At 42.7% G+C, this 105,157-nt stretch overlaps 6 protein-coding genes and 1 pseudogene across 13 annotated transcripts; 5 read left to right on the top strand and 2 right to left on the bottom strand.

The window, feature by feature from the left end:
- The first annotated feature begins 4,556 nt into the window (after window positions 1-4,556).
- On the top strand, window positions 4,557-6,412 carry LOC134623902 (chymotrypsin A-like). Its single transcript, XM_063468911.1, has 7 exons — window positions 4,557-4,608; window positions 4,742-4,845; window positions 4,937-5,016; window positions 5,205-5,283; window positions 5,369-5,549; window positions 5,803-5,936; window positions 6,251-6,412. The coding sequence occupies exons 1-7, from the start codon at window positions 4,557-4,559 to the stop codon at window positions 6,410-6,412; spliced, it is 792 nt and encodes a 263-aa protein (XP_063324981.1).
- Window positions 6,413-20,915: 14,503 nt separating this feature from the next.
- On the top strand, window positions 20,916-23,758 carry LOC134623884 (chymotrypsinogen A-like). Its single transcript, XM_063468895.1, has 7 exons — window positions 20,916-20,967; window positions 21,329-21,432; window positions 21,524-21,603; window positions 21,792-21,870; window positions 21,956-22,136; window positions 23,381-23,514; window positions 23,597-23,758. The coding sequence occupies exons 1-7, from the start codon at window positions 20,916-20,918 to the stop codon at window positions 23,756-23,758; spliced, it is 792 nt and encodes a 263-aa protein (XP_063324965.1).
- Window positions 23,759-24,612: 854 nt separating this feature from the next.
- Window positions 24,613-25,492, bottom strand: LOC134623893 (agouti-related protein-like). Its single transcript, XM_063468903.1, has 3 exons — window positions 25,333-25,492; window positions 24,909-25,006; window positions 24,613-24,804 (listed from the first exon to the last, which is right to left on the bottom strand). Exons 1-3 carry the CDS (start codon window positions 25,469-25,471, stop codon window positions 24,613-24,615), a joined length of 429 nt encoding a protein of 142 aa, XP_063324973.1. The 5' UTR covers window positions 25,472-25,492.
- A 488-nt stretch (window positions 25,493-25,980) lies between these two features.
- Window positions 25,981-28,109, top strand: LOC134627346 (chymotrypsin A-like; annotated as a pseudogene).
- A 4,941-nt stretch (window positions 28,110-33,050) lies between these two features.
- LOC134623876 (chymotrypsin A-like) lies at window positions 33,051-35,028 on the top strand. Its single transcript, XM_063468886.1, has 7 exons — window positions 33,051-33,102; window positions 33,596-33,699; window positions 33,791-33,870; window positions 34,059-34,137; window positions 34,223-34,403; window positions 34,651-34,784; window positions 34,867-35,028. The coding sequence occupies exons 1-7, from the start codon at window positions 33,051-33,053 to the stop codon at window positions 35,026-35,028; spliced, it is 792 nt and encodes a 263-aa protein (XP_063324956.1).
- Window positions 35,029-35,795: 767 nt separating this feature from the next.
- agrp (agouti related neuropeptide) lies at window positions 35,796-36,672 on the bottom strand. Its single transcript, XM_063468877.1, has 3 exons — window positions 36,513-36,672; window positions 36,092-36,189; window positions 35,796-35,987 (listed from the first exon to the last, which is right to left on the bottom strand). Exons 1-3 carry the CDS (start codon window positions 36,649-36,651, stop codon window positions 35,796-35,798), a joined length of 429 nt encoding a protein of 142 aa, XP_063324947.1. The 5' UTR covers window positions 36,652-36,672.
- A 6,350-nt stretch (window positions 36,673-43,022) lies between these two features.
- On the top strand, window positions 43,023-94,230 carry vps13c (vacuolar protein sorting 13 homolog C). 8 transcript variants are annotated; one of them, XM_063480374.1, is made up of 88 exons: window positions 43,023-43,272; window positions 44,625-44,668; window positions 45,066-45,108; window positions 45,680-45,775; window positions 47,794-47,895; window positions 48,394-48,456; window positions 48,930-49,004; window positions 50,398-50,507; window positions 50,589-50,648; window positions 50,744-50,803; window positions 50,975-51,055; window positions 51,601-51,658; window positions 51,799-51,926; window positions 52,002-52,108; window positions 52,200-52,374; window positions 52,745-52,807; window positions 52,885-53,023; window positions 53,102-53,202; window positions 54,244-54,386; window positions 54,544-54,736; window positions 54,947-55,061; window positions 55,488-55,624; window positions 56,011-56,143; window positions 56,352-56,469; window positions 56,564-56,696; window positions 56,953-57,025; window positions 57,143-57,243; window positions 57,372-57,525; window positions 57,652-57,728; window positions 58,419-58,478; window positions 58,746-58,896; window positions 58,974-59,090; window positions 59,185-59,288; window positions 60,108-60,275; window positions 61,902-61,937; window positions 63,536-63,840; window positions 64,128-64,275; window positions 64,360-64,468; window positions 65,030-65,163; window positions 65,350-65,506; window positions 65,616-65,695; window positions 65,809-65,868; window positions 66,393-66,549; window positions 66,684-66,803; window positions 66,883-66,986; window positions 67,171-67,338; window positions 67,647-67,951; window positions 68,549-68,696; window positions 68,900-68,920; window positions 69,140-69,278; window positions 69,530-69,648; window positions 69,781-69,947; window positions 70,343-70,596; window positions 70,904-71,130; window positions 71,441-71,533; window positions 71,653-71,886; window positions 71,971-72,102; window positions 72,385-72,474; window positions 73,261-73,416; window positions 73,539-73,803; window positions 73,895-74,055; window positions 74,148-74,269; window positions 74,573-74,870; window positions 75,052-75,441; window positions 75,732-75,836; window positions 76,018-76,167; window positions 76,273-76,398; window positions 76,485-76,618; window positions 76,916-77,042; window positions 79,026-79,261; window positions 80,519-80,660; window positions 80,775-80,915; window positions 80,997-81,078; window positions 81,182-81,251; window positions 81,431-81,542; window positions 81,627-81,740; window positions 81,897-82,027; window positions 82,160-82,241; window positions 82,662-82,775; window positions 82,928-83,003; window positions 83,107-83,270; window positions 83,351-83,396; window positions 84,248-84,371; window positions 87,310-87,424; window positions 89,615-89,706; window positions 89,796-89,919; window positions 90,058-90,141; window positions 93,085-94,230. In XM_063480374.1, exons 1-88 carry the CDS (start codon window positions 43,173-43,175, stop codon window positions 93,184-93,186), a joined length of 11,274 nt encoding a protein of 3,757 aa, XP_063336444.1. In that variant the 5' UTR covers window positions 43,023-43,172; the 3' UTR covers window positions 93,187-94,230. The 8 variants fall into 8 exon arrangements, 7 of the variants coding, with proteins under 7 accessions (XP_063336444.1, XP_063336459.1, XP_063336451.1 ...); XM_063480389.1 differs by lacking the exon at window positions 61,902-61,937 and having other exon boundaries at window positions 43,024-43,272; XM_063480381.1 differs by lacking the exon at window positions 68,900-68,920 and having other exon boundaries at window positions 43,024-43,272.
- Window positions 94,231-105,157: the final 10,927 nt, after the last annotated feature.

The following is a 105,157-nucleotide window of genomic DNA, read 5'->3' as shown; positions in this document are numbered from 1 at the left end:
AATGTTGTGTAGTATCTGGTTCACAGAAACATGAATCATTTTGTTTCCCAATAAATAAAGTGATGGGTGCCTAATAGTTTTATTAGACTTTAGCATATTTCATCACTTCTTAAAAGGGCAACACAGCATGGCGACCTTCTCTCAGAATCCCACACCATACGGCATGTGAGCATGTCAGCTTGATATATGAAGGCCTGATTACTTTTCCACAAAATTAGCTACATCCATCTTAAAAGCAGATTAGGGCTGTGCATGTGTGTGTTTCTTGTGTATGTTTGTGTGTCTTCTGTGTAAGTTGCTTCACTCTTTAACAAAGACATTGTATAAGATAGTGTTTTTGTAAATGCCCTAAAAAGAAATAACATGAGAAAAAACCCACTATTAATAAACTGTAGTATGTTAAACATGTGAACAAGACTGAACATCAGCATCTTTTCATATTTACATCAATTGATTTATTTATAAGCACATTTAAAAACAACGCACAAACAACAACAACAAAAAACATTACAAAGAAAAGCAACAATACGCTTACCTTTACTTTCCAGAGATGCACAGACTTTTCCAAAGGAACCAAAATACTTGTTTACAGTTTCACATATTTATTACAGATTAAAATGCCTGCAAAATAAAACTTGGCACCTGGTCCATGTCACCATCAGGTGGTGATCAGCTGACAGCACAGTCCCTTTCTCTAGCTGAGTGTCCAAGACATTTGATGGTTTGATTACAAAACCGATCATCAACCTGCAGCCTGCGGAATGAACATGGTTTTCCTTATGAACTAAGAGTTATTAACACAGGAGCTGAGTAATAGAACATCACTCGGGTTCAGACTGGGAAGGCCACTTGTCCCAAGCATGCTCCCCCAATGTCCGTAATGAAGTCTGGATGGGCACTTCCCAAGCACCAAGAAGGCCAGGTACTCTAAAGGAGACGCAGGTATACTCACCCCTGCTTCCACCTCTTGCTGAGGGTAAGTCACGGCAGTTGGCCGCCCCTCCCTGAGCCTGGTTCTGCCGGAGGTTTCTTCCTGTTAAAAGGGAGTTTTTCCTTCCCACTGTCGCCAAAGTGCGAATCATCCCAAAAAATCAAAAATCAAACTGCATCAGAAACAGTAGCAGTCACTCTCAGAGCTGTGAACAGGAGTCAAACAGTATACTAGCATGCTTCTGCTTCCGGTCTGGGGAACCTCGACGCACTACCATTTGGTTCCCAAAGCAGTAATTCTCAAGTTCATCACTTTTAATTACTCAACCAGTTTTGTGTCTTCTTGTGGTAATTACGTAGATATGCTTAAGTTGCCTCTGACTCACTGTAAGTGGCCAAATAAAAAAATTACATTTAAACACCACAGTCTGTATTTAAATGATATTGGAGCGTTTCTTATACAGCACTTTTCTACTCTGAGCACTCAAAGCACTTTATGCAACATGCGTCATTCACCCATTCATACAAACACTTTTTTTCTACATAAGTGCTTTTTACATAACATTTATATTCTGATGGATGCATAGGAGGCGGACTTGGGGTTAGTATCTTGCTCAATGAACACCAACACAGTTTTCCTATATATTGATTCTGTGTTTATTAAGAGACCTGGAATGTAAATGTGGACTTTGGGTCAGCTTCTGTTGTTTAAATGTGCTCCAGGCTATAAAGAATAGATGTGACAGTATTTTTTCATTTCAAAAACAAAAACAAACCAAAATAAGCTACAGTTTGCTACAGTGGGGTTAGGACAATTGGTGATTCAAATTGCCCATTGTTGTGAATGTGAGTGTCTCTGTGTTAGCCCTGTGATAGACTGTGCTGGATCCGCCTCTGCTGATTACCAGTTAGATGTTCGGTTTTTTCTTGATGACAGAAAACTTCAGCTGCTCTAGTTGACAAACACAAGGACCAACATTCATCTTTTCCAAACAGTTTTACTTATTTCAATAACAGATAAAACACTCACTCTGAAGGATGTTTCACACTGAAGTATTTACTTCAATTCAATCCAGTTCAGTTATTTATACTCATCACAAGACACACACAAAAAATGGCATCTCATGAAAAGGCTAAAAGGTGTTTCACATCGATTTTTCATTGTAAATACTAAACAGCAATTGACATTGTAAAACTGTCAGAGCTGGAACTTATTTCATTTGTCACATAAACATGACTTTTTTTTTCTTTCATTTTTAACTCGGGCCAATAAAACTATCCAGGTTCTCAGAGCTGTTTAACTCAGTAATGTTAATGATTACACAAACTCTTCAAAACCCCTTAGTGCATCTTAGGGCAGATGTTTGTTTATTTGTTGTTTTGCTTGTTTCTTGTTTTGTTTTTTATGCATAATCTGATCAGATGCTAACAATACTAACTAAGAAATACTAATAATGAATAATAAGAATGTTGATGTCAGAACACATCCAAAATGTTTAGGTCCACTTGCTGCTGATAAACTCAACTGCTGGGAAATACACACCTGTTTCAACCAAACGGCCGTCAATACCCAGATAACAGCAGCAACCAACTGGAAACATGAGAGTGGACAAAAATATTAAAGAATTGCGGTGAAACTAAAGTAAACACTTCAGTTTGTTTTTAATGTTAACACAACATACTTGTATTAGTTCAATCCCAAATTTAAAAAAAAATTAAAGTTCAATAAATCAACTGAGAACTCTTACAGCTGCATTTAAAAATAATAATAGCAATAATCTACATGTTACATTTAAGTGAATTATATAAAAAAAAAACCTGTTTTGTTAAACATGCAGCTCTGCTTTCAAATGTCATAAATAAATTCAATAGAAGTAAAAAGTGCAGCAGTTAGTCTTGTGAATAGTAATAATTTAGCTATTAATTTATGGGTTGCGTTTATGCCCTCGTTTTTTGAAATTTTGTTAATTGATTTCAAATATTTGGAATTAAGTTAAAAATAAATCAAAAAATGTATTAGTTTCACAACAATAAGAAGAGGAAGATCAATAATGGGAACAAAAAATATATATGAGGATTTAGATTTTCTAAATACTTTTATTTTATTTTAACACCATTTTGAAACTTTCCTTTACTCATTTACTAACATTTGTCAGGAATCACTGACTAATGTTTGATGTAACTGTCTTTAACAACTAAACCCATGAAAAAGTAAATATCAGGCAACAACAGACGTTAAACAGCTAAAAACAGGAGCTGCAGACTGACAGCAAAACAACTAGTAGCTCAATGTTCCAACATTTGGAAGAAGAAAGTGCTATCACAATTGGAGATCAATAAGGTAAAAAAAATGATACGCCAAGGGGGAGGATGTCAGGTCAGGGGGGAGATATTTTCATCCCCACCCAAGATTGAGCACCAAGTGCGGAGTGAGAGCAGCTGACCCGACAGATAGGATTGTGGCGAAGCTGGAAACCTGAAACCTGTAGTCGGTTACCAAGACAATGTGAGGGATGTGAATGCTGCATTACGGACAACCAGAAGGAGAAGATCAACGTAGGGAAGGGAAGGAAGGAAGTTAGCCAACTATACAGCAAACCAAGCTAAAACCTCTTGGCCAGTCAATGCTCATAATAGCTGGTCTAAGAGCAGACCATAGCAACCATCACGGGGGCAAACATCAAAGAAAGGGTCTCCAGTATAAAGCACCAGGCCTGATGCACGCCACCTTGCTCAAGAAGCAGACTGCACTCCATGAGCATCTATGACGCCCATTATGGCTACCTGAAGGATCCCCAGAAAGAAGGACAGGCCCCTGCACAGGACGCACCACCAGATAAAGGAAGTGGCTGACATAGTGAAATTCTAATCATGGCATGATCTCTCATAGAGGATATAAAGTCAGAGAGATGCATGTCTTGTAATGACAAGGATCAGGCTCATCTGGTAGAGTGGCTGCAAAAAAAATGGCATGCAAGCAGAGTGCAGCGGCCAGTGCAACACAAATTTTGGGTCCTTTGCTCCAACTAGTGGTCAGCACAGAGCATTCCATTCCATCCATTCCTATGTGAAGGGCCTTAAGGATGCCCTTGAGACCACCCAGCACATAACAGTGGGGTGCAAGATGCTAGCAGGCAGGGCATACATGGAATGCCATAATCAAGTGGCTGGCATATTATACAGGAACATGTCTGCCAAGTATGGCATGAAATTCCAGAGGTCAAAATGGGAGACACCCACTAGGGTGGTCGGGAATGACCGAGCTAAGATCCTGTGGGATTTCCAGACATAGGCAGACAAACCGGTGATGGCTAACAAATCAGACATAGTAGTGATGGACAAAGCAATACTGAATGACAGCACCATCAGAAAGAGGTAACACAAAAAGCTGGAGAAGCACCGAGGGCTGAGAGAAGAATTCAAGAAGAACTCAAGATGGTTCACATGTAAAAGTCTTAGTCCCTCACAGTGGAAAATCAAACTTTGCTGCTTGTCAGCATCACCTGCTAAAACTCCCACTGTCCACTGATAAGATGTTGCCTATAACCGCCCTGGATCCATCCAATCACATCACACCCCTGCTGTATAAAAGCTCCTCCAATAGGTTGCCCTGACATGTTCTAGCCATGGCCTTCCTGTGGATCCTCTCCTGTCTCGCATTCATTGGCACCGCCTACGGTGAGACAAACTCTTTAAGGTTACAGCTCATTGGGTGAAGCATGCTGTTTAATTTTACAGTTAGTGCCAATGTGACAGTTACATTAATTTTATTGTTGTTAATGGCATAATTCTGATGTTCTGATGTCACCAGGGTGCGGAGTTCCCGCCATCCGTCCTGTCATCACCGGTTATGCCCGCATTGTGAACGGTGAGGAGGCAGTGCCTCACTCCTGGCCCTGGCAGGTGTCCCTCCAGGTAAATGAAGAAACAAAGACACACACTCTCACACCTCATCACACAATCAGGTGGAAATGTCTAACTGTTGTTGTTCATTTTGCTGTAACAGGACTACACCGGCTTCCATTTCTGTGGTGGTTCTCTCATCAATGAGAACTGGGTGGTGACAGCTGCTCACTGCACCATCAGGTAACTTTAAGCTGGTTTTAAAGACTGAAAACTCCAATTAAGACATAGAGTCATGTTTGACGAAGAGAATCCTTGTTTAGAGGGCATTGCTGTGTATCTGGGGTAGAATAAAAATAAGTAAAAACACAGTTTTCAGGTAATGTGGTGATCTCAGAAATGCCCACATGCTTCTGTTCTTTTCTGTGCAGGACCTCCGACCGTGTGATCCTCGGAGAGCACGACCGTTCCTCCAGCGCCGAGAACATCCAGACCCTGGCTCCCGGCAAGGTGGGTGAAACACTGCATCAGCTTTCATCGTATAGCTACATGTCAGGGTTTGTTGGTCGCTCATAACGATGTCACTTCACAACAGGTGTTCAGGCACCCCAACTACAACAGTTACACCATCAACAACGACATCACACTCATCAAGCTGGCCACCCCTGCCCAACTGGGCACACGTGTTTCCCCAGTTTGTGTGGCCGAGACTTCCGACAACTTCCCCGGAGGCTTGAGGTGTGTGACCACTGGCTGGGGTCTGACCCGCTACAACGGTAAGAGCTCACCCACTTTTTTGAAGCAGGCTGTGCTGAAACCTGTTATTCTTTGTTATACTGTCTTCATAGACACTGATCGGTTAAACAATTATTAGATAGGGATTTACTCCAAACAATCACATATAGGTGGGTTTGGACTGTAATGAGACCACCAGGTGGAGCTTTAACAGTTGTACTAAAACACGAGGAATAATAGAGCATGATAAAAAAAGTCTCTAATGTCTGATGTGTTTGTGTTTGTGTGTTGCAGCTGCCACCACACCACCCCGTCTGCAGCAGGCTGCCCTGCCCCTGCTGACCAACACTGAATGCCAGTCTTACTGGGGCAGCCAAGTCACTGATCTGATGATCTGCGCTGGAGCCTCCGGAGTCTCCTCCTGCATGGTGAGTGGGACCTCCATCAATTACAGAAGCGCCAATTCTGAGCTTTTTATGCGATGGCTGTGGGTCAGGGGTTAGATAGGGAAACCTACTAATCAGGAGATTGCTGGTTTGAGCCCTGGTTGCTAGGGCCGCATGCCAAATATCCTTGGGCAACATACAAAGCTGCGCTCCGATGCATCGAACGAGCATTGACAAAAGGGCATTGCCGAATGGGTGAATGAGGCAAGTTGTGTAAAGTGCTTTGAGTGCTCAGATAAAGTAGAAAACCAGTCCATTTAGCTTTTTATAACGTCTTATTTATTTTTATTTTTCAGGGTGACTCTGGTGGTCCTCTGGTCTGTGAGAAATCTGGAGCCTGGACTCTGGTTGGTATTGTGTCCTGGGGAAGCTCAACTTGCTCTACCTCCACTCCTGCAGTCTATGCCCGTGTCACCAAGCTGCGTGCCTGGATCGACCAGACCATCGCTGCCAACTGAGCATGTCACATATGAGAGGTTTCAGCATCAAGCTAATCCTCAATAAAACACAGAAAATCTGAAAAACTCTGACCTACTCGTGAATGTGTCTTTTTCTCCTATTATTCATTATCATTTAAGACATCGAGCATTCGGTGAATGAAGTGTGGTGAACTCGAGAAGAGTTTTGTCACGTTGGACTTGCCTGGTGTTCAGCAGCGCCAGAATCAGGTTGGCCGAGCCATACATAAATCCTGGAAGCAGCGAATAACAAATAGTCTGGCTCAGTTTAAAATACACCTGCCAGCATTATGAAATCTTTGAGGTGTAAGTCATTAGTAGTGATAATTCTAACCCTTTGTGTTTGGGAGAAAAGCAAAAATGACTTTTTTATGGTCAAAATCCAAATATCTTTTGTTCTTTAATTGCTATAGAATTACATATTTATGAAAATAACCTACAGGCAAAGAGTTATGATTGTGGTCATCTCTTACGATGTCTTAGATGTCACAGGATTAAAGCACAATCTAAATATAGGTCTCTTTGTCCTTCTTAATTCAGTGTTTCATATGTAAACACATCTTCTGGTTACACTGAGTAGATTACACACACTGTTGGGTTATTTTTCTTTTTGAGAAAAGACAAATAAACTCAAAGTATAAGTTTTCAAAATTTATTAAACAGTTAAAGTTTCAAGTTAATTTTACAAGGTGCCACAGACCTCCTTCTGTCCAGACATAGAAAGGCCACTGCACACAAGCAGCAAACACTTTTATTATGAGACACACAAACAGAATTCTAATATGACTGGTTAAAAAGTTGAGGCGTAGCCACTGTTTAGACTGTTTAGACTGTTTAGACTTGGGGCAATCGTGGCTCAAGAGTTGGCAGTTCGTCTTGTAATCGGAAGGCTCTGACAGTCTCGGTCGTTCTGTCCTTGGGCAAGACACCCGTTGCCTACTGGTGGTGGTCAGAGGGCCCGGTGCCGCCAGTGTCCGGCAGCCTCGCCTCTGTTAGTGCCACCCAGGGCAGCTGTGGCTACAATGTAGCTTGCCATCACCAGTGTGTGAATGGAGTGGAGGAGAGGAAAGACAACTCCTCCCTACCTATTCCAACATGTCCTCATCAGTTATTTATTACAGCACATTTAATGCAACATGGAACAAGAAGGTCACAGATCATATTTGCAGTACAAGTTTCTGCCTTCACTTCTAATCACAGCAGCTTGTTATAAATTATATAAATGTTCAGTTTCTATGTTATATGTTAGAAGAAGATGTTAAAATCACCCACATTGATTATTGTATCTGAGCTGAGCACTAAATCAGATAAAAAGTCTGAGAAGTCAGACAGAAACTCTGTGCTAGGCCCAGGTGGACGATAGATAATCACAGATAAGACTGGTTTTTGAGTTTTCATGCTAGGGTGGACAGGGCTAAGCCTCAGACTTTCAAATGAATTGAATGTCTGTCTTGGTCTTTGGTTGATTAATAAGCTGGTCAGGAATATTGCTGCCACCTCTGTGCTTTGAGGTTTATGATAGTTAGTATGACTCAGGGGTGTTTATTCATTTAAACCAGGGGTCGGCAACCCTGGGGCGAAGGGTTAACTGATGGCACGACCATAGCTGGACTGGCCATCGGGCATACCGGGCCAATGGTGATTTTTCGTTTTTATGGGCCGATGTTTTTTGTTTGTTTGTTTGTTTGTTGTTTTGTTTTTTTGTGACGTTATAACCAATGAAAGGTGGTGGATTGGCCAGATGCTGGCCAATGTGTAAAATGTAAAAATAACTCAGTTTTTTGGTGGTGGCTCAGCTTCCACAGAGGCCAGCAGGTGGATGAGGGAAAGAGGAGGCAGGAGGAGCAGAGACCGCCGGTCCGAGTGTCAGGTGAACTGAACTTCAGGTAAGAAGTTATGACCTGCAGTCTATTTGGGTCAGATATAAACCAAGTTTAGGTGGAGTTTATTTTTGTTGTGCTGACTTTTTACAGTCAGTTACAATAACTCCTACTGCGTACTAGCTAGCATGACGGAGTTTCTATACAGCTGGGTGGGTGCTATGATGTTACTGATAGTGAACTTTATTTTATTCATAAGGTTAGTTAGTTGAGTTGCCAACCGCCCCCTAAAAAACGGAATCGTCCCGTATTCAGAGAAAATATTACGCGTTTCGTATTGAGCTGAGAAGGAACACAGTTTGTCCCGAACTTCAGCTACAATGAAAAAGACACAAAGCTGGAGTTATTCTGCGTCTTTACGTTGTCAGCTGCCTTTTCTTCTCTCATTCTCTCCCCCCCCCCCCCCCCCCCCCCCATTTCCTGTTGCTAGTTAACTGATCAATGATCAGCTGATCAGCATTTCTGATGCAAGTCCCCTCTCTCTTGCTTGTTTGTCGCCCACTTTGCGCCAGAAAGAGGAAACCAGCGGATGTAGTGCTAAACAACAGCAGCACGTTTAAGCTTGATCAGCTGTTGTTAGAATTTATTTAATATTAATTTCTAGTATCAGCTGATGTTTGCTGGAGCCACAGCTGTAAAAGCTGCTGGTCATGATGTCGGTTTGGATATGTGGTGAGAGGGAAACATGAAGATGAAACCAGGAGATGTCCTTACTGAATCATCAGAGCTGAACAGGTGATGGAGAAACAGGTTTACCTTTTAGGTGACATGGATGAGTTGAAGTTATGAACTGTTTCTGAGAGACAAATAACACCAGGATCCTTTTCTATGTAGCTGACAGCTGGTAACTGTGCAGGGGCGGGTCTAGCAAAGTTTTTCCAGGGGGCCAGGTAGGGCATTAACAGGGAAAGGGGGGCACAAAGAAATACTTTTCTTTCTTATTCTCATTTAAAATGTCTCGCTTTTAATAAATAATTATCTGAATCTTACAACCAAAGTTTTTATCTGATGTAACATGTATAGAAATCATACATATACCAACAAAACAGTGTACATCACTGTCACAACAGCGTTTGTTTTCATTAAAAGGCTTTATGGCTTTTCCTGTAATACCTGGTGGGCCGGTCTCTAGTCAAAATGCCCGGGCCGATTTTTTGTCCCAGTCCAGCCCTGGGCACGATACACAGTGAATTAATCTGAGAAGGTGCATTATAAAAAATAAATGGCGGCGCCAGTGGTGCACATTGCAAATTAGCTCGCATAGACACATTAGTTGTGCCGCTTCTTAATGACGGTATCTTAGCTAACAACCCCAACTACCAGATTCAACTTGTAATTGGCTAAAAATAACTTAGCCTACCAGTGAGAGGGACGTTGCTAGTTGGCAGTTTTTCCAAGTGATGTTGAAATTTCCACATTCCGACACTTCAAATGCTTCAGGAGCTGTCCGCTCAGCGCAGCATCAGCACCGAGGAAATACACGGATACATCCGTAGACTCGAGACAGAATTCACAATGCGTTTTCGGGACTTTCAGGTGTATGGACCAATGTTTTCTTTTCTGATCAAACCAGAATGCTTTAATGTACAGCTGAATTTGCCTGGCATTAACTGGCTGAACACAGAGGACATCGAAATGCAGCTGATTGAACTGAAAAGCTCGACTCTGTGGGGGTCAAAGTTTGCAGAACTACGAACGCAGCTGGAATCCATAGCTGTGCGTGTTCATGGAGCTTTCATTTTCACCTGAAAATAAGAACAACCCCAGGTTTCTCTTCAGCGCTGTAGCCAGGCTGACAAAAAGTCAGAGCTCTGTTGAGCCAACCATCCCTTCAACACTGACTAGTAATGACTTCATGAATTTCTTCACAAATAAAATTTTAACCATTAGAGAAAAAATTACTCAAAATCGTCTCACAGATGTAACATTATCTACAGATACTTTCAGTACCATTGATATTCATTTAGACTCTTTTTCTCCAATTGATCTTTCTGAGTTAACTTCAATAATTACTTCCTCCAAACCATCAACGTGTCTTTTAGACCCCATTCCTACAAAACTGCTCAAAGAAGTCCTGCCATTAATTAATGCTTCAATCTTAAATCTGATCAACCTATCTCTAATAATCGGCTATGTACCACAGGCCTTCAAGCTGGCCGTACACTGTTAAAAAAACATCGTAAAACAACGGTAATCTTCCGGCAGCTGGGGCGCCAAAATACGACCGTATAATTACAGAAAATAACTCCCGCATGAAAATACGTTTATTTCCAATAATGAAAATACAATTAGTTGCGCTAATTTGACATGGGATCTCGCCTTTTTCAAGTGCCGCTAAACATTAAATTAGGAACATGTTAATGTCATTAAACAGTGAAATCATCTATAAATAGGAAAAGAAAACATCTCAAAAAAACGGTAATATCCTGGCAGCTGGGGCGCCAAAATACGACCGTAAAATAACAGAAAATAACTGTCCCATAAAAATACGGTCATTTTCAGTAGTGAAAACAGAGTTTGTTGGGCTAATGTTACATGGGATTCTGCCTTTTCCAAGTGCTTTTAGACATCAAATTAGGAACATTGTAACGTGATCAAACAATGAAATTACCTATAAACAAGGTCAATGAATGTGGCAATATGAATCATAATACGTAAATGTCCAGAAATATAACAGCTGGTTTAACTAATAATGGATTGCATGCCCTGGGACAGACTGACAGAGGCGAGGCTGCCGTATCGCACCATCGGCCCCTCGCCAGTAGGTGAAGAGTCTTGACCACGGACACAACGACGGAAAGTGTCCGAGCCAGGGCTCGAACCGGCAACCTTCTGATCACAAGGCGAACGGCCAACTCCTGAGCCACGATCGCCCTAACTAGCAGTGATAATAATACTTATGTGATGTAACACAAGCTTATAGGGATCATGTTATATACTTTACTATAGCATTACATTTGAATTCAACAGTTCAATCTTTCAAATAACGGACAGATATTTGTGGAATCATGATACATTTGTGAATGTATTTTAACAATCAAAATATGCATATGTACAGACAGATACATTTAATAATCATGACAATTATGTTTCATTACATTACAGTGATTTAACGTTAATTTACATTTGAAATGTGAAGTCACAGTCTATTACCTACCTTTAATGATATTCTAGAAGAACAGAACAGAACTGTAAAATGCACGATTCTTTCCTACGGTCGCAGCCATACCCGCGCCCTTGTTGTTGTTACTTCACATTCATTGGCCGATGCTTAGCGTCATGTTATTATGTGTCCCAACATCCAATGGCATATCACATTGTTTTCATGGCCACACCCTCACCCCAGGTGCAGAGGCCTATTTCTGTTCAGGAATGTTGTGAATACTTTGAGAGTTATATTAATTGCAATTACTACCTCTACATTTACTTTTGAAATAATATAATTAGCACATTGTGGCATGCAAAGGAATCTTAACCAAAAAGCTCAAAGAGAGAGATTGAGCTTGTTATTCAACCCCAAGCTGGTAGGGGGAGCTCTTCATTTAAACACTTTTCTGGTGCTTCCATGTGACTCAATGTTCAACAACAGCAGAACAGAAGTCAGTCATGGTATATGAGTGACATCCCGCTACAAGACAACAACTGTCAGTGACTCTGCACCACGGCGTAAACACAACATTCAAGATAACAGTTAAAAGTAAACAATAAACAATAAAACAAGAACATCTAAACAGCAGCACATGTCCCAAGGAATGATGGGAGAGAACTAGCTGTTTCTGGATGTATTTTTACGGTCTAAATATGCATATGTACAAAAAAATATATTTAAAAACAAGTAAATTGTGTTTTACTATATTTACAGTGATGTTATGTTATTTTACCTTTGACATGTAAGATCACAGTCTGCTTATGTAAATTGAATGATATCCTAGGAAGACAGTACAAAACTGTAACATACACAGTAAAATACTTTGACATTACTATTTTTTGGAACAGTGTAGTTAAACCTTTACTTAAAAAGCATCTCTAGACCCAGCTGTCTTAGCTAATTATAGGCCAATCCCCAACCTTCCTTTCATATCAAACATCCTTGAAAGAGTAGTTGTCAAACAGCTAACAGATCATCTGCAGAGGAATGGCTTATTTGAAGAGTTTCAGTCAGGTTTCAGAGCTCATCACAGCACAGAAACAGCTTTAGTGAAGGTTACAAATGATCTTCTTATGGCCTCTGACAGTGGACTCATCTCTGTGCTTGTCCTGCTAGACCTCAGTGCAGCGTTTGATACTGTTGACCATAATATCCTATTAGCGCGATTAGAACATGCTGTAGGTATTACAGGTACTGCGCTGCAGTGGTTTGTATCATATCTATCTAATAGACTCCAATTTGTTCATGTAAATGGAGAGTCCTCTTCACACACTGAGGTCAACTATGGTGTTCCACAGGGTTCAGTGCTAGGACCAATTCTGTTTACATTATACATGCTTCCCTTAGGCAGCATCATTAGAAGACAAAGCATACATTTACACTGCTATGCAGATGACACGCAGCTCTATCTATCCATGAAGCCGCTAACTTTCTGCTTTTTATTTCAGATCAAACTGAGGTTATTGTACTCGGCCCTGAAAATCTTAGAAATATGGTATCTAACCAGATTCTTACTCTGGATGGCATTACCTTGGCCTCCAGTAACACTGTGAGGAACCTTGGAGTCATTTTGACCAGGACATGTCCTTCAACGCACATATTAAACAAATATGTAAGACTGCTTTCTTCCATTTGCGCAACATCTCTAAATTTAGAAATATCCTGTCTCAGAGTGACACTGAAAAACTAGTTCATGCATTTATTACATCCAGGCTGGACTACTGTAATTCATTATTATCAGGAAGTCCTAAAAACTCCCTGAAAAGTCTTCAGCTAATCCAAAATGCTGCAGCAAGAGTCCTGACAGGGACTAGAAAGAGAGAGCAGATTTCTCCTGTATTGGCTTCCCTTCATTGGCTTCCTGTTAAATCCAGAACTGAATTCAAAATCCTGCTCCTCACTTACAAGGTCTTAAATAATCAGGCCCCATCTTATCTTAATGACCTTGTAGTACCATATCACCCTATTAGAGCACTTTGCTCTCGCACTGCAGGCCTACTTGTTGTTCCTAGAGTATTTAAAAGTAGAATGGGAGGCAGAGCCTTCAGTTTTCAGGCCCCTCTTCTGTGGAACCAGCTTCCAGTTTGGATTCAGGAGACAGACACTATCTCTACTTTTAAAATTAGGCTTCAAACTTTACCTTTTGCTAAAGGATATAGTTAGGGCTGGACCAGGTGACCCTGAATCCTCCCTTAGTTATGCTGCAATAGGCTTTGGCTGCCAGGGGATTCCCATGATGCATTGAGTATTTCCTTTTCAGTCACCTTTCTCACTCATTATGTGTTAATAGACCTCTCAGCTGAATCATACTTGTTATTAATCTCTGTCTCTTTTCCACAGCATGTCTTTATCCTGTCTTCCTTCTCTCACCCCAACCGGTCGCAGCAGATGGCCCCGCCCCTCCCTGAGCCTGGTTCTGCCGGAGGTTTCTTCCTGTTAAAAGGGAGTTTTTCAAGCAATGCTTTAAAAGCATCAACATCAGCTCTTCTCTGGCAGCATGGTGGGAGTTTCTAAATATGAGTCCTCATTAATCCCATGCAAACGTACACCTATCTGGAACAATCTGGACATATTACAAAACAATAATATGATAAACTTTCCAGATTGGAGTTGCAAAGGAATTAAATACTTGGAACATATATTGGAAGGAACAGACTTTATTTCGTTTGACAGACTAGTTACACAATATGGGATCAACAAGAAATGATTTTTGGAATATCAACAAATTAAATCTATAGTAAAAAAGAAATTTAATCCCAGTGAAGCTGAATTACAAACACCACCAAGTGTGGTACATTTTTTAAATCTAAAACCCCCCAAATTATTGTCTAAAATATACAGAATGCTTTCTAAAATAGATGAATCAATATCCTATTGCAAAATGGGAAGCAGATTTATCAATCAGCTTAGACCAAAACCTTTGGTCTCAGATATGCTTAAAAACCTTTCAATGGATCAGAAATCCCAGTTTGCAATTAATACAATACAAAATATTACATAGAGTGCACTATACTGATCATAGGATGTTCAAGATGGGCTATACGTCTTCCAACAACTGCTCACACTGTCTAGCAAATACACCGGACAATTACATCCACGCTCTTTGGTTCTGTCCACCAGTTCAGAAGTTTTGGCGTGAGATATGTGAAGACTTATCAAAGTGTCTGAAATGTAACATTCCAACTTCCCCTTTAGTATGCTTGCTGAGCAACTTGGATGAGGTCACTGCAGAAATAAACACAGCCCACATTGTTTTTACAGCCCTATGCATTGCCAAGAAAACGGTCCTCCTTAACTGGAAAAATAAAAATAATCTTAATTCTAATCAATATAAAAACCATCTGATAGATCACATTAGTCTTGATACAGCCTCTGCCACCACATTTGATCAATCCCTTTGGGCCCCTTTGATCGGCTTCATCACCTAGTGGGGGTGGGGGGTCATGGTTTGGTCCTGCCTTCGCTATTGTGGTTGATATGGGGGTAGGGACGGCCTTAGGGCGTCTGGGGAGTCCCTAGGGACGTTTTCCCTGGAGGGCCTAACCCGGGGGATGTGGCCATGACCTGGTTAGGGGCTCTGGTGGCTCCTGGATGGTGTTTCCCTTGTGGCTGCGTACAGCGGAGATGGGGGAGGGTCTGTACTGGCGGACGTTGGTTACTGGCCTGGTGGCCTGGTTGCCCCCGGGTGGGTCCGGGACGGGCGTGGAGGCTTGGGGGTCTGGGGGTGCTCTGCCCCCGGTCTGGGGTGCTGGCAGGGCCTTGGGGGCTTGGGTCCTGGCTGTTGTGTCGCCAGGGCTGTGGGCGGGTGGGTGCAGGGGGGCTCAGCCCCAGTGCAGGGGACCTCTGGTGCATCAGCCAACTAGGGGGCTCTCTAACTGGTGGGGAGGCTGTTATATCTTTGCAGGTGGTCTCCTCTCTACAGGAGCTCACTTTGCAGGTGGGGGAGAGATATAGGAGAGGTGGAGAATGAACTCAACCTGGGTGTCTATTGTCTTGTGTAGTTTGGGAGATGATTGGATGATGGGGTGGGTGCAGTTTTCTCTGCGGTGGAGTCGGGTGGGCTGCCCCGGACTCTGAAGGGCTGGGAGGTGCTGCTGCTGTGGGCCCCGGTCCGGACGGGCCTGGGCCCCCTTGCCCTGATGGGTTCCAGAGTTGGGGGTGCCTACTGGGGTCTGTGGGGGAGCTGGCCCCAGGGAGGGGCCGCTTGCCCCTCCCTTTCTTCCCTCCCCATCCTCAGCTACCTCCCTCTTCCCGCTCTACCACACCCACCCACACACGCAGGGCTTGGGGTGCAGATATGTCACCAGGGTGCAGGGGAGGCACTCCCCCTCTGTCCCCTTCTGGCCACCTGTGCCTCAATTTTATTCTGCAACCTAGACATCCACATTACTCACACTCTCACATAACACATACATATAGGGCCTTGGGGGTGGGCACGTTTTACAGCATCCAGAGGATGGTCGGTGTATTCCAACCCACCTCTGGCGCTGGTGCCCTACCCTCAATTTTAATGCATATAGACACTGAGGGTTTTCGGGAGGAGCCGTGCTGCTCTCTGGCAGGAAGCACCATGCCCTCCTGTGTTTTAAATGCACTTTAGAACAGCACACAGCAACACTACATATGAGCAGGCGGAGGGAGGTTTGGGGTCTTCACTCACCCCGGTTCTGTTGGCCGTCAGGGCTGGGGGGCTGGGAGGAGGTGCTGGCCGTCAGATTGGGGTGTGGGATGCGGGGCCTCCCTGCTACTGCAGATAAGGAGGCGGTCCGCTTGCCTCCACCCCAGAGAGAAGGGTTACACCTCCTGGGTCTAGGTGCGGCTTGCCCCTCTGGGGGCGGGGGTACCTGGGCCTGGGATATAGAGTATGTTTGGGGAGTGTGATTGTCTGTGCAGTGTCTATTCGTGTCTGTCTACACGCTGGGTAAGTGCCGAGTATTTGGTTGTGTATATGGGGGTAGGAATGCACGTTTGAGTCTGCGTGCGCCTGTTCATCTGTGTCTATATGTCAGCTTGGGTCTTAGACTCCACCTCTCTGGGAACATCTCAGGCCCTCCAAAGTACGGAGGCCTATCTCCCCTCACCACACTCCCTGCCGGTGGCTGATGCCCTCAGACGTTGGTGTGCTGGTGGTTCTTGTCGACTGGGGCTGGGCACTCATGTATGTACCGGCTCACTTCTGGTGGCCGATTGGCGGGGCCTGGCGCCTGTGGCCCGGCTGGGCCCCTTCCGGGGGGTGGGGTGTCCTCAGGCCTCTGGCCTCTGGGCCTGAAGCTCGGTCCTCTCTGGCGCAGCTGGCTGCCGGCAGAGCCCGCGGGCACGCCACTGCAACCCCCTCTGGCCTCTGCTCTGTGGCTGCTGGGTGACCTCTCGTTCAGGGCTCTACTCAGCTCTTCCCAGGAGGGTGGCACGGTTGCCCCCCCTGGTGGTCCTCCTTGGGTCCTCGTACTCTGGGGCCTCTGGATGTCTGGGGCCTGGATCTCCTCCATACCTGCTTCATGCCCTGGGGGACGGGGCTATGGCTCCCCACACTCCCTAGCAGATCGTTACATGGAGAAATCTTTGGAATACAAGCATGCTTATCCACACAGGTGTACACACAGGTGTTCACAGACAAACTACACCTTTCTTGGCTGCTAGCTCAAAGCACATTGTGCGCTGTCTATCTTGCGTGCTGCACAATAACATTTAATATTTAGTATCTACTGTTATCTACTGCTAGCTAGTTTATTGTGATGGTGCTGTATTTATTATGTTGTTGTTTTTTGTTTGTTTGTTTTCTCTTCTGTTTTTTTTCTCCATACAGGTGATCCAGGTGTTTTGTTTGTTTTCTCTTTCTTTCTTCTCCCCTTTCTCACCATCTCTTCTCCCCTCTATTTTTCTTTCTCTGCCTCTCTTTCTTTCATTCTTTCTCCCTGTCCTATCCCCCAGTCATGTCTGTCCCGACTGTAACAACCGAAAATAAAATAAATACATAATTATAATAAAGGTCAATCAAATGGACCAATATGGCAAGGCCATGATGATCCACTTGGTAAAGTAAATCCGCTTGGCATCTCTCTTGGCCTTAAGACAACAATTCTGATGGCTAAAGATCCAAACGGGACAGGGGGAAAAAAAAAAAAAAAAAGGGAGTTTTTCCTCCCCACTGTCGCCAAAGTGCTTGCTCATAGGGGGTCATATGATTGTTGTTTTTTTTTTTCTGTATGTATTATTGTAGGGTCTACCTTACAATATAAAGAGCCTTGAGGTGACTGTTGTTGTGATTTAGCACTGTATAAATAAAATTGAATTGAACTGAATTGAACTGAATTGAAAAACTGAATAAGTCATGTACTACCAGAGACTTGGAAGAGAGAGACCTAATGTTTTATAATCCACATTTCACTGTTTTCCTCTATGGTGCAGATGTGGATACTGTATTAGTCCTTCTTTGTGATTTTTCATGTTTATCTTGCTTTTTGTGAATTTCTAGTTTGCTTTTTGGTGATTGGGAGCTGACACAGTTTCTAAGCGGATGGGGTTTTAGGGGGGTAACAGGAGGCGAAAGGCTGCAGAGAGAATGTAAGACTGTAACTCTGCTTCCTGGTCTCAACTCTGAATAGTCACATTTTGGGGGGTTTAATAAGTTTGGCCAGATTTTTATAAATGAGATCTGCTCAATCCAAAGTGTGATGGATGCTCTCTCTCCTAACAAGACCAGGTTTCCTCCAGAAAGTTTCCCAATTATCTATAAAGCCCACATCATTTTTTTGGACACCACTAAGACAGACAGCAATTTAAGGAGAACATGCGGCTAAACATGTCGCTCCAGGTCTGATTGTGGATGGAACAAGAGAATACTACAGAGTCCAACATTGTTTTGGCAAAACATTGACAGGACCTTCATCGAGCGGTAAGTTTCCATGAACCAGTGAGGAGGCAAGCGGCAGCAGACCGAAGGACCAACAGCAGAGCAGCACAGTGCCAAACATCCTGCTGCTGGCAGACAAAAGAAGAAGAAAAACCTGCACCACAACTCCCACAATCCTCAGTTTCTCCAACAAGAGCCTCTGAAAGGAGGAAACAGACACAGGCTTCAGTTGACCTGAAAGAGGGGGAACGCCAAAACTTCCAAGTCACATTTTTATTCATTCTCTGCATTCAAAAACCTTCTTTACTGAATAGAAAGACAACTAACATGTGTGAAATTTTCTACCAAACAAGTTTTGGATTTGGAGCTTGTTGGAATAAGTTTGATAACATTGATTCACTGGTTAGATGTGATCTGATCCCACATTAAATACATAATTTAAACTAACCTGCTGGTTTATGAATTTCTCTTTTTTTCAGTAAATAAATCTAAGTTTGTAGTCATAAATTTCAGCACCAAGTGGTTTTTTTTCTCCTTCAGATAAAAACCAACAGATTATTATTCTTATGTATAACTGAAGTGGGTAACATCTGTTGAAATTTCCACTCTGAATAAAGTGTATATACTGTATATATATATCTATATATATATATATACAGTCAGGTCCATAAATATTGGGACATCGACACAATTGTAACATTTTTGGCTCTATACACAACCACAATGGATCCCAAATGAAACGAACAAGACGTGCTTTAACTGCAGACTGTCAGCTTTTATTTGAGGGTATTTACATCCAAATCAGGTGAACGGTGTAGGAATTACAACAGTTTGCAAATGTGCCTCCCACTTCTCAAGGGACCAAAAGTAATGGGACAATTGGCTTCTCAGCTGTTCCATGGCCAGGTGTGTGTTATTTCCTCATTACCCCAATTACAATGAACAAATAAAAGGTCCAGAGTTCATTTCAAGTGTGCTGTTTGCTTTTTGAACCTGTTGCTGTCAAATGCCAGGATGCGATCCAAAGAGCTGTCACTATCAGTGAAGCAAGCCATCATTAGGCTGAAAAAACAAAACAAACCCATCAGAGAGATTGCAAAAACATCAGGCGTGGCCAAAACAACTGTTTAGAACATTCTCAAAAAGAAAGAACGCACCGGTGAGCTCAGCAACGCCAAAAGACCCGGAAGACCACGGAAAACAACTGTGGTGGATGACCGAAGAATCCTTTCCCTGGTGAAGAAAACACCCTTCACAACAGTTGGCCAGATCAAGAACACTCTCCAGGAGGCAGGTGTATGTGCGTCAGAGTCAACAATCAAGAGAAGACTCCACCAGTGTGAATACAGAGGGTTCACCACAAGATGTAAACCTTTGGTGAGCCCCAAAAACAGGCAGGCCAGATTAGAGTTTGCCAAACGACATCTGAAAAAGCCGTCACAGTTCTGGAACAACATCCTATGGACAGACGAGACCAAGATCAACTTGTACCAGAGTGATGGGAAGAGAAGAGTATGGAGAAGGAAAGGAACTGCTCATGATCCTAAGCATACCACCTCATCAGTGAAGCATTGTGGTGGAAGTGTCATGGCGTGGGCATGTATGGCTGCCAGTGGAACTTGTTCTCTTGTATTTATTGATGATGTGACTGCTGACAAAAGCAGCACAATGAATTCTGAAGTGTTTCGTGCAATATTTTCTGCTCATATTGAGACAAATGCTTCAAAACTCATTGGACGGCGCTTCACAGTGCAGATGGACAACGACCCAAAGCATACTGCAAAAGCAACCAAAGAGTTTTTGAAGGGAAAGAAGTGGACCGTTTTGCAATGGCCAAGTCAATCACCTGACCTGAATCCGATTGAGCATGCATTTCACTTGCTGAAGACAAAACTAAAGGGAAAATGCCCCAAGAACAAGCAGGAACTGAAGACTGTTGCAGTAGAGGCCTGGCAGAGCATCACCAGGGATGAAACCCGGTGTCTGGTGATGTCTATGTGTTCCAGACTTCAGGCTGTGATTGACTGTAAAGGATTTGCAACCAAGTATTAAAAAATGAATGTTTGATTTATGGTTCTTATTCTGTCCCATTACTTTTGGTCCCTTGAGAAGTGGGAGGCACATTTGCAAACTGTTGTAATTCCTAGACCGTTCACCTGATTTGGATGTAAATACTCTCAAATAAAAGCTGACACTCTGCAGTTAAAGCATGTCTTGTTCGTTTCATTTGGAATCCATTGTGGTGGTGTATAGAGCCAAAAATGTTAGAATTGTGTCGATGTCCCAATATTTATGGACCTGACTGTATGTATGACATGATCTAGCCATATATATATATATATATATATATACATACACATATATAATAAAAAATTAGTCAATGGTGATGTAAATCTTTATTTTTAGCCTCAGTTAAGGAGTCCTTTTACTCCTTTACAGTGAATCACCTGCACGTGTAAATGTCATGGTCCCTCACACTGGAAAATGAAACTTAGCTCTTTGTCAGCATCACCTGTTAAACTCCCACTGTCCAGATAAGATGTAACCACCCTGGTTCCATTCAATCACATCACACCCCTGCTGTATAAAAGCTCCTCCAGTAGGTTGCCCTGACATGATCTAGCCATGGCCTTCCTGTGGATCCTCTCCTGCCTCGCCTTCATTGGCGCCGCCTACGGTGAGACAAACTCTTTAAGGTTATAGCTCATTGGGTGAAGCATGTTGTAAGTTGTCTTTTTTCGAAGCAGTGAGGGATATATTGTAATTTATTCTCCTTTGTTTTTTTCCATTTTAATGACTCGTTTATTGACTTACATTAAGACTTATATGCGAAGAAAGAAAAAGTAGAAGACGGTATCAAACAATATAAACAATCTGGTCCAGCTGAGAGATCTGTGTGGCGTATATGTGTCATTATGTTTTAAGCAGATCAGTATTAGAGAGAAACATTTGCTTAATTTTACAGTTAGTGCCAATGTGACAGTTACATTAATTTTATTGTTGTTAATGGCATAATTCTGATGTTCTGATGTCACCAGGGTGCGGAGTTCCCGCCATCCGTCCTGTCATCACCGGTTATGCCCGCATTGTGAACGGTGAGGAGGCAGTGCCTCACTCCTGGCCCTGGCAGGTGTCCCTCCAGGTAAATGAAGAAACAAAGACACACACTCTCACACCTCATCACACAATCAGGTGGAAATGTGTAACTGTTGATGTTCATTTTGCTGTAACAGGACAACACCGGCATCCACTTCTGTGGTGGTTCTCTCATCAATGAGAACTGGGTGGTGACAGCTGCTCACTGCACCATCAGGTAACTTTAAGCTGGTTTTAAAGACTGAAAACTCCAATTAAGACATAGAGTCATGTTTGACGAAGAGAATCCTTGTTTAGAGGGCATTGCTGTGTATCTGGGGTAGAATAAAAATAAGTAAAAACACAGTTTTCAGGTAATGTGGTGATCTCAGAAATGCCCACATGCTTCTGTTCTTTTCTGTGCAGGACCTCCGACCGTGTGATCCTCGGAGAGCACGACCGTTCCTCCAGCGCCGAGAACATCCAGACCCTGGCTCCCGGCAAGGTGGGTGAAACACTGCATCAGCTTTCATCGTATAGCTACATGTCAGGGTTTGTTGGTCGCTCATAACGATGTCACTTCCCAACAGGTGTTCAAGCACCCCAACTACAACAGTTACACCATCAACAACGACATCACACTCATCAAGCTGGCCACCCCTGCCCAATTGGGCACACGTGTTTCCCCAGTTTGTGTGGCCGAGACTTCCGACAACTTCCCCGGAGGCTTGAGGTGTGTGACCACTGGCTGGGGTCTGACCCGCTACAACGGTAAGAGCTCACCCACTTTTTTGAAGCAGGCTGTGCTGAAACCTGTTATTCTTTGTTATACTGTCTTCATAGACACTGATCGGTTAAACAATTATTAGATAGGGATTTACTCCAAACAATCACATATAGGTGGGTTTGGACTGTAATGAGACCACCACGTGGAGCTTTAACAGTAGTGCTAAACAGTAGCGGTTTTTGATACGGGGGACACGGGCGGGTGCCCGGGGCGGCATCGTGGTGGGGGGCGGCATCACGGTCATCGGCAAAAAAAATTTAAAAAAATAAATAATTGCTCGTACTCATGCTGCCCAGACGTCATGTCAGCGCATATTGGGAATGGCATAGGCACCGATCGGTTTTCTATCGCCCATTCGCTGGGAGTAAGGGCGCCCTCCGTTTGCGAGGTGCGCCTGCTCGCTGCTGAAGTCAAAGTAAACTTTATTGTCATCTCCGCTACAGACAGTCCAGTATATAGAGAGACGAGACGACGAGGGTCCAGTTACAGCAGTGCAAGTAAACAAACAATAAATATAAGAAGAGTAAGAACATAAATATACACTTTAGGACCAGGGGTAAAGGGATCAATAACAATTAAAAATTTAGTATTTACAGTTTGATGATTTAAAGTCTCACACACAACCTTTTGACAGGGGAGGGGGCGGCTGCTTCCAAATAGAGCACATTTCATTCATAATGATGTAAATCCAAGCCCATTATGTTCATTATATTCATGATTTGAATCCTGGGTTGTGTGAAATCCCAGAAATACATTTTAGACAAAGTGAATCTGTGAACTAGGGTGTAGGTCTGTTAGGTTATGTTGTGGTGATCCTCGAGTTGGGGGATGGGTGGAGTGCAAAATAAAACCAATGGAAGATGGACAAGAAAAGTTCAAAACCATCAGGTCCTCAGTTTAGAAAAAAGAGAAAAGAAGAGGAGGAGAAACGAGCAAAAGATACAGGTAAGCAGATGTGTCATTGGATAATGGCAGGTCATCCTGAAACAATCAGAATCAGAATACTGAATACAACAGTTTTATGTTAATGTACAGTCCTTAATATGTTTTGTGTGTGTGTGTGGGGGGGGGGGGGGGTGGGGGGGTGGGGTGGGGGGGGTGGTGGTGGCAGAGGGAGTGTTTGCCCGGGGCGCCAAACAGGCTAGGACTGCCACTGGTGCTAAAACACGAGGAATGATAGAGCATGATAAAAAAAGTCTCTAATGTCTGATGTGTGTGTGTGTTGCAGCTGCCACCACACCACCCCGTCTGCAGCAGGCTGCCCTGCCCCTGCTGACCAACACTAACTGCCAGTCTTACTGGGGCAGCCAAGTCACGGATGTGATGATCTGCGCTGGAGCCTCCGGAGTCTCCTCCTGCATGGTGAGTGGGACCTCCATCAATTACAGAAGCGCTGATCCTGAGCTTCTTATATTGTGTTAAACATTCATGTCTTATTTTTCAGAATGACTCTGGTGGTCCTCTGGTCTGTGAGAAATCTGGAGCCTGGACTCTGGTTGGTATTGTGTCCTGGGGAAGCTCAACTTGCTCTACCTCCACTCCCGGAGTGTATGCCCGTGTCACCAAGCTGCGTGCCTGGATCGACCAGACCATCGCTGCCAACTGAGCATGTCACATATGAGAGGTTTCAGCATCAAGCTAATCCTCAATAAAACACAGAAACAATGAAAATGACCTACTCGTGATTGTGTCTTTTTCTCCTTAATATTCATCTTCATGTTTTTATTATGTGACCAGACAAATTATCACAAATATTAAAGAAACATTATTAATGTATTCATTGACAGAAATGGACAAATGACCCAACATGGAAACTCTTCTGTAGAAATTCATTTTAAGACATCGAGCATTCGGTGAATGAAGTGTGGTGAACTCCAGAAGAGTTTTATTGCGTTGCACTTGCCTGGTGTTTAGCAGCGCCAGAATCAGGTTGGCCTAGCCATACATAAATACTAGAAGCAGTGAATAAAAAATACTTTTATGGTAAAAAAACAAATATTTTATGTTCCTTAACTGCTAAAGAAAGACATGTTAATATGAATGAGATATAGTTAAGGGTTGTGATTGTGGGCATCACTTTTTGACTTCCTTACAAGATTAAAGCACAATCCACACATAGATTTCTTTGTCTTTCTTCATTCAGTAATTCATATACATACATATATATATATATATATATATATATATATATATATATATATATATATATATATATACATATACATATATATATATATATATATATATATATATATATATATATATATATATATATATATACGTGTGTGTGTGTGTGTGTGTGTGTGTTTTCACATCTTCAGGTTACACTGATATGATTACACACACTGTCCTCATCAGTTATTTATTACAGCACATTTAATCCAACACGGAACAAAAAGATCACAGATCGTATTTGCTGTATGAGTTTCTGCCTTCGCTTCTCATCACAGCAGCTTGTTATCAGGTGCGTCTTGGGGGGCACACGTGGCCAACTCGGCGGCAGTAGCAGATAGCGTTGAAGAAGCGGCAGTAGCAGGTGTCACAGGGATCACAACAGGGAAGTGGGTAGCCCAAACAGGACTGCTGGTGAGGGATGCAGCGACGAGGTGAACGCATGGCCCGACCCTGCAGCTGTAAGGCTGCAGACGTGTCCTGCAAACATAAACGCAGCAAGCAGATGAATTCACTTTGTTGAGGTAAACCTGTTAACAGGGATTCACGAGGTAAAGAGTAAACTGCTGGTATAAATGCTGCACCTCATCATAGGAGCCTGTATCCATCAAAAAATGATCTTCTACAGAGTCCACAGGGAGGAGGGCAGGCTCGTGCATGCGGTCAGGTACTTGGCTTCTTTCTGCAAATCAGAAAACACAGCAGAATGTATTTTGCATTATTTTTGCTTACCCTAATCACTCCATTGTGTTTAATCTGCTGTATGTGAAAAATCAATTTCAAAATACTTCAAAATAACTGCAGTCAAATGTAAAAGATTGGGCTTACTAGATGTGATGTAACAAAAAAAAGGGGGGGGGGGACAAAACAGAAAACTACATGTTCAGAGGTCTACTTTTTCTATCTAAAAATATTCATGCTTCCACTGTTAAACAGATTAATCCTTCCAACCCTGGTGTGTTGGAGAGACAGTGGTTGGAGCTCTCTGAATGAAGAGATGTTACTGACCGATTTCAGATAGGAAGGAGGTTTCAGTGCGACGTCCAGCGACAGGACCTTCATCGAGCGGTAAGTTTCCATGAACCAGCGAAGAGGCGAGCGGCAGCAGACCGAAGGACCAACAGCAGAGCAGCACAGTGCCAAACATCCTGCTGCTGTCAGACAAAAGAAGAAGAAAAACCTGCACCACAACTCCCACAATCCTCAGTTTCTCCAACAAGAGCCTCTGAAAGGAGGAAACAGACACAGGCTTCAGTTTACCTGAAAGAGGGGGAACGCCAAAACTTCCAAGTCACATTTTTATTCATTCTCTGCATTCAAAAACCTTCTTTACTGAATAGAAAGACAACTAACATGTGTGAAATTTTCTACCAAACAAGTTTTGGATTTGGAGCTTATTGGAATAAGTTTGATAACAGATATGATCTGATCCCACGTGAAATAAACTAACCTGCTGGTTTGTGAATTTCTCTTTATTTTCAGCACATAAATTTGAGTTTGTCAGTTATAAATTTCAGCACCAAGTGTTACTTTTTCAGATCTAAACCAACAGAGTATTATTCTTATGCATAACAAAATCTGTTGAAATTTCCACACTGAACAGATTGCAACCCTTGGAGGAAAACAAATTAAATATTGTTCTGCAAAATATTAAATTACATCTCCCTGTCTTCCTTAGCAATAGTTTGTGTGGCCGAGACTTCCGACAACTTCCCCGGAGGCTTGAAGTGTGTGACCACTGGCTGGGGTCTGACCCGCTACAACGGTAAGAGCTCACCCACTTTTTTGAAGCAGGCTGTGCTGAAACCTGTTATTCTTTGTTATACTGTCTTCATAGACACTGATCGGTTAAACAATTATTAGATAGGGATTTACTCCAAACAATCACATATAGGTGGGTTTGGACTGTAATGAGACCACCAGGTGGAGCTTTAACAGTAGTGCTAAAACACGAGGAATGATAGAGCATGATAAAAAAGTCTCTAATGTCTGATGTGTTTGTGTGTGTGTGTTGCAGCTGCCACCACACCACCCCGTCTCCAGCAGGCTGCCCTGCCCCTGCTGACCAACAGTGAATGCCAGTCTTACTGGGGCAGCCAAGTCACAGATGTGATGATCTGCGCTGGAGCCTCCGGAGTCTCCTCCTGCATGGTGAGTGGGACCTCCATCAATTACAGAAGCGCTGATCCTGAGCTTTTTATGCATGGCCAGTGGCGGTCCTAGCCTGTTTGGCGCCCTGGGCGAACAGTCCCTCTGCCCCCCCCCACACACACACACACCATTTCTTCTTGGAGCAACTGTAACTTTATTAATCCATAATTTCCTCAGGGATTAATAAAGTATTCTGATTCTGATTGTTTCAGGATGACCTGCCATTATCCAATGACACATCTGCTTACCTGTATCTTTTGCTCGTTTTTCCTCCTCTTCTTTTCTCTTTTTTCTAAACTGAGCACCTGATGGCTTTGAACTTTTCTTGTCCATCTTCCATTGGTTTTAATTTTGCACTCCAGTATGAACACAAATCCCCCAACTCGAGGATCGCCACAACATAACCTAATAAACCTACACCTCAGTTCACAGAATCGCTTTGTCTAAGGTGTATTTCTGGGATTTCACACAACCCAGGATTCAAATCATGAATACATAATGGGCTTGGATTTACAACATTATGAGTGAAATGTGCTCTATTTGGAAGCAACCGCCACCCTCCCCTGTCAACAGGTTGTGTGTGAGACTTTAAATCATCAAACTGTAAATTTTTAATTGTTATTGATCCCTTTACCCCTGGTCCTAAAGTGTATATTTATGTTCTTACTCTTCTTACATTTATTGTTTGTTTACTTGCACTGCTGTAACTGGAGCCTCGTCGTCTCCTCTCTCTATATACTGGACTGTATGTAGCGGAGATGACAATAAAGTTTACTTTGACTTCAGCAGCGAGCAGGCGCACCGAGGGCTTTTCGTGTATAGAATTTCGAAAAAACACCGGTGCAAATTATAAGTCTGTATCATGATGTCTGGTGTTTTCGTGTTTGTTGGTTTGTTTTTATTTTGTTTTTATTTTGCGAGTTGGTTATTAGATGCTGCTCCAGCCGGTCAGAGACTCCCCCGCCGCCCCGCCCTCTCCTCCCTGTGCCGCAAGCAGCAGGCGCACCTCGCAAACGGAGGGCGCCCTTACTCCCAGCAAATGGGCGATAGAAAACCGATCGGTGCCTATGCCATTCCCAATATGCGCTGACATGACGTGTGGGCAGCATGAGTACGCGCAATTTTTTTTTTTTTGCCGATGCCAGTGATGCCGCCTCCCACCACAATGCCGCCCCGAGCAATCGCCCGTGTCGCCCGTATCAAAAACCACTACTGGCGATGGCTGTGGGTCAGGCGTCAGATCAGGAAACCTACTAATCAGAAGGTTGCTGATTTGAGCCCTGGTTGCTAAAGTCTGCATGCCAAATATCTTTCGGCAACATACTAAGCTGCGCTCCGATGCATCGAAAGAGCGTTGACAAAAGGGCATGGGCGAATGGGGCAAGTTGTGTAAAGCGCTTTGAGTGCTCAGATAAAGCAGAAAACCAGTCCATTTACCATTTAGCTTTTTATAACGTCTTATTTATTCTTATTTTTCAGGGTGACTCTGGTGGTCCTCTGGTCTGTGAGAAATCTGGACTCTTGTTGGTATTGTGTCCTGGGGAAGCTCAACTTGCTCTACCTCCACTCCTGCAGTCTATGCCCGTGTCACCAAGCTGCGTGCCTGGATCGACCAGACCATCGCTGCCAACTGAGCATGTCACATATGAGAGGTTTCAGCATCAAGCTAATCCTCAATAAAACACAGAAAATCTGAAAAACTCTGACCTACTCGTGAATGTGTCTTTTTCTCCTATTATTCATTTTCATTTAAGACATCGAGCATTCGGTGAATGAAGTGTGGTGAACTCGAGAAGAGTTTTGTCACGTTGGACTTGCCTGGTGTTCAGCAGCGCCAGAATCAGGTTGGCCGAGCCATACATAAATACTAGAAGCAGCGATTAACAAATAGTCTGGCTCAGTTTAAAATACACCTGCCAGCATTATGAAATCTTTGAGGTGTAAGTCATTAGTAGTGATAATTCTAACCCTTTGTGTTTGGGAGAAAAGCAAAAATGACTTTTTTATGGTCAAAATCCAAATATCTTTTGTTCTTTAATTGCTATAGAATTACATATTTATGGAAATAACCTACAGGCAAAGAGTTATGATTGTGGTCATCTCTTACGATGTCTTAGATGTCACAGGATTAAAGCACAATCTAAAAATAGGTCTCTTTGTCCTTCTTAATTCAGTGTTTCACATGTAAACACATCTTCTGGTTACACTGAGTAGATTACACACACTGTTGGGTTATTTTTCTTTTTGAGAAAAGACAAATAAACTCAAAGTATAAGTTTTCAAAATTTATTACACAGTTAAAGTTTCAAGTTAATTTTACAAGGTGCCACAGACCTCCTTCTGTCCAGACATAGAAAGGCCACTGCACACAAGCAGCAAACACTTTTATTATGAGACACACAAACAGAATTCTAATATGACTGGTTAAAAAGTTGAGGCGTAGCCACTGTTTAGACTTGACTTCTCCCTTATTTGGGGCGTAGTCCGGCCCTTGGCTCATCTTACATCTCCAGGAGTGGACATCTCCCTGTGAGGAGAGGAAAGACAACTCCTCCCTACCTATTCCAACATGTCCTCATCAGTTATTTATTACAGCACATTTAATGCAACACGGAACAAAAAGATCACAGATCGTATTTGCAGTACAAGTTTCTGCCTTCACTTCTAATCACAGCAGCTTGTTATCAGGTGCCTCTTGGTGGGCACACGGGGCCAACTCGGCAGTGGTAGCAGGTTTTCATTATATAAACTGTTATATAAAAACCAGTGTTATCAGGAAATGTTCAGACAAGAGAGGGTTATCAGGAAACACCACTAAATGTTCAGTTTCTATGCTATATGTTAGAAGAAGATGTTAAAATCACCCACATTGATTATTGTAACTGAGCTGAGCACTAAATCAGATAAAAAGTCTGAGAAGTCAGACAGAAACTCTGTGCTAGGCCCAGGTGGACGACAGATAATCACAGATAAGACTGGTTTTTGAGTTTTCATGCTAGGGTGGACAGGGCTAAGCCTCAGACTTTCAAATGAATTGAATGTCTGTCTTGGTCTTTGGTTGATTGATAAGCTGGTCAGGAATATTGCTGCCACCTCTGTGCTTTGAGGTTTATGATAGTTAGTATGACTCGTAGTGTTTATTCATTTAAACTAACATAATCATCCTGCTGTAACCAGGTTTCTGTAAGGCAGAGTTAATCGATTTGTTGATCAATTATTAAGTGGCTCATCACTGATTGAAGAAAATAAGAACAACCCCAGGTTTCTCTTCAGCACTGTAGCCAGGCTGACAAAAAGTCAGAGCTCTTTTGAGCCAACCATCCTTTTAACGTTAACTAGTAATGACTTCATGAACTTCTTCACAAATAAAATTTTAATCATTAGAGAAAAAATTACCAATAATCATCCCACAGATGTAAAATTATCTACAGCTACTTTCAGTACCATTGATATTCATTTAGACTCTTTTTCTCCAATTGATCTTTCAGAGTTAACTTCAATAATTACTTCCTCCAAACCATCAACGTGTCTTTTAGACCCCATTCCTACAAAATTGCTCAAAGAAGTCCTGCCATAAATTAATGCTTCAATTTAAATATGATCAACTCATCTCTAATAATCAGCTATGTACCACAGGCCTTCAAGCTGGCTGTAGTTAAACCTTTACTTAAAAAGCATCTCTAGACCCAGCAGTCTTAGCTAATTATAGGCCAATCTCCAACCTTCCTTTCATATCAAACATCCTTGAAAGAGTAGTTGTCAAACAGCTAACAGATCATCTGCAGAGGAATGGCTTATTTGAAGAGTTTCAGTCAGGTTTCAGAGCTCATCACAGCACAGAAACAGCTTTAGTGAAGGTTACAAATGATCTTCTTATGGCCTCTGACAGTGGACTCATCTCTGTGCTTGTCCTGCTAGACCTCAGTGCAGCGTTTGATACTGTCGACCATAATATCCTATTAGCGCGATTAGAACATGCTGTAGGTATTACAGGTACTGCACTGCAGTGGTTTGTATCATATCTATCTAATAGACTCCAATTTGTTCATGTAAATGGAGAGTCCTCTTCACACACTAAGGTCAATTATTATGTTCCACAGGGTTCAGTGCTAGGACCAATTCTATTTACATTATACATGCTTCCCTTAGGCAGCATCATTAGAAGACATAGCATACATTTACACTGCTATGCAGATGACACCCAGCTCTATCTGTCCATGAAGCCGCTAACTTTCTGCTTTTTATTTCAGATCAAACTGAGGTTATTGTACTCGGCCCTGAAAATCTTAGAAATATGGTATCTAAGCAGATTCTTACTCTGGATGGCATTACCTTGGCCTCCAGTAACACTGTGAGGAACCTTGGAGTCATTTTTGATCAGGACATGTCCTTCAATGCACATATTAAACAAATATGTAAGACTGCTTTCTTCCATTTGCACAACATCTCTAAATCTAGAAATATCCTGTCTCAGAGTGACGCTGAAAACTAATTCATGCATTTATTACTTCCAGGCTGGACTACTGTAATTCATTATTATCAGGATGTCCTAAAAAAAAAAACCCCTGAAAAGTCTTCAGTTAATCCAAAATGCTGCAGCAAGAGTCCTGACAGGGACTAGAAAGAGAGAGCAGATTTCTCCTGTTTTGGCTTCCCTTCATTGGCTTCCTGTTAAATCCAGAACTGAATTCTAAAATCCTGCTCCTCACATACAAGGTCTTAAATAATCAGCCCCCATCTTATCTTAATGACCTTATCTTATCTTAATTTTACCTTGTAGTAAAATATCACCCTATTAGAGCACTTTGCTCTCACACTGCAGGCTTACTTGTTGTTCCTAGAGTATTTAAAAGTAGAATGGGAGGCAGAGCCTTCAGTTTTCAGGCCCCTCTACTGTGGAACCAGCTTCCAGTTTGGATTCGGGAGACAGACACTATCTCTACTTTTAAAATTAGGCTTAACACTTTCCTTTTTGCTAAAGCATATAGTTAGGGCTGGACCAGGTGACCCTGAATCCTCCCTTAGTTATGCTGCAATAGGGATAGGCTGCCAGGGGATTCCCATGATGCATTGAGTATTTCCTTATCAGTCACCTTTCCCACTCACTATCTGTTAACAGACCTCTCTGCACTGAATCACACTTATTATTAATCTCTGGCTCTCTTCCACAGCATGTCTTTATCCTGTCTTCCTTCTCTCACCCCAACCGGTTGCAGCAGATGGCCCCGCCCCTCCCTGAGCCTGGTTCTGCTGAAGGTTTCTTCCTGTTAAAAGGGAGTTTTTCCTTCCCACTGTCGCCAAACTTCTTACTCATAGGGGGTCATATGATTGTTGGGTTTTCTCTGTATGTATTATTGTAGGGTCTGCCTTACAAAATAAAGAGCCTTGAGGCGACTGTTGTTGTGATTTAGCACTCTATAAATAAAATTGAATTGAACTGACAAACTGAAAAAGTCATGTACTACCAGACTTGGAAGAGAGAGACCTACTGTTTTATAATCCACATTTCACTGTTTTACTCTATTTTGCAGATGTGGATACTGTATCAGTCTTTCTTTGTAATTTTTCATGTTTATCTTGCTTTTTGCAAATTTCTAGTTTGCTTTTTGGTGTTTGGTGAGCGGCAGCAGACCGAAGGACCAACAGCAGAGCAGCACAGTGCCAAACATCCTGCTGCTGGCAGACAAAAGAAGAAAAACCTGCATCACGACTTCCACAATCTTCAGTTTCTCCAACAAGAGCCTCTGAAAGGAGGAAACAGACACAGGCTTCAGTTTATCTGAAAGAGGGGGAACGCCAAAACTTCCAAGTCACATTTTTTATTCATTCTCTGCATTCAAAAACCTTCTTTACTGAATAGAAAGACAACTAACATGTGTGAAATTTTCTACCAAACAAGTTTTGGATTTGGAGCTTGTTGGAATAAGTTTGATAACATTGATTCACTGGTTAGATGTGATCTGATCCCACATTAAATACATAATTTAAACTAACCTGCTGGTTTATGAATTTCTCTTTTTTTCAGTAAATAAATCTAAGTTTGTAGTAATAAATTTCAGCACCAAGTGGTTTTTTTTCTCCTTCAGATAAAAACCAACAGATTATTATTCTTATGTATAACTGAAGTGGGTAACATCTGTTGAAATTTCCACTCTGAATAAAGAAGTCTAAACCTTGGAGATAAAACAACAAATTAAATATTGTTCAGTAAAATATTAAAATACATCTCCCTTTCCTTCTTAGCAATAACACACAGTGGATGTTTTCATTAAGCAAACTGTCAGTTACATCATATATATATATAATAAAAGATTAGTCAATGGTGATGTAAATCTTTATTTTTAGCCTCAGTTAAGGAACATAACTCGAGTTCTTTCACTCCTTTACAGTGAATCAGCTGCACGTGTAAATGTCATGGTCCCTCACACTGGAAAACCAAACTTAGCTCTTTGTCAGCATCACCTGTTAAACTCCCACTGTCCAGATAAGATGTAACCACCCTGGTTCCATCCAATCACATCACACCCCTGCTGTATAAAACCTCCTCCAGTAGGTTGCCCTGACATGATCTAGCCATGGCCTTCCTGTGGATCCTCTCCTGCCTCGCCTTCATTGGCGCCGCCTACGGTGAGACAAACTCTTTAAGGTTATAGCTCATTGGGTGAAGCATGTTGTAAGTTGTCTTTTTTCAAAGCAGTGAGGGACATATTGTAATTTATTCTCCTTTTTTTCCATTTTAATGACTCATTTATTGACTTACATTAAGAATTACATGCGAAGAAAGAAAAAGTAGAAGACGGTATCAAAAAATATTCAAGAATGGAGAAATCAAAGAGTTGAATCAGTTTAATAACATAATGCAACATGATATGAAAATACAATAAAACTTTAACTGTGGCAAAAGTATCTCTCTCTAAAAAATAGGGAAAAAACAACATTAAGATGGATTAAACAATCTGGTCCAGCTGAGAGATCTGTGTGGCGTATATGTGTCATTATGTTTTAAGCAGATCAGTATTAGAGAGAAACATTTGCTTAATTTTACAGTTAGTGCCAATGTGACAGTTACATTAATTTTATTGTTGTTAATGGCATAATTCTGATGTTCTGATGTCACCAGGGTGCGGAGTTCCCGCCATCCGTCCTGTCATCACCGGTTATGCCCGCATTGTGAACGGTGAGGAGGCAGTGCCTCACTCCTGGCCCTGGCAGGTGTCCCTCCAGGTAAATGAAGAAACAAAGACACACACTCTCACACCTCATCACACAATCAGGTGGAAATGTCTAACTGTTGTTGTTCATTTTGCTGTAACAGGACTACACCGGCTTCCATTTCTGTGGTGGTTCTCTCATCAATGAGAACTGGGTGGTGACAGCTGCTCACTGCACCATCAGGTAACTTTAAGCTGGTTTTAAAGACTGAAAACTCCAATTAAGACATAGAGTCATGTTTGACGAAGAGAATCCTTGTTTAGAGGGCATTGCTGTGTATCTGGGGTAGAATAAAAATAAGTAAAAACACAGTTTTCAGGTAATGTGGTGATCTCAGAAATGCCCACATGCTTCTGTTCTTTTCTGTGCAGGACCTCCGACCGTGTGATCCTCGGAGAGCACGACCGTTCCTCCAGCGCCGAGAACATCCAGACCCTGGCTCCCGGCAAGGTGGGTGAAACACTGCATCAGCTTTCATCGTATAGCTACATGTCAGGGTTTGTTGGTCGCTCATAACGATGTCACTTCCCAACAGGTGTTCAGGCACCCCAACTACAACAGTTACACCATCAACAACGACATCACACTCATCAAGCTGGCCACCCCTGCCCAACTGGGCACACGTGTTTCCCCAGTTTGTGTGGCCGAGACTTCCGACAACTTCCCCGGAGGCTTGAAGTGTGTGACCACTGGCTGGGGTCTGACCCGCTACAACGGTAAGAGCTCACCCACTTTTTTGAAGCAGGCTGTGCTGAAACCTGTTATTCTTTGTTATACTGTCTTCATAGACACTGATCGGTTAAACAATTATTAGATAGGGATTTACTCCAAACAATCACATATACGTGGGTTTGGACTGTAATGAGACCACCAGGTGGAGCTTTAACAGTAGTGCTAAAACATGAGGAATGATAGAGCATGATAAAAAAAGTCTCTAATGTCTGATGTGTGTGTGTGTTGCAGCTGCCACCACACCACCCCTTCTGCAGCAGGCTGCCCTGCCCCTGCTGACCAACACTAACTGCCAGTCTTACTGGGGCAGCCAAGTCACAGATGTGATGATCTGCGCTGGAGCCTCCGGAGTCTCCTCCTGCATGGTGAGTGGGACCTCCATCAATTACAGAAGCGCTGGTGCTTAGCTTCTTATATTGTGTTAAACATTCATGTGTTATTTTTCAGGGTGACTCTGGTGGTCCTCTGGTCTGTGAGAAATCTGGAGCCTGGACTCTGGTTGGTATTGTGTCCTGGGGAAGCTCAACTTGCTCTACCTCCACTCCCGGAGTGTATGCCCGTGTCACCAAGCTGCGTGCCTGGATCGACCAGACCATCGCTGCCAACTGAGCATGTCACATATGAGAGGTTTCAGCATCAAGCTAATCCTCAATAAAACACAGAAACAATGAAAATGACCTACTCGTGATTGTGTCTTTTTCTCCTTAATATTCATCTTCATGTTTTTATTATGTGACCAGACAAATTATCACAAATATTAAAGAAACATTATTAATGTATTCATTCACAGAAATGGACAAATGACCCAACATGGAAACTCTTCTGTAGAAATTCATTTTAAGACATCGAGCATTCGGTGAATGAAGTGTGGTGAACTCCAGAAGAGTTTTATTGCGTTGCACTTGCCTGGTGTTTAGCAGCGCCAGAATCAGGTTGGCCTAGCTATACATAAATACTAGAAGCAGTGAATAAAAACTACTTTTTATGGTAAAAAAACAAATATTTTATGTTCCTTAACTGCTAAAGAAAGACATGTTAATATGAATGAGATATAGTTAAGGGTTGTGATTGTGGGCATCACTTTTTGACTTCCTTACAAGATTAAAGCACAATCCACACATAGATTTCTTTGTCTTTCTTCATTCAGTAATTCATATACATACATATATATATATATATATATATATATATATATATATATATAGATAGATAGATAGATGTGTTTTCACATCTTCAGGTTACACTGATATGATTACACACACTGTCCTCATCAGTTATTTATTACAGCACATTTAATCCAACACGGAACAAAAAGATCACAGATCGTATTTGCTGTATGAGTTTCTGCCTTCGCTTCTCATCACAGCAGCTTGTTATCAGGTGCGTCTTGGGGGGCACACGTGGCCAACTCGGCGGCAGTAGCAGATAGCGTTGAAGAAGCGGCAGTAGCAGGTGTCACAGGGATCACAACAGGGAAGTGGGTAGCCCAAACAGGACTGCTGGTGAGGGATGCAGCGACGAGGTGAACGCATGGCCCGACCCTGCAGCTGTAAGGCTGCAGACGTGTCCTGCAAACATAAACGCAGCAAGCAGATGAATTCACTTTGTTGAGGTAAACCTGTTAACAGGGATTCACGAGGTAAAGAGTAAACTGCTGGTATAAATGCTGCACCTCATCATAGGAGCCTGTATCCATCAAAAAATGATCTTCTACAGAGTCCACAGGGAGGAGGGCAGGCTCGTGCATGCGGTCAGGTACTTGGCTTCTTTCTGCAAATCAGAAAACACAGCAGAATGTATTTTGCATTTTTGCTTACCCTAATCACTCCATTGTGTTTAATCTGCTGTATGTGAAAAATCAATTTCAAAATACTTCAAAATAACTGCAGTCAAATGTAAAAGATTGGGCTTACTAGATGTGATGTAACAAAAAAAAAAGGGGGGGGGACAAAACAGAAAACTACATGTTCAGAGGTCTACTTTTTCTATCTAAAAATATTCATGCTTCCACTGTTAAACAGATTAATCCTTCCAAACCTGGTGTGTTGGAGAGACAGTGGTTGGAGCTCTCTGAATGAAGAGATGTTACTGACCGATTTCAGATAGGAAGGAGGTTTCAGTGCGACGTCCAGCGACAGGACCTTCATCGAGCGGTAAGTTTCCATGAACCAGCGAAGAGGCGAGCGGCAGCAGACCGAAGGACCAACAGCAGAGCAGCACAGTGCCAAACATCCTGCTGCTGTCAGACAAAAGAAGAAGAAAAACCTGCACCACAACTCCCACAATCCTCAGTTTCTCCAACAAGAGCCTCTGAAAGGAGGAAACAGACACAGGCTTCAGTTTACCTGAAAGAGGGGGAACGCCAAAACTTCCAAGTCACATTTTTATTCATTCTCTGCATTCAAAAACCTTCTTTACTGAATACAAAGACAACTAACATGTGTGAAATTTTCTACCAAACAAGTTTTGGAGCTTATTGGAGTAAGTTTGATAACAGATATGATCTGATCCCACGTGAAATAAACTAACCTGCTGGTTTGTGAATTTCTCTTTATTTTCAGCACATAAATTTGAGTTTGTCAGTTATAAATTTCAGCACCAAGTGTTACTTTTTCAGATCTAAACCAACAGAGTATTATTCTTATGCATAACAAAATCTGTTGAAATTTCCACACTGAACAGATTGCAAACCTTGGAGGAAAACAAATTAAATATTGTTCCGTAAAATATTAAATTACATCTCCCTTTCTTCCTTAGCAATAACCCATAGCACTTGTTTTAATCACTTTCCTGTATGATGAAAACAAGTCATGCATAAAGCAAGGAGAGATTCTCATTAAGCACATTGTCATTTACATCCACAGTGAAGCTCGTCAGCAGTTAAAAACAAAATCATTCCTGCTGGGTTTCATTAGTGGTGCAAAGGACATTTAGTACTAGGCTGCATAGTTCTACTTTGTTTTATTAAAATAATTTTACACTGCTGAATTTGACTTTTTATTAAACTTATTTTTTAAATTATCAAAAACACAACTGTAATAATACAAAGATAACTGTGGATGTTTATTTCTACAACAAAATTGTATCCTTGGAAAAAATCACTTTTACAGCATAATATTCCTGTTATTATCACTAATACACCAGAAGGCTTAAATAAAACTTCAGTTTTAATCATAAATAAAATCTTATTTACTTCCTACATAAACTGAATCAGAAGAGAACCAGATGGAGATGTGACTCACCTGTTGCTGTGACTCTTCACTGTGACTCTCTGAGAAGATGAGGGGCAATTTAAAGACCCCTGGACAGGAAGAAGGTCACATGACCCGCAGGTTTGGTATGGAATGGCACCCGCTGTGCATGTGCATCATCCCGCGACCTTGCAGAGATACATCAAATGGAGCATGATGGAAGCTCTAAGGCTAATTTAAACTATACGTGAGACTGGATAGCAGGGGGTTGGAGCATCTATTAGTATGGTGATTATGTCGTAAAGGTCACTTCTGTCTATTTTCATCTATATACAACAAAAACAAATGAAGAATATATCAAAAACTCGACAGACAGTTGAGTGTCTAATAGAAAACACTATATTCTTCTTTGTGGAAACTATTAATTTTATCTTTTTCTTTATTTTCTAGCACAAAATCAAAGCAAATATCACCTCTGGGTACTTAGTCTTGCAAGATAGAAAGACCGGCAGAGTGCTGTTTTACAGAGGGAAACCCAGATACTGCCTGGGTAAAGGTAAAAACTACCTTTTAATAAGAAGAAATCTTTAATAAAACCAGTTGTGGGAAATGTGAAAAAGACAAGGAGACAACAGAAAGGCAAAACAAACAAAAAAGCAGAGGCTGGTAAACACAGATAAGAAAGATGAGCCCTGGAGCCAGAGATATCTGCAGCAAGGAAAAGGAAGAGCAAGGTCAGAGAGAACACATGAACGCAGCATCACTGTGTTACTAAAACACAGTAATCCTGCAGCAGCAGATGTGACACTTCAGGTCTGCAGAACCAGTTTTAGATGCGTGTGTTCAGGAAACCTTCTTCTCCCACTTGGAGTAGATTTGTGCTCCACCTCGACTCTGAGAAGACCTTAGGTCCTCAGCATTGGGCAAATGACCCAGTACGGAGCTTCCTGCTCAAACTCTTCCCTGGTGTGAGTTTTTTGGTTCTTTTTTGTCGTTATTTTTTAGATATTTGGTACCTTTGTTTGCAGAATAGCTGACAGAGGAGGATATAAAGGCAGGCTAGGTTCTTGTCCAACCTGAAATGTTTTCACATAGTGGTTTAACTGAATTTGGTCTTCTTTTTTCTTACCAGCCCAGAGTGGTAAATGAACTGATCTAGGAAATAGGACCGATTGATTCGATAAGCCTGCGTGAGTTCAAATAAAAATAAAAAAATTAACTATGTGGATAAAAAAAGTAAATTGTAAATTTATTCAATGTGCCTTTATTTTGTTCTTTAATCAGTAAAAGTAGTCGTGTTCGCCTCTGTGCTGTCAGTTTTGACCTGAGTGCTCATTAGAGCTCAGTACACTCAGTAATAATCCTCTCAGGGTGCTTTAATGGAGAACATTAGATCAGCAGCTTCCTTCATGTTTCTTCTATTATTGTCAATCTGCTGCTTTGGTTAGACTTCCTCCTCCTCGTCCTCTGTCTGCCAACATGCTGCCAATTCTCTGAATAGTGACACACTGTTGACATCATCACCGCACTCAGTACAAATGAGATCAGATGCAGCTGCAGTTGCACATAGCATCTGCGCTCAGAATCAACTGATTACAGCCCATCAGCAGGAAATGGACTTAATAAACATGTTTGTCTTCACATACTTCCTGTTTCAGCCTGAACTCTTACCACAGTCAATGTGTGGGTCCTTTTTCTTTCATGTCACAGTGGATTGTGGGTAATTCCATCTGAAGGTTACCACCATAATCGACCATGTGTGAGACTCAGGTTTTGGTAGCTGCCCTCTGTTATTTGGGAGCATTACACTTTAATTAGATGTTTTACTTTATTAGTGGAATCAACTCTTTTAAATTTGCTACAGAAATTTCAGATTGGACTTCTGCCCTGATGGGTTTGTGTGGTCTATTGTTAGAAATTAAAGGAGTATTTTGAAATTATTTTAGCCACCATTACACGTCAAAAACGCTGCTGTAAAAATGTTGATTAGAAATGGATGAAACACTTACCGTTCCTTTCTTCTCTGCTGCACCTGCATTTTATTTCTTCACACCTGTGATGCAAACAGAGGAGGCGAGGAAGATGCAGGAGGAGACAGAAGCTGAGGTAACAGGGCTTTAATCAAATTAAACATTCGTGCTTCTGACCCCGCCTATTTTAAAGTCGCATCAGTGATATGCGCCGCAGCTGCATCATCTGAAGATATGCTGTGACTGCTGCTTATGCTTATACAGATGTACAAACTCCTCAGCAACTTTTACAGAAGTACGGTGGAGAGTATCCTGACAAACTCCATCATAGTGTGGTACGGGAATAGCACCACTCAGGATAGAAAAAAATCATCTGTTCCCACCACTGCAGGACATTTACAACAGCCAGGGCAGAAAAAGGGCCCACAATATCATTAAGGACTGCACCCATCCACAGCACACACTGTTCACACTCCTACTATCTGCCAGAGGCTACAGGAGTGTGAAAGCAAGGACAACCAGACTAAAAACAGTTTCTCACCACAGTCCACCAGGCTACTGAATCACTGACTAACTGTTGAACTGTGATTATCTGCAACAATGACCTCAATAATTTGACCTATAAACGTGCAATTTTGAACATTTATATACAATATAATACAACTACATACAATATAAACAATTTTTATATTTGCATAATCTGATTATGTTAACACTGTGACAGTGTTGCATAACTACTTGCACTTCAAAATAAGTGCAATTAATAAAGCGAGTGTACATAGCACTCGCTTTATTCTATTATTTTCTATGCTTAGAATTTTTTTGTTATGTTTTTTTTACTTAGTTGTTTATTTAGTTGTGTTAAAGGGAACTCGCAAAGTAAGAATTTCATTGCAGCGTAACATTTGTGTTTTGCGGTGTATATGACAATAAACTTCTTGAATCTTTACAGGTCAATGACATGTATCCATGTATAGAAGTGACTGTAATTCCTAAACATTTAATGAAATAGATTCTTGAATTAAAACTCAACTTCAATCATGTCTTGGTTTATTTAAAATTTGCTGTGGCAAAACAGAAGCCAAATTCAGTTTTATTTATATAGCGCCAAATCACAACAAAAGTTGCCTCAAGGCATTTTAGATTCTAAGACCCTACAATAATACAGAGAAAACACCAACAATCAGATGACCTGCTATGAGCAAGCGCTTTGGCGACAGTGGGAAAAAACTCCCTTTTAACAGGAAGAAACCTCTGGCAAAACCAGACTCAGGGAGGCTGGGGGTGAGGGGAAGGAGACGGGACAAAAAACACACTGTGGAAAAGAGCCGGAGATGAATAATAACCAATGATTAAATGCAGAGAGGTGTATAAACCCATATAGAGTGAAGAAGAAACACTCAGTGCATCATGGGAATCCAGTAGCAGTCTACACCTATTGCAGTAAAACTAAGTAAGGACTCAGGGTCACCGGATCCAACCCTAACTATATCAAAAAAAGAAGATTCACAAGACAAATTACAAGAACTATGTAATTGTACAAAAACGTATGGACCTCCGTGTATTTGCAGAGTTCTCCTTTTGCTGTGGGTCCTATTTTCCACCAGTGTTTCACGTATCATCTAGCAGGTGTTTCATGTTAAGGTGCAGGCAAAAATTACACTGACAACTGATGACAATTTTATTTTTATAGCACATTTCATTACATATACACTCAATGTGCTTAACACAGAAAATGGAGAACCTGTGCAGGTTTACAATACGGGGAAAACACAGAGCAGGACAAATCAACACCTACTGAGTGTAGCCTGTGTGAATAAAAAGGCTTTGCGTGTGTTAATAAAGTGCTTCACAACTGTGAACAGATGTAGAAAATAAACAACATCTGGCAAGTTTAAGCAACTAAGGCTGAAAAAACTGCAGACAGCTCAAAGTGCGCGGTTCCAAAGATAACATTTTAATGCTTCAATTGAAAAGACTACCAGTAAGAATGCAGCATACCTTGATTGACATATGACCTGGTGGCAAATACGCTAAAGGGTTACCTAGGCAACCAGAGCCATGGATGTCTACTAGTGTCCAACTGTCAGCAACAAACTGATGTGTGAAGAGCAAATTGCTTGCTGTGGTGCAGCCTAAATCCAGCCACATCATAGACTGTATATAAAGGATAGACACAGCTTCAGCTTCAGCCTGCATTCTTTCCAATGGCCAGCAGAGGGTGGCTTCAAAAAGAAGTCAAACTGTAAAGAAGATATGATCCAGTCACGCTTGATTTGTGACTTCACTAAACACTTTTCTGATGAAATGATAGTCTCAGTTGCTACTTTTGCGCACTTACTGAACGTAATCTGATGCTTACTTTGTAAATTAGAATAGAATAATGGTGTTTAAAAAGTAATAAGGTGAAGCACATTATGCCACTAATGCACAAGTTGCTACATATATTTTATGGGCATGTGGTGTCCCGTTTCAAAATCCCAACAGGGTAACCGTGAAAATGCTCAGCCCGAGATTTCACTTTAACTTGATCACGTCCAACTTTTATATACAGTCTATGCACCAAAAGCATTTTAGAAATAACCTTCCAGATGACGCATTCAAATCAACTTTAGCATCGCAGGCAGGAGGAAAAGGAAAAGGCAGAAATAATAGAAAAAGGGGGGAAAGGAGAAAAATAAGGCTTGAAGTCACAGCTCTGCCAGGCGGGAGAGCTGCTGCTGAGGAAGGGCTGAGCTGTTTTCTGTTTTGTCTGATTAGTTCAATTCACTTTTGACCTCATAGTATCCATCTCCCTCTATCATCAAGGCACAGCGTACTTCACTGGGTTATTTTTGGGCTATTAATCTATACATATTTGCAAATCACTCATTTAAAAAAATCAAAAATATTATTGTTTTTATTGCAACATAATTAGGGGGATATTCATAGTTTCTTTTAAACATCAGTCTGAGTCCCAGAGCCTGAACCTGTTAACTGTTTATTCTGCAGATGCACTTAAGTTTCATTTTATTGTTTGTGGTTTGGACACTTTCGGTTCACTGCTATCAGAAAATCAGTGATCCGTATCATCGTTATCTCACATTTCTATATGATATGATAGAATTGGTGGAAAGGCTTCTCTCCACCGATCTTATCAACTGTGCAGCGCTGTGCACAATGACAGCAGTGGCTCTGTGCTGCTAACACACTGTTGGGGTGCCTTGCTTTAAAAATATTATTCTTGTTCAAGAAAGTTTTTTATGAGCATTGCATTACTACAGTCACTGTAATTGGAGACCCGAGTGCTGATATTACACACAGTGCGTCCTCGGAGACTTGAAACACAAAGAATCTTTTCTTTCACAAACCAGGTCGAGGAGAAATCACACACACCCCTCCAGCTCTGACTCACTCTCACCTGACTGATTGATCGATCGATGCTCTCCTTCTCACACACGCACTGGTTTCACACGCAGACGGAGCTAATCGACCAGGCAGAGCAGTCGAGCTCGGAAGCTTTCAGACTTGAATATCTGTCATCAGCTGAGCCGGAAATCAGGGGAAAGCTGACGGTGACCCTGTATTTGGGTCCATCCCGGAGCTTTCGGTCATGGTTTTCGAGTCTCTGGTCAGCGACCTGCTCAATAGGTTCATCGGAGACTACGTGGAGAATCTCGACAAGTCTCAGCTCAAGATCGGGATCTGGGGAGGTGGGTTCTGCAGCTAGCTAGGAACTGTCTCTATTGTACACGCATCCGAGCCAGACTCCGTTCGGAAATTTCTAAATTTAGAGCTCGAGTCTTTTTTGCACAACTTGACAAGCATAATTAAAGTGTCTGAATACATAATGCAGAGCGATAGAGTTTATTGATAATATCGGCATCAATTTAAACTGTAATTTAGTATGTGTTCTGGTGAAATTTTAACTTTCGTTAAAGCTTCGTCTGGTGTTTGGGCTACACCTCCACTTAAAATACAGCGAAGTAGAAGGGGAAGCTACTGCGTGCTGTGGTTGAATATTAATTTTTTGCTGACTGGGGATGCTTTAAGTTGGTTAAATGTTCGCCGAACTAAAGAGTGACTCACAGCGAGCGAAATAAACACGGACATTTGAGTGTTTTCGCGTCCTGCTCTCACAGCGACTCGTTGTTATTGAATTACCGGATATTCCAACGAGGTCAGGCGCTGGAGGGGGAATGAACTTCGCAGCCCACGTTCGGGTCCAGTAACTGCGGGCAGACGGACCCTCAGCCCGCTGCACATGTCCTGGTGTTTGGGCCTCATTACCAGATCAGTCAGCGTGAAGTGGCGCTGAAGTTAATGTGACACACAGAAGGTGCATTCAGTTAATTCAGTTAACCTGCAGCTTATCAGACACACACACGGCAGCACCTCTGCGGTTAAGCCATTATCATCAGCATGGTTATTTTTGTCACTGCTACACAGACTGATTAAATGCTTTCACTTAAACATATTAAAATGATGTTACAGCAGAGCCACGGCTGGAAATTTAATTGAAAAGTCTTTCATGAGGAAGTTAACTGGGACTAAACTTTTACTGTCTGTTACTTGTGCAATATAACAAGCAAACCTCCTCAAGTTAGTTTGCCTGTGTGTACATGTTCAAACCAGTTTCAGTAAAAGCTCCAGGACATTACATGTCAGTAATATGTGAACATGGCAGAAGTGTAACATGTGGGCATTGTGCTGCCGCCTGTCTGGCTACATTCCTGTTTCCTAATGTTTCCTCATATCTGTAAACATGCTTTTGGCACACATGAGAAGGAGGCTTCTCTCCACTAATCAAATACTGGCTTAGCTGCTTATGGAAAATCACCTGAAGGATTTCATATCCAGGTGGATCCTGGGCAGGTTTATCGATAGAAGTGCTGTAGCAAAATCAGGCTGATACACCCGAGTATTTGTATCAGAATGAGTTTAAAGTATTACCTCATTTTTGCCAAATGAAGCATTTAAAGGGATACATGTGAAACATATGATTTTTTTTGTAAACACACAATCAGATATGCTGACTCTTGATTCTTCTTCTGATTTCTTACAGGAAATGTTGTCCTTGAGAACCTGAGGGTTAAAGAAAATGCTCTGGTAAGTCCCAAACCTCACACGCTGACACATGCAGCCTGTGGTTTAGTGTGATGATTTTATATCAGAGTGGTCTGAGCTTTTAATTTAATGGAGTCTGTTTTTGGCCTTTGTACTCTGCTTGGTTGTCACATGGTGTTGTGATGGTGTGATAACTGTGGCCTCCTCATGGTTACAGGAGATTTCTAGCTTGTTAAATCATATGTGTTGTAAACACAGGCTAACCACATGATCTTTAGGCTGCAAAATTCTCACTTCCCGTTTGCTCTGAGATGCTTTAGTAGTTTGGAGTGTGTTTTGAGTTAGAATACTCAAAACGGCAGAGTTTAAGCCTGGACGCCTGGCTCGTCATCCCTTTCCACAGGCCATGGTGCTAATAGTGTGTGCATTTGTGTTTCAGAGTGAGTTTGATGTTCCCTTCAAAGTGAAGGCCGGACAGATCGGTGAGTTCTGATGATGGTTATTCACCTCATGTCACCTTTTTTTGAAGCTCTTTGTGTGCTTCATTGCTTCACATCACAAGTCAGCCATCCCCATAGACCAAATATGTATCTAAGTATGTTACCCCCCCCCCCCCCCCCACACACACACACACACACACCCACACACACCCACACCCACACACACCCACACACACACCCTCAAAACCTCAACATTAGCGTTTTGACACTGCAATGCTTTTTCTTTTTTTCTTTTTTTGTAGGAGCCTCAAGTGATCATATGTAAACAAAATGGTAGGGTGGTAAATTGTTAGTTAATGCTACCAAACCTGTTTAGCAAGCTGCTGAAGGTTTTAGAGAGCAATTGAAAATCTAAGCTTACTCAGCTCCTTCCTGTTTAATCTGATGATGATCAGCTGAAAGTGATATCCCTACGTGCACGAGTGCAGATAGCCAGCATAAACACAAACACACCAAAAGCTGGACTAATCACCAGCATCTAGAAGACTTCTGTAAGGGTTGGGATGAACATTTTCCTTTTGATAATCAGAAAGAATCTGTGTTTGTGTTACAGGGAAGCTGACTTTGAAAATCCCCTGGAAGAACCTCTACAATGATGCTGTGGTTGCCACATTGGAGGGTCTTTACCTTCTGGTTGTCCCTGGAGCCAGTAAGTTATGCTGAATTTGCAGATAAGCATCTTTCCAGGCAAGTGTCACATGAGGTAGAAGAAGAAATAGGAAGTTGAACTCAGAAGGTGCACGATACATTTCTTTTTGAGCTGGTAATCAGTTGTATACAGCTTATGATAACTCCTACACAGACACACACACACACACACACACACAGGAAAGAGATGTAAGATTAAATTTTTATTTCTGATCTCTTTGCACAGATGTTGTGGCTGAATGTTTTTCATCTTCACAAAAGTGACGATGAAAAACATTCACTGAAAAAGCATTTCAGGCTTTTCAACAGATGGCGTCATGGAGGCGTGGCTTGTACTTGTTTGTTGCTTTTGATAAAGGAGTGTTTTCTCAGCTTTTATGTGTGTGTTCCAGCTGAATCTCAGCTGAAAAGGAGTCCGTATAACGGTAAGCTACCAGTTCAGAGGTGGAGGTTCGGGTTTAGGTCCGATCCGTTCTCTGGGCTTCCTGTCAGGGCTGCACGATGTCAAAAAACAAATAAGTGTGTGATAACAGCGTTTTAACTTGTAATCTGTTTTTAAATTCCTTCAAAGTAAAAGCCTTTATGCTGTTGGATTAGTGGAGCGCTTTTACTGTGGAACTGCTACAGCTTTGATGATGTGTTGAGTTTGGATTTAAGGTGTGTGGAAAAACCTTTCAGGTAAAATCAAAAAACAGCAATTACCAGTAAACTTATCGTGCAGCTCTGATTAACAGTCTCGGTGGTTTCGTGTAGAGGTATCTGGTTTCCAATCTGGGGTTCTTCCTTAATCTTGATGTAGGGATTTCTGAAAACTAATCCTGGGATGTTTCAAAGGGATATACGGGGATCTGGAACAGGTTTGTGTCCAGAATTTGATTCTTTAGAACCGTGTTGAGAGCTGTGGTGGTAGTTGGGTGGAGCCTTTTGAACAACCAGTCAAGGAGAGCTCGATGAAAATGAAAAGCTTAAAAACTTAGAGCTGTATCAGCGTTCTATTCAGCAGAGTCAAACTGTGGATCCATGTCACCCGGACCTGATTTCCTGTGTAAGCCTACAGATTAGAAGCTCGATTCGATGAGAAAGGAACTCATCTCATTACAACCTGGTCCTTGTATCCAAAACTTGGAACCTGCAGTGGCTTGTAAAACAGACTTCTGTTCAGTCCTCTGGGCCTGCATCCACAGTAGTTCTGGTTCTGCTATGTTTGTATGAAACTGTCCTGGAAGAGAAAATTGGTTTAAAGAAGATAAACTGTTTTCAAATACTATTCAATTAAATTTACTTTCATTTATACAGCTCCAAATCACAACAGCTGTCGCCTCAAGGCATTTTATATGTAAGGTCGACCCTACAATAATACATACAGATAAAAACCCAACAATCATATGGCCCCCTATGAGTAAGCAGTTTTGGCGACAGTGGGAAGAAAAACTCCCTTTTAACAGGAAGAAACCTCTTGCAGAACCAGGCTCAGGGAGGGGCGGGACCATCTGCTGCAACTGGTTGGGGTGAGAGAAGGAAGACATATTACTAGTGTAATATGGTTTGCTTTTGTTCTTTTCTATAAGTGGCTCTTACTTAAAGACTGATTGTAACAGTTTTCTCATGTGATCCTGTTTTGACCTCAAGTAACCCAAAGGAGCAGTTTTGCTGTCAGTCTGTATCTCTGTGCACAAGAAAAACAGAACCAGAGATGATATGCAAAGACAATGTTTGCACAACAAAGCGAGATACACAGCAGCATGCCAGTAAATGCTTTATAAAGATGACAACACCTTGAACACATTTGTAAGATACACAGTAACTCCTGAGTTGCTGAATGTAAACTGAAATTTAGTTTGTTTATGGTGAAACTCCACAGGGAGCTCTAACTACACGGAGAGGTCCCGTGAGGGACGGCAGAGACAAACTGACTCTTTATCCAGTAGGAGGAGACAGTTTGGCTCTCGGAGCAGGCACCAGGTCGATGCTGGTGGAGGTTAAAACTAACTCTGGCTTTGTTTTGGTTGTTTTTCGCAGCGTTAAAGTATGATGCAGCGAAGGAGGAGCGTTACCAGCAGGAGGCCAAGCAGAGGGAACTGCAACGCATCGAGGATGCGCTGCAGATGGCTGCACGCAGGGGTGAGTCAGTCTGACCTCAGTGACACCTGTGGATTTTTCTGTTTCCTGCTTTATTTGCCGTCTTTTCTCTGCTAAATTTTCCTGTGGTTTTAACTTTCGCTACCTCCAGTTCACATTTTTCCCACCACACAAACAGGCACAGTTTTAGTTCCTCCACTTGGTGTTTCTGCGAAGAAACCAGAGTCTCAGTTTAGTCCTAGATATTTTTTCAGGGGATTTTTAAAAAAAAAAATTGTAGCACTGAACTCAGATTTTTTTTTTTGCAGGATTGCAAACTAAGCAGCTTAAGCTACCAAATAAATCTCATCCCGTATGTGCAGATTCTACCCAGATGTGTGTGTTAAGTGTCAGAGCTTCACCATTAGGTTTCCACTGTGAGGTTTCAGGTCAGAAGTGTCCAAACCAGACCGCCGCAGTGTGTGAATCAGGTCTTGCACAGGTGAATGGATGAATGTATTAACATTGTGTGTGTCCTGTTCACGCTGCGTTGGCTGTCAGCGTCTCAAACCGGAGATCTGCTGTTCAGTCTGGAGAGTGTGGTTTACAAGGAGCCAGTCAAGGGTAAAGCGCACACTGCGGCACACACAATGAAACATAAAAGTTAACACACACACACACACAGACACACAGGTGTGTAGGTGCATGCTGACATCAGAAGGTAAGGCTGCATTTCAGAGCTCTTCAGTCCAATAAAAGTCCATAAAAAAAAAAAAGCTTCAGATGTTCAGGGACAATTTGCATCATTGTTTGTTTGGTTTTTTTGGCCATATTGGTCCATTAATTAGCCGTTTGCCTTTAGTTAATAAACACACATTATCTCAGAGCTCACTCTGATTATGTCAAGAAATGTAAGAGGTGCTAGTTGGCACCTCTGCCATGCGAACATCTCCGCCTGTCCTCTCGGGCTCGCACATGTTCAGCAGTTTGGTTTTAGTGTTGAATGTGTGAGCTCTTCTGCTGCTGCTTCCTGCAGTCTGTGTGCTTTCGGGCTTTTCTCACACTAACTGCCGTCTCTTTCTTTAACGCTGCCAAAGTCCCAAAAGGACGTAAAAAACACAAAAAGCACAAAAAAGCCTTGAAGAAGCTGAAACGACATGACCACAAAGAAGGTGAGTTTCACATTTTCACTGAGTTTGTTCTTAAAAACAGACGTGTGGTCCTTTTGTTTGGATCAACCATTCAGAATCATCTTACTCAGCTGGGAGATTCTGTTGTTCTGGAAAAATTGTCTCATAAGTTGTAACAGAGCGTGATTATCCTTTAACTGATGCAGAATTTTATCATTCAAGGACCCGGCAGCATTTTTATAAAGTGGTTGATGTAGAGTATCGGGCTTATGAGAGACACCAGTGTTCATGTCAGGTTAATAATACACATATAAGATCTTAAATAATACAGTGCCAATACAGAATTACCTTCCAGTTTAAATAAGGTTTCTGAAGCCACTTCTCTTACACACCGGGAGTCTCTCTTCTGACAGGAGTTAGGCAGACTGCCGTGCAGCGTTCCCTTTTTAGGCTGTTAGGTTGTTAAGTGATGAGCTGGACATGAATAGAGCGCACTGTGGAGGACCTAATTCCTAATTTGTGAATACTTGACTCTTCCTGTGACTTCTCTGCTCCTTCTGTCTCTCTGTTCTTTGAGCTTTTGCTAGCTGCTCTGTTAAACTGCACTGCTGTCCCCTCTACCTTACCTCACAGGTGTGTCTGAGTCACTACAGTCCTGTTTTTAAGCTGAATGAACTCACTACTGCAAACAGTTCTTCATACTGGTTCAGTCAAATCATTTATTTTTGTTTAGACATTTTTCCTGTAAGACCCCAATCACACATGCCTAGAGACCCACCCGGAAACCACTGGTTGCTAGGAGAAAATGTGTAATGCCAGCCACATAGTGAGTGAAAAACCTCAGCTTTGTAGTGGCGCCATGAGGTCACCAACAGCTCGCTGGCCTGTGTGACAGGGACATCAGGGACTGTCTCTTTGCAGTCTAGTCCATTTGGATATTTTGAAGTTTATGCAGTGTGTTTTCAGATTTAAATTCTGGTAAAGGTGTTCAGTGTTATTTAATATGCCAGGTGGTACTACCACCCTGCAACCACCTGGTCACTATGATCAACACAAATCCTGTTGGTCCTCAAAATATTACACTAAACAAACTGAAACAATAGATTTGACCAATACCACTTTTATAAATATTCTAGAAAGATTGCAGTTTTACTGTTAATTATTTTGTCCATTTCTATATGGTAGTGAAAATTTGATCTGTGAAGAGGTGTAGGTCAGTGTGAAATCACAAGACAGGTAGCATCAGTTCAAGCTGATTTGATATTTCAGGATTACAGATCTCTGTTACATATTGGTTTCTTGGGCCTGCCTTTTAAAGCTCAGAATCTTTTTATGAATGAACAGAAACACACCATCTGTATCCAGCATGGAGTAAAAATTGTATGAATCCAAGTAAGTAAGTAAGACTCGCTCTTTATACTGTTTATTGTTTCAGACAAACCCAAGGATGAAAAGAAAGACACGTTTGCGGAGAAATTGGCCACTCAGGTGATTAAAAACCTGCAGGTGAACATCAGCAGCATCCACTTGCGCTACGAAGATGATGTAAGTACTGATCCAGGTTCAGATCCGGGTAATGGTATTCGTTAAGGTGAGTCAGCTCATGTCTGCTCTGTTTTGTTTTAGCTGTCGGATCCACAGCGCCCCCTGTCTATGGGAGTGACGCTGTCAGAGCTCAGCCTTAAGGTAACACATACGCGCACACACTTCCAGCTACCTGTGCAGTTGCTGTTGGTACATCTCTGTGTTTTCTTTGTTTTTTTTTTTTTTGTTTTTTTTAGACCACTGATGCGACCTGGAAAGAGTGCATCCTGAATGAGGCAGCAAAGATCATCTATAAGGTGACAGATGCTCTGCTTGCCCTCTAATTCTGTGTTCCTTGTTATCTGGTGTTTGTAAGCTTAAAGCTTAAATTGCACGTCACAGGTGTGAAGGATGCAGAATAGCTCATCGGTCATGTGATGTGGATCGATCCATGATTTTGATTGCTGCTGTTTACATGTTTACCGCAGCTCGGCAGTCTGAAGTCTCTCTGCGCCTACTGGAACGTCAACAGTCCGATCTTTTACAAAGGATCGTGGGAGGACATCGTGGTGAGTTGGGAACAGAGTCAACTGATTTGAGCTGATTCTTAATTAACAATAAAAAATATAACAAGAATAAAAAGTAAAAATAAAACTAATGATAAGTTAAAAGAGAGAAACTGATACAAACATCCTGGAATCAAAACGCGTGTCATTCCACCCGACCACTTCAGGATTTTAGATTGTTGATTTTTTTTTTAAATTTAATAAGCCTTTACCTTCATTTCTATTATGAATATTTTCAGGCTTATCAGACTGCAGAGTACATTCTTATTCTAAGACATGTAAATGTTAACTACAGCTATAAGCTGTTGCTCAGTCATAAACCTTTACCTCATTATTTGCTCAAATTAAATTAATCTTCATCATTTCATGGAGTCATCCAGTGATCCCTATGTTGGTTACAGCCATAAAAGGAGACGCTGTAAGTTGCATTAATTTTAACAGTTTGCAAGATGAGACCCACAAATGTACGTAACTGTCAGCCGAGTGACCCTAATTCTGTTGTCAAAGGAAACATTCACACTCATCGTCTGTCTCCTCCTCTCGTGCAGGGCCAGCTAAAATCTGGGATTTGCACTAAAGACCAGGAGCTTCCTCACTATCAGTACAGTGAGTTCAACACTTCTTTTAAAAGGAGGAACAGCATTCACATAGTTCAGCCTCCCTGTTGTGTTGCATTTCTGTATTTACCGTCTTACACTCAGTGAAATCCACACAAATTTCACCCATAAATATTTTTCTCCCTGAAGTTTTCAAACCAATCTTCGCTTCGGCTAAAATATGCATCAACCCGAGCGCTGATCTGGAGCTGAAGAGTCCGAAGGCAGATCTTCAGCTGGAGGTCCAGAGCATTGCCATCGAGATGACCAAACCACAGGTAATATGAGACCAAGATGGAAGGCGTAGACAGGTGAGACGGTTCTCTAAACATTCCCCTCGGATTCCTGTACAGTACCTCACCATGGTGGAGCTGCTGGAGTCCATTGACTGCATGGTGAAGAACGCCCCCTACAGGAAGTTCAGGCCGGACGTCCCAGTCAAAGGAAATGTCAAACTCTGGTCTGTTTTGCAAAGTTTACAATTCGGAGATGATCAGTGAACAAAATCGACTCAGAAACTCACAAATATTTGTTTCCTCTGCCTCTCTCAGGTGGAAGTACGGCGTCAACAGCGTTATGGAGGTCCACATCCACCCTCTTTCACACATGTGGTCCTGGTCTAACATTAAACGTCATCGGGAGAACCTGAAGGCTTACAAGAACGCCTACAAGACCAAACTGCTGAGCCAAGGCAAAGTGAGCCAGGAAACTGAGCAACAAGTCCAGGTAAAAGTGTCTCTGTACAGCAGCGCCAAGCTTAAACAGAGCACACACCCAGCAGAAACCACAGTCGCTCACATGTAGCTGTGGTGGTGAGTAAATTCCTGTCAGAGCTAACAGTATCAAGTGGAAGTTTTATCTCCACCAATTAAACAAAGCACTCTGTAATCTTCCACCACTCTGCTGAAGATGACGTAACTTAAGATCACTTTAAAATTAACAAAAATTCCAGTCATGTGTGTGATTTCTCCTTTTGTGCCTTAGTTACTGAATGTAACTAATGACTCCTAATTATGATTATTTTGGCTGCCAATAAGAAGCTGAACTTTGCTCACACCTACTCCTGCTGCTGTTTCCCTGCTGTTTGCTCCTCTAGGATCTCGAGAAAGTTCTGGATGTGTTCAACATCACTCTGGGCCGACAACAGGCACACATGGAGGTAAACACAATGACTGAAATTAGACCAGAGGAGAGTTCAAGCTAGCTATACGCCGTATGCTCGTCTTCCCCCTGCAGGTGATCAGATCAGGACAGAAGGTGGCGGCGAAGAAGGCGGCGGGGGGACAAAAGCAGGGAGGAGGTTTCTTCAGCAGCATATTTGGGAGGAAGGCTAAAAAGGAGGAGCAGGCGCCAGAGGAGAGCAAAGAGCCGGAGAGTAAGTGATATTCAGATTCACCTTAAAAACCTCGCTCCGTCCAAACTGGCGGCTGAAAGCGTGTCTGCCATTGTTCAGGTTCAGGACTCGACGAAATCATGACCGCAGAGGAGAAGGAAAAGCTGTACACAGCCATCGGGTACAGTGGCAGCTCTCACAATCTGGCTTTACCCAAACAGGTAAACACACCTGCAATCTGCATGCTTGTGGGCTTTGTAGATGATAAGTTCAAGTTTCCCATTGTTGCCTTTAGCACCCTTATCAGAGCAAACTATATCCAAGTAAACACTCAGTTTTAATTATCCTGTTGTAAAAATCTGATACTTGGATTAAACGCTCTGGTAAACGCTACAGGTCCATCAGGTCAAAGACGAACAGACTCAACAGAAGTTTTTACCCACAGGCTGTCAAACATGCCCTACCTCCTCCCTGATTGGAGGATAACTGCACTGTCAACACTCATGGACATTACACCTTATTTATAAATCGTATTTCTGTTTATACTTCAATGCAACCAACACCCCTACCTCTTTATACTGTATTTATTATAACATTATTCAGTATAGTTCCAACAGCACCCCCCACTCAATGTGCAATATCATTCCCCCCACATACACACACACACACACACACTCAGTGTGCAATATCACTGATCACACTGCACCTCTCAATGCACCTGCTAGTCAGATGGTATGTATGTGTATGTATATAGATGTAAGCGTGTATGTGGAAATATGTGTGTGTAGGTATGTACGGATGAATATATGTGTATATATACATATATGTATGTATGTGCGTGTATGTTTGCAGGTGTATGTATAACTTGTTCATATCTTTGTTGTGTAAATGTAAATTTGTCTGTTATTGTGTAAATACTTACGCTATTGTGTACTCCACACACATGGAGAGATGCCAAACTGCCTTTGACTGTTCTTGTAACAGTGACAATAAAAAGCTATTCTATTCTATTCTATTAACCGTGTGAGGTGTCTATGCAAAGAAGCATTTTTACTTTTAAATATTCTACATCCTTCTACAATCATGCTACAGCCAGCTGCAGCGTCCTCACTCAGCGGCTGACTAATTCTAGATATTTTGTTTGTTTTTCATCATTTACACACCCACAAATGTCAAATGAAGCGCAGATTTAAAAATACCCGACTTAAGCAGGACCCAGACTTGAGGGAAACGCTGAGCTGGCGTGAACTTGTCTGTTTCAGTATGTAGCTGTGATCGTCAATTTCCAGCTACTGAGGACTTCAGTCACGGTCAGAGAGGAACCCAATGTACCAGAAATCCTCAAGGTCCAGATGATCGACCTCAAGACAAAAATCTCTCAGAGGCCCGGAGCTCAGGCCATCAGGTCAGGGGTTTTTATTTTACATGCATGAAATAAATCAACCTGCTGAAATACTCTAGTGCTACTTTTGGTGGAAGGTGCTGTCTGTTTAAATGGCTCGGGGTGTCCACATATCCAAGTTAGTTTGACTCGTATTTGTATTGACCCTGCTCTGCTGCAGGGTGGAGACAACCTTGCAGCACTGGTATGTTACTGGTTTGCAGCAGCAGGGGGCGACACCCTCACTCATCGCCTCTATGGGCGACTCGTCCTCGTCTCTGCTCAGCGTTTTGTTCGAATTGAACCCCGAGGAAAGCACTGGAGACCAGCTGCTCAGAGTCGAGTCTCAGCCTGTGGAGATCATCTATGATGCGGTAATCGTTATGATCACGTTTGCCTTAAACCACCTTTCACAGTAAATGAAAGCTGCTTCTCTTTCATATGTTACGTTCATTTAGTTACTATTAGTCTTTCTGGTGTCTGTGTCTTCTTCTTTTTTTAACCCATTAAAGTGTCTCTGGGAAGTCAAAGATGGTTGTTTCTTATGACTCCTGTCTCTCTCTCTCTGTGTTTTTATCCTTCAGCTGACAGTCAACAGTATCGTCGACTTCTTTAAGACGGAGAAGGGTGTGGATCTGGAGGTCCTGACCACGGCCACACTCTCCAAACTGGAGGAGATCAAAGAGAAAACTGCCACAGGTCAGTAACTATTTTCTGTTCAAACCAGCAGTTACGGTGGAGGAGGTGAAGAGGTTCAGTAAGGTGGCCGTTGTCCTCACGGCTGAACATGTTCTGTAGTCCTATGATGATCCAGTCCACATATGTGGACATCACATTTTGGGTTATTTAGACCAAAATACTCAATTTTGCTGTACAACAGCCTGATATCCACTTACAAGGACATTATACTGCTACTGTTCTATCGAAATTTTAAACGAATATCCTCATATGTGGCTCTTATTTTTCTTAGAAACAAAAATCAGGTAAAAAAAAACCAAAACCCTGGTAATTCTTTGTTTTTACATTCATCGGGTCCCAATATGCCCAAATATCAAAGAGAAATTAAAAATGCATGCCGTGGAAGAGTTCAGGTCTTAGGACTTTAAGGGATTCATGTCTCTGCAGGTTTGTCTCACATGATTGAGACCAGAAAGGTCCTGGACCTGAGGATCGAGTTGAAACCGTCCTATCTGCTCTTGCCACAGTCGGGCTTCTACAGCAGCACAGCAGACCTCATTATCGTGGACTTTGGCTGCTTTCAGGTCAGTCCTTTTAGTTTTACCCCTGCTTTTAAGATGAAAATACCTTTTTTATAATATTTTCATGATGATTTATTTTCATGATGATAAGCAGTTTCTTTAATATTCTCTAACTATAAAAATAATAGATGTACACATACTGACCTTAAGAAAAAAATCAGCTGTCTCATAAAAATTTCCATTACAGTACAGTTTAAGTTCTGGATATTTTACAGGTTTTTTCCTAAATTCCTGGTCTGCTTGGGTTTTTGCTTTTATAGAACTGGCCTCATAAATGTTTTGTGGTTTGACCTTAGAGCTTGTAGTGCAACAGATAAGACAGCATGAGTGTTTACAGGCCTGCACTACAGCCTGTCACTTAACACTAGTGTGTATTTGTTGGTCTGTAGTTAAACAGTGTTGAGCAAAGCGGCATCCGGTCGTCCACTTCCTCCTTCTCGTCTCTGGAGGAAATCATGGATCGAGCCTATGACAGATACAGCGTGAAGCTGAGCCGAGTTCAAGTGCTCTACAGCAAGTCAGGTACATCAGTGCACAACAACAGAGCTACACATACACAAAAGTGCAAGTATTGAATACATATAAGCATATAAGTACCAGCTCATTTACCATATTTATGTTAATGAGCAGTAGAACAGGTGTACCTAACAAAGTGGCCAGTAGGTGAACTGTGTTTTCTCAGATTACATCTATCATCATTCTTACTTAATTTGTCGTGACCTGATTTCAGGTGAGGCTTGGAAGGTAGCACGGCAGCAGGGTTCATCATTCCAACACATCCTCCAGCCGATGGATCTCGCTCTCAATTTGGCCAAGTGCATGGTGGAAAAGGATGCCAGGATGCCCAGGTATGATTCCCACCGGTGAACAGGCGTTCAAATTCTCTGCTGACTCGTCTGCGCTCACCTGTGCACGTCATCCGAATCGTTTCTGGCGTTTCAGGTTTAAGGTATCGGGCGAGCTGCCTTTGCTACACGTTAAGATCTCAGACCAGAAGATCCACAGTGTCCTCGAGCTGGTCGACGGCATCCCTCTACCCAACGTGGACTCCTCGCCATCCACCCCAACACAGAAGGTACGTTTGGTACAGACCGTTCGTCTTGCAGCTATGCACTAATATAGAAAGGATATATTGGGATTAGAGGAGTGAGTGATGATGGGAAACTTCAGAACAAAAACATTTGGGGGGGTGGTAGAGATAGGTGAAAGTTTGGGGAGTGATGGGGAGGTCAAGGGTGAGGACTGAGGGATGTTAGAGGGGTGTTTTGGGGAGTGAGAGTTACCTGCACTTCGATATTTAGCTGACCGTGTTTGGGCGATTCTTGTTGCAGGTCTTGCCGTTGGTGGAGGTGAGACCGCGAGCACTTGACCTTCACCCCACCCTCCTCGACACCATGGAAACGGGTAAGTGCTTGGTGCATTTCGACTGACTATTGTTTTTTAACAAATTAAAAGCTTTAAAGCTACGCTGTACGACGCTGTGGGCTGTGACTGATGCTGTCGTGCGTAATATGTGTTCAGATTCGGATGAAGACACCAGTGAGAAATCAACAGATGAGGATCATCAGCGCTCGACTGTGGAGGATCTCACTGATGTTCACTTCAAGTTTGAAGTCAAAGAGGTGTGTGTATGTTTCGCTCTCATGTCAGGTCATCATGCGACGCATCAGGAGGGGGTGCGGTGCGGTGCGGTGCGGGTGTCCTAGTGTTAAATGGGAACCTGTGACCGAGCAGCGTGTGATGTGTTCAGGTGCTGGTGGAGCTGACCCGGCAGGTGGAACAGGAAAAGACTTTCCTGTCCTTCAGTATCTGTCACCTGGGAGCCGAAGGGAAGAAACGAAGCTTCGACCTGAGCGTCACCTCGTATCTGCAACGAGTCATGCTCGACTACTGCGACCTGCCAGGTAACACAGATGCTATTAGCATCATAATTTAAACTAATTCTTTTGTGTTGTGTACCTGTTCATAGTCTCCATTTGTAGTCGTGATATTTTTGTTCTATTTTTTTAAATGTGTTTTTGTTGTTTCAGGTGGTACAAAACAGCCTCTCCACCTGATCAGCTCCTCGGAGCAGGGCACCAACCTGCTGAAGGTGGAGTTCATCAAGGTAAGACTAAACACACCACCAGCAGACTCACCTGTTTGGTCTACACGTAGTACTGGATCTCACTGCTGGTGATCCTGCTCCTCAGATATTTCACTCATTTTAGGGCATGGACACACTTACACTGCCAAAGTGCTTGCTCATAGGGGGTCATTTCATTGTTGGGTTTTTTCTCTATGTATTATTGTACGATCTACTGTACAATATAAAGCGCCTTGAGGCGACTGTTGTGATTTGGCGCTATATAAATAAAATTGAATTGAATTGAATTGAACCCCACCCCCTATGAGTAAGCACTTTGGCGACAGTGGGAAGGAAAAACTCCCTTTTAACAGGAAGAAACCTCCAGCAGAACCAGGCTCAGGGAGGGGCGGGGCCATGTGCCGCGATCGGCACATTGACGTGCTGTGGAAGAGAGCCAGAGATTAATAACAAGTATGATTGAATGCAGAGAGGTCTATTAACACATAATAGACACACAGATTTGGGACAGGTCACAATCATGTAGTAAGTGGGCTTGTGGTGTGAGTGAAGATTGTGTTGATGTGGCCAAAAATGGCTCAGAACACCACAGTTCAGATCGTTTTGCCTGGCGCTGTATCAGTCCTGTAACATAGTTAGAATCGGCCTTTTATCCAGCAAACAGAAACATGAACCCGCTGAACGTGTTTTTGTGTCTCTGTGGTCCCGCAGGCCGACCCCAGCGGTCCCAACTTTCAGACACTGTTTGAAAACACTGAGCAGACGCTGAAGGTGAGTGGGCGAGCGGTTTTTTTATTCCACTGTTAAAATCAGCATTTAGTCATTCACAGTTTATGATTTTTTTTTTTTTGTTCTTAATACAAACAACACAAACATGTGACTCGACATTTGTTGGTCAGTCAGGGATTATTTCCTGTCCAGGAAGTGCTTTAAAAAGTGTGGGTTTGGATGTTTTATCTCTGAAACAAATAGTGGCTCACAGTCAGTCGGTTCATGATGTCATGCTTCCTCTCGGATGTCTCTCTACTGCTGTTTCAGGTGGAGTTTTCCTCTCTGGACTTCCTCCTTCACACTAAAGCTCTGCTCTCAACCATCAATTACCTGAATAACGCCATGCCATCACAGTTCAGCGGAGACAAAGACAAAGATGTCAAAAAGCAGGTGGAGAAGACGGGAAAGAGCCGGACAGGTGAGGCTTAACCTTCTGGTTACAGGTGTGTCTTGAATGACGTTCATCTGACAGGATATGATTCTCGTTCTCTGCAGTATCTAAAGGAGCTAAGGATGCAGGAATATTCAATTTCAAGTTGTCCGCCATGTTGGGTTGTTTCCATGTGGAGGTGTGTGATGACCGCCGTAGCATCGCTGACATCAGAGTCCAAGGTGCGAACACTTGAGCTGAAGTGAGAGTTAAAAGCACGGGCACGCTGACGGCACACGATGAAGCATAAATTGTGGTCATGTGACCTCTCTGCAGGAATCGACGCGTCTGTGTTGGTGCAGCCGAAGGAGACGGAGGTGTTCGCACGGCTGCGAGACATCGTGGTCACAGACGTCAACCCCAATACCATCCACAGAAAGGTCTGCAGCAGGAAAACTTGCTGGAATACTTTGTTTCCACAGTGTATTTGTACATTTGATATTTTTGTATACTATTTATGTAGTGCCGCAAAACTGTGCACCTCACCCCCCCTTTCTTTCCCACAGGTCTGCTCTGAGTAGGAGATGCTCTGTATCTCATTGTACGTGTATAGTGACAATAAAAGGCATTCTATTGTATTCTATTCTAAAGACAGTAGAAAGACAGACTTCTCAGATCATTAAGTAGGATGTTTAACATTGATTTCAAGTGGATTACTCATTTCCGGCTCTACATTTTCATTCTTTCATTCTTCAACTCCACTAAGGTTGTTGTTTATTACTCGCACTTTAAAATCCTGTATCCTTTTATGAGCCTGAAACAAGCTGCTTAACGCCCCTTCCTTTAAGGCCAGCTTTCTGCCTCTCATAAGCAGGAAGGTTTTAACAGCATCAGCATGTGGATCCGGCTGCTGTTCTGTCAGCCACAGCTGGTTCCCTGAGACAACCATAACAGAGAGATCCATTCTCACTGATGTCATACACACCCACGAGTGAATATTAGCTGTCTAAAGCAGAGGTTTTCAAGCAGTCTGAAGCCTGAGCATCTGTCATACTAACAGTATATGTGCCACAATATATGATCTGATCTGGTTTCTGCCTTGAGTCCAGACAAAGAAGCTACTTTAGAAGTTTGTGTGCATTTAAGTGTCTTTGTTTTTCTGTAAAAAGTCAGCTGGGATCTTTCAGTACCAGGATAAGTTCTGTAGTCTGTCTCGAGTTATGGAAAGTGCTGCTGTGGTCTTTTTCTTCACCCTGCAGGCAGTGTCCATCGTGGGTGAGGAGGTGTTCAGCTTCAAACTCTCTCTGTTTCCCGGGGCAACCGAGGGTGACGGCTACGGCGACATGTCGAAGGTGGACGGGAAGGTCACCCTGCGCCTGGGCTGCATCCATATAGTCTACCTGCACAAGTTCCTCATGTCTCTGCTGGTAAGGAGCGTCATATTTCTCTACACATTAAATCCCTGATCTCTACACAGGCGACCCCTAAAAAGCCAGATAACTGTTGTCTGTGTGTGGAGGCTGTTGGGCTCCTGGTTATGGTTGCCCTCCTGATTGTGATGGTACTTATAGGTTAATGTATGAATACACAAACACATGTGATGCGCGCACACACACACACACACACACACACACACACACACACACACACACACACACACACACACACACACACACACACACACACACTTTTAGTCTTGAACACATTTCTGTAAACACACATTTCAGTGTTTAAATGCATTTGTTGTGAGTGTGTTGCTTTTGTTTCTGTGCTCTTCAGCTTAACACAGTCACTAACTACAGAACTAGTCTTTGCCTTTGTCTGTGTGTGGCCAATGTCCTCTATGATCCAGCAGTCCACACTCATACATCTGCAGAGCTTCAGGCGACGTCTGCATCTCCTCTGGTCTGCAGCACAAAGCAGGATACCGTGAACAGTCTGACATGCTTCCTAATCAACCTACGTTATATTATCCGTAACACACTGTGGCCCAAATCTAATCGGCTCCGCCCTTCTACACCCTGCCACTCTGTGATCAGCGTGGCCGGTGTCCTGCAGGTTTTAGATGTGTCCTTGATCCATCACAGCTGATTCAAATGGCTAAATGACCTCCTCAACATGTCCTGAAGTTCTCCAGAGGCCTGGTAAAGAACTAATCATGTGATTCAGGTGTGTTGTCCCAGGGTGAGATCTAAAACCTGCAGGACACCGGCCCTCGAGGCCTGGAGTTGCCCACCCCTGCTCTAGGATATCAATTAAGCACTTATACTTAAAGTATAAGAATAGAATATAATATACTATATATAATATAAGATTTTTTTTCCTCTTTTTAAACTCTTGAACGTTTACTTTTCCTTTGTTGAATTCTACCAGGAACAAAGACATTCATGAGAGAGTTTATGCAGCTATCAGACGGCTGTATTACGATTATGTGCTTTACTTACTAGAAAAAAAAAACTTTTCTGCTTCAACTTCTGTTTCCTATTCAAGCTCTTTGCAGAATTTCCAAAATTCTCTGCTTTGCCTTATCTCCTGTTCTTCAGAATGAAAATTAGCAATGAACTTTTTCATGTACATGCAAGTGATTTTATTTATTGTGAGATTATTACATGAAGCGTCCCTCTGTAAGTGTTTGAAGTCTCCTCCGTATCAGAACACAACCGCTGCTGCTCCTTAATGGTGGTTTATAAACCCATTCCAACCTTTTGATAAGTTAATTTCGAATTTCATTCCATGTGGTTGACCTCTGTGAAATGTACAGAGTGAGTGTTGGTAGGGATGGACAGAAATTGGCTCAATGTCACTGTGAAATGAAACCGTATTGTACTCTGTATGTTCAGTTGCTTTTGATTGCCTGCAGCTGTCACTGTAACGTCTGCAGGACAGTCCTCGGGAATCAGCTTGAGTTTAAACTCGGTGAACTTCTCTGATGTGTTTGTAGCTGTGTGTACTGTAGAGTCAAATCAGATGTCTTGTTCCCTGTTGCATGACCTTTCTCTGCAGTTTGTTGTCTCTCATCTTTCTTGTCTTGTTGATGTGTTTTGTTCTTGCAGGCTTCTTTTAGCTTTCAGTATACATCTGGTGACGAGGTACAGCATCCAGCATGCACCTCTGAACTGCACAAAACCTTCTGCTTTAGCTTCACTCGACAACACCGCTGCACCCCTAGCTTAAATATCATCAGGTTTAACGTCCCAGAGGGACCCCGTCTCTGTGAGCGGATTAACCCCCGTCTCTACCTTCTACTTGCTGGTCGTAGACTCGGGTTAATCTGAATGACGCGATGTGACAAGGTTTAACTTTGAGGGAGAATGGAAGTGACAAAAAGACAACTTTACATATACTCTCTGCTCATGCTTTCTTTGATCAGCTTCTCATCACATCTGTATTTATTTCTCATTTCATAACTTTAGAAAATATGAATACGTCTGACCTCCCATGACACATTGTCCTTAACTCATCAACAGAATGATGATTAACGGACTATAATGCATCATCTATTTGGAACCAGCTTATTTTTATAAATTAAAATATCAAAAGAAGTAAATAAGGAAAACTATTCACATGTTTAAGAACCAGGAAACACATTTCAGTCTTTTTACAAAGCCTGAGCTCAACCCGATGTTACAAAATAGCTGTTGGCTTTCACAAAACTGCATAGGGCTTGCTTCACTTTCATTTTTCTAAAACGTTACTTTTAATTTTTATTATTTCATTACCCTTTTGTTTATCCAGTTAAAATCTCTTTTCCAAGAGCAACCAGGCCAAGAGGGCAGACGTACGGTGTAGTTATCATATTGTGCGTTTATATTCGTTGTCAGTGCAATTTTATGGATGTCTTTAGGGTGTGTCAACAATCTGATTTCTGCAGTATACAAGTAAACCCCACCCACGTGACGTAGAAATCCAGGCAGTTACAAATTTGTAGGATAGCCGACAGTCCAGCAGAATCATCCTCAGTGAGCGTGTTTCCACCTGTGATTGTTTGCACATTTGACCAAAATTCCACCAAACTGTTACTGAAACAAAGCACATGAGACTGAGACAGGAAGTCACTCAAAGCCCTGAACGCCACCCGTCTGAGACCAGGAGATGGTCAAAACAACTGCTCTGAATGTTTGGCAGTGTGAGCACGGACACAGGGAGATATGACAGAAGAAGGAATGCTTTTCATGCACAACATCTGACAGTAATCAGAGCTCACGTCCTCCATATGTGCTATGCAAATCACTCAGCTGCCCTCATTATCCCCCCACACCCTCACTGCAACCCCCCCCGTCAGTCACATGACCTTTGCCTGTGTGACGTCTCCTTAAAACGGGTTTGACTTTCATTCTTGTTTCATACGTCAGCCGTGATATGAACCTTTTAACTTCTACACTCAGCTCGATATTTACGTTATTAAAAATTCTCAAAAAACTTAACTAATGTAAATTCCACGTCTCGGTTTCAACTCCTGATTTCAAGTGCCAGCTGGTGTGTAAACGCAGCGACTTTAAAGCCTGCCATCAGCATGAGGTTCATATCCCCGTGAAGGTTTGTGAAACAGAAATGAACCTGTGCACTCCGTGCAGACAGTGAACTCCTCACATTGGCCCTACTGACTTGCTCCTTCATGGCGTCTCTCTAAGTCTACTCCACATCTGGGGAGTCTGTCATCTCACATCTGATTGCTTTTGTTCTTCAGATGTTCGTCGACAACTTCCAGACAGCTAAAGAAGCTCTGAGCGCCGCGACGGCTCAGGCAGCAGAGAAGGCCGCGTCGAGTGTTCGAGACTTTGCCCAGAAGAGTTTCCGTCTGTCCATGGACATCAAGCTGAAGGCCCCACTCATCATCATCCCCCAGTCCTCCACCTCCTGTAATGCTGTGGTGGTGGATCTGGGTCTGATCACGGTGGGAAACAGCTTCTCTCTGCAGCCGGCGGAGGGTTTCCCTCTGCCAGCTGTGGTGGAGAAGATGGACATCCAGCTGACGCAGCTGAAACTGTCCAGGTAACAACAGAAGAAATGTGAATACACTGACTGTGAGCAGGGATGGAAACAGTTCTGCTTTTGCTTAATTGTGTTTGTTGGTTTAAATACAGCTAAACTCAGGTTGTTTAGACCTCACTGGGAATTAGAAATGGGTAGAAATGGTACCAACGCACTGATTGCATCCAGTTCTCTTCATCGCTTGGCGTCTTCGTACACACCAGTAGATGGGAAATTTTTCTCATCTTAGCTGCACTGAAACATGACGAAGGTCCAGTAGATAAAAACAGATTCCACTGTGCTTTCAGAACCACACTGAAGCGAGACTTCTCTCTGCCCGACATCGAGATCCTTCAGCCAATCAACCTGGAGCTGCTTGTCACCCGAAACCTGGCTGCTTCCTGGTTCTCTAAGATTCCTGGAGTCCAGGTCCAGGGAGTGCTCCGGTCCCTAAAAGTAGGTCTCTCTTGTTTTCTGTTGGCTGAACCAGGATTCAGACTCTGCAGAGTGAGACATAAATCTTTATTGTGTATCCATCAGATGAGTCTGGGTGAGGAAGATCTTGGTGTACTGATGAAGATTCTAGTAGAGAACATTGGAGAGGGGAACAAAGAGCACAGCATGGATGTGAAGAGACAGGTGGCCCAAGGTAAGTTCACTCTCATAGCACATGATGGGAAATAAAATAAGTTGGAGAAAAGTCGTTTTCAACTTTTACATTCAGACACAGCTGAAGTGATTATCTTTGGACTTAACCAGATCTTTACTCCAGTACTGTGATGAACCCAGGAGCAAGTTTTAACCATATTATGTTCTATGACTTGCAAATTAAACAAATATCTAGTACTACCCTCTTTCATCTGTACAATAAAATGGTGTGTGGTTCATTCAGCAAAAGGACAGAGCTGCAGGGACCCAAATCTGGTGAGCAGGTGGTGCTGGGTGGAGACCAGTATTTACTTTTTCAGGGCATTGAAACTGCACACACGATGGCATGAGCATCCTCCCTTAGCGGTCTCAGAGCATTTCAGTAAAAGTTTATTTATCACTAGTGTTAAAGTCGGGTCGCTTTAACAGCAAAGTTGTTGTTTGAGTGGCCATGACGCACGGTTCTTATGTAAGAACTTGTTCGCTACTTTAATTAGTGAGACATGAAAAAGAAGATCTGAACACACGTGCATGTTTTTTAATCACCGCTTTGCTTCCACAGAGAAAGCAGAGCTTGCAGAGCAGCTGGTAGATGTGGTGTCATTACCATCAGCATCTAATGGTGCTGTGGCCGCAACCAATGGAAATCAGAATGAAAACACCATCAGCGTTCTCCTCAACTTTGAAGTGGAAGAGGTACAAAATCTGCCAGAGCTCAGAGTCTGACTCACTTTTCCTCTGTTTCAAGAGAACATCAGTCTGTGGAGACTTTAGAGAGTCTGAAAGATCATTCTGTATCTGAAGAGATACAAAATTCATTGTTGCTCCAACATGTTGGCGCTCTGCTGTCATCTGAATATGTTTTCTGCGTCTTCTCTTAAGGTGCTTCTGACTCTGAAAAAGCCAAAGGAACAGAAGGAGTCCCCTTTCCTGGTCTTTCACATCGCCCATATGGGCATTAACACAAAAGTCAGAAAATACGACATGTGCGCAGCAACATACATCCGGAAAATTGCCCTTAAGTGCCTCGAGTTCAAAGGTCAGAGCGTTACAGCACACCAGAGTTTACTGACACAACTGTGTCTGTACTGGTTTCTTTGGTTGTGCATGTAATGATGATGTGACTGCTTTGGTCTCTTCTGGTTTAGACTCAAGTGGGGAGCCGCTGTGCCTCATCAGCTCTTCAGTCGAGTCTGGAGCTGAACTGCTCAAAGTGGAGTATTGTAAGGTGAGGTCACCATCTGATTACCTGTTCATGCACGAGAGGTGGAGGTGAGAACTACGTGCAGGGTCGACGGTTTGAGATTCAGCAGTTTTTAATCAGCCTGTTTGTTTCATCAGGCCGACCGTGCCGGACCAAACTTCTCCACTGTCTACAAAAACACCGAGCAGCTGATCAATGTGAGTCATAGTTCATCCACACACCTGCAGATCTGTACAGCATCATCTCTGCACATCTCATGGTCATGTTGAAGTCTGAAGGAAATGCAAACTTGACTTTAGCCCTGTTTGCACAGATCTAGTGTTACCAGGCGGATTTGTCTGATTTAGAAAAAAAACTCCTGCATCTGTGTTGTGTGCAGCATTTTCACACTGCATCAGCCAAGTTTTACTCAAATTTACAACACAGACACAAAAAATGCTCCACGTCACGTCATCCTGTTCTGATAGATTTGAGCCTGTTCTTTCTATGAATGCCTCTCTACGCTGTCTAACAACAAAACCTTTATTTGTGACGAGAGGTAGAACAGGGAAAAGTAACTTAATAAAATACCAGTTTGCACAGGACTGAAATGATCATCTCTGCTTTTGGCAAAATACCAATGATGAACGCGGCACCACGGGACTAAGATCTGTCACACATCCCAGGCGTTGCACATTTTTGAGAACCACTAAAATGCATCAGCTTTCCTCTTGGGTCGTAGGTGACTTTCACCTCACTCGATGTCATGCTTCACACCGAAGCTTTGCTGTCAGCCATTAACTTCCTGTCGACGGCGTTGTCATCTGGCGGCGGCGTTCCATCTCCAGAGAAAGAAGTCCGACCAAAGATGGAGGATAAGACGGTTTCTGCGAAGTCCAGTCAGTACCCCACACACACACACACACACACACACACACACACACACACACACACACACACACACACACACACACACAGGTATAATGTGAGTCTGACTTAAAACTCAACGTCATGTGTTATTTTTCTCCTGCAGCTGCCCTGGTGTCACCTGTAGACTCTCAGGTCACAGACCTGAAGGTGGTCATGGATCTCGGGGCCTTCAACGTCCTAGTGTGCGACCAGTCGTGCAACATGGCCGACATCAAGATCCAAGGTACTGAATCGGAGCTGAATTTCGTTTCTGTGAGTTTTCACTACCAAACCTGATGTAACACGTCTGCTGTGTTCCTCAGGTATTAATGGCTCGCTGCTGATGCAAGGACCTCAGACTCATATATCAGGCCGCATGCGAGACTTCATTGTTCTAAACGTTGATCCCAAAAGCTTCCACAAGAAGGTCAGTAAGTTGTCTTATATAAGAATGCTTTAAGGCTCTTCACTCCATTGTGTCAAAACTGATAACGTCTTCATACTTCCGTCACAAAGACTACCCTGATACCCCGGGACCGCTTTAGATCGTCCTACCCTCTTGTGTTTGTGTTCTTGTGTGAGCTAACAGTTTCCCTCCGATTATGCTTCAGGCCATCTCCATCGTGGGTAACGAGGTGTTCAGCTTCAGCATGAGTCTGACCCCTAACGCCACAGAGGGCGCGGGCTACGCCGACACCTCCAAAACTGACGGCAAAGTGAAGTTAAATGTGGGCTGCATCCAGGTGGTTTACCTGCACAAGTTCTTCATGTCCCTGCTGGTGAGTCACACACGATGATTGAAAGTTAGTTTGCAGAACTGTTTTTAGTTTGACCCGAGCAGCTTACCTGCAGTCTGGTTTGTGATTTGTGTTCCCTCCTCCCAGTTTGATTTACACAGTATGTTTTTCTTTCTCAGTATTAATGTTGTGAGTTTTCTTTTATTCTTTTTATTTTTGCCAATGAGAACAAATGCAAAAAGAAGCCTGGATCCAGTGATATTTAAAACACCTGAGAAGAGTGCATGAAATAGTCACTGCTGGACTGAAGAAAACGGTCTTTTTTTTTTTTTTTTTTAATTTTCCTGCAGAATTTCACCAACAACTTCCAGACTGCTAAAGAAGCTCTGAGCGCCGCGACGGCTCAGGCAGCAGAGAAGGCCGCGTCCAGTGTTCGTGACTTCGCCCAGAAGAGCTTCCGTCTGTCCATGGACATCAACCTTAAGGCCCCAGTCATCATCATACCACAGTCATCCACCTCCAACAGTGCTCTGGAGGTGGACCTGGGTCTGATTACTGTTGGGAACAGCTTTTCTCTGCTGGATGTCACAGGATGTCCGCTGCCAGCCGTTATCGACAATATGGACGTCCAGCTGACGAAGGTGAAACTCTCCAGGTCAGTGAAACAGAGCCTCAAAAACTTGATCCACAGTCAGAAAGGTTAATGGTGTTGATTAAGATTTTACAAAGTGAAATGAAAGAATCTGAAGACTGAAATCCTTAATGTAAGTAATGAAATCTGTTCTTAGAATAGGACCTTAAAGGAAGTCTCGGGAGCTTAAAAAGATGCGAATGGACTCCTTTAAGTCTGTTTCACCAAGAAGCTTCTTCAGTTTTTAAAGCTGAAGGAAACCTCTTGGATGAGACGTGAGAGGTGTCGAAGTCTTTTTAAGCTCCTAAGACTACCGTGACCTTTAATGACTGAGAACCTCCACACACATGCAGGGAGGAAGAACCAATCTGGCCACCTGAATCTGCACATCTATGATTCAGACTGGCGCCTCTCCTTTGTGTTAAAACAGTGAACTTTGAATTTGCTGGTCAATCTGAGAAAAAGATGAAACTGCATGTGCAAGTAGTCAGATCGGGAATTCCAAGGATATTGTGGTCATGCTTGAAAAAAAGGTGCACAAGGAGAAAGCTTTGAAGGGGAAGATTTTGTTTTGATTAGTTTTTCCTGTAAGCACACTGACTCTTTCCTGTTGTGGCCCAGGACCTGCTTAGAGCCTGACTCAAACCAACCTAGCAGAGAGCTGCTTGAACCGGTCAACCTGCACCTGAACATCAAGAGAAACTTGGCAGCTTCCTGGTACAAGAAGATGGCTGCTGTGGAGATCGATGGAGATCTGAAACCCATGAAGGTAGGAGGAAGAGGAAGTTAACATGTATGCTTGTTACATTATTAAACTTGTAACCAAAAATCTTTCCCAGGTTAAAAGATGACAAAAAACAGAGTAGCTGTACAGTATGGTTGGTATGTTAAGATGCATGTAGTAATCTTCCTCAATAGAATAAAATAAGTCAGAAATTCCACTAACGATTTTATTCTTGTTTTTACAACCAGTCGACAAGTAAACCACCAAAGGTACAGTTTCCGCTGAGGACAGTCCTCTCTGTAGAGTTATATTGTTGCTGGTCTCGTCTTTTACTTGGAAGCTGGATGCAGTTTGTTTGTTGTGGTCTGTAGTCTCCGTAGACACCTCCAATAGGATGCAGGTTTAGGCTAGGCTAGCAGTCTTTAGCCGTAGCCTCATTCTGGTCACAGCTGTAGACAGACTGAGTAGTAACTGATGCGTCTGTGCAGGTGAAGCTCAGTCAAGACGACCTGAAGGTGGTGCTCAGGATCCTGATGGAGAATCTGGGAGAGGCCGGAGGCCCGGAGCCCGCCGCAGCCCGGCAGGAGACCAGTCTGCAGGTCCGAGCAACTGGAGCCACCCCGACAGGTACGATTGAGTTTATGTTCAGATATTCACTCATCCAGAGTCGAACCCTGATATTTGTCTGGTTTCTGTGTCTGACTGATGACATGTATCTGATATAAGATAGACCAGGATTATTTTGAACCCTAAATCAAGCTAAGCTGCTCTAAAGTCCAAGAATAAAAATATTGTTAATGAGTGTAATAGATCCACTTTAAGGTTTCTTGACCCTGTTTGACCGTTTTGTTGATGTGATCTTTGTCCTGATTGCTCAGGTGGTTCTGGAAAGATGACTGTGAGCCACAGTGAAGAGGATGATGAAACTTTGGAGACTGTCAAGTTTAACTTCAACATCGAGTCTCTTGGTCTGGTTCTGTACCTCGACCCCAAACAGGTCAGTTAGAAACAACAAGGACGTGAAAAGAAACTGATATCTGTGGGACGGTCTTCGTTCAGTGGTTGGAGTGAGCAAGTAAGTGTTAGTTATTTTGTTATTCTTCCTGACTGTTATCCCTGTTCATTGCAGTCCTCAGATCTCCAGAACCAGCAGGACCTCAGACTGGGAGAGTTTGCCCTACACTTGCTAAAAACTTCAGGGAAGATCCTAAGCAATGGCAGCATGGAGGTGAGCACGGTGCTGACTGCCTGCACACTGGACGACCTGAGGACCGGCATGGAGAGGGTCACCTCACGGTAAGAGTCACATGATCTCTCTTTCTTTCTGTCTGACTGTTTTGTTGATGACGTGATCAATCACTGATGGAGTTCATCAAATAGTCTGTAGTTGTTTTTCAGAGAATAAGAAGAAACATAGTCAGATCACACTGCACAGTGAATATGATCCATATCCAGTCTGCCCCCTTTACCTTTTCCCACAGATGGTTTTTAGGTTTCCACAACGTTTTGTAACATTTACAATCAATCGGCAGGATCATACTGCTGTTAACATGCACTGCAGTATAGTTACCAAATTACTGCTGAACATAATGTACAGTATAGTATACTACAGTAGACTGTGACTTTACTTGAAAATGTTTGGGTTTGGCTGTTACCAGTCAGTGATCACACATTGTGTTAACTTGCTGCAGGATGGTGAGGCAGAGAGACGAAGACAGCTCAGAGGTCACGATCGATGTGACGTACCGGCAGAGCGCAGCAGAACGGGAGGTGGTGGCCGTTCTGCAGAAGCTCTATCTGTGTGCGAGCGTGGAGTTTCTGATGGCCGTCGGAGATTTCTTCCTGCAGGCTCTGCCGCAGAGTTCGGCTCCGACCGCCACCTCTGCACCGAGCGACAGACTGCAGCTGAGACAGACCACTGAACCACGAGCCGACCCCAAGACTGGTAAGATCGGGACACAAGACCCTAACCGGAGAGGCGGGGGGGATTGAGTATATCTACTGTATCAACAGGAATATTAAAAGAATCCAGAAAGGGTAAGTCTACAACCGCAGCAGGGAGCCCAGCCTACGTTTTTGACCACTGAATGGCGAGATCATGATCTACTTTATCTGATTTAGCAATAAGAACAAAACTGATGTTTCCAAGTATTCAGAGCTTCTCAGTCAAACTAAAGAGGACCATTCAGAATCACAAAGCGAAAACGGAAATAAAGAAAGCAAACCATCACAAGACTGTTTTCTCTCTGCAGCCTCCACAGTGAAGACTCGACTTCGAGCAGTGGTGGTGGACCCAGAGGTGGTGTTCGTGGCCAACCTGATGAAGGCCGACGCCCCAGCTCTCGTGGCCTCATTTCAGTGCGACTTCACGCTACAGGCCGAGGAGGACGGCACACAGAACATGAGAGCCAACCTGAGGGAGCTGAAGGTCCTCGCCTGCCCCTTCATTCAAAACAAAGAGGACAAGGCTGTCACCACCGTAAGACTGTGCTTGTTTTTTGCAGTCTGTAGATTCTTCAAAGAGAACCTCTCACTCACCGTTATATCAGTTCTGTTTTTTGTGGGTTTTTTTGATATGTCAGACACCCTTAAAGCCACAGCGTTTTGGAATTGTTGACTGGGAGTAAAACCATTTTTACTGCATTACCCTTAAAAATATGAGTCGGGTAACAGATTAACTGAAAAAGTGTCTTACTGTAGGGGAAGAAAATGTGATGTGTTAGTGGTCTTGTAAGTAATGAGAGATGAACAAACATGATTAAAGGTATCAGTCTGGCTCTATCCAAAAGGTACTGAGACCTTGTTCGGTCACCTTGGAAACCAAAGCTCACCCCAATCAGCCACTGAGGGGCTCCATGACAGTGGAGGAAATCATAATTAAGGTATTTATTTATGGATTTATAAATCACACTGACAGATGTTCGAGACTCTGTGTTGCTTCTCTGGACTCGCGGTGATTTCCCGACTGTCAGTGAACTCATCACCAGTGTGTCATCTGCAGATCTCACCGTTCATCCTCAACACAGTGACAACAATAACAGCCGCCATGACGGCAAAGCAGAAGGATCAACAGTGCGAGGCATCGAAGCCCGATGTCAGTGATCTGTGGTCGGTCATGAACATCTACAACTGTAACTACTGGTTCCTGGGAGTGGACCAGGCCACCGAGGTCACCGAGAGCTTCAGAGAACCGGACGGACGAAATGAAGGGGAGAGCTTTGGCGTCGAAGTCAAGGTACCACAGCGTCTCCGCAGAACATTCATTGTAAAACTTTAAAACCGGTTTGCTTCTTTTTGACGAGCTGTTGTTGGCCATCAGGTTGTACAGGTGACTCTGGAGTCCGGTTTGGGTCATCGAACAGTCCCTCTGCTGCTGGCCGAGTCCTCCTTCAATGGTTCAGCCAAAAACTGGTCTTCGCTGCTACAGCTGAGAGCTGACATGACGCTTGAAGTAAGAACTCAACCTGGATTCAGACCTGATCCTGAAACTCGTGTCATATATTCAAAAACCTCTTGAGAAGGCTCCTAACTTTAGTTTGGGTTTTTTTTACTATCTTTAGTTTTAGCTGAGGAGTATTTAAGAACATTATTCATGTGTTCATCCCTACCAACGAAGGTGTTGAGGCCATTGGAAGGGAAAGGCATAGTCTTGCTGTTCTATTCCAGAAAGACAAAAATCTCTCTGACAGCTGAGATATCGCCAAAAAAAAACAAGTGTGTCATCTGTTCCCAGGTGAATTACTTTAATGAGACCCACGCGGTGTGGGAGCCTCTGCTGGAACGAGTCGACGGCGGCAGACGAAGGTGGAACCTGGAGTTCGAGGTAAAGCTGCTAGCAGCGAAGCTTGCTCTTAATGGTAAAATAAAAATGGTAAATGGCCTGTATTTATATAGCGCCTTTTCTAGTCCCTAAGGACCCCAAAGCGCTTTACATATCCAGTCATCCACCCATTCACACACACATTCACACACTGGTGATGGCAAGCTACGTTGTAGCCACAGCCACCCTGGGGCGCACTGACAGAGGCGAGGCTGCCGGACACTGGCGCCACCGGGCCCTCTGACCACCACCAGTAGGCAACGGGTGAAGTGCTTGCCCAAGGACACAACGACCGAGACTGTCCGAGTCGGGGCTCGAACTGGCAACCTTCCGATTACAAGGCGAACTCCCAGCTCTTGAGCCACGATCGCCCCTTTAATGAACTTTGTGTGATTATTATGACAGCTACACAATGTCACACTCCAGTAAATGTCCCACAGCAAAGCAATTCCCTGAAGTCCAAGCTTATCAAAAATGTTTTGTCTGTGAATAGTTTTATGTCAAAGACATTTTTGTGTTCCTCATATAAAACATCCAAGCTGCTCATTTCCAACTCCCCCCCCTCCCTTTTTTTTTTTTCTTGGAATAGACCAATCTTAATATTACAGGTGTAAGAGTTGATTGGCATGTCTGTAATCTGCCATTTAAAGGTAGAATGAAGGTGAATCTGATCACCTGTCCCACTGCAGAGGTTTCAAATCCCTCACTAAGCTCCTAAGTGAAATAAAATTCCCAGCAACGATCCGCTGAAGCCTGATAAACTTAGTGATGCTGTTTTTGCTCCTGCAGATGAAGAACAATCCAATCCATGACAAAAGCCCCGTTCACGGAGATGACTTCATATTCCTTCCTGAACCTCGCACTGTCGTTAACATCTGCTCCAAAGACACCATGAATGTCACCATCTCCAAGTGCTGCCTCAACGTTTTCCAAAACCTCGCCAAGGTACAGAACAGCTTCAGTTTGTGTCTGACTGATGCTGTAATATCACTTCTAATCGACTTTTTGAAAAAGGAAATGTGTTAATTTGTTGAATTACTGAGTGGCCTTTGCTGTGTTTTGATCAGGCGTTCTCAGAGGGAACGACTTCCACCTTTGATTACTCTCTGAAGGAGAAGGCGCCATTCACTATTAGAAACTCTCTGGGAATTCCCTTCATTGTGAAGCACAGTGCTAACTTGAGGCTGGTGGGATCTCCGGGGCAGGGAAAGCTCCACGAGTTGCCGGTGGATCAGAACATGGAACTGGAGCACTCAATGTTCGAACCAGCATCCAGAGGCAAACTTTCAGCTCTCCAGCGGCAAGAGAGCTGCCTGTTCAACCTCACCATCGGTCAGACGTTCCCACTTGTTCTCTGTTGGTGCTGCGCGTTGTCTTATGCTAAGCTTGCGATTGGAGATGTGTTATTTCTCTCCCCATACAGTGCCCTCAGGATACAGCGAGATCGCCAACATCGCTGTGGACAAACCGGGTCGACGCCTCTACAACATCCGCAGCCCGAATCTGCAGGAGGCCATATCTGTGCTGTTGCAGATTGACGCCGACGAAGGCAACAAGGTCATCACGGTTCGCTCGCCGCTGCAGGTCTGAACCACAGACGCTCTAAATAAAGCCGATATTGTGATTAGAAAAGCAGGACAGGTTTATTTAGAGGCAACTTTTGTTTGTGTTTTTAGATAAAGAATCACTTCTCGGTGCCATTCACCATCCTCGAGTACTCTCCACAAACCAGAGCTCTGCAGGTTATTGGACAGGCCGAACCCGAGACGGAGTTTCATGTCACCTTAGAAACTTACAGGTAGGATCACACCGCCTTCTTCAGGTGTTCGAGAGACTTTTTGTTAGCATAGTCATAGTCTTTGTGGATTTGATGATTGTCTCAATAAAAGACATCCTCTGCTGCACAAATTAGGTTTGCCAACATGGGCGAGCTTCTGGTTGCAGATCCTTTTTTCCAAACTGAATTTGTGACACTTTAAGTGCAGTCTTGTCCCTGAAACTCTCTGGGTGCTGTTGTGAGTTCCTGTGGATCTGAGCAGCTCCAGGTGTCTCGTCATATCTTCCGGAGGTGGTGAGAGTCTTTACTTCCTCTTTCCTCCAGATCTCAGCTGTTTTTGCAGCCAGCAGGAGAGCTGACAGGTCAGTACGCGCCATCTTCCACGTGCATATCCTGGAAGGAGCAGGTGCACCGTAGCTCAGAGGTGGGGTCGGTGCTTCAGTGTCCCGCATCCGAAAGCAGCCTGCTGCCGCTCATGGTCAGCACTTTGGCCGTCCCCGATGACCTGCGACACATCACCAGCCGTGGAGAGGAGGACTGGGACCCCGCCTATGTCATCCATCTCCATCCTATGGCTACCCTACGCAACCTGCTGCCATACACCATTCGCTACATGATGGAGGTAACCCTAACCCTAACAGCTCCATCAAGGTTTAGCAATGCAATAATAAAGAGTCTTTGCAGATATTCTGAATTTACTGGGATCTCATTTGTTTGTTAGAAATGTTTTATTATTCTATAAGCCAATGAAAACTAACCTGATCTAAAATAATCTGATCGGACCTGATGTGTTGCATCCCCAGAGCTCAGTAGACAGCTGCGAGCTTCGTGAAGGCAGCACGTCAGACCTCCTGAACGCTCGTGTCTCAGGCGAGATCGTGTCGCTGGTGCTGATGAGGTATCAAGGACGCGACTGGCACGGACACATTCGGATTGAAAGGGAAATTCCCGAGTTCCTGGCCATATGTCTCACCTGCGACTCGGACATAAACATGACGGTGGACATTAACGTCCATGTGACGAGGACGGCGAGCCGCCTGCTGCTTTCACTCTTCAGTCCGTACTGGATCATCAACAAAACGTCTCGAGTGCTGCAGTACAAAGCTGAGGACATCTCCGTCAAGCACCCGGCCGACTACAGAGACATCATCCTGTTCTCCTTCAAGAAGAAAAACATGTTCAGCAAGTGCAAGGTGAGAAACACCTGGACACACATGTCCAGGCTTTCTTCTTTAGACTTTAAACAAGTTGTTTAAAGTTTTCACAATGCGAGCCTGTATGCTTTTATAAGCTTCCAGGTAAGTTGTTTTTATTCCTGTATATTTAGATCTGGTCGGACCTCTATTTTCTGATCACTGCTTCCTTTTTTAACTCTTTTTTTTTTTTTTTACGATAAAAACAAGGCCAGACATATTCTGTAATACGTAAAATGTTTATTTATTGCACATTGATATTTTGTTTAATCCTGTGGTGTTTGTTATAGCTCCAGCTTTGCGTCTCCACCAGTTCCTGGTCTGATGGGTTCTCTCTGGACACAGTGGGAAGTTATGGCTGCGTTCGCTGTCCCGCCAACCACATGGACTTCTTGGTAACTTTTTTTCTCTTTTAATCAAACTGTTTAACCCAGATGTTTTGTCTTTCTGGGGATTAGACCAAGCTTGTTGTGGAGCTTTTGAATGTGTCACATTCTTCTCCTAATGAATGGATTGATTAAAATTATCATCAGCTGTGACCTGATCTAGTTTCATATTTCTTGTTTCTGTGTGCAGGTCGGTGTTAGTATTCAGTTGAGCAGGTTTAAACTAACCAGGATCGTCACCATGAGTCCGTTCTACACTTTGGTCAACAAGTCGTCTTATGAACTAGAAGTGGGAGAAGTCAGCAGCCAAACCAAGTGGCACTACATCTCTTCCACTGAGGTGAATGAATTTCTAGTTTTAGAACAGACAGGCTGTAGGGACCTGTCTTCCTTATTGTCGCTACCAAACTCCTTATGTTATTATAATTCGATTGTTGTGGCGCAGTGTCTCCCTCTGTGGCCGGAGAATGGCTCGGGAAAGTTGTGTGTCCGTGTTGTCGGGTCTGAATCCACCTCCCGATCCTTCTTCTTCAATAAACAGGACAACGGCACCCTGCTAAAAATGGAAATGGTTAGTGTACGTTAGACCAGACACATCGGACGAACTCTCACAGTTTAGTACATTTTGGAGATTTTTAAATGTGTGTATGTTTTCAGTGCGGTGGGATCATCGTGGACGTCAACCTCTCCGATCACTCCACCGTCATCAGCTTCAGTGATTATTATGAAGGCGCAGCTCCTGCCCTGCTGGTTAACCACACGCCCTGGGCTGCCATCAGCTATAAACAGAGGTCAGAGGTCAACACACTACTACATATATGTTATTTTATAGCCTATCAGAGTTTAAAAGCTGTAACTTTTTCATCTGACAAGGTACACTCTGTCTTAACTTCTGCATTCTTGGAGGTGCTACAGGTTTTTGGCCACAAAAACAGATCTTAAAGGCTTTTTTTTGCCTTTTTTCTGTGTTTCTGGTTGTCACTCCATGTCAGTTCCCTGATTTCAGGCTGAATAAATTTGTATTTCAGTTAATTTTCTCTTTGTGAAACACCTTGGTGGAAACCCAGCTACTTGCCATTTCTTTTCAGCGGCTCATCCGGCTTTCATGAGTTGAAACCCAGCGAGACTCGACGGTTTGCGTGGGACGACCCAACAGGAGTCCGCATGCTTCGTTGGGAATGCCGGGATCATTCAGGAGAGCTGGATCTGCTGAAGGTCAGACTCACACAAAATCTCTTATCTGCATTTTTTTTTGTAAGAAGACACTGTTGTGTGTCATGGTGAGACAATTCTGGAGGTCGAGCTTTTTTTAGTTGCTATTGAGGTTTGATGAAACGCACATCAAAAGATTTCCCACAGAAAACAGCAGAAACTCTCTGATTGGTTAATAGTTGGAAGAACTGGGAAACTATGCCTTTGTGTCTTTGTAACAGCTGAACCTCATCCTCTGAAAAATAATTTTTCAGTTTGTTGTGACCAAAGAAATCTAATGTAACAAATGTCAAGGACCAAAAATGGAACCCTGAGGAACACCAAAAAACCCCATTTATTTCAGCCACTGCTGTTGTATTGAGAAAAATGATCAATTACTCTATATAAAAGATTAGTGTAGATTTACGATCTAAACCAGACCTTCCCAAAGTGTGGGGCCCGCCCCCTAGGGGGGGGCGCAGAGCCATTGCAGGGGGGGCGCGGCATGAAAGAGGGGGGGAAACAAAATGCTTGGACACTGCTAGCACGGGGCGGCCACAGAAACGCAGAGCAGGAGATGAAGCATCGCTGAATATGTTTCCAAACCGACTTCATTCTAAGCCAAAGACTAGAAAATATGGTGAAGCATATCTTCCCTTTGGTTTCACCTGCACAAGTGCTGAGGTAGGTCTCCCCTGCAGAATTGGTTTTCCCTGTGTCGGGAGCAGCGCTGGGCTCTCCAAATCACGGACAAACAGTATCCCACAGTTGTTTATGTTTTTGAACCCATTTTGCACAGAGAGACATTTTTTGAAAAATGTATTGATAGCAATGTTGAATATTATTACACATTAAAAAAACAACTACACGTAAAATAATTACACTGTGACACCTCTGCCTTTCTAAATGGAGGGACAGTAACTGCGTGTGTGTATGTAAGCCTGTAAAACCTGCAGACAGTCAGATTAACAGTATTGTGTCTCTATCTGCCATTCTGCAATTCATCTCATGTAAACAATAACGTGGCGCACAGCGTGACGTGAAAAAAGACACATACCTTTGACATTGCGTGATGAACTCTGTATTCCTCGTCCACACGTAAACGCAAAAACATTTTTCTTGTAAACAAAGGGGGGCCCAGCAAAAAAAGTTTGGGAACCACTGATCTAAACAATGAAGGTGAATGATAAGAGTTTGTATTTTCTAATTAGTTTATTTCATTTTAGCTTTTTGTTTTTAATTCAGTCTAGTTTAAGTTCATTTTCAGAGTGAGTTTCTCGTTCCAGTTTAGTTTTTATTGTTTGAAAATGTTTAGTTGTAGTTTCATTTTTATTAGTTTCAGTGTAGTCTTTTTTTGTTTGTTTTGTTTTGTTTTTTGTTGTTGTTGTAATTACGATTGTTTGGAGAACATATGTCAGAGCGAAGACAGACATCCAGAATCTCAATAAACACGTTCATCAATCCTTCATCAGGCAAATAAATTTTTCGGCAAACAACTAAAAACGTAATAGAAGCTGAAACTAGGAAAAAAATAATATTTTTATTTTAATTTGCCAAGTTCGCAAAATCATTTCTTGGTTTTAATTTTTTTAAAGTCTAGTTTTTAATTTAATTTTATGTAACCAAAATGTTTTTTCACATCTAGATTTGTTTTTTTCGTTTACATTTAGTTGCTTTAATAACCTTAATTATTAATTAATTATTACCTTGATTTTTTTGGCCATCAGGAGGCAACCACTCTGGCTACAAGACATCTGATTGTAGAGAAGTCTGGGGAACTGAGGCTTCTTTTACTGATGTAGATCCCCTGTGTACATACATTCCTGATGACTTTTAGCGTCTCCGTTGCTATTTTCACATCCTATTGAATATCTTTAGTTATGGTACTACTACAGTCAAACTGGAGGATATAGCAATAACAATATGCTCCTCGTGTTTGCTTCCCACAAACCTCATGAAACCCAGAATACAAACACATCAGTTTCTTTACTGTCTGTGTTCATTTAGGATGAGTTTGGTCAGTTTTCCTACGACAGCCAGTCTCAGATCCACTGGGTTTCCTTCCTGGACGGACGCCAGCGGGTGCTGATATTTACCGAGGACGTTGGAGTGGTGACAAAGGCTCGGCAGGCTGAGGAGCTTGAGCAGTCCGATCAGGAAGTAAAAGTTTTGTTGCAAAACCTTGGATTGTCGCTGATCAACAACAGCAAGCGGCAGGAGATCGCGTACATTGGCATCACCAGGTAAACACTATCACATTACCAGAGCAGTTTACAGCAAAGCAAGGTCACATTTCCAGGCTTCTTCTACAGTGTGAGAATAGTTATTTGCTTTCTTGACTAACACATGTTTATTATCAAATCAGTCTCTGTGTTCTCATAAAGAAGAGATTGTAAATGGACTCTTCTTCCTTAAAAATGGGCTAGATGAGTGCCATCTACTTTAAGTCCAGATGAGCAAAATGCAACCAAGAAATGCAGAAAAAATCTGTTACTTTTGTTTTGTTTTTTGTTTAATAGTTTCCTACTATTTATCCAGATCTGGGTGACAGAGAAGGCATGTGCAGACCTCCCTCTCCACAGCCACCTCCAGCTGTTCTGAGGGGATAATGAAGTGTTACTGAGTCCTTAGAGAGACATAATAACTCCAGCGTGTCCTGGGTCTGTCCCAGGGTCACCTCCCAGCTGGATATGCCTGGACACACCTCACCTTGGAGGCATCCAGGAGGCCTGCTAGTCATCTGCCTGAACCACCCCCAGCTGACTAAAGTAGCACTGTTGGAGAAGAAATAGCTACTTTTAGCCTCTCCTAAATAACTGAGCTCCTCACCCATTGGGAGGAAGCTGATTTCTGCTGCCTCTTCCCGTGAGCTTCTGTTTTCTGTGACCAATTGCAGCTTATGAACATAGGTGAGAGTAGGAATGACAAGCAGGACCAGCCAGTATATTTTTATCTACACTTTTAGGTTCAGCTCTCTTTTTACCGCTGCACCTTAGAGCTGTTTATATAGGGTTTAAATTATTTGCAGATGTTAAGCGGTGGATTGCTCCCTCTGGACTGAGGGATAGCTGTTGACCCAAGCACGGGAGTTCAGATATCCTTACAATCCTGGTAGTAAGTGACAGGAAAGTGGAGCGTGAGATTGACAGATGGATAAGACCAGTAATGTGTCCATTGTACTGGACTGTTGTGGTGAAAAGAGAACTTCTTTACCAGTCAATATACATTCAACCCTCACCTGTGGTCAGGAGGTCTGGGTAGTGACCAAAAGAAGAAGGTTACAGATATGAGTGGCTGAAATGAGCTTCCCACATAGAGAGGCTGCACTTTAGAGGAGCTCTAAGTAGAGCTGCTGCTCCTTGAGATGTCTTTTTGTGCAGACCAGCTCCCACATGAGATGATCATACCCACTGAATCTTGCTTCCTAGCACACCCCTTGGAGCAACATCAACACATAACCACAAGTGTGTTACAGCGTTACATGTGTGTTTGTATCACAGCTCAGGTGTTGTTTGGGAAATGAAGCCGAAGAATCGCTGGAAGTCGTTCAATAACAAGAACATCAGCCTGCTGGAGAAAGCCTACCAGAATCAGCTGAGTGGGAAGTCCGCCGGTGGCTGGATCAGACTGGAGAACCTGGAGGTGAGAGGTCAACATGCACCTGAAACACGCCCACCCCCAAAAAACTACACACGCAATTTGAATTTCAATTGTCCACTGAGCTGAGAGGGAAGCTGTGATGTCACTGGCTCTCAGGTGAACCTCAGCGGGGCCACCATGATGATGCGTCAGCCGATTTCCTGCCAAGTGAGGAGGAACTTCCTGTCTGGGATCCAAGTGGAGTTCAAGCAGTCGGTGCATCAGCGCAGCCTGAGAGCTCAGCTGCACTGGCTGCAGGTAAACACACACACACCAGGACGAATACACACCTGCACAGAAATACACACTCTTGTATGACTGGCATCATTCTGTGTGCAGGTGGACAATCAGCTTCCAGGTGCCATCTTCCCCATCGTCTTCAATCCAGTTCTTCCTCCAAAGTCCATCGCTCTGGACACAGGTGGAGTCTTTTTATTAACTTCTTCATAGCTTTGATCAAACTCTTGATCTGACCGTTCTCACGGTGAGCCGAGTGTCTTTAACTCTGCTTTCTGTCTCCACAGAACCAAAGCCCTTCATTGACGTGTCCATCATCACCAGGTTCAACCAGCACAGCAACGTCATGCAGTTCAAGTGAGTAAGAACCAGTTCACCTAAAGACCTGCAGGGTTTTTAAAACCACAACCCTGCTGAAGTCCAAATCCTTCGTGTGTGGAAAAAGCCACACTTAATTGTTTTTGAGAGGTAAGCACAGAGATGGGATTAAGGAAAAGATTTTCCGCTTGTCTTGAGCTTGTCTGTGTGTTCTCCAGGTATTTCATGGCTTTGGTCCAGGAGATGGCAGTGAAGATCGATCAGGGTTTCCTGGGAGCCATTTTGGCTCTGTTCACTCCTGCTGCAGACCCCCAGGCCGACAGCGAGAAGGTAGAGCTGCTTCTAAAATGTGAAAAGTGCCAACATGAACCACACGCAGAGGGTTCATACGTTTGAGGTGTGTCTGTGTTTCAGTCTGGGCTGATAGAGCAAGATCTGCAGGGTCTGCAGGCCGAGCTGATGGAGGCGTCGCGGACTGACGCATCTGGTCTCAGTTACTTTGAATACTTCCACATCTCACCCATCAAGGTGAAGACGCACAGTCTGAGCTCTCCTTTTCACTTATATTTAAAAACAGGTTAAATTGTTAAGTAAACCAGATGAATGTTTGGATTCAAAATCAGCCCAGTGTTGTCACTGGGTCAAGGTTGTGTTTCCACCTTGGTGTTCGTGTGTTTGTTTCAGCTCCATCTCAGTCTGTCTCTGGGCTCCAGCGGTGATGACTCGGTTGAGGAGACGGAAGCCATTCAGTCTCTGAACCTGCTGCTGAAAAGCATCGGGGCCACGCTGACCGACGTCGACGACATCATCTTCAAGTGAGACTCTTGCTGCTGCGGCGGCGTTAGAGAGATGCACTGAGGGCTGTAAAGTAGGGGACGGCTGTTTGCTGAGTCTGTCACAGTAAAAGTTTATCTGTGTTTGACATTCATCGTGTTTGTGTCCCACAGACTGGCCTTCTTCGAGGTGAAGCACCAGTTTTACAGTAAAGAGAAGCTAACCTGGGTGGCGGCTCGACACTATACTGAACAGGTAAAGTTACAGCCTCCATGTGTGCCATGCTTTCTTCAGGTCGTAATTTATCTACAAGCAAAACACAGAATGACTGATTACAGACTGCAGCCACTTTGAAGGTGTAATTAAATGGAGATAAGCCAATCAGATCTGAAGAAGTAACAACTGATGATGATGATAAACATTTAACAAATTTGATCACGTGGACACAAGTGATAAACGTGTTAAATTCTGAACAGCGTCTCTGTAGAAGCAAAAGGCGGATAATCTGTGTTTTTACCCCTCAGCTGTAAAAGGTTGATGGGCATCTAACTTTGGGAATGCGATAACTTGAGAACGAAGCGACGTAGGATTTTCAAATTGATACCATAGGTGTATCTACGAGGCTGTATTTTAAAATCTCAAGGAAGAAAACCTGGTGTCTTTCTCTGCTTGCAGTTCCTGAAGCAGATGTATGTTCTGGTTCTGGGTCTGGACGTGCTGGGAAATCCATTTGGACTGATCCGAGGTCTGTCTGAGGGGGTGGAGGCCTTCTTCTACGAGCCCTTCCAGGTAACTCGGCCTAAACTACACGACGACATGATTGACTTTATTCTGATAGTTACCAGGAAAGATTCTGATGTAAATCTTATTTTTGGATCATGAGCTGAGAAACTGACAGGCAGGAGAATCCAGATGAAATGAAAGTGGTTTGTGTTTGTCAGGGAGCCGTTCAGGGTCCGGAGGAGTTTGCTGAAGGTTTTGTGATCGGTGTCCGCAGCCTGTTGGGCCACACAGTCGGTAAGAAACCCAGAGGCATGATGGATGTGCAGAGACTGATTTAATGCCAACCAGATGATGACCACTGCGATCAGTATTATTAGCGAGCTGATTCCTCGTGCAGGTGGCGCCGCAGGCATGGTTTCCAAGATCACGGGATCGGTTGGTAAAGGTCTGGCAGCCATCACTATGGATAAAGAGTACCAACAGAAGCGACGTGAGGAGATGAACCGACCACCCAAAGACTTTGGAGAAAGTCTGGCTAAAGGAGGAAAAGGACTGCTGAAGGTGCAGAGTGACAGAGTTCAGAGGTTTTTGTGTCCTGATGTGAGCCCGATGCAGTTCAATAACAGTTCTTGTTTCTGCAGGGAGTCGTGGGCGGAGTAACCGGCATCGTCACCAAACCTGTGGAGGGTACGTGTTCCTCTGCTGTGAAACCCACACTGCTGCTGCAAACACGCACTCAGTTTCTGTTTGTCACCAAGTGATCACATCCAATTATGGCATTTATGCCAGAAACATTTTAATAGACTTATTTAGACTTGTTTTCAAAATAATAGAAGGAAAATCTCCTAATTTTTTGCCAATTCACAATAACGGTCAGCTCATGGTGCTTTGTAAGGTAAAGACCCTACAATGTTAGAGGGAAAACAAGGTGAGAAAACAAGGGGTAGCCATGCACCCAGTTGTATAAGAAAAGACTTGTCAATAGTTGGAAGAAGAAACTCTGGGGCACTTTTTCACAGGAAGCAACCCTGTACACCCAGGCTCAGGGAGAGGTCATCTGCTATGATTGGTTGTGGGTGAGGGGAAAGAGAAGAGAGCAGACAAAACACCTTTACAAAAGACCTCTGACTCCTGAATATGTTACCAAGAATGTTGAACCTAGCTTTATCCAGTATTCCCATATGTGTTCTGTAAATTTATGCAAATTGGTGCAAATCTACAGCAGATATGAACTTTGAGCTTTCACATGGTGATATTTACTATAGTTACATTTTGACCATATTCACCTGTAGTGTCTCCATCTGAAGGAAAACAGAAACACTCGCATGTTCTTTGTAGCAGAATGCAGTACACTACTGTGAGTGATGATGAAATTTAAGGCTATGCATTCACAGCAGTGAAAGACCCAGACTAACCTGAATTAGACTAAATCCCGTTTCTGTCTTTAGTTTCTTCGGATGAAAACCCAAAACTGCAGATGTAGACTCCGGAGCTCCAGAGGATCAGAACAGTTACTCTTACTCTGTCTTTCTCTGTAGGAGCGAAGAAGGAGGGAGCAGCAGGTTTCTTTAAGGGGATCGGTAAAGGTCTGGTGGGGGTGGTTGCTCGGCCAACAGGCGGCATCGTGGACATGGCCAGCAGCACCTTCCAGGGCATCCAGAGGTATTTGCTTCAAGCTTCAGTCCGTGTCCAGTTTTTATTTTCACTCTTCAGTCTGTCAGTGACTCTGTTTATTCGTACTTTGTTTCCAGTATTTTGCAGACTGAAGAACTTCCTGTGTTTTCTGTGTGCTTCTTAATGTGTTGTTTGTCTGCTCACTAATTTCTGCTTTTGTTTTCTGTCTCGTGTCGTTGTTGCCGGGAGTTTTGTTCATTGGTTTCTTGCTGTTTTGGTGTGTGAGTATTTCACATGAAGCATGTTAAAGCCGAACTCTTTAATCGCTGCCTGTGAGACGTCAGCTGAGAGCTGAACTGTAGATGTTACAGAGGTTCAGCACTAGTTTTCCCCTTTTAAATGTTTGGGTAGCATTCATTGTTGCACCAGATAAAACCTGATCAGACCTGATGAAGCAGTAGTGAGGGGGTCGAGCTTTAACCTGCGGCACTTTGACGTTTGCATGTTGACTGTTGCGGCAGATGGACGGTAAGTCGCTGCATCGTGTCAAGAGTTTAAACTGATTCATGCTCATCATGTCATCCACCATCAGTCTACCTCTGCTGCCCCTTCCCCTTTGTTAAACCCCTCAGCTTGTGGCAGCATTGTGATTCAAAAAGCCACACCCCCGAGGAGAGTCACAGGTCCCGCTTGTAAAGAGATCCGAAGTGCTTCATGCAGTTACATCATGAAAATTGAAAACATTTGTCTGCTTGGTCCTCGCAGTTTCCCTTCCATTGTTTCCCACACGTAGACTTTACCTTAGCAGGTCGCCCTATGTCAACAACCAACCAATGTGGCGGCTCTTTTTAACATTTGTTCTGTCTTCGTCCCTCCACAGTCGATATTACAGCCTCATCCCTATTTTCAGTTCCCAGGTTTGAATCCACTGTCTGGGCTGTCTGCATGGGTTCTCCTCGAGTCGTGCAGACATGCAGTTATTAGGCTTAAGGTGATTCTAAATTTTCATTAAGAGGTCGTGTGGACAAACCCATCTCTGCTAAGCTATGGGAAACACTGCGTTCACGTCCCGCTGACGTTTCTGCAGGTATATAACCGAGGACAGATGAGTTTCTGTATACACTTACCTTAATCTCACCACTGAATACTTTAAAGTCTCTGACCTGCAGTAACCTCTGTTGTCCCACCTGCCAGTGAATCTCAAAGCATCACCTGGTCTCTCCTCAGGGATTGGCTGACTGAATGGTCACATGGTTCTTCCAGCCTGAGTTTGGCACCTTGGTTCATACTGATTGTGTAAAGAAACACTAACAGCCACGGTGTTGGTTTATTTGAGGTGACGCTCGCACTAAAAACAGCTTTGAGCTGCATCAAAGAGAAAACTGCACTGCAAAGTTCAAAGTACTGCTAAATAATTTTAAATACTAGTTGATTATTTCCATCTACATGGTACATTCTGAACATGTTTGGCGATGGTTCAGAGTTAAAATATTTGTGGAAGTAATTATAGATACTAGGAAGCAGGTGACAAATAATAATATCAAGTGTCTCATGAAGGTTCTGGGCCAGCGCTCTACCAGAGGGATGCAAATCATTCTTACAAAAGACATTCCCCTATTTGGATATCAACATCTGTCTTCTATCTGCATTTCTAACAATACAGAGATATTTGGAATAAAGGTAGAACAACTTTGTGTACATCAGCAGTGATCTTTGCCTGTAAGGGGGCAGTTAAACACCTCCCTCACAGGATAATCATTCTAGGCTTCAGGTTTTGTCTTTAACTAGTCTTTTGTCCACACATTTAAGTAGAAGGAAATACTTTGAAATGCCCAAAACATTTCCCAGGAACCTTATCAACCTTCATCCTCCTCCCCCTCCTCCGTATGGAGGACACATCTGTCCTGTGACACGTCAGTCGGTTCATGATAACCTGTTGAATGTTACCGTTTCACGCTGTCACTGTAGAGGTCACCAAAGGTGAGATATCGCACCTGACTGAAGCTTCTCGCAGCATCGTGCGCATTAGAAATGAACCTGCTTCACTCTGAATGTGCTTCAGGGTTGAACTGCAACCTAGTTTCCAAAAAGGTTAGGACAAATATGAAGTTAAAGGAAAACATTTAAAATCTATATTTGATTGAAAATGGATCAAAAAGACAACACTGAGTGTAATCAGCGGTACAAAATGACAGATAGATACAGTAGTTTCTACAATTTAGAGAAAAAGTTCTTCTTAAAGAATGAATTTAACAACATTAGAAGATCCACAGAATCCATAATTCTCCGTTCATAAACAGCCACTGGAAATATACACTATTCAGGAGGCTCTGCCGAATAAGTGAAATAGAAAATTGTTTGGCTTCCAAAAGCACAGCAAGTGTTGGTAGAAGAATGAGTGACTCTTTACCCCCTCAAAGTCTGTGGCAGGTTTCTTCTGAACTGAGTGATTCATTTTTCGGGCCTGCTTATAACAAACTGACCTGGTGTGCATCAGACGTTGGTGAGGTCTCTGCCCGTGCAGCAGCTCTTGGAACAATCTGGAAACAAGCCCTAGCTTTATTAATACATAGTGACATAATTCATCACTATGGGGGACAGAGTTAACATTAAACATGTCCATTTAGCTTTCAAGAACTGAGAAAAATGTTTGTTTCAATATTTGATCTCTTACCTTTAAGATATTTTCAGTTAAATACAGACTTTAAATGGTTTGCAAATGACTGTGTTCTGTTTTTCTGTACATTTTGCACAGTGCACCAACATTTTTGGAAATGGGGTTGTAGCAGATCCAACTCTCAGGGCTCACTTTTGTAGAAACGACTAGTCAGCATGCTGACTTTGACGATGCTTCAACTTCAGTTCCACCATATGAAGTTATTAAGCTTCAGCAGGAAGGCACAGAAATGAGTCTGTTTCAGTTTCTGTAGCACTAGAATTATTTTTCAAGTGCGTCTCTGTTTTCCCGTGTGTGTTGTGATTTCAGGGCGGCCGAGTCGACAGAGGAAGTGACCAAGCTACGGCCGGTGCGTCTGATCAGGGAGGATGGGATCATCAGGCCGTATGACCTGACCGAGTCGCAGGGATTCGACCTTTTCCAGGTTCGATCGCTTTGACCGTTTTGCTCCATAACGACCTGATGTTGCTTGCTGAGAGGAAGCAGGTGTGGTCTCCTGCTGTTAAAAACAAAAACAGTTCTGCCCCAAAACCAATCAGCGGATAAAAATCCAAAACAGCAGCAGCTCTGAACACACACTCCGGATATTTATGAATTAAAAACAAGCTGAGCCAGAACACACATTCACACTCTGAACACAGTCTACACCCAGCAATCAGGTAGACATCAGAAAGCAGGATAAACGAGATATGAGAAATCAGATCTCAGCTGCTGGAAAACACACCAGAAAAACTTTATTCTGGAGCTGCTAATATATTTTCACAAAAGTTGAAATGAAAAATTGTGCATCACACACAGGCATCATCAGGCAGGGTGCAGCACTTTGTGTCTGTGCTTCTAATCCATTTTTTTTCTTTCTTTTTTGTTTTTCTTCTTGTGTTGGTGCCACATGCAGCCTGAGGAGGAATAATCGTGTTCGTTTGGGCGGATCAACTAATCATTCAAGTGCTTTGAAAGACTATAATCCTGTCTATGACTAATAAAATGTTTATGGTTCAATTTCTCATCCTATAATATTCTATAATAATCTATATTTATTGTTATATCCACATTGATCTCTGGATATTGAGATGATTCAGGTTTCTATGCATGCCAAAACTAATCTCTCTTCTCATACCTCAAACATTTCTACACTCAGCTCTCAGTTTATTACTTTTTCTACACAAAACATTTCTGCTTTTAGTTTTTTATTTCTGTTTATAAACAATAGTTTTTAAATGACCCTTTTTGTTTATAGCCATTTATTACATATTGTTTATTCAGACAAGAATAGCAGGTGGTGAAATTATTTTGCTATAAAGCTGAGATACATGTCCGTGTAGAGCTTACCGATATTTTTGTATCGTTCTGTAGCGTCAGCTTTAAATTCATTCTGAACTTGTATATAAATACTTGCTGTTTAATATCTGTGTCTTTGTGATGATGCACTCTTTGGACGACTCGGTCTGCATGACCTCTGGCTGTTGTGTCTGCGCTAACGTCACCTCTGAGTGTTTGTCAGCTGAGAGCGTGTCGCTGTCTGTAAGATTTGTGTTTAATAAAAATTCTGCCTTTACTCACACCTTTCTTTTTCCAAATGCAGGGTTTGGTGGGAGGGGGCGGGGCTGTCGCCTTTACTGTCAGCATGTGGTTATAAGAGTAACAACTCACTAACGTGTGCTTTCACAGAATCACGCTATCACACACTCTGGTTCCTTATTTTGAAGTAGGTCAGGTTTCTCTCAGAGGGCATGTTTGGTTTCCATGTACGTCTTTTAGTGTGCTCGGCAACATGTTAGCATCCTCGGCCATATAGAAGTGTATATATAGCTCCTCTGACACTTCCACAGTTTCTTCTCTTTTCTTCTGGTGGTGGGTTTGCTTCACTGGTTAATTAGTTATGGTTTGTTCCACAAAACAGAGGATCACTTTTCACACTTATTAACATTTCTGCTGTTAGTCGAAGCATTCAGTGTCATGCTTTCAGAATTTCCTCCATCTGGCATCTGCACAAAAAGTTTGGGGTTCTCCAAGGAGAACAGTGTTTTTAAAGGATGATTAAAAATTATCATATAGTTGGACTGAAAGTGTTTCAGAAAAATGCTCTACTTCTCACCTCATATAAGTCTGAATAAATGCTTGCCTGTGAGATTAAGGTCTCGTTTGTTAGTTTCAGGATATCCTTATTATAAGATTATGTTCCTTTTATGAAAAAGCAGGATATATTTTAGGACAGGTCTATCTTTGATTTGGTTAATCTTTTTTTTTTTTTTTTCTGAGACAGATCCTTCCCTTCGCTATGAAGTCCTGTCGCAAATAAAAATAGATGGCAGCAGCTATAATGCCAAACCTGAACCTTCAGAATCTCCAAAACAATCAAACATGTCAGCTTGCTTCCCCCTTTTATATATAGCCGATCCTTGAAGGTTTCATACTGTTAAATGTCCTTGTTTCAACTAGAAGTCATCCAACGAGCTACACTGCATGGTAAAATCCACCTCTTGGTGCATCAGTGTGGACACAACCCTGTATGGTTTTACTGAACGACAGGGTCACCTCATGTTCATGGATAATGTTCAGATTCAAACCGCAGGTGGTCACTAAATAAAACCTGGGAGTCTGTTTGTGTTTCCAGCGATCAGAGATCAAACAGCTGGAGGGTGAAGTGTTCAGAGATTACTGTCAGTATCCTGGACACAGAAAGACTAACATCATCGTCACCAACAGGTAAAACCTGTTGTTATTTTATTGTGTTTTTTCATTGCTGATTGTCAGCATGTGTCGTTGCTTACAGTGTCATTGTTGTTTTTGTGCAGGAGGGTTTTGTGTGTTAAGGAGATAGAATTTGTGGGTCATTTCAACAAAGAGTGGGAATGTTTGTATGAGAACCTCTGTCGACCGCCGGCTGTGGTGGGAAGTGAGCTGAAGATTTACAGCAAGGTACCAAAATAAACCTCTGAATAAAACTCAAATTCATCAACCACATTCATCTGCTTTTTAATCAGGAAGATAAAAATTAAGATTAAGTGTGAGGTCACATCCTGTAACCATGTTGCATTTCAATATCTTGTGTCTCAGGAGCAGCAGAAGCTGTCGTTTTCAAAGAGAGATGGTCAAGAGTCGGTGAGGAGCGTTCAGCTCAACAACGCTAACACTGCTCAGGTACTGTTTGTGTGTGTGTGTGTGGGGGGGGGGGGGGGGGGGGGGGGGGTCGGTGAGGCTGCAGCACATTCTGACTTCAATATGCACACCAAAGTTGATAGCAGCTTCCTACTCAACTTTGTTTACAGTAGCATGTGGAGGACTACAAAGCAAGAGTAATGGCAAAGTGTGCTGTGTCAAGTTTAAAGTCAGTGTAACCATGGTAACTCATGCTGAATACATGACCTGGTTGGGAAGAGGTCATATTCAGAGTCCACTTTCTGTCTTATCCAGTGCATTACAGATTGTTTGCTGGAGGAAGATGTTTCACATTGGTTACCTGCAGAGCTGTAAAACCAGCAGATTAATCTGCATTGTTAGTGAAATTTTCATGCATCCATTTGATGATTCAGAAAATGTATCATTTTTTTACATTTGATTCTAATTTGCTGTTAAGTCTCTTCACACTGTTTAACAGGCAGCTCTTAGAACACAACACACAACCATGATACCTGCTAAATCAGTCAGTTTAGTCTCACTCTGATCTGCAGACAAACTAAAGCGATTTCCTCATCTCCCGTATCAGGCTGTGGGACAGTAAGCTTTAATATTTAAATGTATGCGGTTTAAAGTTTCAGAGCTCTTCTTTGCAGTCATAATTTTGGAGAGCGCACACAGCCGTAACATTATTAACTTGAATTGAAAACAGGCTAAGGAAAGCCTGAACACTGTTCATAGTAAACCTCTTGGGTCGATTATTTATCGAAGCTGCATCAAGCTACACAAAGTAGGTGAGAGCTAGAAGTCGGGCACAAGAGCAGCATAAGCATTCATGTCAATTTTCAAAATAAAAGACCAGGTCCAGATTAAACACTCCACTGTTGAACTGCTTCTGGTGTGATTTAAAATTGTAAGGAGGGTGGAACAAAATTCCATCAGAGACTCACAGAAAGCAGGAGACAGGAGGAGGTTTTGACTATTTATTGACTAACTCGCACTTAATGGAGTAAATAAGGACAGTTATGGTGTGTACCCAAGGCAGGTGTGACGTGTGCAGCACATAACAGTATTAATGAGCTCAGTTTGGCCCCAATAACAGCATGAAACAAACGGTAATAATCACCAAAACAAAGACTTGTTTATGTCTGCGTGAGCAAACTTAAGGCAAAAAATTCCAAAAAATTAGAATATCATGGAAAAGTTTATTTATTTCCATAATTCCATTCAAAACTTTAAACTTTCATAGATTATAGATTCAGGGCCCACAACTTAAACAATTTCAAGTACTTAGTTGTTTATTTGCACATAATTTGGGCTTCCAGCCCATGAAACCCACGAAAACAGGATTTCAAAAAATTAGAATACTGTGAAGACATCACCATTTACTTCTCAGTTTTTGCAGGAAAAAAAAGAAAGAAATTAGTATCACATCAAATCAGTCAAAATGTGGTATTTTCAAAATGATATGTCAATCTTCAATACTTGGTTGGGAATCCCTTCGTCTTAATCACTGCTTCAATGCGCCGTGGCATTGAGGCAATCAGCCTGTGGCATTGCCTGGTAGTCATGGAAGCCCAGGTGTTCTTGATGCTTGCTGTCAGCTCTTCTTTGTTTTTGGTTCTGGTGGACCTCATTGTCCTCTTGATACCCCAGAGATTCTCAATGGGGTTTAGGTCGGGCGAGTTGGCTGGCCAGTCAAGCACTGTGATGGCATGGCAATCAAACCAGGTTTTGGTGGTATGGGCAGGGGCCAGGTCCTGCTGGAAGATGAGATCTGCATCTCCATACAGATCCTCAGCAGAAGGAATGATGAAGCCCTCTAAAACATTCTGGTACACTGTTGTGGTGACCTTGGATTTAAGAAAGCAGAGTTTACCAACACCTGCGCCGGACATTGCACCACAAATCATGGCTGACTGTGGATATTTCACACTGGACCTCAAGCAGCTTGGGTTCTGTTTCTCACCCATCTGTCTCCAAACACTTGGACCTTGATTTCCGAATGAAAGGCACACTTTACTTTCATCAGAAAACAGGACATTTGACCACTTTTCAAGGAGAAGATGGACTGGCCAACAGTCCATCTTCTCCTTGGCCCCGTTGAGCCGCTTCCGACGTTGGCTCAGGTGCAGAAGTGGTTTTGAAGCTTTGACTCCTGGCTCATTCCACCCTTTCTGGATGTCTGACAGATTCTTGAATCTTCTGTCTGATAATCCGCTGAAAGCCACGGTCATCTCTTCTGCTAGTGCATCTTCTCCTGCCACATTTTGCCCTTCCTCTAGAATTTCCATTGATATGCTTGGACACAGCACTCTGTGAACAGCCAGCCTCCTTAGCTATGAACTTTTGTGGCTTACCCATCCTATGGAGGGTATCAATGATGCTCTTCTGGCCTGTTGTCAAGTCTGCAGTCTTCCCCATATTGAACCTAACTGAGACAATTGGGTCAAAGTGAAGCAATTTAATGACACTTGGGAAAACCCGTGCAGGTGCTTTGAGTTTAGTAGATGAGTTGTGTGTGACACTCAGTTTGAAACAATCAAACTTGGGCTGATGTCTTCACAGTATTCAAATTTTTTTGAAATCCTGTTTTCGTGGGTTTCATGGGCTGGAAGCCCAAATTATGTGCAAATAAACAACTAAGTACTTGAAATCGGTTACGTTGTGGGCCCTGAATCTATAATCTATGAAAGTTTAAAGTTTTGAAAGGAATTATGGAAATAAATAAACTTTTCCATGATATTCTAATTTTTTGGAAAGGGCCTGTATACTCACATTATTTGTTGAGTTGTTTTTTGTTAATCTGAGGTGAATTTAGTGCATTTAAATAAAAATCACAGAATGGATGCCTCAGTATGGGTGAAGCGTCTGTATGGGTGGAAACCTGGGTATGAATGAAAGCCTCAGTGTGGATGTGTGTTGTTTCGTGATGTAACCCAACCTGGTTCCTCTTGTTCCCTGCAGAAGCTGCACACCGCCATATTTGATGCTCAGATGGCACAGCAGCAGCACCGCATGGCAAGACAGAAGTCACAGCGCTTCCTGAAACTGGGCAACAAGCAGTGAGGTCACTTCCTGTCTGCAGCTCATTTGCAGTAAATATTTGGAAAGCTTGCAGGAAGGTTTCCATAACTGTAACTTGTAACTGTGCTTTAAGAAATGTAAACGGATTTATGCCGGCACATACATGTGTTCAGTTAAAATGTCCAGTCAGACATTTAGGTTTGTTTTTTCATCATGCTAACATGCTAACAGTGGGAAGCTCTTACTTATCAAATGAAAGAATTATGGGATTGTAGTTTTCTTTTTTGTTGACTGACACAAAAAAGATGGACACAGGTGCTGTGATGTCACTCGTTGGTTTCTGTAGTTCCGGTTTGAAGCTCAACTTTGTGTTTCTGAAGAGTAAGAAAGTTGACCTGTGAAACTACTGAATGAGAACAGTAAAGGAAGACATCAAATCACACTATTATGAGAAACATTTAATTCCATCCAAATATCTATATCTATATATGCTGGTTGGTTATTTTATTTTATTACCTTAATTTGTATTTAATTGTTTTTAGTTTAAGTTGTGGTTTGTTGTGTTTTGTTTGGGGGGGGTTTGTCATCGGCCAGCTGCAACACCTCACGCCCATGATGAATCCATAAAAACATGTTGCACTAAAAGATTCATGCCAGGTTAAAGGTTCATGTCCAGTTAAATTTAAGTTTATCATGAAATAATCCCGCTGTTTTCTTAACATCTACAGTGAAACATACATTCAATGTTAACTATTCCAGTTTTGACCTGCAGATCTTTGTCTGTTTAAACGGAGCAATGAAACATGTTTTTTCCACAAAGACCAGATGAATGTGTTTACATCGTTTCAGACCTGCTGAGTGAAACGAGGAAATGTTTTCACTTTATTTTTATTGGGTTTTTTGCTGTAACCAAAAGTCTGTATTTGTCTCTGTGCTGATGTTGGGCAGAAGGAGCTCTTTCTGTTGGAAAAGAAAACAAAATACACTGACCTGTAACCTGAAAATTTTCTATAAAGATGACATTGAATTACTTCTGGTGGATATTGTTGTTTTTTGTTTTTTGGGGGGATTTTTATGAGTAAGAAATCAGCGATATCACAGCAGCTTCAACTTTTATTTTACATCAGATTAAAGTTCACTATATACTTTAAGTTCAATATTGTAAGAGTAAAAGACTGACCTCCTCCTGTTGCTTCACAAGAGTTCAGATCTAACTTATCAACTCAATAAATAACACTGAAAAAGTATGATAATTGCATTCTTTATTATTTAACCTGGTGTTCTTATTAACAATCGTAACAATGGGGCTAGAGGTACAAGGATACTAAAAGTTAAAATAACACCAGCACCAATCCAAAAACATCTGGACACGCCTGCAGGTTAAATGCTGCCCCCTGGTGGTGAAAGCTTTGGTTAAAATTACAAGGAGGTCATAACAGAAAAGTACCATTTTCATTATCAAAATATTTCATCAAATCGGAGAGAATGAGTCCTAACTTGATGCATCACAGATTGAGATTCAAATAATAGCTTGTGGCCTCTAAAGAATTACAAACAAAAGTGAGATTTAATCTTAAAGCAAAAACTAATCTGCACTCAGCTTCCCGTTGAGATTAGCAGTCCATCAGTGTTCTTTTGCCAATCCAGGTTCAGGGTCACAGGCTGGAGCCTATTGCAGCTCCCATAGGATAAGAGAGAGGGTACACCCTGGACAGGTCGCCAGTTTGTCGCTGGCCTAACACATAAAGACAGAAGACCGTTTATACGCGTTCCCAGCTACGAAAAATGTAGAATTACCATTTACCTTACTCCACTAACTCCATGTATGACTGCGAGATGAAACCAGAGTCAGAGTGCAAACTCCACACATAAAGGCCCAGCCAGACAGTGGCTGGACCACCCAGGACCTTCTTACTGTAAAGCAACAGTGCTGCCTTGAGTTTGCACTGTGTACATTAAAGAAAAAATTGTCATATTTTCCTATACTGTGTGTGTGTGTGTGCACCCTTTCAAGAGATTAACCATCAGCAGACTACAAGCATGAGATGAGTCCCATTGTGGCTGAACTCGGAAAAGCTTAACACACTGAGTTCAAACTGATGGATACAGAAAAAGACAAAACACTGAGTAAATGAACAGAAGCCACAGGTCTGCATCGTGAAGCAGGATTTAGTGTCGAGGTTACTCCTGGATTTCCATGGTTACGTTAATTATTTTTCAGTTGAACAACAATTTTAACATGAAAAACGTTTTATTGGGTCAAAAAATCATTTGGTGAACTGAGATGATTTTTTAAAGCTTTTCTTTCAGACCAGCAGGAGGCAGCAGAGACTCTGATCTCTCACACTGACGACTGAACCTGGATCAGTTTCACTTTGAGCACTGGGGGAGGTCCAGTCGAGTTTACACCACAATAATGTTCCACTTTAAAGATTTATCTCCAGCTACGACACAGAGAGGAGAAGAAGAAACATTTTGACTGATGTGTGCAACAGCTGTTTACAGCACACACACACACACACACACACACACACTGCGTAAGGTTGTCGCTGCAGGTTGTTGTCATGGCAGTAGGCTAAAAAAATGGCTGAAGATGATTTCCAGATGCTGATGTTTCTGCTGACTCGTTTATATTTTTAAAACAGAGCTGCGAGCTGATTGGTACATTTTTAAGCTGAAGTGTGAGTCATGGGTCTGCACCTTAAACTGACCCCGAGTCAGTTTACATCAAACTGAAAACCTGAAGACAGACAGCGTAGGAGGAGTTCCCAGTGCATCATGGGTAGGTTCCTCTCAGTAATCTGATCTGAGATCTGCTGCTGAGACAATGGAAACATCTGGAAATTATTCATCAGAGAGCAGAAACAGACCTGAGCTCAGCTGATGGAGATTGAAGCAGACCACTGGGGCTCCACTGGGCTCCACTCTGAGTCAGATGTTTCTGCTTTCTCAGGGGGTTCATCAGAGATGATTACCCACTCTGGAACTGGAAGTCAAACTGATTGTAAACAGTCACATTTCACGTGTCTAAGTTCTGACTGAATCTGAGAAGAATCACAGGTTTGGCCTCTATGGGTGTTTTCATATGTAGTTCTCTTTTAAAGGGGATCAATAATATTTGTCCTTATTTTTTGTCATATCTTTACTGTTGCATTGGTGGATGTTCATGTTAGACATGGCCAAAAGTTTAATTAATGAGGCCACTACAAGTAATTCCTCTGAACCAAAAGCTCAGACCACGCTGCTCTAAATGCTCCGTTTCAGACAGTTTTTTTCTAGTCTTGGATGTGTGTGATGTCAAAAATGGGCGGGATCCATCAGTAAGAGTATTCCCAAAGAGCTATTAGCCAAAATCTCACCATGATGTGTGCCATATCTTTAAAAAATTTGAGGACTTTGGACAGGTGGACGACAAACGAAGTGGCAGGCCTAAAAAAAATATCTGCAGCTGATGAACAATAACTAAAGGTTGTGTCTGTAAGAAAGCAAAGATCTGATACAGAAATGTCTCAGTGGAAAAGTGACTGTCAGGCATCCATTCTTAATGAAGGGAAACAGGAGAAAAGCCTGAGGTACACTTTGCCAGATGAAACATGCAGATGATAAAGAATGAGATTTCCATATTGGATCGGTCCTGCCCGGCTTGACAACAACTGCCTCTGGTTAATTAACCAAAGAAAATGAAAATAAACATAGTACTCCATGAGGTTTGCTAATCAGGCTAATTGAGGATGGGTGATTGAATGTTGAGAATGCCTACTGTTGTATAGTATGAAAGACTGGCGTAACAGTGAGGATGCAAAGAGCAGAGGTAGTGAAGGTAGATGAGTGTCAGAGCTGCACGGAGCAGGTCAGGTACTACAGTGAGTATCTACAGCCAACTGTAATGGTTTAGGGCTGCATTACAACCAGTGGTGTCTGGGACTTTTCACAATGTATGGAATTATGAATGCAAGAAAGGACAGTCAGATTTGGATTCACCATGAAATACAATCTGGAAAGAGTCTGACTGGCAATGGCTTCATTTTTTAACATGACGATTAATTTTCATTTCGCCTTCATAAATGTACATCAATGCAATCTCGGGATCATGAGGTGACATCCAATCCAATGTGACAGGATAAAGCATTAAAATAGTTTGTCATGAGTGAAGTTCACAGAGTCACAGTCAGCTATTTATTATTGATCATTTATTAACGATGGACACAAAAGCGCGCCTCTCCTATCAGAATAACTCTGACTGACAAATGTGACTTCAGGACCTCGGTCGGCCAATATCTCCTCATTCATCCTGTCTCTACAGAAAAATGCTCTGATTTATGGTTTCTATGACAACAGTTTGACAACTTCCTGTTCCCACAACAGCTGAGAAAGGAAGTGAAGAGTCATTGCATCTCTGCAGGTTATCATCGTGTGACGACTCTTGTGGTTTTATCGAGTTTGCTTTTTTTGTTTTACACAAAGAGTTTGCTGTGAGTGAAGGTCAGGTGGAACCCGTTTTTATCCAGCTGCTATAAATATGAACACGTAAAGGAGAAATGAGTTCATGCGGAACAGACCAAAAACAGCTGTTCAGAATACAGAGGAGTGGAGGGAAAAAACAGAGCCCAAAACCAAAAAACAACAGTTCAGGAGGTCAACCAGGCCTCGGGGCAAAACTCAGAGGCTGGCGGCAAAGACAGAGACGTCCTGGAGGCTGGCTACGTGGCCAGCGGCACAGAAGGAGCAGTTCTGGAGGCCAGCCGATGGACACGATGGAGACGGTGGAGCTTTAGAGGCCTATGACGTGGCCAGATGAGTAGACAGACAACCAAGGGCAGCTTTGCAGGTGGCCGGTGACGGAGACAGGGGCCTGCTGGCTTGGGTGGAGCAGGATCAGACAATGGAACGGTGAACTATGTGTTGGGTGCTGCACATGGCAGACAGCTGGCTCAGCCAGCAGTGGTGTAAGGAAGCCAAGAGACACTGGAGGCTGGGCCTGCTCTGCATAACCAGCTTAGAAACACGGGACCGAGTTACACCAACAGAATCATTAAAGAGTCTTTTTATCTGCTGGATCGGGGGGGGGCATCTGCCAACATAGGCTGGGGAGAGAGAAGGGAGAGAATAAAAGACATGCTGTGGAAAAGACCCAGAGATTAATAACTAGTATGATTCAATGCAGAGAGGTCTATTAACACATAGTGAGTGAAGAAGAAACACCCAGTGCATCATGGGAATCCCCCAGCAGCCTACACCTATTGCAGCATAACTAAGGGAGGATTCAGGGTCAGCTGATCCAGCCCTAACTATATGCTTTAGCAAAAAGGAAAGTTTGAAGTCTAATCTTAAAAGTAGAGATAGTGTCTGTCTCCCAAATCCAAACTGGAAGCTGGTTCCACAGAAGAGGGGCTTGAAAACTGAAGGCTCTGCCTCCCATTCTACTTTTAAATACTCGAGGAACAGCAAGTAAGCCTGCAGTGTGAGAGCGAAGTGCTCTAATAGGGTGATATGGTACTACAAGGTCATTAAGATAAGATGGGGCCTGATTATTTAAGACCTTGTATGTGAGGAGCAGGATTTTGGATTCAATTCTGGATTTAACAGGGAAACCACAGAGCATGATTGGTTGACGTGACAACGACGAGAGGGAGACTGAGGACATAAATACTATCAGGGACGAAGCAGCCAAAAACATACAAGCACAGGTGTCATCTTCTAAAAATGGGTTTTATTATACCCCCCAAAAAGAAAAAGTTACTACAAAACCTCAAAAATAATGGAAGCAAGCTATTTTAAGAACTAAGTGGGCAACCAGACATAATTCTACTCCAAAACAACAATATTTTACAAGATATCATAACTCAACAAACTGACCTCCACAATAAGAGAGAGCTCAGGTTATATAGTAACTGAATGAACTATTTAAAGGCGAAAAACACAGAGACAGTAGCTAAACATGACACAAGAGGAAACCCCGTCCCCCCTGTGTGGTTAAGTCCATTTTGTCGGCCTCTGCGCTTAAACCAGCTCCATCCTTAGCATCCTTTTACTCAAGTCAGGAAGGACTGGAGCACCAACCAGGTACCAGAGTAATTCAGTTGTGTGATTGCATGCAACCATCACCCTACACAGAGGATAACGAGGGAATAGACTACAGGTGGGAACACAGCTGAAACTGACTAATGAGACAGGGGAAGCAAAACTGAACAGGATGGAAGACTATCAAAATAAAACAGGAAGTAACAAACGCAGAGACCCAGGCAGTGACACACGGGCTAGCCACTAGAACAGGGGAGAAACAGACATGGACATGAGACTATAACAGACAATGAAATCAGAAATCAAAAATTATTAATGCAAACTCAGAGGCACTGGAAAATGACATGTTCAGAAACTAGAACATAAACAAAGAACAGAAGCTCCAACCCAAAACTCATGATAACATAGACAATAACATATTTGGGAACCTCACATCATTCTCTTAAACTTTCAAAAATAAGTCCAGAACAAAAACTCAAATTCCTGGGTTTTAATTTGAGATAAAGTACAGAAGAAGCCAACATGCACTGTTCAAACAGTAAAGTTGTTTAAAATATTACAAGTGTTGCTGAAGTTTTGCCCTCATCAGACTTACGGAAACAACTAGATAAATTTAAATTAGCACACAAGCTGCTATTTCCAGTCAGAAAAAATGATTTCCAGGTATTAAAACAATGTGCTGGTTGCTGAAACATTTTCTTTAAATGCATCAGTGACAGACAGACAGACAGACAGCGAGACGTTCACTTGACTAGGTGCATCCTGGCTGTGTTTACAGCAGCACTGCGTTCACTGTAATCAAACTTTAGAAATGAAGAGCTTCCTGTTTACTTTAACCTTCCTTTAACTCAAACATCTGCAGGGGTTTGTTTTTCCTTCTTCAACTGTTCAGGTCTGAGGCTGACTCACAGTTTCCCATAAACTTCAGCACTTCTAAAATTCAGATTTTTTGTTGTGTCCGTGAAGGTAACACAATCAGTAGCTTGAGAATACATGGCGGTAACACTAAAATATCATTAATAAATGGTATATTGATAGTTAATTAATCTTTAGCTACTGGTTACATACTGTAATTAAACAATGAAGTGATCATTAATTGTGTAAACCAGATCCAACTTTAGAGTAATATCCACATGATGTTTATAATATTTGTTTTAAAGCACGTAGAGGTTGGCAGATGGAGTTCAACACTGTGAACGTTGGTGTCCTCGTTTACTTTTACCACCTTTAGGCACTAAAATAGTTTGGATTAAAATACAACAACTTATGAGCGAGTACTGCCTCCCTATTGGCTGGACCTCAGCATCACGGGACGAGCAGCAATGATGATGATGATGATGCGTGTCTTTCACGTTGTGTCTTCAGTGCACTTTTGTTCCGTCCTTTCCAAATTACACATGTAGTCTGGAGATGGTCTTTTATCTTGTATATTCTCCATGTGTTCATGTCTTACTTAGTGGTTTTATTAGAATTTTTTTTTTTTGCATTTCAGTGTTTAATAACAACATAAAGAATACATGTGTTTGTTTCACTAACAATGAATTTACCGTTTGTTGCCAATTTTTATCATAAAGTGTTGAGACTGAAGAACAAAACGTGTCAAACACTACATGTTTGCAGGGTTTTCTTGCTGAACAGCAGCTTGCTGTTTTATTTCAGGTAATTTTCAGTTTTATTGAGAACATTTACAGCCTCACAGCTGCTGTTTAATACAAAAAAGGATCAGAGGAATTTTCTGCTGCTGATCAAATGCATCCACAGTTTGTTCAGTCATTCTTGTATCAGACTTTGGAGGCGATAGGAGAGTAATATTTTGCACATAATTGTGTAAATTCATTAGGAAATACTATTTCTACATATGCAAGTTCAGTTCCTGCCCTTTTTTTAACCTCTTTGCTGTAAACCCTCAGCTTTACCCGACTGTTCCAGTGATGGTAAATTCTTTTAAAAAATGTATCTCCTTGAAAAAAAGCATTCCCATCAGACAGTCAAGGCCAAGGCACAAAGGCCATTTTGATTTGCCAAACTTCCTGCGTGCATTTTTCCTGAAACAGGAACTGAGGTTTGATGATAGCTGGAGGAAATATCAGGATTTAATTCCAGGCTTTGCGCTTGCTGCAGAAACTGATGATTTTCTTTTGAAGCTCTTCACTTGTTTCAGGTCTGTCAGCGTGCTTTCATTTGATGTACAAACTGGTCTTAACCCGTTTTAATGCCTGTGTAACAGCAGCCGTTCATCCTGCAGATGGTCTGACTGCAGCTTTCTTTAATGTGTTACTGGATTTACTGGTGTATAAACTTCTAACGGGAGCCAGTTTGAACACCAGTGAGTCACGGTGTTTGTTCTCTGCTGGAGGTTTGACTCATTAAATCAGATCCTGACACACATTCAGGATCACAAACAAGCCTGGAAATGATTTTGTACGCTGGTTTGCTCCACAAACTGCTGACGTCTCACAGACCTGGAACAGTGAGGACAGAGGGGGTCGTGTTCTCTACAGGCCGTGAAAAACTCTGGATGCAAATGATAGTGATATCGGGCTGCATTAACAACAACAAAAAACAGCTCAGGTTTTCAGATTCTCTCTCTGTTCTTTAGTTTTTCTGCCTATAATTTTCCACCTTCCTCTGTGTTTATAGCAGCAGGTAAAAATACATGTAATTACTGTAATAACACAGTAAAACTGTGTGGATTTGGCAGGAAGTCACAGCCTCACAGAATTCTGTGAATTAAATCATAATTCTGGTGAATCATCATTTCGAAATGTTTGCCTCCTCTGTCCTCCTCACACTGGAGTTTGCCTCCCAGCAGTGCTCCTGATTGGTCAGTGACATTGTTTGTTGTCAGCAGCTAAACATGTTGCAGGCTTAAATCTCCTCCTCCCCCCATTATTTCCACAAAAGTTTCACATGTAAAAATTGTCTAATCATGTGCGTCCGTGTTATCCGCATGCAGATGGCAGGGCAGGTTGGCTGCTCATGTCTGCGTTGTTCGAAATGACCGCAAAGTGTTGTTGTGAGGGTCGGCACAGTTGGCTCAGAGTCCGCTGGCAGTGTCCTGAATGGATTTATAATGTGGTAAAAACACTGTTGGCTGCGTGAGGGTGAGGGTGGTGGGAGGGAGCACGAGGAAGGGAGGGTGGGTTTGGGGGGGGTAATGACTTCCAGCTGCCTGAGGCTGAGCAGAGGAGGATGTTCGATTTCTACGCCATCAGAAACTGTGGCCTGCTGAGCCCAGCATGTTCGAGCTGGACTGAATTAGTTTAGTCAGTGTTAATAATATTGTTAATAACTGTTTTCATAAAATATATTAGGGGGGTCCCTGCAGCCCAATTTCTTCTGCTCAGTTTTCTCTGCTTTTGTTTGCAGGACTCAGATGTCTTCATTAGTTGGACTGAATGTGCTCAAAGGCAGATTTATCAGCTTGAGCTCTTTCCTGTATGTACAAGCGGAGAAGTAATATTAGAACAAGGCTGATAACAATATTAATGGATTCTGATCTTTTCCTCCATGCTTTGTTTGGCGTATGCAGGAAACACGATATTGTCTGGTATAATGTTGCAGTTTGATTGATGCTCACCACGAAAACACCTCCTCACTTCCAATTTGTGCTTCCTACAGGAAATGTATTTTTACTTCTTGCATGTAAGTGTAGCCATGATGTCAGAGACACAGTTAGTTCTTTAAAGAAACAGTCAGTCATTTTTTGAGATAGAAAAAACATGTTGTACTCATAAATATTTATTGATTAGCGTGCAATTGCATTTTCCAACCAACGGATGCAATCTCATTAGCTTATAATTAATTCATTAAAAATAAATAGGACAGAGTCCCAGTTTCTGGAAGCTCCCATCTTCAGATGGCTGAGCTGGACGTTGCCATTCTGCGAGATCAGATGCAATGGTCGTACACCAAAGCCAGAAGAGAAGAGAAGTCTGCACCTTCGGACTATAGATATGAGAAGAGAAGGGGTCGCGTTTACCAAAGAACCAGAAACACATAGGAAAGAGACAGCGCCACCGGTATCAGGATAAAATGTCATCTTCTTCCTCCACACCTCAGCCTTATCTCCTGAACCAAAGTCAAGGCTCTAACACATGAAAACGTGCATAAACATTCTTATTTATTCCTGATAGTTTCCCAATTACTTGTTGTCAGCAGATTACACATGTGACCCTCCCATCTCTAAACAACGACTGCTGGTTATAAGCTAATATTATTCCAGCTAATGTTAGGCTCGAATGTCCTAAAAATCACACTTTCCCTCCAATGAAGTTTGAATACGTTCTCACATCACATCATTTTATTCGCTCAGTGTCAGTCCAACAATGTTAGATCCACTTCAAAGACAGTTTCACTAACACTGTGGCAATAACAGCAGCACTTACCAACAGAAAATCTGATATCCTCAACAACTCGCTTGAGTATTGCCGTCATCTTTGACTCATCTTTGACTCCTTTCACAGCCTCCTCCACAGTAAACAGACGTGGTCACCAGCTGAGGTAAACAGAGGCAACAGATGAACGGCAACCAAAGTTGTTTGTCCTACAGCAGCCACCGTAGCTAGGATTATGCACTTGAATATGGAGGGACAAGAAAACCAAATTCAGTTGCCTGCAATCTGCACTCTACTGACGTCTAGTAAAAAGGTTGCCGTATGCTCCACTGTCGCTTGTTTCTGTTAAATAACCTCCAGGTGCTGAAGCCACTTCTATTATAATATTCTGTGCTATACTGACCAGAAGTAAGGAACATAGATCTGTCCACCCACCACTGGGGCAGCATTCTAAGTTAAGATGCCAATACTTCCAACTATCGGCCACCCTCTTTAGCTCTTCCAGGTGGATAGTGAGGTGTACGTCATTCAGTCTCTCCAGGATCTTCCCCAGCGCCTCTTCTTGAGTGAATGTTATCGAGAAGCATCCTAGACAGACACCTGAAGCACTTTAACTGACTTCTTCCAGTGTGGAGAACAGAAATTCTACTCTGACCTCCTCCGAAAATTCAAAGGTGAACCCAGGCACCCGTCAAAGGAAGCTCAGTACTGTTTGCATCCATGATCTTATCAGTGGAGCAGTTTGTGGGCCTGAGTGATCCCATGAGATAGGTTATGTTTTCAATCCAAAGGCAACAAAGCCTTTGATGAAAATATCTACCTAGAAACGTCGTTCAGAATAGGGACACTTTGGTCCCGCTCTGAAGCCAGGCCTGGGTGAGGGGCTGATAAGCTAGCACATGGCCTGCAGTTATTAACATAACTGTAACGCTGCTATTTCTTTACATTCTTTTTCTAATTTTATTCAATATAAATAATGTTTTTAAAGTCACACAGTTTGTCACATCTGTGTGAATTATGAGAGAGTATTTGATGCCCATGGCTTCATTCCTTATCAGAGAGTTAATAAAAGTATTAAGTTAGTTAAAGGTGTTACTACACATCAGAAAACGTGATGTTCAATCATAAGTTGGAGTGAGGAGGTTGTGATCTTTCACAGCCAGCACAGAAAGTGTTTTTTTAGACTCTGGGCTGCTGGGTGAACCAAGGCTGTGACATTTCTGTATTTCAAAGTCTGCCACCGAAGAGAAAGCTTTCTGCTGGGACTCTTTTTAGGGCTTCTTCTTTCTAAATGACAAACACAATGTGTGATGAGGTCTGAAAAGTTTAGTTTGGTGATGTGGTGGTTTGGTTTTGTGGTTTGGTTTGTGGTTGAGGTCTGATCTGGATGCAATAACCAGAACATGAAGCCTACATAGTTTCTTTTCCACAAACTGAAGGTGATTAATGTTCCCTGGATCTTTTCTGGACTGATGAATATGATGCTAATGACGAGGAGGAGGAGAATCATCTGCTTGGTTCAGAATCTCCACTGCTCTGTTTCTGCATTGATTCTTCCACCTTAACCTCTGCAGCTGCAGAAAAGAAAAGATCCTGAAGGAAGTTAAATAAACAAAGGGAAAGCAGAGGGTGGGGGTGGAGGTGCAGAGCTGAGT

Source organism: Pelmatolapia mariae, linkage group LG1 (genome assembly GCF_036321145.2).
Source record: "Pelmatolapia mariae isolate MD_Pm_ZW linkage group LG1, Pm_UMD_F_2, whole genome shotgun sequence".
Taxonomy (NCBI): Eukaryota; Metazoa; Chordata; class Actinopteri; order Cichliformes; family Cichlidae; genus Pelmatolapia; species Pelmatolapia mariae.
The sequence above is the reverse complement of the archived record's forward strand: the minus strand, read 5'-3'. Positions and strand labels throughout refer to the sequence as shown.

Excerpts from the sequence above, each read along its gene's own strand:
- LOC134623902 (XM_063468911.1), top strand. The coding sequence starts at position 4,557 with ATGGCCTTCCTGTGGATCCTCTCCTGTCTCGCATTCATTGGCACCGCC. Across the intron at positions 5,017-5,204 it reads GCTGCTCACTGCACCATCAG|GACCTCCGACCGTGTGATCC; the intron begins GTAACTTTAAGC and ends TTTTCTGTGCAG. Across the intron at positions 5,284-5,368 it reads AGACCCTGGCTCCCGGCAAG|GTGTTCAGGCACCCCAACTA; the intron begins GTGGGTGAAACA and ends ACTTCACAACAG.
- LOC134623884 (XM_063468895.1), top strand. The coding sequence starts at position 20,916 with ATGGCCTTCCTGTGGATCCTCTCCTGCCTCGCCTTCATTGGCGCCGCC. Across the intron at positions 21,604-21,791 it reads GCTGCTCACTGCACCATCAG|GACCTCCGACCGTGTGATCC; the intron begins GTAACTTTAAGC and ends TTTTCTGTGCAG. Across the intron at positions 22,137-23,380 it reads GGGTCTGACCCGCTACAACG|CTGCCACCACACCACCCCGT; the intron begins GTAAGAGCTCAC and ends TGTGTGTTGCAG.
- LOC134623893 (XM_063468903.1), bottom strand. The coding sequence starts at position 25,471 with ATGTTTGGCACTGTGCTGCTCTGCTGTTGGTCCTTCGGTCTGCTGCCG. Across the intron at positions 25,007-25,332 it reads CTCCTTCCTATCTGAAATCG|AAAGAAGCCAAGTACCTGAC; the intron begins GTCAGTAACATC and ends TCTGATTTGCAG. Across the intron at positions 24,805-24,908 it reads ATACAGGCTCCTATGATGAG|GACACGTCTGCAGCCTTACA; the intron begins GTGCAGCATTTA and ends TTATGTTTGCAG.
- LOC134623876 (XM_063468886.1), top strand. The coding sequence starts at position 33,051 with ATGGCCTTCCTGTGGATCCTCTCCTGCCTCGCCTTCATTGGCGCCGCC. Across the intron at positions 33,871-34,058 it reads GCTGCTCACTGCACCATCAG|GACCTCCGACCGTGTGATCC; the intron begins GTAACTTTAAGC and ends TTTTCTGTGCAG. Across the intron at positions 34,785-34,866 it reads CCGGAGTCTCCTCCTGCATG|GGTGACTCTGGTGGTCCTCT; the intron begins GTGAGTGGGACC and ends GTTATTTTTCAG.
- agrp (XM_063468877.1), bottom strand. The coding sequence starts at position 36,651 with ATGTTTGGCACTGTGCTGCTCTGCTGTTGGTCCTTCGGTCTGCTGCCG. Across the intron at positions 36,190-36,512 it reads CTCCTTCCTATCTGAAATCG|AAAGAAGCCAAGTACCTGAC; the intron begins GTCAGTAACATC and ends TCTGATTTGCAG. Across the intron at positions 35,988-36,091 it reads ATACAGGCTCCTATGATGAG|GACACGTCTGCAGCCTTACA; the intron begins GTGCAGCATTTA and ends TTATGTTTGCAG.
- vps13c (XM_063480374.1), top strand. The coding sequence starts at position 43,173 with ATGGTTTTCGAGTCTCTGGTCAGCGACCTGCTCAATAGGTTCATCGGA. Across the intron at positions 60,276-61,901 it reads AGTTCCTCATGTCTCTGCTG|GCTTCTTTTAGCTTTCAGTA; the intron begins GTAAGGAGCGTC and ends TTGTTCTTGCAG. Across the intron at positions 68,921-69,139 it reads CGACAAGTAAACCACCAAAG|GTGAAGCTCAGTCAAGACGA; the intron begins GTACAGTTTCCG and ends GCGTCTGTGCAG.